The following is a 144,179-nucleotide window of genomic DNA, read 5'->3' as shown; positions in this document are numbered from 1 at the left end:
TTCATTCTTAGTCCTAGACATCTTAGAGATTCTGCTGACTTCGAATATATTTGGTGTAAAGAATAGGGGAAAAAATAGTTGTGTACCTTTATTTGGCTCAGATGCCCTCAGTGTGGTGGCATCTGTGACCCATTTCTGAATGTCGTGTTTTCCTTGTTTCTAATGACAGTCTTTCCAGGGCATGAAGAATATTAAAACTGAAATCCCCATGGGTTATTAACGAAAAGACTTTAATTTAGAAATTCTCAAAACTGCCTGTCTCCTTCACTTATAAGTCAAAATGGTAGTTAACTTTTCAGAGTGAGTAGCATCTGCTGTTTCCATATATTGGGAGAGAGTCAGCCTAGCCTAAGTGGGAGATTTCTTCCAGTTCTAGGTCAGTGGTTTCCAAAGGGTGGCCCCAGACCAGCAGAATCAGTACAACCTGGAGCCTGTTGCAAATGCAGATGCTCAGGTTTTACCCAAAAACTACTGAATGAGGAACTTTGAGAGTGAGGCCCAGTAATCGCCAGAACACAGGTGATTCTGATGCCACTGAAGTTTGAGACCACTGCTCTGAGTCTAGAGTGAGAACAAGTGCTTGTGATCGAATCCTGCTATGAGAGCAGTGAACTCACTTTCCCTTCTTGTACTGGAGTATGTCCAGGTTTCGCCAATGCAAAGTAGTAGTTAATGAATGGAACATAAAGGATTACCTTTCTTTTAAAGTGGTTTGTGGTTTGGGTGGGGGGCACAACTCCTTGGCCTAAGTTAATGGTGTCAGTAATCACTTAACTGTTTACAGTTAGACAATGATGTCAACAAATTGACTGGTTAGTAGCCAGTATTCTGGAGAGATGCCTAAATGTGGGCACATCCCACAGCTAATTCCCCAACCATGACCAAGGGCACCTCAGCGATAAAGAACAAAATCTTTTTTTTTAAATTGAAGTATGGTTGCTTTACAATATTTTGTAAGTTACAGGTGTACTATGTAGTGATTTGCAATTTTTTTTTTTTTTTTTTGCGGTACGCGGGCCTCTCACCGCTGCGGCCTCTCCCGTTGCGGAGCACAGGCTCCGGACGCGCAGGCTCAGCGGCCATGGCCCACGGGCCCAGCCGCTGCGCGGCATGTGGGATCCTCCCAGACCGGGGCACGAACCCGCGTCCCCAGCATCGGCAGGCGGACTCTCAACCACTGCGCCACCAGGGAAGCCCGTGATTTGCAATTTTTAAAGGTTATACTCCATTTATAGTTATTATAAAATATTGGCTATATTCCCTGTGTTGTACAATATATCCTTGTAGCTTATTTTATACATAATAGTTTGTGCCTCCTAATCCCCTACCCCTATATTGCCCCCCCCTCTCCCCTCTCCCCACTGGTAACCACTAGTTTGTTCTTTATATCTGTGAGTCTGCTTCTTTTTTGTTATATTCACTACTTTGTTGTATTTTTTAGATTCCACGTATAAGTGATACCATACAGTATTTGTCTTTCTCTGTCCGACTTACTCCACTTAGCATAATGCTCTCCAAGTCCATCCATGTTGCTGCAAATGGCAACATTTCATTTTTTTATGACTGAGTAGTATTCTATTGTGTGTATCTATCTATCTATCTATCTATCTCACATCTATTTTTATCCATTCATGTGTTCTGTTGGTGTACACTTAGGTTGCTTCCATACCTTGGCTACTGTAAATAATGCTGCTACAACACTGGGGTGCATGTATCTTTTTGAAATAGTGTTTTTGTTTTTTTCAGAAGTGTAATTGCTGAGTCATATCGTAGTTCTAGTCTTAGGTTTTTGAGAAACCTCCATACTGTTTTCCACAGTAGTTGCACCAATTTACATTCCCACTAACAGTGTGCGAGGGTTCCCTTTTCTCCACCTCCTCACCAACACTTGTTATTTCTGTTCTTTTTGATGATAGCCATTCTGACAGGTGACAAACAACCAGATCTTGTCGGGCAAATTATTTCTTTCTTTTTTTTTTTTTTTTTTTTTTAGTGGTACACGGGCCTCTCACTGCTGTGGCCTCTTCCGTTGCGGAGCACAGGCTCCGGACAGGCAGGCTCAGCGGCCATGGCTCACGGGTCCAGCTGCTCCACAGTATGTGGGATCTTCCCGGACGGGGGCACGAACCCATGTCCCCTGCATCGGCAGGCGGACTCTCAACCACTGTGCCACCAGGGAAGCCCTATTTCTTTCTTTTTTAAAAAAAAAATTATTTATTTATTTATTTATTTGGTTGCTTCAGGTCTTAGTTGTGGCTTGCCAGCTCCTTAGTTGCGGCACATGGGCTCCTTAGTTGCAGCTTGCCAGCTCCTTAGTTATGGCATGCGAACTCTTAGTTGCAGCATGCATGTGGGGTCTAGTTCCCGGACCAGGGATTGAACCCAGGCCCCCTGCATTGGGAACGCAGAGTCTTAACCACTGCGCCACCAGGGAAGTCCCTCTTTCTTTTTTTTTAAAGTTTAATAATATATATTTTTTCTTGCTATTTATTTATTTATTTATTTATTTATTTATTTATTTATGGCTGCGTTCAGTCTTCGTTGCTGTGCACAGGCTTTCTCTAGTTGCAGCGAGCAGGGGCTACTGTTCGTTGCTGAGCTCAGGCTTCTCATCGCTGTGTGTTCTCCTGTTGCAGAGCATGGGCTCTAGGCGTGTGGGCTTCAGTAGTTGTGGCACACAAGCTCAGAAGTTGTGGCTCACGGGCTCTAGAATGCAGCCTCAGTAGTTGTGGCGCACAGGCTTAGTTGCTCCGCAGCATGTGGGATCTCCCTGGACCAGGGCTCGAACCCGTGTCCCTTGCATTGGTAGGCGGATTCTTAACTGCTCTGCCACCAGGGAAGTCCCGCAAATTATTTCTTGAACTGCAGTAAACTCGATACTTCAGATAGAAGTAGTTTAGCTCTTGAATCACCCAATCTCTGTCCCTTCTATATATTTCTGACACAGCCTCCCTGGCTCTGGCTTTAAACATATGTCCATGCCGGCATCTTACAGTGGTTCCTATAACATTATGACAAGAACTTTGCATCAAAAAGATAAGTGCTGGCATCAGCTACTTAACAGATCTTCCTGGGCCTTCACTTTAGGAAGAGTCAGAAGAGTGTTTATACCCAGCCTGGCCAGAAAATAGTCTTTCCCCCTCCATGAGCTTTCTTCTATTAGTGAGATGGGCAATTGCCAAGGAAAAGGTTGGCTCCAGGATATTCAGCCCCTGCCCACCTGCCCTTGGTTTCTCCCTGTGCTGGGGGCACAGCTGCCACCACCCGGCCCCAATGGCAGCCTCTTCATGTGGGAATTGCTGTTCTTTCTCAGGAAATGTCACCTTTCCTCTTAATTTCCCTATTGTCACTAAGAGACCAGGGACCTCAAATCAAATCAATTTGAAAAAGGTAGCAATTAGCATGCATCAAATAAGACCAAGGAGTAAATTACTCCCTGCATGAACGGGCTAAAAAACAGTCACACTGGTCACATATTTATGTCCTGCCATTTGTCAGGGACTTTCAAGCCTCTACTAATGTTACTTTAAAAATGTCTAAATGGAGATACTATTCCCAGCCTTCCCCGAACTTGAGCCTGTAGCTGAGAAGAGGTCTCCCCAGTCTCCCAGAACAAGCAGACAGTTATTAATGGAGATGCTCTCCCAGCTCATGTACGTACTAACATCTGTTAAAATTGCATTTGTACAGGGTTGCGTGAATGATTGATATAAGAACATACCACTTTGGCTAAACACAGCTCTTATGATTTCATGACGCTGCTTCCCAGAGTTCTAGGTTATAACAACCTGACCCTAGGTAACAACAACCTGAAGTTACAAGTGAAGGCAATCTGCTCTCATCCTGAGCTGAATGTACAGAAGAGGTTTTCCATTGGAACAATCTGCCATTTAAAGAGGGTGGGGTCTCTGACAGTGGAGGGGGTCAGACTCTCTGGCTGGGACTCCTTCGGGGCCTCCTGAGGCAGCTGTAGCCTGGAAAAGTGTGGCTTTTCAGAGACAGGGTGTTATCCTCAGAGAAATGTTCTCTCCTAATCTGGGGTTCATAGCTTTACTGCCTGGGTAGGGCAACTGCAGAAAAGCAGACACTGATCGTCCTGCTTGTGAGTCTCCCCAAAGCGCATTCTTAATGCTCTTGAACTTCCATTCATTGGTCTTGAACTTACAGACACTTGAACTTACATTCAAATATAAACCAGCAGCTCAAAGTAGCAGAGCTGGGTCAAGCCTCAGCTGTTGCTGAAGCCACATCTCTCCTGCCTTTGTTTTTTCCGTTCCCATCTCTGCATCCCTGTTTACTCCGTAGTCTGTTTTACTCTGTTTTTGTGTTAGGGAATCTTACTAGGACCTCTAGACAAATTGAACATTGTTGTAGAATGAGGTGTCTCTTGGCTTAACAACTTTCTTTCTCTTCTGTCTCCCTTCTTAGAAGAATAATTTGGAGCGTGAGGGAGCAGAGAAGGTTTCTAGGGTTTTGTTGTATTATTAGAATAGAATCATTATTTTGTAACCTTCTTGCTCCTAACGAAAGGCATCCTCCCCTGTGGATAAAGAGGTTGCTGTGTCTGTGGGATTTGGTAAAAGGAAGGGCCCGCTAGGGGGCGCTGAGAGCCTCAGAATAGTTCACCTCTGTGCAAAGAGAAGGCGGGCTGCCAGCCCTAGTGCTGGGAGGCTTCTAACTCCAGAGGCTCTGGAACTGTTCTGGGAAGGCCTTCATCTGTCTATTACTGGATTTGACAGAGAAGAGGGCTGCCAGCTCCCAGGTGGGAGGGTGTGGAGGGGGGTCAGGGAGAAGGGAAGGGAGGAGGGGTGGGAAGGACGCTGTTTGTAGGACTGGGGAACTCCAGAGACATCGGGATATGGTGTTTTTGTGGACCATATGGTGTGGTGGGGGAACAGGGAAAGAACCAGCTTTGGGCTGAATTAGTGGACCAGGATGTCTCCCAGGTACAGGAGGTCTCAGACATCCTGGGGGCCTGGCTGTCTGGGTCTCCCCAGGGTCCTTCCAAGCCCCTGTGTCAACCTGCAACCTCCATCATTTTTCTGTTACTTTAGAGTCACAACTTGCCTTGCTTATGTCCTCCTTCTGGAAAATAACAACGACCCATTTTGGCTTCCGTACCTGCCCGACGGAGGTGAAGATGGAGAAGGTCACTCTTTTTATAGCTTCCAGCCCTTGAGAATCACATGTAGTTATGATGGACAATTTTGAGCCACAAGATGAAGAAAAAAGAAGGAAATATTTTCTATTTGAAAATGTTTGAGACTCATAATAATTGCTCTTACTCTGTGGTAAGAACAGTTGTTAGCATTTAAGAAGGATAATGCCATTTAATCTTCGCAGCAACCAGATGAAGGAGTATTATAGTCATTCCTATTTACAAAGGTAAAATGACTCACTCACAGTCACACTACCAGCAGGCAGTGGAGCCAAAATTATGACCCCAGACAGTCTGACTTTGGAGCCTACCCTTAAATAACTTATTGAAAATCAAAGTCAGTTCAGTGATGGAACTGGAATTTGAATTTAGAACCTTCATCTTCAAATCTTGTTGTACTGTATCCATCACCATTCCTCAAATGTTTTGGCTTCAGAACCCCTTTACACTCTAATTACTGAAGATTTTAAAGAGTAATTGTTTCTGTAGGTTATATTAATCACCATTTACTGTACTAGAAATTACAAATGAGAAATTCAATTATTTATTGGTTCATTAAAAATAACAGTAATAAACCCATTCATGTATATAATAACACATTTTTACCAAAAATAACTAGTTTCCAAAGTAACTTAAAAATTAGAAATAATTTTAAATAATAATAAAAAATTTGTAACTATGTGAGGTGATGGATGTTAACTAAACTTATTGTGGTGAGCATTTTGATATATATAGATATAGATATATAGATATCTTAAGTCATTGTGTTGTACATCTAAAACTAATATAAAGTTCCATGCCAGTTATATTTATATTAAAAAATTCATGAGAAGAAAATTTCAATTTTCTACTCAGTGTAAATGTAATATTATTTGATACAGAAAACTTAATGCAGAAAAGCACAGAGAAAAGAAAAAAACAAAAATCCCTTGAAATCCCACCACCTAAAAGAGAACCACTGTGAATATTTTTTGTATGTTGTTCTAACCTCCTGGAAAGACTATGAATTCCAGACATTGTGTCTTCCAGACACTAAAAATAGTAAACTTAAATCGCAACAGTTAAAGAATTTATACAAAATCAGAGTAGGATATCTCAAGGCTGAGCTAAGACCTAGAGGGGAAAGTGAGTGACTTTTTTTTTTTTTTTTGCGGTACGCGGGCCTCTCACTGTTGCGGCCTCTCCCGTTGCGGAGCACAGGCTCCGGACGCTCAGGCTCAGCGGCCATGGCTCACGGGCCCAGCCGCTCCGCGGCATGTGGGATCTTCCCGGACCGAGGCACGAACCTGTGTCCCCTGCATCGGCAGGCGGACTCTCAACCACTGCGCCACCAGGGAAGCCCAGTGAGTGACTTTTGACCTCATATTTCTGTATATACAGGTTGGAATCATAGCCCCACCATTGACTATCCAAGTGACCCTGGAATTGGGCAGGTTACCTAAATTTCCAGCCTCAGGTTTCATTTCTACAGGGGAGATAATAATAGTACCTTCAAAGAATTATAGTGATGATTAAATGAGGAATGTATACAAATGCCTAGAATAGTATCTGGAATGTAAGTATTCAAAATGTTAGTATTATCACCATGTTAAATGATTCCTGGCACCCTATATATTCCCTATTAAATCATATGCTCATTTTGGCTTTAATATTTGTTGTATGTTTAATCTTAAATAATAAGGCAATTCTGGAGACAGAGATAACACCCATCCTGGTATAATATGTAATTCCAGAAGATCATGATGTCTATTCTAAGTATTATCATTTGCAGTTTTCTTTCTGTACCAGAGTCTCTGATAAAGACATAGATGTTGTGGATCCTCAGGTTAGGCAGAAAAAGATCTGTATTTCTCCTGTAAGTAATCTATTATATAGAGGTGAGGTTAGAATACATGATCTCTGTGTGAGGAAGGAGTGGGCACTTATTACTGCATGTCCGTTAAATGGACAAGTTAATGGTGCACAGTCTAGCTTTATGAGCAGCCTCCTTCACAGTCTGGAGGCTGGAAATCCTCTAAGGGTGGGCAACAAGAGGCAGAGGCCAGGAGGACACCACTGTGGAGAAGCGGTCTTCTCTTTGTAATGGACAATGCTGGGGGAGTGGACCACTTTTCATAAACAATTGTACGCCTTGGCAGGCTGGTGAAGATTCCCACTTGTAGCCTGCCAGCAAGATGGGAAGAAGCAAAAATGTTTCCCAAGGATAAATTAATCTACCTAGTAGGTCAAGTAACCATGTATTTTTGGTACCAGTGTACAGATGAATGTAATGGATCTAATATTTTTGAAAGAATTCACAAATTATATTCCATTGTTAGCAAGCCAGTTTCTCCCCCTTACTGAACCGTGGTAGCGTCTATCATTGACCCCAGACCTTTTCTCCTCTCTCTATTCACTCCTTTTGCCCTGTGGCTTTGCAGTTTCTCCCACCACAAGGGCAGAGTGTATTTCCCAAACCTATGACCTTGTGTTTAGCCACATGACTTGCCTTGGGCAAAAGAATAAGGTGCAAGTAAAAGGGTGCAAGTTCTGTACCTAGGTCTTAAGAAGACTTGTGTGTTTTCACTTGCTCTCTTGTGATTCGACCATTTCCATGAGAACATGGCTCAGGCAGGCCCCCTGCTTTGAGAAGGAGAGTGAGAGACACATAGATCAGCCGACATCCAGCATGCCCACAAACATGTGAGCTAAATAAGTGCTCACAAGTTAGATGCCCCTAAGATACACAGTTGTTTGTTACACAGCAATAGCTAACTGATACACTCACCCGTCATGAGGCTGGAGTAAGGAAGCAGGCAGGTATGACAATAAGAGAAAAGCCTGTTCCCTCCATTGGTTGAATGTGGGGAGCCAGAGAAGTAAGATGGGGAGGTCAATGTCAAGCTTCTTATTTTCTCCTTGTTCTTGAGTATCAGGGTTTGGAAAGGCAAGGAACATCCTGTGGATTTTGGAAAACCTGAGAGCATCAGGACTCAGTGGCCAATTTTCCTGGGTATAGCATGAAGGAGTTTGTCATACAGGACACCAGGGAGCCATCATCCAGCTTTGGCAGAGGGAGGTGTCTGGGCCAGTGGCCACGGCATGTGGTGCTCCTAGCTCTCCCAGTCTTCATAAGTGTTTGACAGGAATCTGGAACTTAACTGCATGCCCCAGCAAGGGGCTGAAGAGGTCAGTGGGCTGATGGAAGACAGGTTAGAACAGAGAAACCAGAGAACATGTGGAATTTGTGACCAGAGTCAAATAGCTAGGACCATGGTGCTAATATTCTCTCCCTCCTTAACATAAAGCTAGATGCCAGCAGCTCCCCAACAGTGGTCCCCTCAGAGGGTCCAGTGGCTCTGCAGACCTGTGACCACCCAGATGCCATCTTGGGGAGAAATGGGGTGGGAGGCAATGCAGGGGAGAAATTTGCCACCTTGAGCCTGAAAGATGCCAAAAGATGATCCTAAAGATGTTGGATCACCCTCAAAGAAATATCAAACCACAGTGGCAAATCTTAAGTTTTCTTCTTGCTACTCTGGGTATTGTGGAGAGTGCTCTTAAGACCTTTAAGTCAGGGAATTCCCTGGCAGTCCAGTGGTTAGGGTCCATGCTTTCACTGCTGAGGGCTTAGGTTTCGATCCCTGGTCAGGGAACTGAGATTCCACAAGGCGCGAGGGCGGCCAAAAAAAAAAGTTTAAGCTATACGTCAACTATATTTCAATTTAAAAACTAAAAGAAAAAAAAAGTTTAAACCAATTCCTGAGCATAGTTTATTCTTCCTTAGAACTCCCTCTCTCCAAATGGTAACACATGGAGGGTTTTAGTTTGCAAAGCAAGCCTAAAATGCCATAACCCATCCAAGACTTCAGCATGCAAACATTTGCTCACCGCTACCAGTTAAAACGTCTTGCTTCAGCTGTTGGCTGTCAGCAACTCTTTGCAGGCTGGTTTAAGTTGGACAGGACCGATTGTAATGGAGGGCTGAGTGGTATCACCCATATGCTGTGTAACCAAAATTGCATTTTCACGGCAGAGCGAACAGGAAAGGGATTCCAAGTGGATTTCAGATCAGTTCCTGATTCTCAAGCCAATGTCCTATATCCAGTTTCCCCTCCCTCGTTTTACATTTCAACAAAAGGCAGCAGCGCCTTATGATCCCAGAGTTTATTTGGCCAGTGTCATCTGAGAATGCGGCCGGGTGATTTGTGGTGGGAGAGATGTGTTAACTGGGCCCAAACTGCTATCCAATATCCCAGACGTAAACCGCTTCCTGCGGGGTTGAAAAAGGGGCTGAGGCTTTTGGAAAGTTTACCTTTCATTTTCTGAGGCTTTCCAATTTCTTGGTCGCAGCTGGACGAGCTCTCAGGGCAGAGGAGATAGCCTGGGAAAGAAAAGGGGTGGCCAGTCCAGCTGGGGACAGTGGGAGTGGGAGCCTTCCCGGGATAGTGTGCCCCTGCCTGGCTCCCAGCTCTGGGGTAGGTCATGGGGCCCAGGTCTCAGCCCAAGATGGGGGAGGAATCCCTGGGCTGATCGGATTCTCCAGGAAGAGCCTTGCACAACAAAAGGACCTTTCAGCTCCTATATATTTTATCTCCCCAGCCAAGCATCCTTTCACGAGTATTTATTAAGGACACCCCTGTGTGGCAGACACCAAGCCATACAAGACACTCAGGAGCTGTTTGCATTATTTCCTTGGAATTCGTTTTCCAGGCAAAACCAGACGTTGGGAGACAAGAGCAGTTATTCCTTCCCCAGTGCTTCTTGACTTATGATCAGCTCTTGTTCGAAAATGCTTAGTTTTGGGTTTATGTGTGATGGATAGAGTTCTTCGGACTTGCTCCAAATCAGGTTGAAAGGGGAAGGGCTTTGTGAGAAATGCAGCTTCTGCTTTGGAGGCTCCCCCTGGGCAGCTGGGAAGGTGCTCTCATTGGCAGGCAGGACTCTCCCCGACTGGGAGGGGTGGGGCTGCAAGGGATTCGCTGAAGGCAGCACTGGGTGAATTGCAGGGAGGAGGTCCTGCACAGCCATTGCACGCCTGCAGATTTTTCTCCCTGAACTGCGGCCTCCCCATCTGTTCTAGCCTCTAATTACAGACGCAAGGAATAGCTAATTTGCAGTGGCATCCTAAAAAGGGGAAATATAAGTGATTTAAGAGCTGCTGTATGCTATGTTGTTCATGTTTTACACACTCCAGGCAGAGAGAAATTGTGTTCTCCCTGGCTTAAGAGAGTTCCCTCACACCAGCCAGTTTCTGATTTGGCTGGACTGTGGGAGAATTTCTATGAAGGTACCAAGGAAGAGGAGCTGGGCCCCAGGACACGCCCCATGATATTCTGCTCAGTAGAAGAGGCCAGCCACTGTGGTTACTGCTAAAGGCCAGTCGTCTGCCATGATTTCTGGATTATTTGAACTCCTTGGGGAAATATATTATGTAGACATAGTGCTGTGAGTCTAACTAGGATCACTATAAATTATTTTCTTTCAACTGTGCCAGTGATGAAATAAGGAGGGTTTCTCATAAATCATCTTAGTAAGGAGATGTGGAAAGTTACGTGCGCACACAAAGCCGTAGATTCGATCCCCTTTTCTTTCCTCCTCTTCCCCCTACCCCTCGTCCTCCTCTATCTTCTGTCTCTAGCACTAGAAGACCTTGGAAATCACCTGGAGTGGTATCCACATGGGAGAAAGGAAAGAACAAATGGTTTGGAGTCAAGGGCTGTTGTGCTCCTGGTACCCAGTGGTTATGGAAAACAGGGCGGGTGACAAACTCGCTGAGCCTCGCTTCTCTTAGGTGTGGATGGGGATGAGCGGCATCTGCCCTGCCCCCCAGGTCTCTGTAAGCATCCCGTGAATCCCAAGGTGACATGGCTTGGTAAACCAGAAAGCCCCTGCAGGCGTGTGTGCCACCCCTTTTATCACATCGGTAAGGCAGTCAGTCCCCTGCAGTGCTCAGATGAGAGCCTCACTCTTGCACTTGGTCCCAGGTCTCACCACCTCACTCAGGATGTAGCAGACACCCTCACGGCACCCAGAATGGTGCTGACTCCTGGGGGAGGGGGCTTGGTGTGTAGGGGAACAGTCTCTGGTGGAGTCCACCAAAAAGAAGACGCTGTTTCTGATTACAGCGTTACTGAGACCTGGATTCAAAATCAACATTGCCCGGAACTTATTAAAAACTTAGGGCAAATCACTTTGCTTCCCTGGTCCTCAGTTATTCTCTGCTGTCAAATGAGAAGTTTGAACAAGGTGGTCTCTAGGAATTCTTCAAACTTTAAAACTCTATTGTTATAATCTTACTGAACTTAATTAGGGCAACAGTCTTTGATTTATTAGCTGTAGATCTGAAACACACATTTGCTCTGGGACCCTTTGATTATTCTAAGCATATTATGGATGTCATTTCCATCTTTAATGGTGGTTTATGTGCAGTGAGGAAGATAATACGTAAAAGTTCTTTCTGAAAATTTAAAAACACTGAAATAGCAATGGATAATTCATAAAGGTGTGCTCTAAGAGTATTTGGGAGGTGCTAGGAAAAAATAATCTTGACAGTTGTTAAGGGGGTAAGGAAGACTTTATTCAGGACTATTGCAATAGAGGAGAAAGATTGGGCTTAACTCCCAATACAGTAAAGACTGCTGGGGAGTTACAGTTAATAGCAGATTGAGTGGGTCAATGGATCACTTAAGAGGAGATGAACCAAGGGTGGGGGGTTCTTGCTAAACTTACTTAGGACTTTTGCTACAACTAGACTACTAGGCTCAAGTTTTGACAAGGAAAGAATCTTTGTCAGTGGGAAGAAATAATCTAATTTCTAGGACAGCATAATCTTTTTTAGGTGTATTTTTCATATAATTATCCAATAATAAGTTCTCCATAGTTGTTTTACAAATAAATTAAATGAGGGAGATGGGGACGAGGGTTTAGTGGAAGGATAGGTTCCTCTTTGGTTAATGAGACACAATCCTCAGAGCACCAGTTTGATGAGCACTCATATTTGCAGGTGGCTTGGAATCTTGGATTACATGACTTGGGGTGAAACTACATCTGAATCAACCCCCTAGACCAGGCCAAACCCTACACTTCTATGAAAAATAGCTGCCATTACATAATACTTACTACGTAAAGACAACTGCCAGAATATTTGTTGCCTTGCTCACGGTTCCACCGTTTCGTAGGGGAAAAAAGTTTGAATAACCCTGTGAACTGTTGACTGGTGTTCAGAAAGTGCTAAGTGAATATCACAGTATAGACACATATCACACTGTCTACACTGCATGCTTCTAAACCCTGCCCTCTTCGTTACTACTCCATCCCCATGTATACTTAGGATCCTTGGTTTTGGGAGTTCAGTGATAACTGTCTATGACACAGTTCAAAAAGGGGAACATGTTTTCTTGGACTTTAATCCACTATTTTAATTCAAGATTTGAAAATGCAGACAATTTCGTGAGAAAGATTTTGAACTTAGGGGTCAGTAAAGCAGGTATCTGTTATTTCCTGTGCCCTCCATCCAGGCCTCTGGCCCCAGGGGCTTGGGTCGGACTGGTTTGGGATTCAATAAGGATGAGAAGGCAGGCACACTGGCTCTGCCTTCCAGGAATTTCTGTTTAATATGGGAACACTGCTCTGAGAGGCACCGAATCATGGGGCTCACAAGTGGGTGAAAGAGCATTTGGAACAGAAGAAAGGTTGGCACAAATGGAAAGAAGTCAGAACATAAATCACCAATGGTCAAAGCCTAAGAAACAGTATGAAAAAATGTCCATTTGCCTTTGGCATTCTCAGGGTTGCAGAGCCTTCTGGAAGCAAAGCAGAAAAATGGCAGAACAAAAGAAACAGCATCTTTCTGAAAAGGAAAAAATGTTGCCCAACACCTGCAAATACAGAGGATGAAGAAAAGAAGACCAAAGAGCCTTTTACTTCTCATTTATATGCGTGAATAAAAGTAGGTCCCCCATCTTTTCCTTGTTTTCCTCGAAAGAAGGCAGTTTCCAAATTGTATTCACAGAAAGACTTTGCTGCAGAGATGCAGCTTCATTTTATTCCATTGAAAAATAATTCTTTTCAGTTATAACCCTATTTGAAAACAACGTATTTTTAGCCATTGAACAGAGCTTTTGGAGCCGTGATCAAGTGGTTCTGTGGAGCGGTCTGCCAGTTTTGACAATTGTATTTTCTTGTATTCGGGCTCAGAGTGAAAGGGCCTCCTTAAGCTGTAAATGATGGGGAAAAATAAGCTGTTTGCTCTGATCCACAATCAGAGTAACTCCAAGAGAGGGTTCTCTGCTTAATCTGGACATGATTAATTCAGCTAATGTGGATTTTTTAAATGACTAAAAATAAACTGTGTCCCAGTTGCTTCCTAAACCATCCTCAGTTCCTGTTCCTCTCCGTGGACATTGATGGTAAAGTGGGAACTTCTAGAATTCTGACCTAGCATTTCTATAGCACCTCAGTGAATTGGAGGAGCTTTTTGGGTAATTAGCATGCAAATGTGCATTTCCATGCAGGATTAGAGACAAGCTCTCACTCTCCTGCTGAGGGACTGATTTTGTTAGAGGGCCCGAGAAGGTGTGTTTTTCATTAAGACATGCTTGCGTGACTATCAACGCAAGGGGTAAATTCCATCTTGGCTGTAATTGGGAGGGAACCTTATGAGAAATGAGCTCTTGCCCCACAGCAAGTGAAAATATCTGTGCTCTGTATTGGTCTAACATAGACTGGCTGGAAGATGTGGGCTTCTCAAGGAATGTTCATCTGGGGCAATTCCTGCTTTTCATGTGTTTAAAATATTGTTGTAAAGGAATTTAAAAAACCTTCAGTGATTATCTGCAAAATAACTGTACTGGGGACTTTATTAAATCATACAATCTTACTTCATTTATTATTTCTAAATATGGTTCCCGTGGGAGCGAGGGAATCAGGCCTTTGTTCTGTCTTCTTTTCGTACCCGGAAGGAGGTTCACTGGAGACAGGTCTGTCTAGGTTTTCTCTGGCAACATTCTCTTCTGTAAACAGTACTGCTTGGAGCTTCTAAAATGTATATCTTTAAGACCAGATTTCCAAGCTGTTTGGTTTTTGTTTGTGGGAAGATATATTTCCCGTTGGGGGGATATTCTGTGGCTGGGGTGACACATCCTGTCGTACCTGAATAAGACTGAGTAGGGAGGATTTAGCCTCTTAGGCATCAAGGTGGAAGCTAGAAGCTTCTGGGCCCTCTTTTAGCAAGAAAGTGGCTGCCTGAAATTGAGCTCCCTGCCTTTGGAGCAAGGGAAAGCTGCATTGGCTCCAGGTCGGGGGAGAGGCTTTGTCCTTGAGTGGGTATCCTTGACGGGGGTGGGGGGGCAGAAGATGAAAATGTACCACTTCTTAGCATCCAGGATGACAGGTACATCATTTTTTTAAAAGCCTATAAGGGGACAACCTGCTAAGAGTGATTAGTTACCTCTGGTTGTGGGGCTGTGGCTGACAGTTGCTTCTTTATATATTTGTCCACATTTTAAAAGTTCTCTACAATGAGAAGGTATTACTCTCAGAATCCTAAAACAGTAATTATTTTTAAAGCTCCCCATCCTGGAGGAGGTCAGGAGGTATGATGGAGCCGGTAATTGCAGGAAGGCACCAAGGCAGGAGTGCAGCCCCGTTTGGGCTGGACCCTGCCCTTGACTCCCCACACACTGACACTGCAGCATCCAGGGATGGGGCCGTCTGCTCCCCACCAAGCAAATCTCCCATCCTCTGCAAGGTGGTCAGAAGGCCACCTCTGCTCCCCAGCCTCACCTCACAGGGCTAAGGGACCCGCCTTTTCTGAGAGCTGCCCTTGACTGGGGTACCAGCTTCTAGCACATTGATTTATAGAGCTATTTGGTGTCAGGTAACTGCCCATCAATATCCTATTTATCACCCAGCTTGTCACAGGTTGTGGCTGCTATTCCATAAAGCCAAGGCCTTTGAGAAGGGGCCAGTGACTCAAAGCACAGGAAGAGGACTTAGGAAATGTAACACTTTCAAGTTCTTTTCTCCCCACTTTGCTTCTTCCTGCTCAGTGCTCCCTTGAACAGGGGGAGGGACAGTGGCTGCATCCAGGGCAGGGAGCTGCAGATCCTAGCGGGACTTCTGGATGCCACACTACCTGCTGCTGGGAGGATCTCTCTTGTCCCCGCCCTGCTCCCCAATACCCTTCCTAAATAAGTGTGTTCTGTGTTGGGGGAGTAGGAACAAAATCTGCATAGACTGGAAAGAAATATATCAAAGCACAAATACTCTGGTTGATAAAAAATGCTTTCTTCTTTGCAATAGTTTCCATACTGTCTAGAATGAGTGCATATCACTTTAAAAAAATTAATTTATTTATTGATTTTTGGCTGTGTTGGGTCTTCCTTGCTGCGCGTGAGCTTTCTCTAGTTGCGGTGAAAAGCGTCTACTCTTCGTTGTGGTGTCCGGGCTTCTCATTGCGGTGGCTTCTCTTGTTGTGGAGCATGGGCTCTAGGTGAGTGGGCTTCAGTAGTTGTGGTGCACAGGCTCAGCAGTTGTGGCTAGTCAGCTCTAGGGTGCAGGCTCAGTGGTTGTGGTGCACGGGCTTAGTTGCCCCGTGGCATGTGGGATCTTCCTGGACCAGGGTTCAAACCCGTGTCCCCTGCATTGACAGGCAGATTCTTAACTACTGCGCCACCAGGGAAGTCCCGAGCTCATATCTCTTAAGAACAAAATGATACATTTTGTATGTATTCACGGATACTTGAAATTCAACAATTAAAGAGTCATTCATTTAGCTTCAAGTTTTTTATGCTTTTAAAATGCAGATTCTCTAGAAGACGTCTTTTACAGCCTGGCTGAGGAGTTCATTCTTCTAGAAAGAAGGCTTTGGAATTGATGGGCAGGCTCTGATGAGGGGTAAGGGGCGGGGGGCTAGGAGAAAAGAGTGGAAGGAAACCAGCTTTGCCCACCACAGGGTTTGCCAGGGGTGCACCTGGGAATCTTAAGTACAAATGTGAGACACGCCCCCTTTTGCAGGGCTGAATTCCTGGGAAGCCCGGCTGTTGTCTCCAGCCCTAGAGATCAGGAAACACTGGACTTTCTGGCCAACCTCCCTTGCCCTCGAGCTTCAAGGGTTCTGTCGAGGTTCTCACCCTCTCCTGTCCTTACTCTGCAGGGGGGAAAGAAGGAAGCCAGAGTCTCCAGGTGTTTGACAACAGAGAGTCCCAGATCCTGACCCTGAGTGATTAAAAGTGATTTTTCTTTTAAGAAAAAAGACACCTTTTGTCATACTCCTGAGGCTGTCAGAAACCATCTGAGCAGGTTTTGCTAGTCTCGTTTTTAGATGCAAAAGCAAGAGGGCATACCTGTCCTCACCCCAACTCACCCTTACGAGCCTCCTTGAGGAGAGGAAGGAGGATTTCCGGTTGGTCTGGGAGGTGGTTTCATGGACTGTTCTCGTTATATCCAGGGCAGCCCTCACTGAATGAAAGGAGACTGTGAATTGTTTCTATCCACACATTCCCCTTTATGTTGTTTATGTCTGAAAATCTGGGTCCCAGGGCATGGCACGAATGAGCCGAGGAGGGTTAACATTTATCGGGTGCTTCCTCTATGCCAGGCACTCTTTTTTTTTTTTTTTTTTTTTTTCTTTTTGCGGTATGTGGGCCTCTCACTGTTGTGGCCTCTCCCGTTGCGGAGCACAGGCTCCGGATGCGCAGGCCCAGCGGCCATGGCTCACGGGCCCAGCCGCTCCGCGGCATATGGGATCCTCCCAGACCGGGGCACGAACCCGTATCCCCTGCATCGGCAGGCGGACTCTCAACCACTGCGCCACCAGGGAGGCCCTGCCAGGCACTCTTTTAACTGCTTTACATTTATTCATCCATTTAATTCTCTCTGCAACCCAGTGAGAAGGGAGCCATTGTCATTGCCATTTTCTAGGCAAATAAACTGGGGGCCAGGAAGTCACTTGCCTGAGACCACTCAGTCAGTGGGTAGCAGGGCCAGGATACAAACCTGGGTGTTCGCTGATGGCCTTCAGTTATGACCACGACATACAATGTCTCCCACCATGGTGTCTGCAGGTGGTCATTTCAAATTTTGCTTACATCTGTGTGTAGAAGTCTTAAAAAATAATTATAATGGAATACCTTTCCAGGCATTATGCTAATTATAATGTGCTAACAATTTACATCTGTAATTAGGAGACTGGGGAGTGAGGGATTCTGTAGCTTGAGAAGGTAAGGTACAAATATGACTCCCTGTGGAAACTATATTCCCAAATCGCATGAATAAAAATAGCATACCAATGAATACTGGTGCCCAATGGAAGCCCGTCATCTAAATATTTTCTACGTCTAAGGATTTTAGTGATTAAATATCCCAATGGCATGAATCTATAAAGACAAGAAGGTGGGCAAACCCACTTAAGTCAGCCCAATTCAGTGCAAGGGAGGAAAAAGTGTTTTTCACTACCTTCCTAGGTTTTCTGGCTGGGACCCTATAAATTGGACTGACAAAATTCAGATTAACAAAGGAAAGACATGCACATTTATTTATTTACTTATTTATTTTATTTTTTATTTATTTTTGTGTGTGTGTGTGTGTTTCTTGGAATACTTTATTCTGACACCTCCAGTTACTGTGACAACTATGTAAATCTTAATTGATAATTACATTGAAATACTTGCTATATTTTAATTCTAATACAATGAAATTATATTTTAGTACAAAAATAAGTATGGACAAATTTTTAAAATTTAAAACAAAAGCAGACTACTGATGCAGAATTGAGTGGAGATGGCAAAACTCATACTATGATCAGAATAGAAAAGAAGAGACTGGAAGAAAAATATTTCACACTTTACTGTGAATGACAATTGCAATTTACCACAGAATAAAGCAGAGACGATTTCTGTTTTGTTAAAAAAAAACCAGAAACATTAGAGACATTTATAGCAAATATGATGAATTTGATAAGAAGTTCCTTCTCAACAGTCAAAAAATAATCGACTAGGAGATTGGTTCCAGATGGCAGAGTAGAAGGACGTGCTCTCACTCCGTCTTGTGACAGCACCAGAATCACAACTAACTGCTGAACAGTCATCCACAGGAAGACACTGGAACTCACCAAAAATGATACCCCACATCCAGAGACAAAGGAGAAGCCACAATGAGATGGTAGGAGGGGTGCAATCACAATAAATCAAATACCGTAACTGCTGGGTGGGTGACTCACAAACTGGAGAACACTTATACCACAGAAGTCCACCCACTGGAGTGAAGGAATGTCTGAGCCCCACATCAGGCTTCCCAACCTGGGGGTCTGGCAACAGGAGGAGAAATTCCTAGAGAATCAGACTTTGAAGTCTAGCAGTATTTGATTGTAGGACTTCAACAGGACTGGGGGAAACAGAGACTCCACTCTTGGAGGGCACACACAAAGTAGTGTGTGCATCGGGACCCAGGGGAAGGAGCAGTGACCCATAGGAGACTGAAACAGACATACCTGCTAGTGTTGGAAGGTCTCCTGCAGAGGCGGTGGGTGGCTGTGTCTCACCATGAGGCCAAGGACACTGGCAGCAGAAGTTCTGGGAAGTACTCCTTGGCATGAGTCTTCCCAGAGTCCACCATTAGCCCCACCAAAGAGCGTGGGTAGGCTCCAGTGTTGGGTCTTAGGCCAAACAACCAACAGGGAGGGAACCCAGCCCCACCCATCAGCAGACAAGCAGATTAAAGTTTTACTGAGCTCTGCCCACCAGAGCAACATCCAGCTCTACCCACCACCAGTCCCTCCCATCAGGAAACTTACACAAGCCTCTTAGATAGCCTCATCCACCAGAGGGCAGACAGCAGAAGCAAGAAGAACTACAATCCTGCAGCCTGTGGAACAAAAAACCACATTCACAGAAAGATAGACAAGACGAAAAGGCAGAGGGCTATGTACCAGAAGAAGGAACAAGATAAAACCCTAGAAAAACAACTAAATGAAGTGGAGATAGGCAACCTTCCAGAAAAAGAATTCAGAATAATGATAGTGAAGATGATCCAGGACCTCAGAAAAAGAATGGAGGCAAAGATCGAGAAGATGCAAGAAATGTTTAACAAAGACCTAGAAGAATTAAAGAACAAACAGAGATGAACAATACAGTAACTGAAATGAAGAATACACTAGAAGGAATCAATAGCAGAATAACTGAGGCAGAAGAGCGGATAAGTGACCCAGAAGACAGAATGGTGGAATTCACTGCTGCGGAAGAGAATAAAGAAAAAAGAATGAAAAGAAATGAAGACAGTCTAAGAGACCTCTGGGACAACATTAAACACAACAACATTCACATTATAGGGAACCCAGAAGGAGAAGAGAGAGAGAAAGGAGCCAAGAAAATATTTGAAGAGATTATAGTCGAAAATTTCCCTAACATGGGAAAGGAAATAGCCACCCAAGTCCAGGGAGGGCAGAGGGTCCCACACAGGATGAACCCAAGGAGAAACATGCCGAGACACATAGTAATCAAAATGGCAAAAATTAAAGACAAAGAAAAATTACTGAAAGCAGCAAGGGAAAAATGACAAATAACATACAAGGGAACTCCCATAAGGTTAACAGCTGATTTCTCAGCAGAACCTCTAAAAGCCAGAAGGGATTGGCATGGTATATTTAAAGTGATGAAAGGGAAGAACCTGCACCAAGATTACTCTACCCATCAAGGATCGCATTCAGATTCGACAGAGAAATCAAAAGCTTTACAGACAAGCAAAAGCTGAGAGAATTCAGCACCACCAAACCAGCTCTACAACAGTACTAAAGGAACTTCTCAAAGTGGTAAACACAAGAGAAGAAGAGGACTTACAAAAGCAAACCCATAACAATTAAGAAAATGGTCATAGGAACATACATATCTATAATTACCTTAAACGTGAATGGATTAAATGAGCCAACCAAAAGACACAGGCTTGCTGAATGGATATACAAACAAGACCCGTATATATGCTGTCTACAAGAGACCCACTTCAGACCTAGGGACACATACAGACTGAAAGTGAGGGGATGGAAGAACATATTCCATGCAAATGGAAATCAAAAGAAAGCTGGAGTAGCAATACTCATATCAGATAAAATAGACTTTAAAGTAAAGAATGTTACAAGAGAAAAGGAAGGACTACATAATGATCAAGGGATCAATTTAAGAAGAAGATATAAGAATTATAAATATATATGCACCCAACGTAGGAGCACCTCAGTACATAAGGCAACTGCTAACAGCTCTAAAAGAGGAAGTCAACAGTAGCACAATAATAGTGGGGGACTTTAACACCTTACTTACACCAATGGACAGATCATCCAAAATGAAAATAAATAAGAAAACAGAAGCTTTAAATGACACAATAGACCAGATACATTTAATTGATATTTCTAGGACATTCCATCCAAAAACAGCAGATTACACTTTATTCTCAAGTGCGAACGGGACATTCTCCAGGATAGATCACATCTTGGGTCACAGATCAAGCCTTGGTAAACTTAAGAAAATTGAAATCACATCAAGCATCTTTTCTGACCACAACGCTATGAGATTAGAAATCAGTTACAGGGAAAATAACGTAAAAAACACAAACACATGGAGGCTAAACAATACGTTACTATATAACTAAGAGATCACTGAAGAAATCAAAGAGGAAATCAAAAAATACCTAGAGATAAATGACAATGAAAACACGACGATCCAGAACCTATGGGATGCAGCAAAAGCAGTTCTAAGAGGGAAGCTTATAGCTATACAAGCCTACCTCAAGAAACAGAAAAATCTCAAATAAACAATCTAACATTACACCTAAAGGAACTTGAAAGGAAGAACAAACAAAACCCAAAGTTAGTAGAAGGAAAGAAATCATAAATATCAGAGCAGAAATAAATAAAATAGAAACAAAGAAAACAATAGCAAAGATCAATAAAACTAAAAGCTGGTTCTTTGAGAAGATAAATGAAATTGATAAACCGTTAGCCAGACTCATCAAGAAAAAGAGGGAGAGGACTCAAGTCAATAAAATTAGAAATGAAAAAGGAGAAGTTACAACAGACACTGCAGATATACAAAGCATCCTAAGAGACTACTACAAGCAACTCTATGCCAATAAAATGGACAACCTGGAAGAAATGGACAAATTCTTAGAAAGGTATAACCTTCCAGACTGAACCAGGAAGAAATAGAAAATATGAACAGACCAATCACAAGCACTGAAATTGAAACTGTGATAAAAAATCTTCCTACAAACAAAAGTGCAGGACCAGCTGGCTTCACAGGTGAATTCTATCAAACATTTAGAGAAGAGCTACACCCATCCTTCTCAAACTCTTCCAAAAAATTGCAGAGGAAGGAACACTGGCAAACTCATTGTATGAGGCCACCATCACCCTGATACCAAAACCAGACAAAGATACTACAAAAAAAGGAAATTACAGACCACTTTCACTGATGAATATAGATGCAAAAATTCTCAACTAAACCTAGCAAACAGAATCCAACAACACACTAAAAGCATCGTGCACCATGATCAAGTGGGATTTATCCCAGGGATGCAAGGATTCTTCAGTATATGCAAATCAATCAATGTGATACACCATATTAACACATTGAAGAATAAAAACCATATCATCATCTCAATAGATGCAGAAAAAGCTTTTGAAAAAATTCAGCACCCATTTATGATAAAAACTCTCAAGAAAGTGGGCATAGAGGGAACCTACCTCCACATAATAAAGGCCATATTTGACAGACCCACAGCAAACATCATTCTCAATGGTGGAAACTGAAAGCATTTCCTCTAAGATCAGGAGCAAGATATGGATGTCGACTCTCACCACTGTTATTCAACATAGTTTTGGAAGTCCTAGCCACGGCAATCAGAGAAGAAAAAGAAATAAAAGGAATACAAATTAGAAAAGAAGAAGTAAAACTGTTACTGTTGCAGATGACATGATACTATACATAGAGAATCCTAAAGATGCCACCAGAAAACTACTAGAGCTAATCAATGAATTTGGTAAAGTTGCAGGATACAAAATTAATGCACAGAAATCTCTTGCATTCCTATACACTAATGATGAAAAATCTGAAAGAGAAATCAAGAAAACACTCCCATTTACCATTGCAACAAAAAGAATAAAATACCTAGGAATAAACCTACCTAGGGAGACAAAAGACCTGTATGCAGAAAACTATAAGACACTGATGAAAGAAGTTAAAGATGATACCAACAGATGGAGAGATATACCATGTTCTTGGATTGGAAGAATCAATATTGTGAAAATGACTATACTACCCAAAGCAATCTACAGATTCAATGCAATCCCTATGAAATTACCAATGACATTTTTTACAGAACTAGAACAAATAATCTTAAAATTTGTATGGAGACACAAAAGACTCTGAATAGCGAAAGCGGTCTTGAGGGAAAAAAAAGGAGCTGGAGGAATCAGACTCCCTGACTTCAGACTATACTACAAAGCTACAATAATCAAGACAATATGGTACTGGCACAAAAAGAGAAATATAGATCAATGGAACAGGATAGAAAGCCCAGAGGTAAACCCACGCCCCTGTGGTTGACTAATCTATGACAAAGGAGGCAAGGATATACTATGGAGAAAAGACAGTCTCTTCAATAAGTGGTGCTGGGAAAACTGGACAGCTACATATAAAAGAATGAAATTAGAACACTCCCTAACACCATACACAAAAATAAATTCAAAAAGGATTAGTGACCTAAATGTAAGACCGGACATTATAAAACTCTTAGAGGAAAACGTAGGCAGAACACTCTTTGACATAAATCAGAGCAAGATCTTTTCTGATCCACCTCCTAGAGTAATGGAAATAAAAACAAACAAACAAAAAGAGACCTAATGAAACTCAAAATCTTTTGCACAGCAAAGGAAACTACAAACAAGACGAAAAGACAACCCTCAGAATGGGAGAAAATATTTGCAATTGAATCAACGGACAAAGGATTAATCTCCAAAATATATAAACAGCTCATGCAGTTCAATATTAAAAAAACAAACAACCCAATTCAAAAATGGGCAGAAGAGCTAAATAGACATTTCTCCAAAGAAGACATACAGATGGCCAAGAGGCACATGAAAACCTGCTCAACATCGCTAATTATTAGAGAAATGCAAATCAAAACTACAATGAGGTATCACCTCACACCAGTTAGAATGGGCATCATCAGAAAATCTACAAACAACAAATGCTGGAGAGGGTGTGTAGAAAAGGGAACCCTCTTGCACTGTTGGTGGGAATGTAAACTGATACAGCCACTATGGAGAACAGTATGGAGGTTCCTTTAAAAGCTAAAAATAGAATTATCATATGACCGAGCAATCCCACTACTGGGCATATACCCATAGAAAACCATAATTCAAGAAGACACATGCACCCCAATGTTCATTGCAGCACTATTTACCGTAGCCAGGTCATGGAAGCAACCTAAATGCCCACTGACAGACAAATGGATAAAGAAGAAGTGGTACATATATACAATGGAATATTACTCAGCCATAAAGAGGAATGAAACTGGGTCATTTGTAGAGACGTGGATGGATCTAGAGACTGTCATACAGAATGAAGTAAGTCAGAAAGAGAAAAACAAATATCGTATATTAACGCATGTATGTGGAACCTAGAAAAATGGTACAGATGAACCAGTTTAAAGGGCAGAAATAGAGACACAGATACAGAGAACAAACGTATGGACACCAAGGGGGGAAAGTGGTGGGGGAGGTGGCGGTAGGATGAATTGGGAGATTGGGATTGACGTATATACACTAATATGTATAAAATGGGTAACTAATAAGAACCTGCTGTATAAAAATATAAATAAAATAAAATTCGAAAATTCAAAAAAAATTATCGACTGAATTAGTCACCTGATATCGGAATTAAACATCGATCAATAAAAATTTTAAAGATTTTTAACAGAATCTGTGCTTGTAATTTTGGCCAGCTATGAAATGACTTAGATTCTTACACACACATATACAGAACCATTTTTTGATAGATAATAAAATGAATTATTATTTTACTTATGAATGTTTTAAAGAAACTTATGAGGAAACTACTGTAAGTGATATTTTACAAAAAGTGGGAGATTTTCAATTAAGCCAGCAAACAATCGTCCATAGTCTACAAGACCTTTCTAACAACATGAAAGATCAGTTAATACAAATTTGAAAAATTGCAAGGAATTTTTTTCAGCTTTTAATGCCTTGGGAAGTCTAAGAGACGCTCCCCAATTAATATTTGGGTACCTGTTTTCTCAAATTTGCGATAAATGTTGTCAACCCCTGGCCTAAAGTATGGAACTTGTGGCATAGTTAGTTTTTAATCTTTCCTACACATTTATTGTAATGAGATTTACGTGACACAGGAGCCTTCGTAAGGAAATGAATATCCCAAGGCAGGTAAAACCTGAGGGTTTTTATACTAGGTTTGATGAAGAGTGGAAAGTTGTGGAAAAAAATGTGATGGGGCAAAAGGATATGTGTTAATTGTAGTAAATTGAGGAAAAGTTAGCAAGGCCTGTTTGTTCAGATGCCCCTCAGAGCCCCTTGGTCTTCGGAGATAAGGACGTTCCTTTCCTCCTGGTATAAGGAGGTTGCCTCTCACATGGGGGTCTCTCGACTCAGTTCAGGGAGACCCGCCTGCACCTGCCATTTCTCAAATTCCTTCAGCAAAAAATATTCAGTTTTCCAAGTTGCCATATTTTGGAGTTGTGTGTTCTCAGCCCTGCCATCAGCAAACAATGAAGGTGAAATAAGAAAACTTTCTAAAGCTGAAGGCATTCGCAACCAAGACGTTCAATACAACATGGGTCTCAAATCCTAGACAGTTTATTTCATGTAGTTTTTAATTGGCTTTTTATAGACATGAACACACATTAAAACAAGAGTTTGGTTCCAATTTTTTTTTAATTTTGAAGAACAGTTATTTGCAAATCTCTGCTTGGATTAAGGTCTTAATAACCACACTTAACCATGAATGTGAAAATGTGAGCTGAAGGAACACTTTGGAGTACTCACCAAAGATTGACTCTGACCTTATCTGTGGAAGTTTCTGGTTCATAGTTGAACTCTGTGTGCTTTTGCATCCTTCCTACATGGTGTCTTTGACAGCGATGCCAACTGTACATGAAAAATGATAACAGGACATGTCCTTGGACGAGCCACTTTTCAAGACCTCTGACTCCAAGGGCTCTGAAGTTCAGCCAGTGACAGGCTGAAGCGAGATTTGGCTTCTCTCCTGGAGTGACTTACATTAAGGCTCTGGACTAGGTTCCCAGACAGACGCCATCCCCCTGCCCAGCCCAGGCCTTCGGGACTGTGCCAGTATCTCAATGGTGAGCCTGAAACTAAGCCTAAAAGGAAGCAGATGGTCTGTATTAAGAGATTTTCCATGACCTTCCTCATTTCTTCATTTCCTTTCTGTGAGATTTCATATTTGGGAACATATCCTCTGAATGTGACAGTGTAGCAGTGTTAGACTCAGCAATCCTGAGTCTCAGGGCACTCATTTCATAAAGAACATGCATCAGAAGGGAGCATTTGAGTTATCCTGTAAATGTTTTTAACTCACCAATAATGTTTATGCAGCAATCATGGATCCTGGGCCTGGAGATGGTTTTCCTGTTGTGAAATTTTGTGCCATTCCTTAAAGTAATAATATTATTACTTCTGAGTGGGGGACTAAAGTCCATTTCTAGCAATTCTTATCTTCCTTTTTATTTATTTTTTTATTCTCCTATTAGCTAGGGAAAATAAAAACTGCACAAGGAAAATCTCCCCATCCCATGCAGCAGTTCATTTTTTCCTTTTCATCCTAATTCTCAAAGAAGTAAATAATTGCATACAAAGGATACAAGCCAAGCTTTCTATTCTCTGAGTCTAAGGGACCAGCGTATTTATCTGTCTTTCTCTCTGTACCTCTTTGATTTGTATTAATAAAAAGATATTAAAATTTTTTTTCTAGAAAGCCAAATAAATGAAATCACACAGCTAGACAATTCTGTATGCAGGATAATGACTATCAATGATTTGGCAGATACATGACTTGATAATAGGGATACAAATACATTCATCTGTGTTTTCAAAGTTTTTCTAAAAGTAAAGACTATGGCAAGAAAAGAAAGGCACTAACTCAGACTTTTCAAAGAAAGGAACCTATAAATAAACTAATTGGGCTATCACTCGATTTGTATGTCAGATATGTAAGTACTGAGAGAACAATGTTTGTTTCAGCTGTTCTCATCAGTATGATTAATGACTACTTTAAAGTGCTTGATTCCATTTGTGTGCCAGCTGTTCTTGTGTAAAACAAACTGGGACTTTCTCAAGATAATCAGAGTGGGACTGTCTGGAGGGTTTGAGAGCTGATACCTGCGAGTTAGAAAAGGGAATGGATGGCTCTTAGCTGATTCTGATGAGATCAGACCCAGACTCCTGTGACTGAAATATATTCCTAAAGCAGATGCTTGTTACTGGGGGCTTGTAAATCAAGGGCCTGCCCCACGTGCGGGTTCTGCTTGGTGGAAAGGTCTGAGCCAATGGAGAGCCTTATGCGTGGTTAGCAAGTTAAAAAGAACCTAAGTAGTCTTAACCATACGAACTGATAGTACCTTCAAAGGTAAATATACAAGATGAGTCTTTCAAAATCACAGACAAGCTTGACCAAGCAGCAATAAGAAATCATCAAACCATGGAAGTAATACTGTGTCCTTTCCCAATGAAGCGGCCACACACAGGTCACACCCTGGGCGTAGGCAAGGTGTTGGTGATGGGGGCATGACTTCACAATTAGAAAATTGTGTATGCAGGATCATGATTTAGCAGATAAATGACTTGATAGTACAGATATAAATGGATTCATCTGGGTTTTTCAAAGTTCTTCTCAAAGTAAAGACTATGGAATCAAAAGAAAAGAGAAGCAAAATGGGGAATGATTTCGACTATGAGCTTCAAAGACATTGAGCATTTCTGTGTTTTCACTTCCTGTAGAGCAAGTTCAAAGGTAGCTGTGCCATCATTGTACCCTCTACACTGAAAGGCAAAAGGAAGTCAGACATGGGAATGATTTTCTTTACCACACAACTACTTTCAAAAGGATCCACATGAAATTGAGAATCCCATTGTAGTCTTTAAGGTCAGTTCGTTTATGGCACAAAGACAGTCAACAGATATTGTTCAGGCTTTCCCTGTGCTGGTCACTCTGCCTGTAAGGTGGATGCCAGACCTGAAATAGCTTTCCGTCTCACTGGGAGAGATCAAAGCATAATTGCTAAAGTTGTCAGATGCTTACTATTTTAGCACTGTACTGAGCGTGTACAACCACTATCTTATTTGTTCCTCAGAGCAGCTTTATGAGGTCATTATTATAGCTACATGCCCATTTTAGAGACAAGGACACCAAGCTATTTTCTCAACATCTCACCAGTAAGAATAGCAGAAGCAGGATTCTCACACCCAAGTCTCTCTGACCCCAAGGACCATGCATGGTCTGCATTACTACATGAGGAAAGGGGCAGTGCCAGGCAGTAAGCATGTGGGAAAATGTTGAGATGAGTGCCAACGTCAGTGTCATGGAAGGTCACCAGAAGAGCAAAAAGCATATTGAGGAAGCTCAGGGAAAAAGGTGAGGCTTAATCTGAATTTGGATTTGAACTTGTAGACCAAATATTAGTAGGATGCTATTGAGGATAACTACCGTACTTTCTCACTAATGCTCCTTCGGAGCTGCCAGCGAACGAAAATTGGCCTCATGAATCACTGAGTTGATCTTCTGTCACCTTTCTTATATAATTATAATTAATTACATATATATTTTTAACATTTTATAAATTTTGTGTCAAAATATATCAATCATCTCTATTTTATAGATGAGAAATTCCATGAAGCCTCATATACTGTAAGAATTGATGAAGCTATTGGGAGATAATTCTCCATGGATCTCCTTCTTTTGTGCATGTCTTACAAACAAAGGCTTCCTGACTGCCCTTTGCTCTAGACTGTCTCTTCAAGAATGTTAGTGAATAGCCCAGGAAGATATAGTGAAAAGGGCAGATGCTTCCTGCCTATGTATTGTAAAAGCTAGGTTCTCTGAGCTCCGTGTTCCTCTCCTGGAGCACAGCCCGCCATGCTTGCAGGCATCCATCTGGGTCTGTCCACATGGCCCCCATGAGACTTGGGAGCAAGGGTACCTGACACAATATGCTGTCTCATGCTGCTTGCTGTGCAGTGAGGAGTAAAGTCCTTTGTCTCTGACCCAGGTATCTTGTGTCTTATGCCAGCAACCATGAAACAGTGGCAGTTAGCTTGCGACTGGGGTGAAATCTCAGACCCTTCACGCTTCAGAAGATAGGAAAATTTTCTTTTTTAGAGAGGTCAAATTTTCCCTCATCCTTACTGAAAAATAATGCATCTGCTTTGGCATCCATCGGATTAATATCAAGTAGATCGATCTTAGAACCCAGAGAAACCAAGGAAGACAAAATGCCCTTGTGAGAGTCTCCCTTCGACGCTTAGTCAAGGTGCCCAGGGACTAGGCTAAGTACAGCCCTCTCCATGTCCACACCCTCAAAGTGCTCATCATCTAAAGCAAGGGTTGGCAAGCTGGCCCGTGAGCCAAATCTGGCCCACACCTGTTTTATTAAAGTTTATTGTCTAGAAGCATCTACTGCTGCTTCTGTACTGCAATAGCAGAGTTGAGTGGTCGCAGTAGAGACTGTATGGCTTGCAAAGCCTAAAATATTTACTATCTGACTCTTTTTTTTAGAATATTTTAAAAAATATATTTATTTATTTGGCTGCGCCAGGTCTTAGTTGTGGCATGTGGGCTCTTAGTTGTGGCATGCAGGATCTAGTTCCCTGACCAGGGATTGAATCCAGGCCCCCTGCATTAGGAGCATGGAGTCTGGACCACCAAGGAAGTCCCTACTATCTGACTCTTTAAGGAAAATATTTGCTAACCTCTGATCTAAAAGAAGAGACAGAGACATGAAGAATAAATAATTCCCTCAAAACATGCTAGAGGCCAAGGTATGAACAGAACATCATGTGAGAAAAGAAAAGAAAGCTATAAACGCGCACACGTACTCACATATAGGCATGTACAACCCCACCCCTCCATGTACACCCACACCTGTCATTTACATGCATGGTCTTACTTCATCCTTGCAGCAACTTTATTAGGCATATAGATTAGGAGCATCACCTCTACAGAAAAACTAGGTTTAAATTTAAGGATTTGCCAATTACTAGCTTAGTGACTTAGGGGTAAGTTACTTAACTTCTCTGTGCCTCACTTGCTAAACATGGGTAATATCACCTATACATCATAGGGTTACTGGAAGGATTAAACGAAGGTGTAGAATATAGCCTCTGACACATAGTAAACAACATGTAACTATTTGTTATCATTTATCTCCATTTTCCACATGAGTAAATTGAGGGCCAGAGAGGTTGAGTAATTTTCTCAACATCACATAACTAGAAAAAGGTAGATGCAGAACTTAATCTCAGCTCTGACTCACAAATCTGGGCTTTTTGCCACTATTATTCTATTGCTTGTCAATAATAAAAGCTTATTAAATTTATAAGTAAAATCACCACAATAAAATTTCTTTACCTTTTCCAACAATGCTTTCTATTTTTCAAATTGTGATTTGTGGCTTATTGGCATATCCTACAGGTCTTTTGCACTGTGTGAGTTCCACGAGGGTCTTACTTGAATTCACTGTATTAATATATTCATGCCTAACACTCGATAGTTGTCCTTTAAAGTCAAGTCTACTTTTATTATTAAAATAATGATGTTTCTGGTTTTAAAAGCATACGCCTAAGCAAAGGTTTTGCTAGTGATCTATATAATAATAAGGTAATTTTAAATTAAGAATAGTACTTTTAAATTCTAAACTCTAGATAAGTGATTTGATACTATTGTATTGCTCTAAAAATATACCCAAACTGGTGATATGTTCCATATAGTTTTCATATTGTCAGTTTATCTTACCCTTATTATTCAACTGAGCTAAAAAAAAAAAAAACCACCAGTAATTGGTTTATAGCCTTTCTAGGAATGGTTCTAAGGGAAAATGTACTGTCTCCTGAAACCCCCTATCTCGTATCTCCAGATTACTGCCTTTGGCAGAGGGATAGTATGGAGAAATCTTGCTGAGAAACGTGACTATTTAAAGAACTTCATGTCAATAAAAAGGAAAAGTCAGTATCCATTTGATTTGACATATTATTTTGAGCTTCTAGAAAATATCTTCCATGACTGACAATGCTGCTTCTTTGACAAGGAAATAATACATGTGCAATCTGATGTGTATTTACTAAAAGTGGAGGGCAATTATTACCTAGAACCTAAGCGAGAGAGACACTATACAAAAAATCATCTCTAAGATGAAAAAAAAATGTCTCTTTGGTCTGCACCAGACTGAAAAATGTGGTGTCTACCTGAACAACATCTTAGTGGCTCTGCATGGAACTTTTCCCTCATTCCATTTTGATGTTTTGGCCATTGGCCTATGAAAACTATTTCCAGAACTTGCCAGGAGGTTGTTTTTCAAAGATGTTATTTTCTATATTGCATTTGTCATCTGTATGAAGCTCCCAAAGAAGAATTCCCCTGGTCTTTGTTCCTCTTGGGAAGCTGTTTTGTGCTTTTATCTAGTGGACCCTATTACCAATCATGTAACTGATAGCATTCCCCTCTGCACTGGCTGCTAGAAAGTTTTGAGTCAAATTTTCACTTACCTCTAACAAATACGCAGGATTTTCATGGACTGCGTTTTGAATTCTAAGCTTATTCCTGGCCTTGTCAAACTTTCTTTCCTACACTTATGCCTGTTTTTCATTTATTTTTATCTTGTTACATCTTATGTATCTTTTTAATCCACTTTGAATGCTTTCTGGATCAAGAGAGACTTGGAAATGCTTAGACAGATATGTATCCTATAATCTGTGCTCTCTTCATGAAACTGGGTGATAAATATAATTACCACACCATTTGATGTAAGGAACCTTATTTTGAAATAAAGAATTACACATTCTTTGAAATTACACATTGGTTCATACAGAATAATCTTCACTTTAATTTCTAAAATCAAACTCACTTTTGAAAACCTTCTAGCAAAATGATTAGACGGGTCAACTTTAGACTTAAACCCTGGCTAAGAAAATGTATACTTCATGAGATTCATTTTCTCTTGCCATTTGAAATGGGTGCTTGCTCCCCATTTTGTGCTCAATATTGAAAACACAATTCCTCAGCAAAGATTTACTTTATACTTACATTTCAAAATTTTCCAGAAAAGAACTTTTAAGTCATGTAAATTTGAAGTCACAGTTTTGTGACCCAGCATTCAAATGTGCAAAAAGCATATCAGAATTGTTTTTAACTGAAGGTATGTTTCCAAGTCAATATAGACAAGTGCAGTGTATGGAAATAGTTTTTAGAAATATTTTTAGTTCAGTGAAGTATACTAAACAGTGTTCTTAATGATAAATTTGGGAAAATATGAACAAAAAATTTTAGAAAGGAATTTGTGATACTAAAATAGATCTACAAATATTCAAAATATCAATAATCTTACTTTATGGGAGTGAGACAAGGCGACTGAAGGCACAAAAAAACATGGACTTGATTTAACCAAGTCTTCCTGGAGCATCTGGAACATGAAGAATGACAGTCATAGGGCACCGTCCTGGGAACAGTAGCTGGGTGCTTCTACACATGATCCCCAAAGGGCAGAGATGCTCCTTAGGAAACAGCGGGCTGGATTAATTTCGAGAATAATAAGCTTTACACAAGTGTAATCTGATCTCATCAGACTGAATACTTGCCAAAAGCCTGAACTCAGAAGCACGACCAAGTCCAATCCTAGTGACCTCATTTCTACACAGGGAGAGCATTTCTAATATTTTTATTTAAAGAAATATTGATAAAATCTACCGGTGAACTTCACAGAAAGCGTATATAATGAATTTCTTGTTTGAACACCTTTTGTGTTCATTTGGAAGTTTAGAGAAATCTGTAAAGATCTGCCTCTCGGCTTCTTAACTTTATCAGTGCCCCTGGATGGAACATGAGGTCAACTATGTATGTTTCCAGGGGAGGGAGAGCCCCAGTCACCCCCTTTTGGGATTCATTCATCAGCTTGACTTCATTCCAGGCTCTGCCATACTCCCCGCGAACCAGAGAGCAGCCGATGCCAATTCTGTCAGCCAGAGCCTGTGGGGAGAAAACACGAGATCAACCAAGAGTGAGGAGGGGAAGGGGCGGAGAAAAAGCCTTGGTTGAAAGACCCACCTTGGTCCAAGGTGAAATATACACTCTTGCAGAACAACAACAACGAAGTGCTTAGAAAGGAGGCTGGAAAAAAGGTGGAGTGTTGTGATAGGAGTTGGTAAAATGTGATAAGTTCCCCTGTTGCTCAAGATTCTGTGGACTCAAAATCTCTGTGTAGGTCCTGCTGGGAAGGGACATTTTTCAGGCAGTTGCGCTGCATCGTATCAGCACAAGATTGATAACGTAATTGGAGAAAAGCTGTTCCACGGGCTTTCAGCTCTAGTGCATCTATCAATCTTTCCACGCTCCTGGGCTGCTCCTTGGGTGTGATACGCAGTGGGATGGAATGGCAGGACTGGAGTGGCGGGGACCTGTTTCTAGCCCATTGGTTCTGTGTGGTGTAGACAGGTGTTTTGGAGCCGGAGGGGCAGAACTGTGAGCGGTTGGGCCTTCTTGGGCCGCCTGATGCCCTGTCCTCAGGGGTTGCATATGTTCCTCGGAAGCTGTCTCTTCAATTTGTCCTGATTTTAAAAGCACTTTTTAAATAATCTGGAAACTTCCTAGCCACGTCATTAGTGGATAAGAGAGCTGGCTTATGGGACCTCAGTTCCCAGACCAGGGATTGAACCCAGGGCTCCAGCAGTGAACATGCCAAGTCCTAGCCACTGGACCGCCAGGGAGTGCCCAGAGTCTGAGTTCTTAACCTCAGCTGAGTTGAATCTGGAAGTATCTATTTTCTTTGTGAAGTAGGAAACAAGGCTTAGGGAAGAAGGCAGATGTGGGGCACAGCTGCTGAGGAAAACAGAAAAAGCCCGTGGCCAGGAGCTGGAAAAGACGGCCAGGCAGCACGTGCATCCACCACCTTGGACCCTGAATTGGCTGTGGCACATCCCACCGTCGCGTTCTGCAGCCCGAGAGTCACTGTGGGACGGGCATGCAGTCGGATTGGCCCAGTGTGGGCAGGCAGGGCGGAGGGGCGGAGGGACTGGGGCCCGCAGACGAGGGAAGTCAGTGAGCAGGTTACACGGTCTGTGGACAGTTTATCTAGGCTTCCACGGAGAAAAGGAGCTGGAAGAAAACGGGAAGATGAAGAGTATATGTAGGGGGAGTGAACGCTTTGGGAGGAATGGAAGGATAACACGTTCTACCGGTGAGTGTTGGTGTTCAAGATTCAGTGGTAGGCAAGACCTGGATGATTAACTGCATGACTCAGGTGAGGTGTGAGGGTAATGAATTCAGTCTGCTGTAACGTTATGAACTGAAATGTTTCCCCTTGAGATTCCTGTTTTCTTTCTGAAGGTGGGTCCCTTAAGAGGCAGTCATGAGGGTGAAGCCCCCATGATGGGAATTGTGCCCTTATTAGAGGAGGAAGGGCCCTCCCCCTACTCTGAAATACAAGGATACGGTACGAAAGCGGCAACTGCCGACCAAGAAGTGGGCCCTCACCAGACACTGAATCTCCTGGCACCTTGATCTTGGACTTCTCAGCCTCCAGAACTGTGAGCAATAACTGTTATTGTTTAAGCCACCCCATGTGTGGTACTTGGTTATAGTGGCCTGAGAAGACTAACACAGTGCCTACAAGACACACAAGGGCAGCTAGCTACAGGGTAAACAGACAGATAGACCTGGAATCAGGAGCGGCTTGTGGGACAGAGGAAATGATCTAGAAACCTGAGGCATGTAAGTCGTATTTAAGGTGATGTAGGAGGATGCCGTCACCAAACAAAGTACGTAAAGGGAGAAAAGAGAAGAGCCTGGGACAGAACCTTGAGTTCTGGGTCAGGACCCCAACATTTAAGACAAGGGTGGAGGAAAAGAGGTCTCCAAAGGAGACAGAGATGAAGTGGCAAGAGAGGACAGAAGTTACTAAAGGAAGTGGTGTTAAAAAAAGAGAAGGATCAGTGACAAATTCTTTCACGTATCAAGCAAGACAGAAAACAGATCACTGTGATCCTTCTTGGGAGGGAACAAGGGCCAGACTGCAGGGAGTTGGGGATGAAACTGAGGTCAAGGAGTGACTAGGAGTTGAGATGACTCAGAATTTAGACCGGGAATGAGAATTATCTTCAGATAGAAGCAGTATGGTAGGTTTTGGCTCAGATAGGCATGGGTTCAAATTCCAGCTGTATCTCTGGTTGTCCTTGGGTAAATTCCTTCTCTAAGTATCAATTTTCTTATCTTTAAAACAAAGGTAGTAATTTCAACGTTTGGCATATTTGAGACTCTTCACAATTACGTTTATTAAGTGCCTGGCACATAAGCTCAAAATGATGGTGGTCATGGTGATAGGCGCTTATAGGAGTAGTTGTAGATATAATGAGAAAAGATTTATGTTTTCTCTTTAAATGTTTTGGACTTAAGTTTAGATTTTAAAGGTAAAACATCTAGTAGAGAGAAAGAGATTTAAGATGGGAGAGAAGAATTGATAGAGCAAGAAATCCAAGGAAATAGGAAAGACTGGCATTTGGATTATAAACAGAATTGGCTTGGAACTGGAGGTAAGATGCAATGAGGTTTATAGGTGTTCAGGAGAGGTTAGGAAGTTTATACATTTAAGTCTATGGCTCTGAAACAATTTCCTCAGCTCCTGTTATACTCCAGACACTGGATACAATGGAGGAAAAAAAAAAGATCACCCCCTCCCTTAAACCTGATCCTGACCCAGTGTCCACATCTCTGTGAATGATGCCATCATTTCCAGTTACCCTGCCCAAATCCTGGAAATCATTTTCTTCTTCTCATGCCGTTTCTCACACCACCGCTAGGCAGTCAACAACTCCTTTCAGTTTTATCTCTTACATCTCCTGCCAAACTCACCTCTCGTTCACAGCCTCCACCATGGCTTTAGTATCGGGCTCCAGTGACCTTCCAGTCGGTCTTCCCGTCTCCAGTCTTTCCCCTGTTCTAGTTCATTCCCCATTCTGTTGCCTGAGTGGTCTTTCAAAATCACTTTCCCCTTAACTTTTAGTGGTTACTCACAGATTTTAAGATCAAGTACAAACTCACATGGTGCTTTACTGTCTGGTGCTTTAGCCTTATCCAACCCCTCCCCACTTTTCTGGATCCAGACCAACTACTCTACATCCCTCAAATGGACCACTGACTCTCATACCTGTTATTTTAAATAAAATATTTGTATTGTTTAGAACACCCTTGTCTTCCTTCTTTACCTGCTGAAATCCTATGTAGCCTCTAATTCTGAGGCCACATATCACTTCCTCCCTTGAAACTTTCCCTGACGTCACCTGAGAACCTGCAAGTCTGGCTTAAGTCCCCCTTGAATGCAGAGACTGTCACTTTATTTATTTATTTTTTAAAAAATGTTTTTATATTAATTAATTTATTTTTGGCTGCCTTGGGTCTTCATAGTGGTGCGCAGGCTTCTCACTGCGGTGGCTTCTCTTGTTGCGGAGCACAGGCTCTGGGTGCATGGGCTTCAGTAGTTGTGGTGCGTGGGCTTCAATAGTTGTGGCACTTGGGCTCAGTAGTTGTGGCTCGCGGGCTCTAGAGCGCAGGCTCGGTAGTTGTGGCACACAGGCTTATTTGCTCTGGGGCATGTGGGATCTTCCCAGACCAGGGCTCGAACCCGTGTCCTCTGCATTGGCAGGCAGATTCTTAACCACTGCGCCACCAGGGAAGTCCCGAGACTGTCACTTTAGTATCCATATATTCCCAGACCTTGGAAGAGGCCCTGGCCTAGAGTAGGTGTGTGATAAATGTTGAATGAATATGTTTCCAATAGTCTGGTGAATATACGTGTGTGTATGTATATACACATACATATATATGCCAAATATAAGTACATCTAAATGACAGGATTAATATCATCCAGTTAATTGTTAACAACTGGCTCACTCCACAATGATAAAGACAAAACATTTTTACCTAGTGGGAAATGAGCAAAACATCTTAAATACCTTGAAAAGCAAAGCTCGATGGTAGAAGATTCCTTTTTTGATCAGTCCAATTGGTACAACATTGGATTTAAGTTGAAACTTTAGTTCACTTATATGAAGTTCCCAGCTGAAATCATGTAGTTTTTCTTTTGGAATTTTACCGCCCATTTTTTCTGCCACGTACCTGTGTCAATTACAGTGAGATTGAATCAATCAAGTTTAATATCTCACTTTGGATGCTTTGAGTATAAATATCTCTGTAATTATACTTGTAAAAGATACTTTCCCTCTGATTTTTGTTTGCTTTACTTTAAAAAATGTATTTACTATAAGTTAACATTATGTTTACTATATTTAAACTATCTTACATAAACTGAAATTCTAACATTTCATTCAGCAGGAAGAAAGAAATGAATGCTAATTTTCCCAATATTTATAGCAAGATACAAATCAATATCACACTACATTTGTATCAACACAGTTTTTAAATGTTATCTTACTCTTGGAAAGTATTTTCAAATGTTTGAATCTGAAATCCAAGGCATTGTCCTGACATGTGGTCCGTCTTTTAAGGAATTTAAACTCAGAGACAAAGACAAACATACAGGACCATTGTGAACCCTGAGGTTCACAAATCTTTTCAAGTTTTATCATCTTTTTCTTTTAAATTTTATCATTTTTTTTTTAATTTAGAGAAAGACATGGCATTTACGTAACACTGAGGTTAGAGGAGAGAGGAAGAGGCAAAAAGGGAAAAATTACTAACAGTTAGGCGAGGAGGTGAGGTGCGGGGGTGTACTTTGCCTGTGAGTTTCTCCTAAGCTTAGGCTCTCACTAAAGATGTCAGTAAGCACACCTGCAAAAATCCTCTGTCAACTGAGGCTGCTACATCATGGAGTAAAGGCAGGATTGCCCATTGTAAAGAAAGAATTTCCTCTTGCTGTACGTGGAACCAAGTGAAGAAGAACAATGGTGAAAACCAAGAGAAAGGATTAGGCAGAAAACTGACCCTCAGTGCCAGCCAGGTGTCCTGTAACAGCCTCTATGAGCCAAAGGCATGGGGACACATCTCTGTATCGCTCTCTTGGTGTGGGTTCAGGTTAAAAAAACAATTATTTGGGAATGATGAAAACTATTTCTGATAGGAACAAAGCATGAGGAAATTTGACAAGTGTTGAAGTGAGCTAAGTCAGAGTTCTGCTTGAGTCATCATTTCTGAAGGACACCAAGGAAAACTTCGGTAGCCAAAAACGCTCCCTTCCAGAGTCGCCTGACAAGAAGTCAGTGATCTGGCGGCTGTGTTTCTTGCAGTTGTCACATCCAGGTTTGGTGCCTGCAATTCACTTCTATTTGGAGAAGGTACAAGCCCCCACGGAGATTGCAGCTGTTGCAGAAGCCAGGAGCTCACGACTGTCTGGTGTCAGTCACGAAGGCGAGCCTCCATTTCTAGAGATTTCCTGTCAGTCATAAAGTCAGGTTCTCAGCCTTCTCTTAGCGGAATCAGATTAAATGCTCTCATTTAGGAGGCGACCTCACTGGCTTATACAGCATGCCGAACCATCTCTTAGAATACCCACAATCCCAGTTTGGAGCAACGTGAAACACAAAATATCAGACATATAACATAAAAATAAGGGATGGCTATTTGTATTAGAAAACAACTTGTGAGTTTACAAATAATTCAAAATAGGATTCCTTCATTCATAACTTCTTTAGGATCACCCTGAAAGATGCTTTTCCTGGTTTAGCTGGAGAATATGACCTAGGCATTTTTCTTGAAGTAATTTCCAGCTCCTAGCTCTGATTCTTGGCAGAAATATGATCTAAAATAGAAATGGAGGATTTATTTCCAATTCATTGTGTTTCTGCTTCAGAGTCAGAGGCAGGGTGCTATACAAGTTCGGTTTTATTATGGTGTAGTTGTTTGAAAATTGGCTAAAAAGTGCAAATCAGTAACATCAAAAACATTTTTCAGACATTGAAAATGTGTATGTATATATAGACACTTACTTTGCCAGAACCTCCACCTGTTCCTTGATCCTGGGGATGGGAAGTATGGATCTGGTCACTTCATACACATACACACGGAAGTCAGGATCGGAGGGAGGGAGCCATTCTTTATCAGGGCTTCCTTCTCCAGCCGGTTCTGGCGCTACTGCAAGCTCTTCCTCCTCCTCCACGTCTTCCTCTTCTGTTTTTCCTCTGCCTTTCCTTAGAGAGTAAACAATAGCAATCAAAATCACAGAGCGAATAAGCACTAACTGTGCTCTGTGTTGATCTGAAGAGCATCGCAGGAATACAGTATTTTATATATACCTCAACAACAATACCATACAGAGTTTTCAAATTTTCCATGACAATGATAGAGTTTTATAGTCTCTATATTTTGCCGGAGAAATTATTTTTCAAGAGATTACTACATGACTGATATATATTATGAAAATCATTGCTTTTCTGTACCATTGCTTATCAAGATATTTGGTACATTGTCGGTATGTAATAAATATTTATGGAATTGGGAAAAAATAGGTTGCCTCCTCAGAGAGTCTATGCCAGTCTTATATCATCTCTTGCTTCAGTTGAGACCTTCTGCAAGAACAACTTGGATCCCACTTTTAAGAACAATTATCCAAAACATGGAAAAAGACAAAAACAAAATAAGGATGGCATGGAATTTCCATGTCATGCAGGGGCAAAGACTCATGCAAAGTTTATCTAGGGAAATGTATTTAGTTCTGTACTTAGGGAAAATAGAATGTACTTAGTAAACAGTAAAGATACTGTTTAATTAAAAGATACTCTTTTTTTTTTTTTTTTTTTTTTTTTTTTTTTGCAGTATGTGGGCCTCTCACTGTTGTGGCCTCTCCCGTTGCGGAGCACAGGCTCCGGACGCGCAGACTCAACGGCCATGGCTCACGGGGCCAGCCGCTCCGCGGCATGTGGGATCCTCCCAGACCGGGGCACAAACCCGTGTCCCCTGCATCGGCAGGCGGACTCTCAACCACTGCGCCACCAGGGAAGCCCCTAAAAGATACCTTAATGAAAAGTTCCAGACTTAGAGAAGTTACTACTTAACATACAGATTTTTGTTTAGTAGAGGTGCAAATTATTTCTGTTCCATGGAAAAGATACTCCCAAAGGTTAAAATCTTTTTCTAACATTCCTTAATTAAATTGGATATAAATGCATATATTCTCAAATGATCTTTGAACCAGTATTAATATCTTACTAATTCTCTCATGAGTGGAACAAAACAGTAACAGGGGTTCTCATTCCAGGTAACAGGGAGTAAGCACACTTCACCCTGTGTCTCCTACTGAATACAGTCATAAAACCTGGACAGGGTGCATGCAATAGCTATTTGAAAACTCTGAAAAATAATTCACAACAGGAAGATCAGAGAAGACTGACATTTGAATGACTTCAGAACTGACAGTGAGCTTATATTTTAATTTTCCTCCAATATTCTCCAAGCTGAACTAAACATAGCCCCAAGTCTGGAAGTGGGCATCAGCACAAAGGGAGCCCAAGGAGAAGCCTGACTGAGAAACAGGAAAGAGAGACAATGGAGGAAAACCCTTTTTAAAATTTTTTTTCTTATTTTTATCCATTATCTTGTACCCCATCTTCTAAGGAAGCTTGTGACGGTGGTGGCAGCGGTGACATTAAGGTCCCTAAGAGTCTAAAACTGCCTTATACTTGCTCAGTCCTCCTGCTGTTTGGCTGTGGACATGGATGCAGTCATGGCAAGAGTGTAGCAGCACAGGGTAGATAAAGGTTTTTTTGGCTTGAGGACCAAAAGGGAAGCTCCAAGGAACCAAAAAAGACAAGGGAGATCATGGAGAGGGAGGAGCTCAGGAAAGCAACCCTATAAAATGGTTTATATATTCCTAGGCTTACTTCCAAGCTGTGTGTGCATAGTTCTGATCCTAAACGGCACATACATAGATTTTGAAGATGGAACTATGGTATAAATTACCGCCCAAGTCCCATACTGGACACTATTGCACACATGCAGGGCTGATCCAAATAGCACCGCAAAGCCTTTGAAAATGGGACTAATGGTGGAATGACAACCCACAAAACACTGGTTGAAATTTGAAGACTGAAAGCATCTGGGCCAGTTGACTGCTAAAACACACACACAAAAGAAACATTCTTCTTAGAATAAGTGTAAGACCCATAAATAAGAACTGAAGGACTCATAACATAATATCACAATCTATATAATTACTCAACATATGAAGAACCAGAAAAATCTCACCTCGTATGGGAAAAGACAATCAAAACATATCAGTGCTGAGATAACTCAGCTGTAAACTGTTCAAACAAGTAGGTCAAACACTCTTGAAATGACTAGGGAGTTAGAAAGTCTTAGGAAGAAATAGAAGATAAAAAACTAGAATTTGCAGCTGAAAAATACAATAACCAAAACTTAAAAAACACAATTTCCTGAATAGGTTTAACAGCAGAATGGAGATAACAGAAGAAACAATCTATGAACTTGAAGATAAATCAATAAAAATGATCCAATCTGGACAACAAAAGATTGAAAAAGCAACTGGCAGAGTCTCAGGGACTTGTGGTGCAATAAAAAAGAGCTAATATTGGTGTCATCATAGACTCAGAAGAAGAGGAGAAAGAATGAAGCACAGAAAAAAAAATTGAATAAATTAGGGCTGAAATGGTTTCCTCAATTTGGTTAAAGACATAAATCTACATAGTCTAGAATTTCACAGACTTCCCTGGTGGCACAGTGGTTAAGAATCTGCCTGATGCAGGGGACACAGATTCGAGCCCTAGTCCGGGAAGATCCCACATGCCACGGAGCAACTAAGCCCGTGCACCACAACTACTGAGCCTGCACTCTAGAGCCCTTGAGCCACAACTACTGAGCCCGTGTGCCACAACTACTGAAGCCCGCATGCCTAGAGCCCATGCTCTGCAACAACAGAAGCCACCGCAAGGAGAAGCCCACGCACTGCAACAAAGACTAGCCCCTGCTCACTGCAACTAGAGAAAGCCAACGTGCAGTAACCAAGACCCCTCACAGCCAAAAATAAATAAATAAATAAATAAATAATTTTTTAAAAAGAAAAAGAATTTCAGTGAATGTCAATAAGGTACACCCAAAGAAATCCACTCCAGACACGTTGAAATCAAACTATTGAAAACTAAAGACAAAGCAGATGACGTGATTGCCTATGTAGAAAATCCCAAGGAATCTACTGAAAAAACTCCCAGAACTAAGAATTGAGTTCATCAAGATCTGAAGATATAAGAACAACATACAAAATCAATTATGTTTCTATATAGTTACAATGAACAGGTGGAAACCAAAGTTAAAAACCAAAAAAAAATTTGGAGCACTTAACAATTATGCCAAGAAAATTAAATCCTTAGGTATAAACTTCTAAAAAACATGTGCAGGATTTGTGTGCTGAATATTAAAAAGTGCTGTCAAAAGCAATCAAAGAAGGCCTAAATACATGATGAGACATCCTGTGTCCATAGATTTAGAGATGCAACATATTAAAGATGTAATTCTCCCCAAATGATCTCTAGGTTTAATGTAATTCCTATCAAAATCCAAGCAAAGTTTTTTTGTAGAATAGAATATCTTATTCTAAGATTTATATGGAAAGGCACAGGTGCTAGAATAGCTAAATCAAACTTGACAAAGAAGAATAAAGTGGGAAGAATCACTTTGCTTGATATCAAATCTTACCGTGTAGCTACAGTAATCCAGATGGAATGATACTGGTGGAGGGACAGACACACAGATTAATGTAACAGAACAGAAGACCCAGACCCACACAAATATGCTCAACTATTTTTAACAAAGGTGCAAAAGCAATTCAGTGGAAGAAGTATAGACTTTTCAACAAATAGTGCTGAGCAGTTAGACATGAATGATCCTTGTGGTGATAGAACTATTGATTATCTTAACATGAACCTACCCATGTGAGAAAATTGTATAGAAGTTAATACACACAAAAACACACACATGTAGGAGTAAAACTGGGGGAACCTGAATAAAATCATTGGATTGTATTCATCATTATCCTGGTTGTGATATTGTACTATAGTTTTGAAAATGTTATCACTGGGGGAAACTAGGTTAGGGGTATATGGGCTCACTCTATGTTATTTCTTACAATAGCGTGTGAATTTACAATTATATCATAATCTTTTCAATTAAAAAATCCATTGACCATGCTTCTGTCATCTATTATTGGACTCTATTCTGTTCATTCATGTCCCGGTCTATCCCTTCATCAATACCAAACTATTTTGGTTACTGTTGCTTTACAGTAAGTCATAAAATCAGGTAGAATGATTCAATTTTATTCTTTTTCAAAATGATTTTTCACTATTATAATTTATTTACCTTTCCATAAAAGTTTTAGAATGAGCATATCTCTATCTACCAAAAATGCTGCTGGAATTTTGATAGAATTGTATCAAATCTAGGTCAACTCAGGGAAAACTGACATTTTCACTATGTTGAGTTTTCCAACACATGAACACGGTATATCTCTTCACATATTTAGTGATTCTTTGATTTCCTTTGTGTTTTACAGTTCTCAATATATAAGTTCTATACATGTTTTGTTGCATTTTCTCTTTCACTTTAATTTCATATTTCATTTTTCAGCCCTATTAAAATGGTATTAAAAGTTTTTGGTTTTCAGTTTTTCATTGCTGGTATATAAAAATATAATTGATTTTTCTGTATTGAACTTATATCCTGACATGTTGCTAAACTCACCTATTAGTTCTAGGAGTTTTTTTGTTTTTAAGTGGATTCCTTAAGGATTTTCTATTTAGACAATCATGTTGTCTGCAAATAGGAACAGTTTTTCTCTCCTCACTTGTCCTGTTCATGATCTTTGCAGGAAAGCAACCAGTCTGTCACCATTAAGTATGGTGTAATTTTTTTTTTTTTTTTTTTTTTTGCGGTACATGGGCCTCTCACTGTTGTGGCCTCTCCCATTGCAGAGCACAGGCTCCGGATGTGCAGGCTCAGTGGCCATGGCTCACGGGCCCAGCCGCTCCACGGCATGTGGGATCTTCCCAGACCGGGGCACGAACCTGTGTCCCCTGCACCGGCAGGCGGACTCTCAACCACTGCGCCACTAGGGAAGCCCAAGTATGGTGTAATTTTTGTGGATGACTTTTATCAGGTTGAGGAAGTTCCCTTATATTCCTATTTTGCTGACAATTTTATTTTTTATCATGAATAGATGCTGAGTTTTGTCAACTGATTTTCTGCATCAATTAATATGATTATGTGCTTTTTCTTCTTTATACTGTTAATATGGATTACATTGATTTATTTTCAAATATTGAACCAGCCTTGCATTCCTGGGATAAACTCCTCTGAGATGAATTATTTATTCTCTTTATATATTGCTTTGATGTGCTAATATTTCAGAAAGGTTTTATTTTCATCTATGTTCATGATGGATTTTGAGCTGTAATTTTCTTTTCTTATAATGTCCTTGTCTGGTATTGACATTAGGATAATACTGGTATCATAACATGAGTTGGGAAACATTCTCTTTTCTATTTTCTGGAAAAGATTGTTTAGAGTTGGTGTTAATTCTTGAAATATTTGGCAGAACTCACTAATGAAATCATCTGGGTCAGGAGATTTCTCTTTTGGAAGGGTTTTATGAAATCAACTTCTTTAATAGTTAAATGATGATTTTGGCATCTGTTCCATCTTTGGTGAGTTTGGATAGTTTGCAGTTTTTGATGAATTGGTCCATTTCATCTAAGGTGCTGAATTAAAGTTCTCATAGTACTGTTGACATAGTTATTGACATTTTTAAAGAACCAGCTTTTGATTTCATTGACTTTCTCTGCTGTTTTTGTTTTAAATTTCATTGATTTCTGTTTTTATTATTTTCTTCCTTTTAATTGTATTAGGTTTATTTTTCTAGATTCTTGAGGTTAGATTATTGATTTATGACCTCTCTATCTAATACATTTTAGTAAAATAAATCTCCCTCTCAACATTGCTTTGGCTGCATCCCACAAATTTTGAAAGTTGTATTTTCATTTTCATTCAGTTCTTTGTATATTTTAAGTCCTTTGAGGCTTCCTTTTGTCCCAGAGATTATTTAGAAGTGTATCATTCAATTTCCATTTGCTTAAAGATTTTCTTCTTGTCTTTCTGTCATTAATTTCTAGTTTGATTCTATTATGGTCAGAGAACATAATCTGTATGATTTCAATTATTTTAAATTTGCTGAAGCTTGTTTTATGACCCAGGGTATTGTAAATGTTCCAAATGCAGCTGAAAAAATGTGTATTCTGTTGCTGGTGATGGAATGTTCCATAATATGTCAATTAAATCCTATTTATTTCTGGTGTTGTCAACTCGTTTATATCCTTGCTGATTTTAGGTCAAGTAGTTCTATCAGTTGCTCAGAGGGGCATGTTGAAGTCCTCAACTATAATTTTGGATTTTTCTATTTCTCCTTTCTGCTCTATCAGTTTTTGCCTCATGTATTTTGAGGCTCTGTTGTTTGGTGCATATACATTGGATCATTATGTCTTCTTCATAGATAGATTCATTTTATCATATGTAATGTCCCTCTTTGTCTCTAGAATTTTTCTTTGCTCTGAAGTCTACCTTAATACATATTTAAAAAGCCATTCCTGTTTTTTTAAAAATTAATGTTTCCATGGTATCTTCTTCCATCCTTTCATTTTCAACCCACCTATATTGATACATTTGAGTTTCTTTAAACAGCATGTAGTTGAATCATAACTTTTTAATCCACTCTGCCAATCTCTGCCTTTTGATTGGCTCTTTTCCTTTTTCTTTTCTTGCCTTCCTGTGGGTTACTTGAACATTTTTTATTTATCCATCTGGATTTATTTACATTGCTTTTGAGTGTAGCTCTTTGTATTAGTTTGTAGTGGTTACTCTAGGTATTATAATATACATATATTGCTTATCACAGTCTGCTGGTATCCACGTTTCACGACTTTGAGGGAAATATGGAAACCTCACACCCATGGAGGTCTCTTTACTGCCTCCACTTTTAAATACCATCGTCTTGAGTATCAGATGTTTTTATAATTTTTGTTTCAATCATCAAATATGATGTATAAAGCTCATGAGGAAATAGTCTATTGTATATACCCATATTTCATCTCTTCCTTCTTTCTTCCTGATCCTTCTAGATTCTTTCATTATTTTCTTTTCATTGGAAGAACTTCCTTAAGCTAGCCAATCTGTAAGGGTAGGCCAGCTAGCAATAAATTGTTTTCCCTCATCTGGGAATGTCTTTATTTCTCCCTCTTTATTGCTGAAGGATAGATTCATCAGATAGAGAACACATGGTTGATTCTTTTAGCACTTGAAAAATGGTGTGCCATTTCCTTCTGGTCTGAGAGAAATCTACTGTCATTCAAATTGGTGTTTCCCTATAGGTAATTGGAATTTACACCTTTATGAAGTCTGGATCCCATGACTCAGGTGGGCTTTCTTGGGTGGAGCAATCTCTTATGAGAAGCATCCTATGCTGTGCTAGCAGAGAGACAGGGAGGACTAGGAAGTCTGTGTGTGACTTCTTTCAGCCTTTGCTTATGTGTATCTTTTGCCTGCTGATCTTGCATTGTATCTTTTGCTATAATAAATCTTGCTATATATTTGAAAGCCCCAAAATGGGACTAGGCTAGTGTAGGCAGGTAAATCTCCTAAATTATGTATTTACAAGTATGGAGCATTCTGTTCCACTAGCAGTAAATTAGGGGTGGGAATTATCTTTAAGTATTATTTGAAGCATGTTGTGGGAGGAGGATCAACTAAAGTCCATTTGAGTTTTCCCTTTAATTTAAAGAAAAAAATACAAAAATAATCCAATCAGCTGCTATTGGAGAATTACACAAAACTCTATAATCATAACAAATACTAAAAAAAAGTTTTATATTTTCTAATCCAATATTCTATTTTCTACAGCCAAGGAAAGAATCTAATCATGCATTAAATGCACTAACCATATATTGTGATAAAATCTCCAAGCAAAAATTACTACTTTCCAGCTATATCATCTTAACCCTTTTCCTTTTTTGTAAGATAAATAAACTGAACATCTTAACATGCATAGTCAGATGTTAGTAAATTAGGAACTAATGCTGGGAAGGTCAATTAGAATGGCAAGAAAGCATAAATAGGTTTACCTGTTTTCTAAAATTACAGGGTAGCTTTGTAAGATTGGAGATCTTGACCCTGTGATTACTCAGAGCCACCTATTGAAACAAAGCAGGTGTAGTTCTCCCTGAGCATGCTGCCTGAAGTGAGAAGAATCATTTGGTGTGAGAAGATGACGTCCAGTACCCTGGGCTAAGCGCATCAGAGAGGGAGATCTGACTGAGTGATTAAAAAGAGATAATTTATGGGAACCCCTGAATTGTAATTTCCTGCTGCTATAAATAGAAGTATTTCACTTGGACTTCTTTCCCATGAAGGCTGCCAAGTGGTGTAAATAAGGGCTTCAGTACTTAAATGAATTTCATTTCTACATAAACATGGAAACAAGGGCTTGGAAATTACAAAATTAACTCCTGTAAAATTAATCTCCAGAAAGAACATCAATTTATGATTAAAGATATAAGAAATTCTAGCTTTCTTGCAGAAACTTTAGCAAAACTACCTCAGAGAACAGAGATTTACTGTGAGAACCCAAAACAATAAGGATATTTTCTATGTTCACAGGTGGATGAGTAGGCAGATAGGCAAGTAGAGAGATAATTGGCTCAGAATTGTGTATTGACATTATCAAAGTTTAATCACTTGCTCCTTCTTGATCCCATCAACTATTTTAAAAAATAAATTTATTTATTTATTTATCTATCTATCTATCTATTTATTTATTTATTTATGGCTGCATTGGTTCTTTGTTCCTGTGCATGGGCTTTCTCTAGTTATGGTGAGCGGGGGCTACTCTTCGTTGTGGTGCACGGGCTTCTCATTGCGGTGGCTTCTCTTTGTTGTGGAGCATGGGCTCTAGGCCCGTGGGCTTCAGTAGTTGTGGCTCACAGGCTCTGGAGTGCAGTCTCAGTAGTTGTGGCGCACGGGCTTAGTTGCTTCACGGCATATGGGATCTTCCCGGACCAGGGCTCAAACCCATGTCCCCTGCATTGGCAGGCAGATTCTTAACCACTGTGCCACCGGGGAAGTGCCAACTATTTGAATATATAAATTATAGAGCAGAGCTGGTGGGAGAGATGTAAGTCATGAATCCAGCCCACTTGTGGTTTCAATTTAGGTGAGAAGAGTTTGGTATGTGAAAAATAATCACAATACCATGTAGCATTCAGTAAATTCCACAAGGAATAAAAATTAGAAACTCAAGCAGTTCAACACTGAACAAAATCTATTCCAGTTAGGTGTCCTGTTCTACCCAATCTATTCCAAAACGATGAGAAGGGAGTATTGCACAAAGTGGAGATATGATTTATTCTGGTCTTAGGCACATCGTGTGTGTGTGTGTGTGTGTGTGTGTGTGTGTGGTGTGTGTGTGTGTGTGTCTGTAGTTTATTTTGTTTGTTCCACTAGGATGTAAGTTCTATTAGGGCAGAGGTATTTGTTCACTGCTATACTTCCAATACTAGAATAATTCCTGGCATCTAAGTGCTCAGTAAATATTTGTTGAATGAATGAATAAATTCAAGAAAAGAAGGTCGGAAGGTATTTAAATGTTACCAAGAGACAATATGTGTTTTTGGAAGACTTTTGAAGTCAAGTTTTAAGGGAAGGGGAAAAAAAAAAAGGTAAGGTATGGGTAAAAATAGGGTTTGAGAGAAATTCTTTTATTTTTTAAATTTTAATTAAATTTTAAAATTGTGTATAATATGTAACATTATATTGGTTTCAGGTGTACACCACAATGATTCGATATTTCTATACATTGTGAAAGGATCACCAGAGTAAGTCTAGTTACCATCCATCACCATACAAAGTGAACTTTTAGGATTCACTCTCTTGGCAACATTTAAATATGCTCTATATTATTGACTGTATAGTCACCATGCTGTACATCACATTCCCATGACTTTATTTTATAACTGGAAGTTTGACCTCTTGACCCCCTTTACCCATTTCGCCCACTCAACCCCCCTTCCCTCTGGCAACCACCATTCTGTTCTCTTTATCTATGATTTTTGTTTTGTTTGTTCATTTGTTTTGTTTTTTAGATTCCACGTATAAGTGAAATTGTACAATATTTGTCTTTCTCTGTCTGATACTTTGCTTAGCATAATTCCTTCAAGGTCCATCCATGTTGTCTCAGATGGCAAGATTTCATTCTTTTTTATGGCTGGTGGTATTCTATCGTATACATATACCACTTCTTCTTTATCCAGTCATCCATTGATGGACACTTAGGTTGTTTCCATATCTTAGCTGTGTTAAATAATGCTGCAGTGAACGTGGGGGTGTAGAAAATTTTCAAATTAGTGCCTTCATTTTCATCAGATAAATACCCAGAGGGGGAATTGCTGGATCATTTTAATTTTTTGAGGAACCTCCATACTGTTTTCCATAAAGCCTGCACCAATTTACATTCCCATCAACAGTGCACGAGGGTTCTCTTTTCTCCACATGCTGGCCAACACTTGCTATCTCTTGTCTTCCTGATAGCCAGTCTACCAGGTGTGAGGTGATATCTCATTGTGGTAGTGATTTACATTTCCCTGATGATTAGTGATGTTGAGCATCTTTTTATGTGCCTGTTAGCCATCTGCATGTCTTTTTTTGAAAAAATGTCTATTCAGATCCTCTGCCCTTTTAAAAATCAGATTGCTTTGCTTTGCTACTAAGTTTTATGAATTCTTATATTTTGGATATTAACCTTTTATTGGATATATGATTTGCAAATATTTTCTCCCATTCAGTAGATTGTCTTTTCATTTTGTTGGTGGTTTCCTTTGCTGTGCAGAAGCTTTTTAGTTTGATGTAGTCCCAGTTATTTATTTTTTGCTTTTGTTGTCTTTGCTTTTGGAGTCAGATCCAAAAATTGATTGCCAAGACTGAAGTAAACAGCTTATCATCTAAGTTTTCTTCTAGGAGTTTTATGGCTTCAGGTCTCACATTTTGAGTTAATTTTTGTTTAAGGTATAAGATAGTGGCCTAGTTTCATTCTTATGCATGTGGCTGTCCAGTTTTCTGAGGAAAATCATTTTAAAAACAAAAATGTTTTAGGAAGTCATTGTGATGGGATCAAGATGACCTAAGTAGCAGAAATGTTAAAGTATATGTTGTAAAGATCTAAAAGTCTCCAAAGATGAACAGACTGGAAGGATATGTATTTCATATCCTCCTATTTGGGGACAGAAAAACACACTTCTAAGTGTGTGTAATAAACTCATGTGCAATCAACTTAAATATTTATGAAAACTAGACTGAATAAAAAATATGGTATAGATAGAACTTGTAATTCCTTTCACGAATGGGTATAGTAAATGTTTATTGTAAGGAGAATGGTCTTTACAAGGAAAAGCTTTAGAGAGCATTACACATGTTGGTTTCTGTGAAGCCTAGGGAAGTATCAAGAAGGTGTCTGGATAAACAAAATATAAATTAATCACCTCTCCTTTGACTGCTGTGCCATAAAAGAAAGTGCAATTAAAACCTTCAAAAACAGAAATAAGATGGTGGCTCGTCACCTAATGAGAGCCTCTTGCTCAATAATTTTAATTTACATGGTGTACGGTAATAATATTCATCAGGAAAAAGACAGAAGTCCGCACTTTCACTTTCCTTGTCTGGTACCTCACACACAGTTGACTGACTTGTCTCCCATCTCTCCTCTCCCTTTCAAAAATTCAGCCACTTTGTGGTTCTAGATGTCTCATTATTCTTTGTCAGTATTGCTCAGTATCTTTTTTGTCAACATTAAACATTCTCCGTGACATTTTCAGATGAGTAGAGTTAAAAATATTTTACTCTATGTCCAGGGGTCTTTAACAGTCACAAGACAAGAAACGTTGACCAAAAGATAAACGACAACGAGATTATGACCAATCTATCCCCCAGTGGACCAAGGGCTAAGAAGGGGAAAGAGCCTGGACACACTGATCACTTAAATAAGCCAGGTGGATTCTTCCCCAGGAAGCTGAGGAGTTCAGGAGACCACAGGGAGACACCTGCCTCAGAGCCAGCCTTGTCCTGTCAAGCATGTGAAGATAAGATGGTCTCCCCCACAAATATGCTCAAGAGACGCAGATTGTACTTGATTATTGTTGGGCTTTAGAACTGAAAGACTGCCTTGGAATTGGGCCCAGATTTGGTCCCATGGCAAGTCAAAGTCACATATAAGCTACAGTTATGGGTGAAGCGGCAACCAAAAGAAAGTCAAGGAAGGTAACAAAGCAATTGTAAACAGACACTGTGCAGGTGGAGAGAGAAAAAGAGGGAGAGAGACAAGCAGACTAACGGTTTATCTACTTTACTCCCAGCTCATGTCCTGCGCTGGATTCTGGGGATTCTTCTGCATCCCTGCAAGGCTGGAGTGGGTGTGGGCTCCCTGCAACTGTTTCATCCAATAGTACTAACATTTGTTGAATGTTGTTTACTCTGGGCCAGGCCCTGCTCTAAGCCCTTTTCATTCATTAACTTATTTAATCTTCTCAAGACACTGTGAGGAACAGACCACAGTTTTTTTGTTTGGTGTTTTTTTTTTTTTTTTTTTTTTTTTTTTTGTGGTACGCGGGCCTCTCACTGTTGTGGCCTCTCCCGTTGCGGAGCACAGGCTCCGGACGCGCAGGCTCAGCGGCCAGGGCTCACGGGATCAGCCGCTCCGCGGCATGTGGGATCCTCCCGGACCGAGGCACGAACCCGCGTCCCCTGCATCGGCAGGCAGACTCTCAACCACTGCGCCACCAGGGAAGCCCCAGACTACAGTTTTGTTTTGTTTTGTTTTGCATTTTACTGATAAGTGAACTCAGCCAAAGAGAAGCTAACCTATTTGCTCAAGAGACACAGTTTATAAGTGTGGATCTTGTTGAAAATAACCTTTTTCTGCATAAAGTTGAGATTTCTATTCTCTTGAATAAACACAAATGCCTTATGTATCCCAGCCAAGCACTGTGCTAAATGCTGGGGATGAAAAGAGAAATTATTCGAGTCAGAACATGTTCTTGTCCTCAGGGTACTCTCAGTCCAGGGGAGGAGAAACGAGAGAAGCCAAGTGAGGAGAGAAAGGGAAGGGAAGTGGTGAGGAGGGGCGGGAGGGCAGAAAGGATGAGGGATGATCAGAAGCAGAGATCAGAACAGTGAGCAACAGAGACTGACAGGAGAAAATAAAGTCAGAAATCGAAAGTACACAGCTCTGAGGTCTGCGGAGGAGGGCAGACCACTCCTTAGGAGACCTCAGGAGACAGTCTCGGTTTAGATGCTCAATTGTATACATGTGTGCCAAATAGCCTCCAGCACCCCAGTGTTTTTCAAGGGCTTAAGTCAACAATAATTGACGGGTCATGGAGCGGGGCAGGAGGTCTGAGTGGTTTTTTGAAGAATCCAGGAAAGTGCTGACAAGAGAAAGACTATGTTTAAAAATATGTAAACATGTAGACAGTGTTTTAAAATATGCCAGGCCTAAAAAGCGTGGAACCACATTATAATGGTTCCATCCAAATTCAGAATGTGGTCCTGTTTCCCTTTCCTCTTCTCGTTGCTTCCTGAAGGGTCAGGGGTTTCCGTGGGCAAGATGGGGAGGGGACGTGGAAGCAAGAGGCAGGGAAGAGGGAAGGCTTACATTGCAGCCAGCGCTGCTCATCAGCTGCGAAGGAGCCACCAGGGGAGGGCAGAAAAGTTCACTTTAAGTTGATTCCTACACATGGTTTGACTTTTAAAGGGCTGACTGGAGACTGCTGTTTCCGTTGTCGTCTCTGACTTATAGTGACTGTAGGACTTTACAGTGAGCATCTCACCCAGAGGCAGGAGAAGAAATTCCCTCTGGGTAAGTTTTAAAGAGACAACAAGAGACACAAATAAAGGTAATTTTAATTATACTTCATGAGTCCTGTTTAGTCCTACATCTGATTCCATAAGAAGAGCTTCCTAGTTAAAAGCCACCCCTCCCTTTCACCAACTCTGTGGGTAATTAAAACTTGACAGGATTACAGTTAGGAGAAGAAGACAGTAAGGAGGTTTCTACCTGGATCCTTTCTCTTCAGTGGCGCTTTTGCTAAGAGCAGTATTGCTTCCCGAAGTAGGTTCTGATTCCTCTTCGGTGGGAGATCCAAATCCAGCACTAAAATGATAACTGTTTTCTCTTGTCATTTGAAAAAAACCACAACCAATTTCAATCATACAGAAAATAACAATGCACTACATTTGCAAGGCATGTTATAATTTATAAGGCATTTTCACTTCCATTGTATGTTTTGATTCCAGTCACCGAGAAGAAGCAGGGCACCAGGCATTATTCCGTCTACAGATACGGACACAGAGCCTGGTCATGGACACTGCGTCAGGGGCTCAGGGGCTCACTCTGGGTTCACAGAAGACAGAATGTCAAACCAGGTTTCCTGGCTTTCATCCTGAAATTGTGCGACTGTGAGAAGAATAAAATTTAAGTTGCCAAAACCTAAAATCTGAATTTCGTTTTTACTCCCAAATTAAGGGAGAGAATTATTTGAGTGTAGACAAAACATCATTTTCTTACTTGGTCTTTTCTTTACTTGCTCTCCTTAAAGAAGATGAAGAAGAAACACTTCGTCCATAACCAACGTCTGATGAGTTATCTTCTGTAGATGGAGTTGGAGAACTAAAATTTTACATATTTGAAATTATGTACAAATTAAAATAATTTGTCAATATTGACTTTGTCCTACAAAATAGACTTTTTTCTGAAAAATCATATTTAGAGCTGACTTTTAACAGTGACACATTATTTTAAAAGCAAAAAGGAGAGGTTAAAATAAGATAAAATGAATATTATAAAGCTTTTCATGAGCTAGAACTGGAAATAGTTTTATAAAATGTGTCACATAAAATGTATTATATAGATATATAGGAATACAAGACCATTTTAATGGCTGTTGAAGCTTTCATTTTTAGCTCTACTATTTTCTCCTTATTTTATTAAAAATGCTGGGCAGCAGTGGTATTCCTGGATTTAGTTCTGGAGATTTATAAACATAATTCATCTTGGTTTGCTCCTATCTGTTTATACTTTCTTCAGTTACTTCATGTTACCAGAAGGGTAAGAAACCCTGATTGCAGAAATACCCATGGAATTGACTGGTAACATGGAGTCGAAGGAAAAACCACAGTGGTGACTATTCTGTGTTCTTTATTATGTCAGGCTATGAGGTTATGGACCAGTGTTTACTTTCATGGTGGTGCTAGATACAGGAAGTAAGAAAAGACACCATACTGGGAACATTTATGTATTCATGTGATGATGGACAAACAAAAAAAATTATGTGCTTCCCCTCATTCCTCCTCCCCGCAAAGACTCACACATCAGATTTACTGTTAACTAAGAGTATAGCACGTTGGTCACTTGGTTCTTGTAAGCAGAGATCCTTCAAAGGCAAAAGTTTGGTGCCAGGATTTATCTGTAGATAATTTAAGAATTGAAAAGTAATATCTGCATGCATTATATATTTTTTAATGAATACTGATAGAATAGGTTCTTAACTGTTTGAGGTATCTAATTTCACACACACACACTTAAAAATAGGAAACTGAAGCTTGTGGATATCTTGCCTTTGGGCAGGATACACCCTCCAATTCCCCCTCCCCCCCCCCCCAGTCTCTGTAACTTGATACTCAACTGTTTCATACCATAATTATCAGCTTGGCCCTGGAAGTATTTGAGTTTGAAAATCTATCCATATACATAAGGAAGAGCTTATCGTCTGTAAGAGTAACTAATTACCAAACTGATCACTAAAAATGTTGCGAGGATAACTAACAACAAGCTAGACAAAGCCCTATACTAGCAATTTTATCAGCCTGGTGAAGAGGGTGAGACCAGATCACCCTGTGAGCTCTTTTTCCAATCAAGTAATAGATCCTTCTCTCATCCAAGATACTTTTCATGGTTCTTTTAAAGTAAGACAGAGCGTGTCATTCTTCTGCCCAGAACCCTGATGTGTTTTCCCACTTCATTCAGAGTAAAGGCCCAAATCCTTCCAGTGGTCTGCAAGACTTCCATGAGCTGCTTGCTCTTACCTGCTCTGATTTGGTCTGTTATTCCGCCCCTGGTTGACTCAGTTCTAGCTACACTGACTTTGCTGTTCCTTGAGTGTGCCAACCACATTTACTCACGGTTTCTGCACTAGCTCTTTCCTCCATCTAGAAAGCTCCTTCCCCACTATCCCCAAGGCTAAGAAGTCCTTCACCTCCTTCAGATTTTTTGCTCAGATATTACCCTTTCAGTGGGGCTACCTGACCACATCCACTCCAGTGTCCTCGGCCCCTTTATCCTCCTCCCCACCCACTGCAGCGCTTATCATTTCTATCACGTGATAGAATGTATTGGTGAGATTTATTGTTTACTGTCTGTTTCCTCTCACTGGTACCATGGGAGTAGAGATCTTTGTCTCTTTTGTTCACTGACACATTTAAAGCCTGAAATATTAGAAACTTAATATTTAGAGTGAATCAGAGAGTTCTTCATAAGGACGTTGTCTCATTACGTTTTTTTTAAAAAAAACTCATGAACAAGTATATTTTGTCACAGTTTTATCTGTTCCATGGCAACAGATTAAGCGCTCTGGTAAGTGCTCTTTGGTGTTTTTTCTGCTCCTTTCCTCATTTTTCTTAAAGCGTCTTTGTGCTAATAATGTGGCACCTGTTCTTTTAAAATTACTCATCATTGAACGAGAGCAGTAATTTCTCGGTGGTTTGTGTGTATCTGTTATGGAGGGTATGGTGGTGGCAGTGGCTGGCAGAAGCAGAAGGAAGAGAAGACGTTTTAGGCTAGCAGTTTTGGTTATTCAGCGTGTCTCTAATTCTGTTACCACGATACAGTGTTTCCTGCAAATACGGCTTAGCTGTGATTCTTTTATGGCCCTGTCTCTGCTTCTTTGAACCAAATTCGTCCAAGAGGGTTTCTGCTGCCAGCCCTGCTCACCCCGGTTCCTGAGGTTCTGCTCACCCACCCCCTTGCGAACCAAGCATATAGCTTTTTTGTATGTCTGAGTTCTCCATCCCCTCGGGAAGTATAGATTTCTGATGGTGCTTTCTGAGATCTGCTCCCACTCTTGTCCCTCTCTGTGCCTTTTTTCCCTTTTCATTCTTCCTCCTGTGTAACTTCTGCCTGATCCCAGGGACTTTTAAATATTTTTGAAGTCTGCAGATCATACCAATTTCCTACTTCTGCCTAAATTGGGATTTGTAGGTTTTTAAAAAAAATTTCCCCATTCTCCTTATTGCTTTTGGTTTCCAGAAGAAGCAGAACATGCTGACTTAGACAGTAATGTCAAAAAGCCCTCAAGACTCTAATGTTTAGCTTCCCATTTCTCTTAACATTAACACTGAATTACACTGTAAGTTGTTTTAAAATCGTAATCACAAACGCAGCTAAGTAAAATAATATTCTTCTACATTACATTTTAAAATTCAGTATTACAATTTGGTTAATTTCAATTAGATTACAATTAATAGAATAAAAACTTATACTTCTATTATTGACATTATCATTAACACTGAGCCCTAGAAGTAATATAAAAGCCAATTGCTTTATATCTCTCTGAAACCTGAGACTAGCAGCAGCAAACTAATTTAAGTTCAGGTCATCAGATTCTAGTTAAAACTGTACACAAATGCAAAATCTTACAGCCAGACAAAGTTTAAGGATGAAGTTCTGATTCCCAAGTTCCTGCCTATAAAAAATAAATTACGTTAGGCGGTTATAAAATTGCAACGTAATGGCATCGCGATGCAAGAAGAACTGATCACACATACTAAAGTACAAATTAGTGCTGCCGCTTACCCGGCCGTAATCATAGACTCCGTCAGTAATTATGTTACTTGATGACAAATAGCCAGTCTGGCTGTATTTCAGAGACAGGTTGTGGTTGAGCAATTTGTTACGAGCTGCCTCACTGAATTTATTTTTTCGACTTACTGATAGATTAATTTCTTCAAGGATATCTAAAGCCCTGTTAATAAAAGCAAAAAAGACATTATTTGCCTTATATAAGCAATCCAACAGTAAGTTCCCATTCATACACCTCACTAAGATCCTGAATGAAGGATTGAGATGGAAAAGTTAAAACCATTCCACCCTTTTAGGTAAACTAATCCTGACAGAGTTATGAAGACAAATCAGCCCTTTTTGAGAACATACATGCCATGTAGAAACTCATAATCAAACAGTTGAAAAGGACACTTTAGGAAGAAAAAGTTCTTCATTTAAAGCAAAATTAGTATCGGACTCCACTTTTTTCAGCTAACCAGGTGACATATACGAAGAACAAAAATGTGTAGAAACAGGGTAAATCTGTCTGTGGAACCTTGAAACCCTCTTGGCTGAGTTGCTAAAGGCAACTGACTCACAGGCTGTTGGTAAGGGAACCAACGTGGTGAGGTTGGTTAAAGGCGTCATTGTGGTGGAGCGGTTTGTGGGGGAGAAGACAGGTGGCGCTCATGGCTTACCCGTTTTAATTTAGCCTTGAAAGCTGAGCCACAAATAGGATTGTGTTTAGCAAAGCAGAGGAAGGTGAAAGAGAAGAGTTTATCAGGATGAAAAAGTAGGAAAGGAAACATTGAAGATGATTTTGTGGAGGTGGCGGGGGAGATCTCTCGGGGGAGGAACGGGGAGGATCCCGCTTCTGCAGGCGGTCCCTTCAGAGGGACTGTGACCCGCAGAGCTTCTGAACGCCCTGCGGCCTGAGAGTGGGTGTGGAGACTCTGCTCGACCTTCCTCGGGCCTGAAGACTGTGTGTCCTTCATCTGAGCCAGACCCTCCAGACCGCTCCACTCACCCAAGCCTGCACAGCTCAGCGGCCGTGGGCTCATCACTGGCACAGACCATTACGGCCCAGCTGGCGTGCCGTCGGACCTCGTCGTTCTTGGAACGCAGGAGCTCTACCAGCGGCTCCAGCCCACCTGAATTTCTCAACTAGAAATGGAAGCCAAAATTTTACACATTAAGAGTACAGAACATAAACATTCATGCTTAAAACAAATCTCATTTTTTGATTGTTGAAAGGGTTTTGACTATGTAAAAACATTTTAGGATGTGTCCATGTTTAGGTTTATTAAATTCAGGGGGAAAGAATCCATTGCAAAAACCTTACAGACAGGAGCGCCGTGTTCTGTTCAAAGTCAAGAAGAGGCCGCACTAAAGTAACTGAGGGAGGTCATTGTGAGTTTACATGGGGCGGGTGCAGGGCACAGAGCCTGTCCTCTCCCCTGTACAAGCGGGACGTCCCACGGTCGTTCACTCTGCTGCTCACCACTGCGTGTCCGTCTGGCCTGTGGAGGACAGAATCATGGGCCCCCAGAGATGCCCTTGTCCCTGGGAGGGATTTGGTAGATGTGGTTAAGGATCTGGGGATAGGGAGATGGTCCTGGATTATCAGGTTGGCCCACCTTAATTACAGGGTCCTTACAAGAGGGAGATAAGAGTGTGAGAAGCAGAGAAAGGAGACTTGTAGAAACAGAGATTGCAGTAATCTGCTTTGAAGACAGAGGAAGGGGCCACAGCCAAGGACTGCAGGTGGATGGTGAAAGCTAGAAAGGGCCCGGAAACAGATTTCTCCCTCAAGTCTCCAGAAGGATCACAGCTCTGTTGATATCCTGACTTTAACCCGTAAGACCCATTTTCAGACTTGTGACCTCCCAAACCGTGAGATAATAGATTTGTATTGCTTTAAGCCACTAAGTTGTGGTCATTTGTTTCAGCAGCAATAGGAAAGGAACACAGTCTCCACAGCTAGGCAGGAGTGACCAATGCAGGCTAGTGGCACCTGTGTCACTGGACAGTGCCATGACGTCAGCAGTGTGGACGAAGCAATGCCGAAGCAGCTCACCAGAGGAGATCCATTTTGTTATCACTCATATTGCTTCAAGGAGTGACAAAGAGAAGAAAAAGAACAAGAAGAGAATCGGGGAGAACTACATTAATTACACCATTAAAAGAAATCACACATGTATAAAATTGTTCCAATCAGGGAAAAAAAAAAAAGAAGATTTGACAGAGCTCTTGTCTCACTGTTTGAAATGTAATACTGTATTATCTGAGCCCGGAGGACAAAAAAGAATATTCTACAGGTCTCTCTGTGTAGTATCTGAAGACAGGAGCCCTTGTGAGATACGATCCACTTCCAATCATGTTCTTCTCAAACACAGGGACTCTAACGGGGATTACACATTAGCACACGTAACCTGGGCAAGCTTTGAAAAGTTTACTTGAAGCATCTGATGCTTAGCAAGCCAAATTCCTGAATATCTTTATATCTGAGTATAAGATAGCAATCTGACTCCACGTGTTCTTTCGGCAAATATCTAATTCATTTATTTCACCACTCATTCCTCCATTCATGCATTCACTCATTCATTCAACAACTGTTTATTAAGCATATACTGTGTGCCAGGTATAGATCAATGACATGGACGCAGGGAAGGAAAACCTCAGTTCCCTTCTCTAAAGCCTCAGGAAGCTTATGGTCTTTCATGCAAAAACTAATGCAAGGGCTTCCCTGCTGGCGCAGTGGTTGAGAATCTGCCTGCCAATGCAGAGGACACGGGTTCGAGCCCTGGTCTGGGAAGATCCCACATGCTGCGGAGCAACTAGGCCCGTGAGCCACAACTACTGAGCCTGCGCATCTGGAGCTTGTGCTCCGCAATAAGAGAGGCCGCGACAGTGAGAGGCCCGCGCACCGCGATGAGGAGTGGCCCCCGCTCGCCGCAACTAGAGAAAGCCCTCACACAGAAACGAAGACCCAACACAGCCAAATAAATAAATAAATAAATAAAATTTAAAAAAGAAAGCAAGGATGTTTAAAAAAATAATAATAATAATGCAAAACAGAGTTCAAGGGAAGCATGCATAGGGGGTGGTGTGAGCACAGAGCAGGACGTTTGAAGACTAAAGAAAGCCGTCATGGAGGACAGGATGGCTGAGCTGGGTGTTGAAGGAGAAACAGGCATTTATCAGGTGAACAAAGGTGAGACTAGCTTTCCAAGCAGAGAAATCAAGGAGGTGTAAATAAGAGAATTTTAGAATTCAAATCGTATGGTATTTCTGGGGTGTAGAGTTACACCTGGGAAGCGAGTTCAGGCTTAGGCAGGTAGGGGTGGATCATTGCGAGCCCTTGCCTAGCACACTAAGCAGCTTAGCTGTCCCCATGGGGCAGCGGCACACCCCTGGGGACTTGCAATGATGGGATGAGGGTCATAAATTTGAAAGATCAGTCTGGAGGCAGTTTGGGGAATAGGAGGTGGCAGGGGTAGGGAGGGCCGTAGAGTCAGTTGCAATATTCCAGGAAACAGCTGGACTGCTCAGTGAGCTGCATGGAGGAATGACCAACTAACACAGTGTTGTTTATTACCACTGTGTTGCCACTGCCTATTGCAGCGCCTGGCACATGGTAGCTGGTAAAAAAAAATATTTGGTGACTATCTTACTACCTTAATGGATGAATACAAATGAACTGAGTCAACGGGAACAAAGAAGGGGGTAGAAAAAATATCTGAGAGACAGAAGAGATTTGTTAGTTGTCTGAGCAGACAACACAGTGTGAGGACAGGGGCTCTGGACTCAGAAAGATGTGTTCGCAGTCCCTGATTTCCCGACCCATCAACTCTGCTTTCAGCACATTATTTCTTTAAGCCTCATTTTCCTCCTCTATAAAATGGGGATTGCAAATGTACCTATTTCTTTTCTTTTTAAAAAATTGAAGTGTAGTTGGTTTACATGCTGCATAGATTACATATAGTTGTTTTATTAGTTTCAGGTGTACAACATAGTGATTCAATATTTTTATAGATTATACTCCCTTTAAAGTTATTACAAAATAATGGCTGTATTTCCCTGTGCTGTGCAGTATGTCCTTGTTGCTTATTTATTTTATGCCTAGGAGTTTGTACCTCTTACTCCCCTGCCCCTGTCTTGCCCCTCCCTTCTTCCCTCTCCCTGGTGACCACTGGTTTGTTCTCTATATCTGAGTCTGTTTGCTTTGCTATATTCATTCGTTTGTTTTATTTTTAAAATTCCACATGTAAATGATAACAGAATATTTGTCTTTCTGTATCTGCCTTATTTCACTAAGCATAATAATCTCTAGGTTCAACCACATTGTTGCAGATGGCAGAATTTCATTCTGTTTCTGGCTGAGTAATATTCCATTGTGTATAAATACCACATCTTCTTTATCCATTCATCCATCAATGGGCATTTAGGTTGCTTCCAAATCTTGGCTACTGTGACTAATGCTGCTGTGTACATTGAGGTGCACGTATCTTTTCGAAGTAGTGACAAACATACCTATTTCAAGTGAGGCTTAAATGCATGTTAAGTGCTTAGCACACTGGCTGTGCATAATAAGTGCTCCATATTGTTATTTTTACTGGGGAGAGAGGAACAGAGTCCTAGGCTGTTTGAATGAGTGCCACGCGACAAGCAAACAGGAAAAAAGCAAGAGAAAAAGGTACGTTTGTAGGTTTATATCAAGTCTTTATGAAATGGGCCAAACACACTTTTATATGATGGACTTGTAAAAAATACAATTCCATGTTTTAAATTTTTGAAATACAAGAGAAACAGAAGTGTGTGAGTAACCCATATTTATAATTTCAAGCATCATAGTAAAAGGCACACCTGAGTGTCCCCCACTCAGCTTAAGAAATGGTGCATTTCAATGACCTTGAACCCCCATGTGCTCCTCCTCAAACACATCCACCCCCTTGATCCCCCAAGAGGCAACCAATTTCTTAAATTTGGGGTCAATCATTCTCTCACTTTTCTTTATAGTTTTCTATGTATGTGCTTAAACAACATATTGCTTTGCTTTGCATATTTTTGAACATTATATAAATAGAATTCACACATCTGTTTTCTTCTGAACTTGACTTTGCTCAGCATTATGCTGGTTAAGATTCTTCTCTGTTGATGTCGGTAGCTACAGTTCATCCATTTTCACTGATGCAAGATTCTATTTTATGAATATACCACAAATTTATGTATCCATTCTCTTAACAACTGGACAGTTGGTTTGTTTCCAGCTGTTGAGATGTTATAAACAATGCTTCCTGGTGCACAGAGACAAGAGAGTGTCTTAGGTATATATCCAGGTATATACCTAGAATTGCCACATTATAGGGTACACTCACCTTTGCTGGGTGATGCTAATTTGTTTTCCAACGTGTTGCACCAATTCTGAGGGACTTAAATGATGGGTAGGTTCAAATACTTGAAAATATTTCAAATTAATGCACCAGTAGGTATGGACCAGAAGAAAGAGAAAAGGAAAGTGATGCAAATGCTCACCTCTGTCCGGGCCTCGACATCACACGTGGTTGCAGCAACGGTGAGAGCGGCTTTGCTCTGCACAACAGTGTTGGCAGACTGCAGCGGGCTGAGCAGGGCGTGCATGACGTCGTGGCTCTGGATGCTCACACGCAGGGGCTCCTGCATGGCCATGTTCGTCAGCACCGTGGCGGCGTTGGCTATGGCTCCATCTCGTTTGCTGGAGAGGGCATTGATTAACGCATCGATACCATCACCTTCGGCAGCAGCGCTGGGTCAATGAAGGAGAAATGAATGCTGTTCACCCCTGTTCAGGAAATGATCTTTGGAGCATACAACTAAGCTTATAAAACAAACGAGTGCCTAAAGACAATTTCAGAAAGAAATTAATTTACCTGGGTGATGAACCTGGAATTGAGGCTCTGGGGATTTACATGGAGTCTGGGGGGTTATGAATGAATTTAAATAATCCTTTTCCTACGTCTGCAGCTTTGGGTTATAGGAAAATGCATGACTGCTTCTTAGAAACCCTACTACAGCTATTCATTTTTTAACTCAGCGATACTTACAAGACCAGGAAATTCTATTCAAAGAAAGTCTATTAAAATATTCCTAACCAGTAAGAAAACAAAGGTTTAAATGGGAGGAATGAGTGAACATGGGAATTTAAAATTCTTCAGCTCATCTTCCCTCTTTTTAAGTGAGGCTGTTAACTGTAGGCAGATGTTAGCACGTTTGAAGGCAGCAAATCATTTTGGGGGTGGATGTTGCTTTTACAAATTAAATATCAAGATCACAGTCACGATATTGACAAGAATAATTTTAGTAACGTAGGCATATTCAGTTGTTAAATTTCCTATTTCTGGTATAAAAATGTTTTCCCACAATTAGAAATCCTAAACCTCCTTTTAAAAACACTATACTTTCTATAGTCCTTGCTTTGTTATCACTCAAAAAGCTCATAAGATAGTAAAAATTTTAAAAAGAGATCATTTTAAAGAGTGGAAGTTGATTTAATTATGTTCTTTAATGTTTGGAATTGCTTCAAGTAAGAGATGTTTCAAGCAGTAAGATATATAGAGCATCCTGGTTTTAAAGGAAAACCCCAAATTATGTTAAAAATCCATCTAAATCATCATAGAGAGAGTTAATCAAGACAATAAAAATACACTTGAGACTTCAATAATACGAACATCTTTTTCCAGTTTATATTTGCCACTTTCAAAAAATTTAGGATCACAGTAATAACCAACACTGAAAAAAAGAAGTGAGGCTATGTAGTTTAGCCCATCACTGTATTCTGATGAGTTCACTTTGGTTCTGTCACTTGAATTTGCTGGTTGTGAAGGAGAACTGACGGTGTCAAGAACAGAAGGTATCACGATTATTCATCAGAGAGAATACAAACACAACCTCAATAAGGAGACTGCTAGCTTTAGGTGAAAGGAAGCTGTGAATGAGGCACAAACCAGCTCTGAAGGAGACTGAACAGCAGCCACTGGGCAGGAACGGAATGACTAGAGGCAACATCTCTGGAGAACAAAGGGCTTCTTGGTGTTGACCTTGAACGCACCTCCTACCCCCGGTGTATATAAATCCATCCAGAAAACACACCCTACTGATTGATACCAAGTTAAAGTCAGCACTCAGTTCCGTGTTTCCCCTCCTCCAGTTCCTGGCGTCTATTTAACCCTCTGTGGCATCTCCTAGTCTTTCTCTGGGATGGTGTCCCTTGAAACTAAAATTTGGTTAGATGACATGTGACCAAAATTGGGAGGAAGTCCAAGAAAAATATTGAGAGGAAGCCCTGCATCTCACTATGGCAGCCTGAGGAACAGCATTTAATTTCCTTTCCTAGAGGATAAAATAAACACTCTTAAGATAATCTCACATTTACGTCTCTCTCCTATTATTAACTGACACGGTGGTTATTTGATTTTATGAATAAGGGAAAATTTGAAGGCTCTAATATATTAGTTCACCAGGAACTTCTCATACTCAACACTGAATTAAAAAAAATACCAGGAAGAATTTTTAATTATGCATATATTCTAATTAATTAACATAAGCTTAAACCTTCTCAAAAAAATTGTCCTTTGAATTATTTTTCATGCGCTTGATGCAATCAGTTCCTTAAACCAAATACTCTGTGTTTTTTTAATCATTATAAACACACCTTGGCTAAAATGCACGATTCCTTTGTCACTTAGTGGTTTTTATCTTTGACAATGTTCATTTTTTAACACATCTTGGAGAGTAAAGAAAGAGCACACAATGGGGGTATTTCAGTGGCATCCATGATAGAAGCCAGAAATGCTTTAGGTAAATGCATACTAGTAAATTCTGAAAGGCTTTATCTTTTGTGTGTATCAGGGAGTTTAGGGAAAATTTAATAAGTAAGTGTGTAGGATCGTACTCCATGGTTTTAGTTTCTCTAGTTTATGTAAAAACAAACAAACCTGGGTCATGGAGACACAGGGATTTTCATCAGGTGTGTCTCTGCTCTCAGCCTTTCTGCTTGGATTTTGCTTCTCCCTTTCTCCTGTACGAAGGCATGTCTGGCCCTGGTTCATTTATACTCTACCTTCTGCTTTTTCTTTGCTCTTTATGGAGGCAGTAAAGGGAAGTACATAAAAACCTAGCTGTTTAAAAAAACCCAAAATTCTAGTACACAGTGGAATTAGTAGCTTTTACTAAATTGAACATAACTGCCAGCACCGAAAGACAAATCATACAGGCACAGCTGGGAGAGCAACGTATATTATATGTGCATATCTGCCCATAATTTGCTATGTGCAGCTCTAAGTGCAAAAAGCATAATTGAGATTAACTTATGATACGAAAAATCAAGCTATTAGTCTTACTTAAAAGAAAAACTAATTTCAGTCATAGAAATAGAGTGCAGAATTTGTACTTTTTTTAAAAAAAAGAATTGCATTAATTTTGTGCTTTCAAACCCAAGACATTCTGTCTTATTTTTCCCCAAGTCTAACATATACACAAGCTGAAGCCTGTCCTATTTTTAAGACACATTTTAGTCTCCTAGATGGTAGAGCATTATCCAAATGAATAGGACAGAAGTCAGACTGCTTTGTTACAATATCCAGAATTACAGGGCCATATATCATCACAACAGTCTGAAACTATTTTCTGATATTTACTATCATTAGTCTCCATCCGGCTGGAGTTTAATCAATTAAGAGTTTAAAATGTAAATTGAAACAGAAATTAACCAAACTACAAACCAAATATGGGAATGTATAAAAACATCTGTTTATGTCATTTGACATATGTAAATAGAAGTGAAGTTCGACATGTCATGTGTATCCAATCTATTACCAAGTCCTGACTATTTCTCTCCTCCTATTTCTCAGATCGCTTCCTTTTCTCCATCTCCATCTCTCCCACTGAATCCAATTCAACATCCTGTATCTTGCGGATTGACATAAGTACTCTCCTAACAGGTTTCCCCTCATCCCCTCCAATCCTTTCTCCATCTTACAGCTTAAGTGATTTTTAAAAAATAATCTTATTTCTCCCCTACTTAAAACTTCCACGGTTTGCCATTGCTCAGGATAAAGCCCCAAATTTCTCACGTGGCCTCTGAGGCTAAGCATGAGCTGACCCCTCCTCCCTCACCAGCCCGTGCACCCCGCCACCTCTTCCTGTTGTCGTGTCCTAGGCCTTTCTGGCAACCTGCCATACGCCAGGCTCCGTCTCACCTCGGTGTGTGCCCACACTCTGGTCTCACTCCCGGGCGTCCCTTCCCCTGGATAATTCCCATTCATCTTGCCAAGTTTGGCACAAATGTCTGTTTCTCAAGGAAGCATTTCTTGACCCCCAAAACTAGGTTAGGTCTCTTCTTCACATGTCCTCAGAGCATTCGTTTGCTAAACGTATACATTTCCTTTTGTTTTAAAAACAGAGGTTTTGGCACAAGTGTTCACAGAGAAGAGTCACAATCTCGAAATATTATTTTACGGCACCTGTTACGGAAAGGAATTCTGCACATAGTTTTTCATATTAAGTCCCCAAGCCCCACAGTTGCAGCATGGGCACTAAGAGCACTAAGGAAAAACTCAGTTGCACAAATAGCGTCTATTTATGCTTCCCGGAAAGTACAGTGCCATTTCATGTCTGTGTGCCTTTGCACTCGTGCTCCCTTTGCCCCCACATCCCTCCCGAACCTCTGCCTGAGGACCCCGCAAGGCCAGCTCACTCACCACTTCCTGGGTGAGTACCCACGTCCATCACTGCCCCTCGTTATTAATCACCCCCTCTTCTGCCGTGTCTACGCCTGGTGCCTACTTCTTAGGCAGCATGTGAGTCTTTTTATATCCCCAGTGCCGAGAAGATCGATATATTTTAATTGACTTGAATCAACTCAAGGGGAGTGATGAAAACCTCTGCTGGCGTCCAGAAGCGGAGAGGGAAAAGTACTTAGCTCAGTGTGAAGTTTGCAAGAAGGGGTGGGATCCAACAATATGGGGATCTCCGCTTGTATCACTTATAGCTGTTCTTAAAAGTAGTTTATTTCCTCCTCATGCCTAGGCTTCTTGGATTATATAGTGAAGTAATTTTCTTTTTAACTGTTTATTTATGTATTTATTTGGCTGTGTTGGGTCTTCGTTGCTGCGCGCGGGCTTTCTCTAGTTGCAGCGAACAGGGGTTACTCTTCATTGCGGTGCGTGGGCTTCCCATTGTGGTGGCTTCTCTTGTTGTGGAGCACGGACTCCAGGCGCGCGGGCTTCAGTAGTTGTGGCGCACGGGCTTAGTTGCTCCGTGGCATGTGGGATCTTCCCGGACCATGGAACCCGTGTCTCCTGCATTGGCAGGTGGATTCTTAACCACTGCGCCACCAAGGAAGTCCCCCCATGAAGTCATTTTTATATGAAGTTTAATAGATGAAATCTCGCACTTTAGACAATGTCTTTGGGATCTGTCCCTCTCATGTATCAAGGGATGTGGATATTCTTTCTCTGCAAATACAGTTTGGGTTGTGTCATCAGAGGACACGATTTGGTACCTCTCAGATTTTGATCCTTGCTGCTGTTTGGAGACTCACATTTAACTCCTCTGCAAAGGCTGGTTACATGAATCAAGGGTGACCTTGGGCCGCACAGAAAATCTGTTTAACAGAGCCCATATACAGGGGGATATGTGGAACCCGCTGAACAGATGGTAATATTGGCAATCAGAACCTTGTTTGTTAACAGTGATTACAACCATTCCCACCAGCACGGCTTTTCATATGTCTCCGTGAGGTTTGTCACACCAAGGAAGACATATTGGTGGCAGACACGCTGCAAGTGGTGAAGAGAGGTGCATATGCAGCAGTGACTCAGTGTTGGCGAGTTTAATTGCAGGCTCCCAGTGAGTCTATACAGGTGCAAGGGGGGTGGGGTGCTGGCCGTTATGATAAGCAGATCTCCTGGTTATCACAGCCAGATCTGGAATGCTGTGAACAGGATTCCTGACTCTCATCCCAGCCAGTTTTTCAAAGGTAATGACCCGAGAAGAGAAGTCGAGGGTGTTTGTTAAATTGATCAGTTTCTGAGTCCCAAAGAACCATCACCCCGCAGCAGCCCCACAGTTGCAGAAGACTAATATATGTGCCCCCCAACTCTGGCTGAACCCCAGGATTGACAAAAGTATCCAAGAGTATTGTCTCCTTTGAAAAAAAGTATTATTTAAAGATGCTTATCCATAGTAAGGGAGAGAATCACAATTAGCTGCAGGCAAAAAGCTTAAAATGAAGAGTGTAAAGTAACACTATTATTAAAGTGAAACCCAGACATAGAAACAGATGTGGGAAATTTTGCATCCTATAGCAAAATAAGAAAAAAAATGCAAAAAAAATATTTTAAAGTATGTGAAACCAAATTGTTTCCATCATATTGATGTGTCCTAGCAGGTATGATTTGGGAACTTCCAGAACATGCTTTTATGCTACAGTTGCTGTGACATCATGATTTTTCAAGAGAAAACTGCTAATTGCAAAGAGATGAGCACACGCCAACCCAGCACCTCCACAGAGAGCATGCGGGGTTTTGTTACCAATTACGAGGCAGTCAGTCAAGGTGCAGGGAAATCAAATGTAATTTTCTTACAAGTGACATGGAATCCTTACTGACCTATCTGTTCAGTCACGATACTTCACTTCCATACATGCCACCTTCTGTTTCAAAAAGCTGGAATGCCTGCCAATAATTAACTAGCTGCCATCAGGAAAGAACAACTGTCTTCATTTTACATGGCTGACTTGTCTCCTGATAAAATAGGAATAATGGTCAAGGTGTTAGAACATTCATAATAAATGGCTTCTGCAGTTACCAAATGTTTCTGTTTAGCCTGGAAAGCCATCTATTTACATAACTGGATATGACAAGGGCCACAATCCCAAAGTAATTAGAGATACCACGTTGTTGATTTTCTTAACTAAAAAAAATAAGGACGCTGAAATCTCTCGTGTGATGGCACATAAAACCCCCGGCCCTTGCCAGGACTACGCTCATCTCATCAGCTCTGATGTCAGAGAGGGCGTCAGAGAGACGGTCATTGATGAGCTGTGTCACTCCTGTGACCCCTTTCACAACACTGGTGTCATGCATGCCCCTCTCTATGACTTCGTGCTGTTTTATTTCATCTATACCGTTATCACTTCTGAAATTACCTTAAAATTACTCGTGTGTTGTCTGTCTCCCTGTCCAAACTGTAGACTTCATGAAAGCAGTTTCGTGGAACCATTGTCACGATCCCTACAGCCTAGAGCAGTACCTGGCACATAAAGAACACCCAAGTAACTGTGAAATAGTTACAAAAGAAACCGAAATTCACAGATAATAACTTCCTTAGCCTCTGGGATAAAATGACAAAAATGGTAAAGAGAGACCCCATCTAGTTCCTAGTGAAAGGTATGTTCCAGGCTCCCTGTGATCCTGGGTCAAGGGTAATCGCTTAGACACACAAAATATAATAGGTAATCCAGATTCACTTTTTTTAGAGTTAAGAAAGATAATATATAGTCAGAATAAGACTTGCTCAGGAAGCAAGTCAGTCAACAGACACAGAATTAAAACCATGATGATCTGACTATTAGTTCACTATCTTTTTTATAATTACCAGTCTCTTAAGCTTTAAAAAGTACTGTATTTTCTAGAAAAAAAAGAACCAGAATCTATTTGGTTCACTTCATCATTCCTCAGGGAATGAGAAATAAGGGAGACCATTTTGTTGTATAGCATAGTGAGAAATTCTTACTAACCACTGAATACATTTTTTCCTCTTTCTCATTCTCTTATAAAGAGAATATAAGGAAGAGGAGGAAGAGAAGGGAAAACATGGAAAGGAACCTGGAAGAAAGGAGGAAGGAGGAAGGAAGGAAAGGAGGGGATGGAAATTCAGTTCTCCAAAGGTGCTTGCAGTCTGGAAGAATCCAAAAAGACCAGGAAGGCAAAGGGAAACATTTCGTTGGAAGATTTGGAGAAGTTCGAAGTCGCAGAGATAGTGAGCAAGAGGCAGAGAGAGAGAAAAGTCACGAGCTCCCTCTGGATGTACACAGCCGACTGCCTCGGTGTGAAGTGTCCATCCCACCTCTGTGAACTTGAGCAAAGACGGCGCCTATATTTCCTCATCTGCAGAATGGATGTGATGATAATATTCCCTACCTCACAGGACTGCTTCAAGGATTTAGTGATACATTCCATTTGGAGTACTCAGCCCAACGCCTGGCCACACAGGCCAGGTATCATCATCATCATCATCACTATCATCATCATCATCTTCACCATCACTATCAACATCATCATCACCATCATCCACGCATACTCAGTGAGCCACAGGGGCAGAGATTTTCCTATATCCTGTCTCCATTTCTTGGATCATGGGAAAACAGGATCCTATATCCAAATTTGCGTGTGTGTATGAAATTTTCATTTTCAGACAACTTTTCAGCTAGACAGTCAAATCTCCAACCCCTGCAGGGCTAGAGCAGAAGCAGTTTCCTCAAGCATCCCACCCAAGTCTCTTTGTTTAGGCAACAAATGAGTAATAAAGGCCATTTTCAGAGGGAAGAAAAACCAAGGAAAAGGATTAATATTGAAAAGTCAAAGACGAGTAAAAATGGAATTTATGTAGGCTTTAAACACTGCTTCAAATTTTAAGAGAAAAATCACACAATATAAAGGTATCCAAACTGTTTGATAATTTCCTCTTAAAATCAGTAACCGTGGAAATTAAACCTGAAGGATGTAGCAGCAAATTTAAAATAAGGTTATGCAAATGTTAGTCTCTGCTCTCTAGGTAATAAAAGCAGCATAGATAAGTTTCTAAATGAACATCTCATGGGGTTCACCTAGCCTCACAAAACTTGTAGCCAACAAAATTCCAACTGTTTGTGAAGGTCGACTGGGCATCAGATGACACAAGATGGGGGTATGGAGTCAACTTGTTTTTATTGCAGAATCCAGCATTTCATTCTATATATTCCTTCAAATCAGAGGCATCTATCAACACACAGCAGAGAAGGAATCTAGGCAGTAAGGGGGGTAGAAACGGAAAGTATCCACTCAGTAAACCTGGATGGAAGTAAGGCAAGAATAATCCTTAAATTTACCACGAAGATGCTTCCCATCTATTTTATCTATTAACTCAGAAGGCTTTTAAAATAGTGAAGAACACTTTAAATAAAGTTCTTTGAGGTATCATCCTGAATACAAAAGTTTGAAACATCCTTACTACAAAACTGAACTTTCTAAAAGGAAACTAACTCAAGTTTTCTTTCAGGATTCTCATTTTGTGAGCATTCTAATTCAAAGGAGGTAGCATCTGACAAAGTGATATGTCAGAATTTTAAAACAAAATAATCTTTTCTATTATGTAAAGTCAAGAGCAAAAATTCAACTCTAGAGTAAATACCTAACAACAAGATTAATTTATGTCGGTTAAGTGTATTATATTTATCCTATATGGCTATATAGCACAGCCGATATTCAGTCACCAGGACAATTAATGTGTCAAAATATTCTGAAATGACTTCACCTTAAAAAGAGACGAAGACAAGCATCTGTTAACACACAGTTAGCAGTAGAATACTATCTCTTTAAAAGCACCACAATGGAATGCTTTCCAGATCACAATCTTTCAGTAATGTTTTAAAATATTATTTTAGACACATTGAAGAGTATTTCAAATTAAATTAGTGTGCGTTTTCACTAAAATACAGAGCAAACCTTCTATTACCTTTTTTGCCCCTCCCCCAACTGCTTCCTAAACTGCCACTAGGGGTCAGTATGAAGACACAGTTCCTCCACTGTTAGAAGGAATATGGAACTCTGAAAACATTTTCCCTGTGAAAAACCCTAACAAAGACAATAACCACAGAACTTTAGCGTTATCAAGTCCAACCCATACATCACGTCTGTAACATGAGTTTGCATTTTTCCCGAGACTGCATTTTAATGTTGTAAATCACAGTGGATTATTTCTATGGTCAATGTTTCTTTGATAAAAATAAAGTACTGTAAGCGACAAGATCACTTATTCTAAGTGAATCTGTGCATATTGGCCAAGTATGATCTAGAACGGATGTTAAAGTTTATTCTCAAATGGTGATGGTACACATCTGTAGCCATCTGGGAGGTATGTATCCCATCTCTTCCTGTAGAGGAACGGAGATGCGGAAGTGAATCTTGTGATGTTTTGCCAGCTTTGAGAGGTGGTTTTTTCCCTCCTTCAAAATGACCATCATCATTCACTGCACTACAGCCTCAAGTACACAAGAAAATATAGGCAATTTTAAGGAATGGCACTAGTCTATACTTAAGTCTACAGAATAAAAGAAATTAAAATATTTGTAAAAATAAATATACATGTATACTAACTTCCACTAACTCTGTTTAATGGGGTGGGAATTTAAAGAAGCTTTGAAAAGTGCTTTGTATGCACACTAGAGAGTTTTAACATTCCAAGAAATCACTCAAGGTCAGGCCCTTCCCTAACAATACTGAATGGATAGGGAGTTGGGTCACTGAATAAATGAAGTGCTGTCTTTTCTTAAAGTTCTGTATGTGGAATATCTTTCAAAAATTTTCTCTACACATTACATGGCTTTCTTAGGCATAGTACCCCATGAATAATTCTACTAGGTATTAAAATTATTTGGTCAATGCTTTATTTCTATGTTAGTGAAGAGAAATATTAATACTGATAATACAAAATGACACGTCATCCATGTAGAATGAGGACGCTGAAAAGTTCCCAAAGCACTCAAAATGCACATCCATATAATTTGGGGGCATTCTGTCTCTTTCTGGAGTCCCCTTGGAGCGTAATCCTTACTCATCTCCCTCATTTCCTTTATTGTGGTCCTGACTGTAGGTTACATGATGGCAGGATGATCCCTAGGGAAGAGTTCTTTGTCTCTGGTATTGTGGAAGCAAGTGGTGGCCCAGCAATCAATCAAAAAAAAATTTTTTTTTAAGTAACCACTATATGTGCTGCCATTTAAAACTTCCTTGAGTCACTGCTGTTGTGGGAAGTCAAGAAGGGGTATTAAAAACAACAAATAAAAAAATAAGAAAGAGAAGATAACAAGGTCTCTCAGATTTAAGGAAATCGCCCAGTTCTTTATGGAGAGAACATGAAGTAAGTATGAAGAATGAGAGTTAGTTAGTATGATCTATGTGTAGACAGCAGAGACCTGATTACTTTCTATATCAAAATCACAGTTTTGACTTACTTCTCTATAGGTATTAAAATAATTGTATTGTAAATAATTATTTATTGAATGAAAGATTTAAAAATTCTTATATAGTGCTTTACAATTTCCAAAAGTTTCACACACGTGACTTCATATAAACCCATGATAACCCTTTTTTCCCCACCCCTATATTGCCCACGCCCACAGGTGGTAACCACTAGTTTGTTCTTTTTATCTGTGAATCTGCTTTTTTTTCTTAATATTTTTTGTATTAAAAATTTTATTTATTTATTTTTTTATACAGCAGGTTCTTATTAGTCATCAATTTTATACACATCAGTGTATACATGTCAGTCCCAGTTGCCCAATTCAGCACACCACCATCCCCACCCCCCTGCGGCTTTCCCCCCTTGGTGTCCATACGTTTGTTCTCTACATCTGTGTCTCAACTTCTGCCCTGCAAACTGGTTCATCTGTACCATTTTTTTTTTTTTTTTTTTGCTGTACTGTTGTGGCCTCTCCCGTCGTGGAGCACAGGCTCCGGACGTGCAGGCTCAGTGGCCATGGCTCACGGGCCCAGCCGCTCTGCGGCATATGGGATCCTCCCGGACCAGGGCACGAACCTGCGTCCCCTGCATCGGCAGGCGGACTCTCAACCACTGTGCCACCAGGGAAGCCCCATCTGTACCATTTTTCTAGGTTCCACGTACATGTGTTAATATACGATATTTGTTTTTCTCTTTCTGATTTACTTCACTCTGTATGACAGTCTCTAGATCTATCCACGTCTCAATTTCGTTCCTTTTTATGGCTGAGTAATATTCCATTGTATGTATATATGTACCACATCTTCTTTATCCATTCACCTGTCGATGGGCATTTAGGTTGCTTCCATGACCTGGCTATTGTAAATAGTGCTGCAATGAACATAGGGGTGCATGTGTCGTTTTGAATTATGGTTTTCTCTGGGTATATGTGCAGTAGTGGGATTGCTGGATCATATGGTAATTCTATTTTTAGTTTTTTAAGGAACCTCCGTACTGTTCTCCGTAGTGGCTGTATCCATTTACATTCCCACCAACAGTGCAAGAGGGTTCCCTTTTCTCCACACCCTCTCCAGCATTTGTTGTTTGTAGATTTTCTGATGGTGCCCATTCTAACTGGTGTGAGGTGATACCTCATTGTAGTTTTGATTTGCATTTCTCTAATAGTGATGTTGAGCAGCTTTTCATGTGCCTCTTGGCCATCTGTATGTCTTCTTTGGAGAAATGTCTATTTAGGTCTTCTGCCCATTTTTGGATTGGGTTTTTTGTTTCTTTAATATTGAGCTGCATGAGCTGTTTATATATTTTTGAGATTAATCCTTTCTCCATTGATTCGTTTGCAAATATATTCTCCCATTTCATCTTGTTTGTAGTTTCCTTTGCTGTGCAAAAGCTTTTAAGTTTCATTAGGTCCCTTTTTGTTTGTTTGTTTTTATTTCCATTACTCTAGGAGGTGGATCAAAAAAGATCTTGCTGTGATTTATGTCACAGGGTGTTCTTGCTGTGTTTTCCTCTAAGGGTTTTATAGTGTCCAGTCTTACATTTAGGTTTTGAATCCATTTTGAGTTTATTTTTGTGTATGGTGTTAGGGAGTGTTCTAATTTCATTCTTTTACATGTAGCTGTCCAGTTTTGCCAGCACCACTTATTGAAGAGACTGTCTTTTCTCCATTGTATATCCTCGCCTCCTTTGTCATAGATTAGTTGACCATAGCTGCGTGGGTTTATCTCTGGGCTTTCTATCTTATTCCATTGATCTGTGTTTCTGTTTTTATGCCAGTAACATATTGTCTTGATCACTGTAGCTCTGTAGTGTAGTCTGAAGTCAGGGAGTCTGATTCCTCCAGCTCCGTTTTTTTCCCTCAAGACCGCTTTGGCTATTCGGGGTCTTTTGTTTCTCCATACAAATTTTAAGATTATTTGTTCTAGTTCCCTAAAAAATGCCATTAGTAATTTGATAGGGACTGCATTGAATCTGTAGATTGCTTTGGGTAGTATAGTCATTTTCACAATATTGATTCTTCCAATCCAAGAACATGGTATATCTCTCCATCTGTTGGTATCATCTTTAATTTCTTTCATCAGTGTCTTATCGTCTTCTGCATACAGGTCTTTTGTCTCCCTAGGTAGGTTTATTCCTAGATATTTTATTCTTTTTGTTGCAATGGTAAATGGGAGTGTTTCCTTAATTTCTCTTTCAGATTTTTCATCATTAGTGTATAGGAATGCAAGAGATTTCTGTGCATTAATTTTGTATCCTGCAACTTCACCAAATTCATTGATTAGCTCTAGTAGTTTTCTGGTGGCATCTTTAGGATTCTCTATGTATAGTATCATGTCACCTGCAAACAGTGACAGTTTTACTTCTTCTTTTCCAATTTGTATTCCTTTTATTTCTTTTTCTTCTCTGATTGCCGTGGCTAGGACTTCCAAAACTATGTTGAATAACAGTGGTGAGAGTCGACATCCATGTCTTGCTCCTGATCTTAGAGGAAATGCTTTCGTTTTTTCACCATTGAGAATGATGTTTGCGATGGGTTTGTCATATATGGCCTTTATTATGTTACGGTAGGTTCCCCCTATGCCCACTTTCTGGAGAGTTTTTATCATAAATGGGTGTTGAATTTTGTCAAAAGCTTTTTCTGCATCTATTGAGATGATCATATGGTTTTTATTCTTCAGTTTGTTAATATGGTGTATCACACTGATTGATTTGCGTATATTGAAGAATCCTTGCATCCCTGGGATAAATCCCACTTGATCATGGTGTATGATCCTTTGAATGTGTTGTTGGATTCTGTTTGCTAGTATTTTGTTGAGGATTTTTGCATCTATATTCATCAGTGATATTGGTCTGTAAATTTCTTTTTTTGTAGTATCTTTGTCTGGTTTTGGTATCAGGGTGATGGTGGCCTCATAGAATGAGTTTGGAGTGTTCCTTCCTCTGGAATTTTTTGAAGAGTTTGAGAAGGATGGGTGTTCGTTCTTCTCTGAAAGTTTGATAGAATTCACCTGTGAAGCCATCTGGTCCTGGACTTTTGTTTGTTGGAAGATTTTTTTTTTTTTCTGGTATGCAGGCCTCTCACTGTTGTGGCCTCTCCCGTTGCGGAGCACAGGTTCCCGATGCGCAGGCTCAGCAGCCATGGCTAACGGGCCCTCAGCTGCTCCACAGCATGTGGGATCTTCCCGGACCAGGGCCCGAACCCATGTCCCCTGCATTGTCAGGTGGACTCTCAACCACTGTGCCACCAGGGAAGCCCTTTTGGAAGATTTTTTTTTTCTTGCGGTACACGGACCTCTCACTGTTGTGGCCTCTCCTGTTGCGGAGCACAAGCTCTGGATGCACAGGCTCAGTGGCCATGGCTCACGGGCCCAGCCACTCCGCAGCATGTGGGATCTTCCCGGACCGGGGCACGAACCCGTGTCTCCTGCATCGGCAGGCGGACTCTCAACCACTGCGCCACCAGGGAAGCCCTGTTGGAAGATTTTTAATCACAGTTTCAATTTCATTACTTGTGATTGGTCTGTTCATATTTTCTGTTTCTTCCTGGTTCAGTCTTGGAAGGTTATACCTTTCTAAGAATTTGTCCATTTCTTCCAGGTTGTCCATTGTATTGGCATAGAGTTCCTTGTAGTAGTCTCTTAGGATGCTTTGTATATCTGCGGTGTCTGTTGTAACTTCTCCTTTTTCATTTCTAATTTTATTGACTTGAGTCCTCTCCCTCTTTTTCTTGATGAGTCTGGCTAATGGTTTATCAATTTTGTTTATCTTCTCAAAGAACCAGCTTTTCGTTTTATTGATCTTTGCTATTTTTTTCTTTGTTTCTATTTCATTTATTTCTGCTCTGATCTTTATGATTTCTTTCCTTCTGCTAACTTTGGGTTTTGTTTGTTCTTCTTTCTCTAGTTCCTTCAGGTGTAAGGTTAGATTGTTTACTTGAGATTTTTCTTGTTTCTTGAGGTAGGCTTGTATAGCTATAAACTTCCCTCTTAGAACTGCTTTTGCTGCATCCCATAGGTTTTGGATTGTCGTGTTTTCATTGTCATTTGTCTCTAGGTATTTTTTGATTTCCTCTTTGATTTCTTCAGTGATATCTTGGTTATTTAGTAATGTATTCTTTAGCCTCCATGTGTTTGTGTTTTTTATGTTTTTTTCCTTGTAATTCATTTCTAATCTCATAGAGTTGTGGTCAGAAAAGATGCTTGATATGATTTCAATTTTCTTAAATTTACTGAGGCTTAATATGTGACCCAAGATGTGATCTATCCTGGAGAATGTTCTGTGCACACTTGAGAAGAAAGTGTAATCTGCTGTTTTTGGATGGAATGTCCTATAAATATCAATTAAATTTATCTGGTCTGTTGTGTCGTTTAAAGCTTGTGTTTCCTTATTAATTTTCTGTCTGGATGACCTGTCCATTGGTGTAAGTGAGGTGTTGAAGTCCCCCACTGTTATAGTGTTACTGTTGATTTCCTTTTTTATAGCTGTTAGCAGTTGCCTTATGTATTGAGGTGCTCCTATGTTGGGTGCATATATATTTATAATTGTTATATCTTCTTCATGGATTGATCCCTTAATCATTATGTAGTGTCCTTCCTTGTCTCTTGTAACATTCTTTAGTTTAAAGTCTATTTTATCTGATATGAGTATTGCTACTCCAGCTTTCTTTTGATTTCCATTTGCATGGAATATCTTTTTCCATCCCCTCACTTTCAGTCTGTGTGTGTCTCTAGGTCTTAAGTGGGTCACTTGTAGACAGCATATATATGGGACTTGTTTTTGTATCCATTTAGCAAGCCTGTGTCTTTTGGTTGGAGCATTTAATCCATTCACGTTTAAGGTAATTATAGATATGTATGTTTCTGTGACCATTTTCTTAATCGTTTTGGGTTTGTTTTTGTAGGTCCTTTTCTTCTCTTGTGTTTCCCACTTAGAGAAGTTACTTTAGCATTTGTTGTAGAGCTGGTTTGGTGGTGCTGAATTCTCTTAGCTTTTGCTTGTCTGTAAAGCTTTTGATTTCTCCATCGAATCTGAATGAGATACTTGCTGGGTAGAGTAATCTTGGTGTAGGTTCTTCCCTTTCATCACTTTAAGTATATCATGCTACTCCCTTCTGGCTTGTAGAGTTTCTGCTGAGAAATCAGCTGTTAACCTTATGGGAGTTCCCTTGTATGTTATTGGTCATTTTTCCCTTGCTACTTTCAATAATTTTTCTTTGTCTTTAATTTTTGCCAGTTTGTTTACTATGTGTCTCGGTGTGTTTCTCCTTGGTTTTATCCTGTATGGGACTCACTGTGCTTCCTGGACTTGGGTGGCTATTTCCTTTCCCATGTTAGAGAAATTTTCGACTGTAATCTCTTCAAATATTTTCTCAGGTCCTTTCTCTCTCTCTTCTCCTTCTGGGACCCCTACAATGAAAATGTTGTTGCATTTAATGTTGTCCCAGAGGTCTCTTAGGCTGTCTTCATTTCTTTTCATTCTATTCTGCAGCATTGAATTCCACCATTCTGTCTTCCAGGTCACTTATCTGTTCTTCTGCCTCAGTTATTCTGCTATTGGTTCCTTCTAGTGTAGTTTTCATTTCAGTTATTGTATTGTTCATCTCTGTTTGTTTATTCTTTAATTCTTCTAGGTCTTTGTTAAACATTTCTTGCATCTTCTCGATCTTTGCCTCCATTCTTTTTCCGAGGTCCTGGATCATCTTCACTATCATTATTCTGAATTCTTTTTCTGGAAGGTTGCCTATGTGCACTTCATTTAGTTGTTTATCTGGGGTTTTATCTTGTTCCTTCATCTGATACATAGCTCTGTGCCTTTTCATCTTGTCTATCTTTCTGTGAATGTGGTTTTTGTTCCACAGGCTGCAGGATTGTAGTTCTTCTTGCTTCTGCTGTCTGCCCTCTGGTGAATGAGGCTACCTAAGAGGCTTGTGTAAATTTACTGATGGGAGGGACTGGTGGTGGGTAGAGCTGACTGTTACTCTGGTGGGAAGAGCTCAGTAAAACTATAATCTGCTTGTCTCCTGATGGTTGGGTCTGGGTTCCCTCCCTGTTGGTTGCTTGGCCTGAGGCAACCCAACACTGGAGCCTACCTGGGCACTTGCGTGGGGCTAATGACAGACTGTGGGAGGGCTCATGGCAAGGAGTGCTTCCCAGAACTTCTGCTGCCAGTGTCCTTGTCCCCACAGTGAGCCACAGCCACCCCCTGCCTCTGCAGGAGACCCTCCAACACTAGTAGGTAGGTCTGGTTCAGTCTTCCCTGGGGTCAGTGCTCCTTCCCTTGGGTCCCAATACACACACTACTTTGTGTGTGCCCTCCAAGAGTGGAGTCTCTGTTTCCCCAAGTCCCGTTGAAGTCCTGCAGTGAAATCCTACTAGGCCTCAAAGTCTGATTCTCTAGGAATTCCTCCTCCCGTTGCCGGACCCCCAGGTTGGGAAGCCTGACGTTGGGCTCAGAACCTTCACTCCAGTGGGTGGACTTTTGTGGTATAAGTGTTCTCCAGTTTGTGAGTTACACATCAAGCAATTATGGGAGTTGATTTTACTGTGATTGCGCCCCTCCTACCATCTCATTGTGGCTTTTCCTTTGTCTTTGGTTGTGGGGTATCTTTTGTGGTGAGTTCCAGTGTCTTCCTGTTGATGATTGTCCAGCAGCTAGTTGTGATTCTGGTGTTCTCGCAAGAGGGAGTGAGAGCACGTCCTTCTACTCCACCATCTTGGTTCCTCCGTCAATCTGCTTAACTCTGCTTCTTTTTTGTTTTATTCACTAGCCTGTTGTATTTTTTAGATTCCACATAGGAGTGATATCATACAGTATTTGTCTTTCTCTGTCTGACTTATTTCACTTAGCATAATGCTCTCCATGTCCATCCATGTTGCTGCAAACGGCAAAATTTCATTCTTTTTTATGGCTGAGTAGTATTCCATTATATATATATATATATATATATATACACACACACACACCACTTCTTTTTTTTCTTTATTAATTTTTATGGGCGTATAGTTGCTTTACAATGTTGTGTTAGTTTCTGCTGTTCAGCAAAGTGAATCAGTTATACATATACATATATCCACTCTTTTTTGGATTTCCTTCCCATTTAGGTCACCACAAAGCGTTGAGTAGAGTTCCCTGTGCTATACAGGAGGTTCTCATTAGTTATCTATTTTATATATAGTAGTGTATATACATGTCAATTGTAGTTATTACTTTATATAATTTAATTTTATTCACTGTGCTTTATTTCTTAAAATAATTGTATGTTTTGAAAAATATCTAGTCAACAGTCATACTATTTTCTAATCTTTTCATTGTTTACCAATAGCCAAAATTTAGTTAGTGTTGGCATTGGGGAATGAAAAGCATTGAATTCTTTTCATCCTTGGAATAACTTAAAAACTCTAATTCTGATCAGATCCAACAGATGGCAGTGATGTTATAAATTAATAGTTTAAAATATGCTTATAATATGTAGACTCTGCCCCTCAGAAAATGTGAACCAAGAATAAATTCTCTCAGTAATTGCATAAATAGTATAAAACTTTGATATGACTACTTGGATAAAAGAGTACAAGGTAAATATAACATGAAATTTAGCTGAAATAGTACTTCTTTCAAAAGCGAACAACTTTCTCCTTTCCAAAAAGTATTATAAATTGAGAATTGTCAGAAAGATTAACAGTGAACCGAAAAAGATAATGGTGTCCAAATTAACTAATTGGATTACATTTTTATTTAAAATTCATTATTGCTCCTTGGTTTCCTTTTTTATCTATTTCTTTCTATGGGGGTTGTTTTAACCTCACTTTTTACTTATTCACTTAAAAATGATATTACTTGTTTTTCCCCTGTCACTTTAAATAAGTGAATCTGGCTATTCTTGTCTTCTTTTCCTGTACCCTCAAATAGTTATTCTTCTTCTTATTCTTTGCCTTTTGTCCACTTTGAGTGACCTTTTTCTGCAGATAATAAAGAACGAAAAGTATGGCTAGAAGACTCTTAGAGCTAAGTTGCTCTCCAGTTTGTGATCCAAATTATGTGAAAACAAACAAACAACACAATACAGATGATCACTTTCTGTTCCAAGTTATGGGCATTGTCAGATAGACCTTCTGTTTTTCACTGTCCTTTTCCTTTTGGTTGTATTTCCCCCCGAAAGCCTGCTATGGGATGGGCACTATTCTAGATGCTTGGTGTGTGTCCGTGAATTAAACAGACAAAGGTGTTGGGTGCTGGTCAGAGGACATAATGAGTGAGCTGTATGGTATGTAAGAAAATGATAAGGGTTATGAGAAAAGGGCAGTAGGAAAGGAGGATGGAGTATGTGTGTGGGAGGTACAGTTGTAACCACTGTGGTCACCATAGGCCTCCTTGAGAGGACATTTGGGCAGACCTGAGGGGGTGAGGGACTGAGCGGTGGGCATCCTGGAGTAGAACATTCCACGCAGAGAGGATGGTCATACAAAAGGCCTAAAGGAGAACACTTCTGGGAGGTGAATGTACTTTCAGAATATACTTGATTATCTATTTTACGCTTCATCATTTTACTCTCTGACATTGGCTTGTTTGTAAGTAAAGGATTTGTGTTTGTTAAATTATTTTTTTTAACTACAGTTTCACTTATCCATAACTCAATACCTGGAGACTTCACATATCCAGAAGACACATGAGAACTATCAGAAAAAAAAGAAAGGTAGAAAGAAATGGCCTGTAAAGACCAAAACACCCCTTAGAGCAGTGGCCTCAGGTCCTCCCTTACTGCTTTTATGTAAACTTTGATAAAGCTTGGTTACCTGGTATCCAAGCTTTTCGCTGACAGAAGGGAAGGGATCTGAAGAGAACCTTGGCAGGGTTGTGCCTGCCAATCAGATCTACAGACAGCAGTGAATATTAACACTGCCAGCCTGTCAGTAGGAGTCAATAAAATGCACCAACCCCAAAGGCACCCCACCTGGAGGCTATACTCAGAGAGGAGGCAAGCACCCACCTTCCCTAAGGGGCCCTGATGACACCACCCTGGAGCGTACAATAGCCACTTACTCAAAATGATAACCATACCCCACTCCTGCAAAGTTTTGATTCAAACTCATTACAAATTTTTAAAAGCTTTGTTGATTATAGAAGTAAATTTTCAAGTATCTAAAAGACTTTATCTAGGAAGCTTCATTCACAGAAAATAACAATTAGGCAAGATCTTTTGGTACCTATTAAAGAGGTACTTATAATTCAAGTTGAAAATCTTCCACAAAGGGGTATGGATGGCCTGGTTATTTATTTATTTATCATTGCTACCACATTTCTCATCATTGTACTATTTTATTTCATTTGGGTGTGTTTTCTCTTGCAAGAGCGCAAATCTGAATCCAGGTATTTTAGATTATAAATTATTTTATGTATATTATAAAATTATGTTTTTAGATTATAAAAATACTTTGACTTAAAAAAGCATTTGCCAGTTTTGCAAAGAGAGTCACAGCAAAGTATGTTCCTCTTTCCTCTGGTTGATTATTTTCTTTACTTCAGAAAATTCTGATTTACCCACAACTTTCCAAGCAAAACTCAGTTACATAAAAGAAATTATACCAGCATTATATGTTGTCATAACATGCCAGTTATTACTCAGTTCATGAAATGAGTCTCCAGCTCCAGAAGGTACCCTGAGTGTAAGAATTAGAAATCCATTTTAGGCACTTGAGATAGAAGTATAGGGGAAGGGGTTACATTTTAACAAACAAAATTAGAATTCTCAGGGCTTAACTGCATCTTAAAAAAAAAAAAGAAAAAGGCTAGCAATTATCAGGTATCCAAACAGCTACCAAATGCACCTGGAAGACAATAGCTCTGGGTTTTTGCCTTCTTCTCTTACTACTTAGGTGTGGTGGAAAAGCAACTTCTAACTATTTCTAACCCCGAGCTCCAGCCCCCCAGCAGCAGAGGCAGGGACTCAGCCTTGCTCCTATAGCTAGCACTTTGCTAGGAAAGCTGATGAAATGGACTGCTTCTAAAAATCGATACTGGAAACACTCACCAATGCCGAGTTTAAGATAATTTTTTTAAAAATGATCTGAGTAGGAAACATTTTTTTACTACAAATAACCAATCATCTTTGTTGTCTCTTCTGCTGTGGTTAGCTTCAGTAAGTACCACCCTAGAAGGATCGACAATGGGGCTTGTTTGTGTTCATTCCTTTTGATTGACTATAAAATCTTTTTCAACCCCAGTTTTCAGCATTTGGCACAAACAGGTCAAATCTGACTCTATTTCCTCCTCAAAACCATTAATTTTCAGTATCTTTTAGCTCAAAAAGTCCAAAGTAAAAACTATATAGACCTCAAAAAAAATCCATAAAACACTTTCATTCATGTCCCATTTCCTTCACCAAACATAAGTTGGAAAAAAGAAATCACAATGTACGGTACATAATAGGTTATAGAAATAACAGCAATTCAAATTTATAAAAAGTAAAATTAAATTACAAAAATAAGGTTGATTGTCATAGAGGAAAAGTCAGGCAGCATTTAGTCCTAAGTGGCCTCCCTGTGTTGACAAAATGGAACCATACTGGCAGAAGACAAAAATCTCATAACTAGGTAATTGAGAGAGAAGATCTGAAGGCAGCTTCTTTTAGAACTACTTACCATCCTAATTTTCTATGATTTTATATAAAACGATGTAAGCCAGGCAAACTCACATCAAATCAAGAGGGCTATATACACTGGAGGCCTTTTAGAGTATGTTAGGTAATATATAAATCTAAATGCACTGGAGATACAAGTGTTTTTGTGTCATAAGATTTTTTTTTTTCTTTTTTTTTTTTTGCGGTATGTGGGCCTCTCACTGTTGTGGCCTCTCCCATTGCGGAGCCCAGGCTCCAGATGTGCAGGCTCAGCGGCCATGGCTCACGGGCCCAGTCGCTCCGCGGCATGTGGGATCTTCCCAGACTGGGGCATGAACCCATGTCCCCTGCATCGGCAGGCGGACTCTCAACCACTGCGCCACCAGGGAAGCCCGTGTCATAAGATTTTTGCACTGGCATGACTACACTGTAAAAATCACTGAATATGTTGTTTTCAAATTGCTACTTACTATGACCCAATATTCTAGAAATGTGTGTGCTTTCACACAGATGATGATGGCCCTGAATTTAGGAAATTGTCATGTCAAAGATTGTAGCTATTAAAGGAACATAATTTTGTTTTGATGCTTATGCATTTCAGCTACATTTTTATTGGACATTGTTAGATTTTTAGTCATTCCATTAAGGTCTTATAAAATATTTGTGTGGGAATATAGAAAAAGAAAGAAAGGGTAAGAGACAGATGAACTATATAATGGGGATGGAGGAGGATTTATTTCAAGTAAGAAAGGGGTAATTTTAGCCACAATGCCACAAAACAGTAATAAATGAGTGTTAAAAACTAACGTACTGAGATGGTTAATTTTATGTGTCACCTTGACTGGGCTAAGGGATGCCCAGTCAATAATGGTGAAACATTATTTCCGAGTGTGTCTGTGAGGGTGTTTCTGGAAGAGGTCAGCATTTGAATCTGCAGACTGAATAAAGATCCCTCTTATCAACGTGGGTGGGCATCATCCAATCCATTGAGGAACTATACAGAACAGAGGAGGAAGGGTGAATTTGCTCTCTGCTTGAGACGGGACAGCCATCTTCTCCTTTCCTTGGACATCAGTGCTCCTGGTTCTCACACTGGGACTGACCTTTACAACCTCGTTCTCCACGTCACAGACAGCAGATCGTGGGACTTCTCAGCCTTCATAAGCTCATGAGCCAATCCCTATAATAAATCTCATATATATATCTCCTATTGGTTTTGTTTCTCTAGAGAACCCTGACTAATACTCATACCATATTTAGGGAAGGTAAATAAAAATTTTTTTACTCTTCTTTATTTATTTAGATTTACTTTTTATTGAGGTTACATTGGCCTATAACATTATGTAAGTTCATATGTACATTATATTTCTACTTCTGTATACACTATGGTGTGCTCACCACCAAAAATTTAGTTTCCATCCGTTACCATACAGTTGATCCCCTTTACCCATTTCCCACTCCCACGCCCACCACCCCGCCCCTTCCCCTCTGGTAATCACTACTCTGTTCTTTGTATCTATGCATTTGTTTTTGTTTGCTTGGGCTTGTTCATTTATTTTGTTGGTTTGTTTTTTATATTCCACATAAGAGTGAAATCATAGAATATTTGTCTTTCTCCATCTGACTTACTTTACTCATATCTTCAGGGCCCATCCATGTTATCGCAAATGGCAATAATCATTTTATTTATGAAAGTTGCCTTCTAAAAATTCTTACTGTTTTATAAGGCAACTGTATCTTCTGTAGAGGAAATAGCAAGGCTTTGGAGTCTAACAGATCTGGCTTTAATTTCCAGCTCATCTAGTTGAATGAATATGTGTACCCAGGAAAATTAGGGAAACTTGCAGAGCTTCAGTTTCCTCATTAGTAGATGGAATATCTAGACAATTAAAATTTTAAATGAATATAAATCACATTTCACAGTGTTTGGAATACGGAGGACATTCCTTTTCAACCCTTCTCCATAAGTATTTACCCATATATGTTGTTTTCATTGGACTTTTTAAATGTTTCTCAATTTATCTAATGTTTATGTCCTTTTAAAATTGGTTCTTTAAATTTTTTTTCTTGATTTACCAATATTTGTAGATGTCTTTGGAAAACAGGCTTATCTGCTGACTCTTATTTTCATAAGGGTTCCTGAGGAATAAATAACTCAACATAGAAGCATCTGAAAGAATATGTAAACTGCCTTGAAAGCCAGGAGATTACGATGAGCACATCTTGGACTGTTAAATATCCCATAAACAAGTCCCTGTTGAATGAGTCTTTTTGTACTTACTTTGCATTAGCGGGATTACAAGTGGTCAGATTCGCCAGGGCAAGGGCCGAAGCTTCCCTTACCTCTTCATTGTCACTTTTTAGTAACTGAATTAACTGTGGGATCCCTACAGAAAAAGAAAGGTAAAATGTGACTTTACAGACATCCGTGTGAACTAGAATATGGCAACCTAAAAATGTTCAAAGTGGCCTTTTCCAGTTTGCTTACCCTGATTATTGAAAAATTCTTTGCTGCCCGAATTCTCACACATTGCCGAAATAGCTTGGGAAGCGGCGATTTTAGTTCCATCGTTTTCAGAACCCAAAAGGGTTACAAGGCATTTTTCAACTTCTTGTTCGTGAAAAAGTTTTCTATTTTCAGCTTTCATAAACCAAAAGGGAGAAAAAAAAATCAGAATTTTGCTGCAAAAACTGTGCAAGTGTAAAGACTTCCCCATCCAAAATATGATAGGAATTCAAACTATTTGTTAGCTTTAGTCACAGTCTAAAATATATACCTATTTATCCTTTAGAACACAGTGATTATGCAAAATGAATTATGGGCATTGCATTTTTTTCATATTCCCTCATATGATATCAATACTATGGCAGAGAAAATTCTATAATAAGAAAGAGGCAAGCTTCAGACTTAGCAAGAACTTATTTAACGTCAGTCATGTGCCTGTCATGTTGCTGTGTTCACACGTGCTGTCTTCTCACTGAATACAAAAACCTGTTTATTTTAAATACAAAGCCCTATATTTGAAGAATGCCTAAGACGCACAGACCTGTGAGCTGGATGCTCAAGAGCAGAGCAGAGAGGAGGAGAAAGTCAAAATGAGAATAAAGTATTGATACAACCCCAAGTCTTAAGGAATTTATGATCATCTTTTATCTTGTTACAATACATGCTGACAAAGCAAAAATTATAATAATTACTTAATTGCTAAGATGCCATAAACATAAAATAACATAAACATAGCACAGTTTCATTTGAAAACAAAGTTATGACTCTAAGTACATACCATGATATTAACCCCACTATAAAACACTAAATTAAAACCAAAACCAAAGTATTTTTAATGTTCTTTTTGTTCCCAATGTCCCTCTATTTAGTTTGATTTTTTAATAAATAATGATCTCGTCACTATACAAAAGCAAATACTGCATTGAATTAAATTAGTATATTAAACAATTTTTGTTTTGTGTTCTACAGTTAATTCTAAATAAATTACTATTTATTAAAAGCATGTACTAGAAAAAATATATATTAAACCGAACTCAGTTTTAATGCTATAATAGAGCCAGAGACAAGTGGGAAAAGAAACAGCTTACAGATAATTCCTTGCTAATTTATTTACAGTTCCTAAGAAAATTTTGTCATAGGCTTGGTTCTCATTAATTAACCTTTATAAAGTCAATGTAAATGATTAAAATGGAAGAATGTGTGATATGTGCTCTTAGGATGTTGATATACAAGAGAAGAATATTTTGTTAGAATAAAGATTTCTGCAAAAAATGCTGATACTACCTTAGATTACATCAACATGTGGAAATAATTCACTACTTGTACTTTTTTTTTTTTTTTTTTTGGTGGTACGTGGGCTTCTCACTGTTGTGGCCTCTCCCATTGCGGAGCACAGGCTCCAGACGCACAGGCCCAGCGGCCATGGCTCATGGGCCCAGCTGCTCCGTGGCATGTGGGATCTTCCCGGACCGGGGCACGAATCCATGTCCCCTGCATCGGCAGGCGGACTCTCAACCACTGCGCCACCAGGGAAGCCCTACTTGTACATATTTTAATTAACTTTTTTCCCAGAGATATCTTCAGAAATTATAGCAACTAGGTTTCCACTTTTATTGATTTTTGTCTTCTTTCAACAATGATTTTTAAAAATTACCTTTTTCACAAAAGCGGTATCATGGTCAGATGTCACCACCTTTGCATATACTGTTTTGGCCTTTGTTCCTCTGATACACAGATGTATGCCTGAGCAATCTGGCCATCACTGGCACAAGCTAAGTCACTAACACTTCTGTTCATTCGTCTTAAAGCAATCATGAACCATGTCCTGTAATCCTATCATTTTAATCCCTGCTCCTTTCATTTAAAACTGGAATTCAGTCAGGCCATAACTGTTTCATTAAAAAGCTGCGATTAATACTTAAATCTCAAGTATATGGCCCCTAAAATGTTTAAAAATATATGTAGTCCTTATTAGTTTTCCCTGAATAAACAAGATCTCAAACTTTTCCAGAATCTCTGACTTAAAATGCTCAGATTTATAATTAAGACTTCCGAGATGGGCTTCCTTGGTGGCGCAGTGGTTGAGAGTCGGCCTGCCGGTGCAGGGGACACGGGTTCGTGCCCCGGTCCGGGAAGATCCCACATGTCGCAGAGCGGCTAGGCCCGTGAGCCATGGCTGCTGAGCCTGCACATCCGGAGCCTGTGCTCCGCAACGGGAGAGGCCACAACAGTGAGAGGCCCGCGTACCGCAAAAAAAAGATTTCCGAGATGATGCTAAATCAACTTTACTAAACAGAACACTCTGAGTGGATTCTATCAAGAAAATCGACCAAAAGAATTAATTTGAAAAGACTATAACTTTGGAGTATGTGATGGTTACAATAAAAAAAGTGTATACACAATTATTGGAACAATTTTAAAAAATAATTTAAATACTGCGGGCAATTAGTTTCTCAACCCTGCTGGGAGTGTTCTCAAAATCCAGCTGTGTTCACCAAACCTCAAAAGTGCTGACTGCAGTGTGGCTATAATGGATTTAAAAGATAAATTAACATATTAACCAAGTACCTTCATTGAATTGCTACACTGAGAAGTATTTACGTGTTAATTACACAGAAAACAAAGATGGCAAGGTAATTATGCTACTAATAGAATAATGTCCTTTAAAAATAACATTTGTTCAGTAAATTTAAAAGCAGGAGGTTTTGCATCTGAAAATAAATCTGTATGTAATGATGCTTTTCTTTACCCATTCTCAGAAGTTGCTAGTGGGCCACCTATGCTCCTGCTGAGATGTTGATGCAGTTCATAAACCTCATGGGAACATGGCAGTTAACACCTTCCTCCTCCTGGTGCCAGGTCAAAGGCATACTAACTTAGGGGTGCATGTTAAAACTTTACTCAGCAAGCAAAACTTAAAGAGTGTATATTATGTGGTTTTGTTTCAACTGTGTTTTTGACATGCAGTGACAATGCTAACCCTAACCCTAGCCTACAAAAAACTTTTTTATGATGATGGAAAGTAAAAAGAGAATGTTATAAATGAATATGGAACAGTATAAGGAGTGACATTTGTAAAAACCTACTTATGAATGGAGTTAAGAAAATATAAACTGGACTACATCAAAGTTTAAAATGTCTGTGCATCAAAAGACACAATCAATAGAGTTAAAAGGCAACCCACAGAATGGGAGAAAATATTTGCAAGTCATATATCGGATAAGGAGTTCATATCTAGAAAATATAAAAACTCCTACAATTCAATAACAAAAAAATTTTAAACCCAGTTTAAAAATGGGCAAAGGATTTGAATAGGCATTTCTCCAAAGAAGATTTTTTAAATGGCCATTTAGCACATGAAAAAGATGCTCAACATCACTAACCATGAAGGAAATGCAAATCAAAACACAAAGAGATACCACTTCACACCCATTAGGATGGCTACTATTAAAAAAAAGAAAAAAAGACAGAATATACCAAGTGTTGGCGAGAATGTGGAGAAATCGGAACCCTTGTGCCCTGTTGATGGGAATGTAAAATGGTGTAGCTACTATGGAAAACAGTATGGCAGTTCCTCAAAATAGTAAACGTAGAATTACCGTATGACTCAGCAATTCCAGTTCTGGGTATATACCCTAAGGAATTGGAAGCGGGGGCTCAAAGAGATACTTGTACATCTGTGTTCATAGCAGCATTATTCACTGTACCCAAAAGGTGGAAGCAATCCAAGTGTCTATTAGCGGATGAAAGGATCAACAAATGCGATATAATCATACAATGGCATATTTTTCAGAGTTCAAAAGGAAGGACATCCTGACACATGCTACAACATGAATGAACCTTGAGGACATTATGCTGAGTGAAATAAGCCAATCACAAAGGACAAATATTGTATGATTCCACTTATATAAGTACTTGTAGTCAAACTCACAGAGACAGAAAGAATGGTGGTTTCCAAGGACTGCAGGGAGGGAGAAGGGGGGAGTTATTTATTCATGGGTACAGAGGGTTAGGCTTGTGAGACGAAGAGGCCTGCAGCTGGATGGTGGTGATGGTAGCACAACAAGATGAATGTATTTAATACCACTGAACTGTACGCTTAGAAATGGTGAAGTTGGTGAATTTTACTATGTGTATTTTACAATTTTTCAAAAAAGAGCAGAACTCATCTCCTTTCCTTCAATCAAAACCTGCTCTTCTTGAGTTCCCCATTTCTGTGAGTGGCACCATTCTACGTCCAGCTGTCCAAGCCAGAAGGCCTTGTCCTTGGCATCAACTTCTTCTTCCCCCAACCCACAGAGTCATTCAACAAACCCATATGGACCCTCAAGCACTGTGCTGCTGGGTCTCCTTGCAGACGCCTCCGAGTCCATCGCGACCACCTCGGCTCGGTTTCAGGACCCCTCCTCCTGTCACCTCGATCACCGCAGCAGTCCCCTTCCCGGTCTTCCTGCATCTGGTCCTGCGCATGTCTAATCTCTCCTCCACTTTGCAGCAAGAGTGCTCTTTCTCTAAACAGTGAAAATCTGTAGGGTTCCCTCCCGTCTCTAAGTCACTTGAGGGGTGCTTTGTTGCCATGAAACTAAAGTCCGAAGCCCTTAAACTTGGCGTGTGATGCCCGTCAGCACGTGGCGCCTCATTACTTCTCCGGCCTGGACTCTCAGTTTTCTGCTGCACCCTATTCACTGGCCATTCTGACAACTTGCAGCTCTGGAACTCACCACGTTCTGTCCCTCTCTGGCCACTACACACTGTCCCTTCTCCTCAGAGCACTGCTGAGCCTCCCTGACCCACCCGGACCTTCTTTGCCCAGCCAGTTTCCCTTATCTCCTCTAGGTCCGAGCCTGTAAATCACCTGTTCCAGGAAGGCTTGTCTGACCTGAGTCTGCGTTAGGTGGACCCTCCTGGGGGATCCTGTTCCCCCATCATCAGGCACGTTTAACACGGCATCGCAACTGCCTGCTTACTTGCCTGCCCTGGGTTTGTTGATACAAACTGGGGGCTTAATAAACGTTAATAAATGAATTCATAAACAGATCCAGATAGGCTGTAGCTCACTCACAGACACATCCCTAGGTCACTGCAGTGCCAGTAGCGTAATTAGTAGTAGAATCAGAGTGCAAGAGCTCTCCACCCCGTGCTCTTTTCACTACTGTATCGCGTGATGGGTAATAAACTCACAAAACTTGTATCACGAGAGGGGCCGAAACCCAAAGAGAAGTTGAGATATGTAAAAATTTTAGGTTAGACATTGCTCATGTCTTTCCATTGCCCTCTCATCTGGTCTCAAATAACTAAGAAGGCCTGGGATATATGCAGAACAGAACTGACCAGGTAATGACAAGGCCTAAGTTCCTTTTGGGAGAATTCTGAATTAAGCAGTTTTGCCAAAATTAATTTTACAGGCTGTCTTTAGATTTGGCCTGTATGATGTAACTCATGAGGCCCCTCTCTATTGACTTTGTACTGGGAGGTGAAATTTGGCATACTGCATTAAAACTTTGAAGAACTCCAGTATGGGTTGAAAAGGAAATGTTTCCCATAATATACACATAGACATATGTACAGATGTGAGTATATATGTTTAGAATATAAATCACTTAAACTAGTCAAAGCTGTCATCATTTATAAGAGGGGTGATGTGGAAGGGGGAAAATAAAATCACATCTTTTATTAAATAAAATACTCCAAATACACATAAATTGAAACTATAATTTTATCTTCAGTGCTCATGATGTAATTAATCTCTCATATTTTACAGATTTATGTCAACATAGCTTGCCAGTGAAATGAAAATTGTATTTTGTGTATAGTATGAGCATATTATTTTTCACAGCTATATAACATGGAACAGCTAGACTCCAGCTGCAACTCGAAATTACTGTATAGATATCATTCCAAATGTGGATTTATTGAAATGACGTTTTCGGGATCACGGAGAGTGCATACATTCTGTAAAATTTCAAAATCAGGAGAAATAAAAGCTTAAAACTTAATTTAGGAATGAACTGTTTAAAAATAAGGTTATAATTAAATCATATTGAGCTTATTAAATCCTTGACAAAGCAATCTCTACTTTTACTTATTAGCATTGAGATGAATTTTGATCTTAAATATTAAGTATAGCACTATCCTCAAATGACCATCTAAAAGCAGACAAATGCTGTAGCGTTTGTTAGTACTAATTGAAATCAAGACTACAGGAGGAAATAGGTATGCTTAGTTTATACAAAATGAGACATACGATCATAAGCGGCTTTAGTAATTGCTCTTGCTGCATTCTTTTGAATATCAGGAATTGTAGAGTTTTCTGCAAATGATAGGAGCTTCTTAAGACCCCCTGTCTGCTGAATCATCACCATGGTATCCATATCTTCAAGGCAATTGGCCAACACGGAAAGCGCTTCTATATGAAGGTCACTCAATTCCTAATAATAAAAGCAAACACAACTTTAGAAAATTGTAATAAAAGCAATCCATACTTTCCAAATTTTATTACAAGAGGGACTCAGATCAGTCAGAACATAATGTAATTAATTTTGTGTGACAGAGGCCCAAGGAAACAGTTCTGTTTATTAACGTGACATCTCTCTCCCTGACCATTAGTCCCATCTCTTCTCATTTCCCCTATTCCAAAATGTTTTACATATAAACAATAGTTGCTGGAAACTTCCAGTAATGGTATCCAAGTGATGTTGCTCAAACAGCCTTCCACCGACAAGTTTAAAATCTAAAGAAAATATTTTTTGAAAAAGCAGACAGAAGCTGAAGGAAAGTATATTCCTTAAAATCTCCAGTTGGTAGAGGGAGGTATTGTGAGTGTGTGGCTTTCTTGCCTGAGGAATCTCCAGAATCCCCATAGCAGTGGAAAACTGAAGCCTTTTCTGAACAGTTAGAAATTTAAGGTAGAAATCACAGTAAGGATGCTCCACTGCCATGGTATTCTACACAGCAGTGGTTCTGATCAAGAAACTCACTTCACAGCAAAAGAAATGCAGCAGTGGGCAGATGGTCACAGAAATCACTGGCCTTCCCATGTTCCCTACCATCCTGAAGCAGCTGGCTTGATAGAATGGCCTATGCAAGACACAGTGACAGCGCTAGCTAAGTGGCAATAACTTGCAGGGCTATATATTCTCTGGAACAGCATCCAATATACATTGCTATTACTCCCAGGAACCAAGGAGTGGATATGGGAGTGGCACCACTCACTATTACCCATGGCAATTCAGTAGCAAAAGTTTTGTTTCCTGTACCTGTAACCTTATGCTCTGCTGATCTAGAAATCTTAGATCCAAAGGGAGGGATACTTCCACCAGGAGACACAACAATGAATCCACAGAACTAAAAGCTAAGACTGCCACCTGGCCTCTTTGGGAGCCCCATGGCTCTGAATCAACAGGCAAAGAAGAGGGTTAACTGTGCTGATTGGGGTGATTGAGCCTACCTATGCAAGGGAAATTGGACTGCTACTCCACAACAGAGGTGAGGAAGACTATGCCTGGAATACAGGGGGGTACCTTATGGCATCTCTTAGTAATACCATACCCTGTGATTAAGGTTGATGGAAAACTATAATGACCCTATCTGGGTACCACTACTAATGGTCCAGGCTCTTCAGGAATGAAGGTTTGGGTCACCACATCAAGTAAAGAATCAAGATGAGCTGAGGTGCTTGCTGAGGGCAAGGGGAATATGGAATGGGTATCGGAAGAAGGTACTTATAAATACCAACTACAACCATGTGATCAGTTACAGAAAAGAGGACTATAATTGTCATGAGTATTGCTCCCTTATTTTGTTATGAATGTGTGTGTGTGTGTGTGTGTGTGTGTGTGTGTGTGTGTGAAATATCCTTTTCTTCTCTCTCTTATCCCCTCAGACAACATGAGATGTACCGCCTTTACAATATGGTATTTAAGTATGGTTAATTTTACATCTTATTGTGGGATGTCAAGGAGAAGAATAAACATCATCCAAGGACTTTGCATCCTCCTATGGGGAAGGGGACAGTGTGTTTTTGGTTGTACACAGGACCGCTGGACCATGTTAAGTGGAAGTATGATCTTGTTTTTGTCTTTATTTGGAGATTAATGATTTAGGAGCTGTGTACGGATGCCAGATTGACTAGCGATGGACTTGTGATGGCTAATATTTATGTTTTAACTTGGCTAGGCCATAGTATCCAGATATTTAGTCAAACATCATTCTAGATGTTCCTGTGAAGGCATTTTTTAGGTGAAATTAATATTTAAATCAGTAGACTGAGTAAAGCAGGTTACCCTCCATCATGTGTGGTAAATGACTCTTCTTGCTTTACCCTAGAGAAAACTGAGGCAGACAAAGGTTAAAAGACTAATTCTAGGTGTTTCAAGAAAACATAAGATCACAAACAAAAATTTTAAAATCTTAAATCTTCTAAATCAGAAGATTTTAAAAAAATTAAATTATTTTAGAATGCCCTCTACCATTAGTCTGATTTAATTGTGCTGGTAAACTATGTAGCAATAAGCAAATTACTCCATTCTACTTAGCATCATGCTTAAATATAATAAAATTTCATTTAAAAAATATTCTATAATTCGTATTTTATAACAACACTTAGGAAAGATACATCTTCTCATAGAGAGTTGAATGAATGTTACAGGTACCTTAGTTTCTAGGATCTTAATAAGGTGGTCCACTCCTTGACTGTCTCTTAGCATTGCCCGGCACTCCTTATCATTTGTAATAACACCTAAGGTTTTGAGAGCCAACAACTGAATAATTGGATATTCTGACTTCAAGAGATCTAATATAGGAGGGATTGCATTTAGTTCTTGAAGTGTTGCTCGGCACTGAAAATCCTGCCAGGAAATATAAATGTTCAAAGAAGTGATTTTTAAAGCAAAATACAGTCTCAAGAATGGAGAGATTATATTTTCTAACAAAGAACATTATAAGTTATAATGTTCCCATCTTTTATTCTGGATTTGCTTCCAAAATAACTCACAAACAAATATAAGCAAACTCTGGATTGACAACACCAAAATATTCATTTTAACTATACAGACCTTGTCAATAATAGGAAATAGGCATGATCTCTGACTTCTCAGCAGCTACTGTTTTTTTATTATACAGCAAATTCCTCTTACTACAAACAGCATCACAATAAAATCTATGCATAATGAAATTCTTTTCACATGCTATACCCTCTTTCAAATAGTAGTCGATAAAATGAAATGATGGTATCAATTCCTTATTATCATCATTCAAATGGCTGGTTTATAAAATGCTAATCTGCATGCAGTGCTGTTGGCAGGACCTGTGCATGCAAATTTACATCAGGTTTAGTTCTGACACATGACCTTAATTTAAGACATTTACAAGATCAAGGGGTCATTAGAGTCCAGACAAGTCTCTCTGCATGGTGTGCCTGTAATCCTGGGTGAGTGGTGGAGGGAGGGTTGTTGGGGTGAGTGACAGAGAAAACAAAGCAAAAAAGTCATAAAAAGCCCCCAAACTCTGACTACTAAATCATGACATTTTAAATCAAAACAGGGTAAACTTAAAATAGAATTAAAGACAGAAAAGGCCCCACTTCCAGCTTATCTTCCCTCCTTCTATCCTTCAACTGGCCTCTCATAGTCAGCTTCCTTCAGACATAAAAACTGTAGGTTGCTGCTTGCTATGGGTTGAATTGTAACACCCCCCCCCCGCAAATATATGTTGAAGTCCCTAGTCCTCAGTACCTCAAAATGTGACCTTATTTGGAAATGGGATCATTGCAGATGTAATTAGTTAAGCTAAGGTCATGGGGGAGTAGGGTGGGTAATTAGTGGTGTCTGCATAAGATTGGTGTCTTTACAACAGGAGGCGAGAGAGCCGACAGAGGGAGAGATTGCAGTGATGAGGCTGCAAACCAAGGACCGCCAAGGATTCACAGCCACCACCAGAAGCTGGGAAGAGGTAAGGGAGGATTCTACCCAGAGTCCCAGACGGAGTGTGGCCCTGATGACACCTTGGTGTCACAAGTCCAGCCTCCAGAACATTGAGTGAATAGGTTCCTGTTGTTTTAGCCAGTCTGTGGTACTTTGTTACAGCAGCCTTAGGAAATGAATACACTCTTATTAACTAGTCCTTCTGTTATAAAGAATAGTGGAGGTAAGTCTTTTCATTTCTACTTGATAAAAAATATAGAGAAGTAGACTTAACGAGGAGTCTTGGCATGAAACACACAAACACGTTTGCAGGATTATTTAGGCCTATAGGATGAAGTCAAGTCACCAGAGAAGGGATATGGCTGCGCCTGCTCTTCAGGAAGAGTAAAGGTAGCACCAGTGGGTGCCCAGCTACGTGGCAAGGACATGCCAGGGCCAGGGTTGCATGCTTTGGGTGCCTTTTGGCATGAGTGCCTTTGTCCTCTTTTTCTATATATTTTGTCTAGATACTTTGCTTATCAGTGAACCCTCCTTCACCTTTGCTCCCATATCTCTTCTTTCACATTCTCTTGACGGCTATTTAAAATGGTGTCTTGTACTTCCAGTTGCTCTAAAGCTTATCAAACGTGTGTGGGGATTGTTCAGGAACCTGAGCAGGAAAAGAAACAAAGAAGGCTGTCCAAAGTGGCAGCAAGCTGACCTGCTGGGGGTGTGAGGGTGTGTGTGCTGGGTTGGGGATTGGAGGGGAGGGGCCAGAGGACAGGACAGGTTGTGGGCGGAGGGTGGGTAGGGTGTTTCTTCCATTATGAAGGAAAGCAGCACAGTGAAGTAGCATCTTGCAACTGTGAATGATGAGTTCTGTTCAGCAAAACTCAACTTTTCACCAACAAATAAGCCGAATCCAAAATCTTGGTACATTGCGTAAGGCAGATGATACAGCCAATTGGATCACCAAGATTAGATCAACAGGTAACTGCCTAGGTCAAAATTAGTTCAACACTAATATTAGATTTCCTGTTTTGGAAGAAATAGTACTTACCTAGTATAATCCTGCCTTAATTTGCAAGCCATTCTATTCTTTTAAAATGCCCTTTTATGGGGGACAATTACGTACAAAACGTGAAAACTGAAAGGTATCGACTCTAAACTTCCATTTGTTTTTCCTCTGAATGATAACTACTAAATAGTACTGAGAAGGAGTGATTTTAATTAAAACTGGACCTTTTTTTTAAAGCTTTGTCCTTTTTTTAATGGGAAAATAAATTCTATAACCAGTTTTTGTCAAAACTCATTGTTAGAAATTAATCTCACCTGGACCAAGTTGTAAATGCACTCGATAGAATTCTTCTTCACGTCCGGGTCTGGGCTGCTTAGCAGTCTGATGAGAGGCTCTAATCCACCTTGTTCAAATATTTGCACTTTGCTGGTATACTCTGCAGACATGTTTGCTAGGCAAAGACTAGCAAACTCGTGGATAACTACTTCCTCTGTGTATCAAAAACAAATAACACAAGTATGTAAAGGCTTATTCAACCATTAGGTTAAAGCACGCTGTGAAAACCAAAGCTCCACAGATCTTAACTTGGTTGGAGCCCGTCTTAGTTTGAGAGAGTTTAATGACAACACAGAATTGGTGTTTCATAAACTATTTTCAATCGGTACTTTAATCAGATGCGAAAAATAAACCATTCCCCATTTTTGAAATATTGATAGATGGAGGATGCAGAGTTACCTTCTGCGGCCAGCTGAGCAATCACAGAATTCACGACATCTAACTCCCTTAACAATTTTTTGACATCATCTACAAAAGAAGAAACAGAATATTAATGTTTATTAATTGTAATAATAATGGCAATGTCTAAGGAATAGTTCCTTATGAGATAGGTTCTATTATTACCTAATTTTACAGATAAGTAAATTGAGGTTCACAATCAACACAGCAAGTAAGAGGTGGGGACGGGTTTCACACCCAGGTCTGTCTGACCCCAGACAGACTCTAGCCCATGTTCCTTGATTGCTCAGCTGTACGACCTTCCAAAACACTAGAAAAGATAACCATAAATGTATGAAAGTGCCTAGAACACCATCAGTAAAGTTGAGTTACTGTGCCCTACACTTGCTTATAACAGTAATTCTTTTTGTTTTGTTTTGTTGGGAGGATATTTTTAAATTTAGATTTTAATAAAACTAGTATAAAATGCAAATAAGAATTATCCTCAGCCTTTTCCCATAAATATATCTTGTATATGTTCCATTTGCTTATCAGAAATGCCAAAAATGCTTAAAGTATATTAATTTTTTAAAGTTCACTTTTGTATTATTTACAGGAGCCTAATTAAAGCTAGACAATTAATTATGCCCCTACTTCTTTCTTGCCATCCTTAACCCCCTTTTTCTGAGAAATAAGGCATAGCTACTACTTCAGTTTTGCAATTTTTCTTCTTGGTCGATTATCTCTTCTGTAAGCCAAAATAAGTGTTACCAGAAGTTTGGAAAAATTCACTTTGCAGCAGCTGAAGCAGATGGTCTCAGGAATTAACTGCTGGATACGTTTGCCTTTTCTTGGACACCTTTTCCTGTGGGATATAGGGATGTGGCTATTCCTCCACCTGTCAAAACTTCTTTCTCTCTGTTCTGTTCAGAATGGCTCAAAGAGGGCTAGCAGACTTACAGCTACCTATATATGCACATGGATAGGCTTTCAGCACAAAAGAATAATTGAGTTTTGGGGAAGTGTAGGACTTCATATTTTACAGTCGAAGCTCCTCTGAAAAACACATTACCTCCACAGGTCAAGACATAATAGCCATGGCATAATAGTCAGATCCTTCCAAGTGTCCTGGTAAACTAGGCAGAGGTGCCCCCTCTGGAAAAGCATGCTGTCATTCTCTTCTCACTCTTATGAGTCCAGTCTGTGTTGTTTGCAATGATTTTTTGGAAGGTTGTACCAAAGTTCCCTATTTTTTTTTTTTTTAAAGCAGAGTTCTTCTTAGAAGCCCATATGATTTAAATTTATTTATTTATTTATTTGTTTATGGCTGTGTTGGGTCTTCGTTTCTGTGCGAGGGCTTCCTCTAGTTGTGGCAAGCGGGGGCCACTTCTCATCGTGGTGCGCGGGCCTCTCACCGTCGTGGCCTCTCTTGTTGCGGAGCTCAGGCTCCAGACACGCAGGCTCAGTAATTGTGGCTCATGGGCCTAGTTGCTCCGCGGCATGTAGGATCTTCCCAGACCAGGGCTCAAACCCGTGTCCCCTGCATTGGCAGGCAGATTCTCAACCACTGCGCCACCAGGGAAGCCCCAAAGTTCCCTATTTTTACATGCTAGAAGAAAAGCATTTCTGGGCTTTTAGATCTCCAAGTACATTCTCCACTTAGTATACAAAATAATCTTCCATCTACTTCAAAGTTTCTGCTACAACACTGACCATGAGGTCAGGAAGATTCAGGCCCTGTGTACTCTCTGCTCCTTGTGTTTCCCTGCAGGAAGCATCTGCTCCCACAGGGAGAGGCCGCCTTGCTGCATATGTATGTGCCACCACCCCTTGGTGTGCCTAAACAAGTTAAAAGTTTTCATCAGAGGATTCTCTGGGCCACGAAATTCCTTTCTACATATGAATTTAGCCCAGGTCTGTTCAACAACAGATATAGTAGGTTTATCTACTACACCACTTTCTTAAGGTTCAATGGATCATTCAGATTCAATGGCAGCTCTTGTAAATTGGTGGCATAGCTGATTAACTTGTTATTCAACTTTCTGACACCAGATTGTTCAAATAGTCCTTCTGTTCTTGAGGCTAAATCAGCAGAAATAATGGATAAGCTGCTACTTCTGTCACTTTAAATATAATACTGATCTCTGTCCCCTTCTTTCTCAGCAGAGAACACTCTCAGATATGGCAACTTGGACTTGTGGTTGGGCCACATGAACACGTTCTAGGCAAGCAGTGGGACACCTACAATTTTAGCTTGTTTCAGAACTACCATTACCTTCCTTCCTGGAGTATCTTCATGCCATCTGATGTTTTTTGGGGTTTTTTTTAGTCATCAATTTTATACACATCAGTGTATACATGTCAATCCAATCCAAATCGCCCAATTCATCACACCACCATCCCCACTGACCTGCCGCTTTCCCCCCTTGGTGACCATACGTTTGTTCTCTACATCTGTGTCTCAACTTCTGCCCTGCAAACTGGTTCATCTGTACCATTTTCCTAGGTTCCACGTATATGCATTAATATATGATATTTGTTTTTCTCTTTCTGACTTAACTTCAATCTGTATGAGTGTCTAGATCCATCCACGTCTCAACAAATGACCCAATTTCATTCCTTTTTATGGCTGAGTAATAGTCCATTGTATATATGTACCACTTCTTTATCCATTCGTCTGTCAATGGGCATTTAGGTTGCTTCCATGACCTGGCTATTGTAAATAGTGCTGCAATGAACATAGGGGTGCATGTGTCTTTTTGGATTATGGTTTTCTCTGGGTATATGCCCAGTAGTGGGATTGCTGGGTCATATGGTAATTCTATTTTTAGCTTTTTAAGGAACCTCCGTACTGTTCTCCATAGTGGCTGTATCAATTTACATTCCTGCCAACAGTGCAAGAGGGTTCCCTTTTCTCCACACCCTCTCCAGCATTTGTTGTTTGTAGATTTTCTGATGATGCCCATTCTAACTGGTGTGAGGTGATACCTCATTGTAGTTTTGATTTGCATTTCTCTAATAATTAGTGTTGTTGAGCAGCTTTTCATGTGCCTCTTGGCCATCTGTATGTCTTCTTTGGAGAAATGTCTATTTAGGTCTTCTGCCCATTTTTGGATTGGGTTGTTTGTTTTTTTAATATTGAGCTGCATGAGCTGTTAATATATTTTGGAGATTAATCCTTTGTCTGTTGATTCAATTGCAAATATTTTCTCCCATTCTGAGGGTTGTCTTTTCGTCTTGTTTATGGTTCCCTTTGCTGTGCAAAAGCTTTGAAGTTTCATTAGGTCCCATTTGTTTATTTTTGTTTTTATTTCCATTACTGTAGGAGATGGATCAACAAAGATCTTGCTGTGATTTATGTCAAAGAGTGTTCTTCCTATGTTTTCCTCTAAGAGTTTTATAGTGTCCAGTCTTACTTTTAGGTCTCTAATCCATTTTGAGTTTATTTGTGTGTATGGTGTTAGGGAGTGTTCTAATTTCATTCTTTTACATGTAGCTGTCCAGTTTTGCCAGCACCACTTATGGAAGAGACTGTCTTTTCTCCATTGTATATCCTTGCCTCCTTTGTCATAGATTAGTTGACCGTAGGTGTGTGGGTTTATCTCTGGGCTTTCTATCTTGTTCCATTGATATATATACATATATATATATATATGTATATATATATATACATATATATATATATATGTATATATATTTTGCCAGTACCATATTGACTTGATCACTGTAGCTTTGTAGTATAGTCTGAAGTTAGGGAGTCTGATTCCTCCAGCTCTGTTTTTTTCCCTCAAGACTTCTTTGGCTATTTGGGATCTTTTGTGTCTCCATACAAATTTTAAGATTTTTTGTCTGTAATTTTCTTTTTTTGTAGTATCTTTGGTTTTGGTATCAGGGTGATGATGGCCTCATAGAATGAGTTTGGGAGTGTTCCTCCCTCTGCAATTTTTTGGAAGAGTTTGAGAAGGATGGGTGCTAGCTCTTCTCTAAATGTTGATAGAATTCACCTGTGAAGCCAGCTGGTCCTGCACTTTTGTTTGTAGGAAGATTTTTTATCACAGTTTCAATTTCATTACTTGTGATTGGTCTGTTCATATTTTCTATTTCTTCCTGGTTCAGTCTTGGAAGGTTATACCTTTCTAAGAATTTGTCCATTTCTTCCAGGTTGTCCATTTTATTGGCATAGAGTTGCTTGTAGTAGTCTCTTAGGATGCTTTGTATATCTGCGGTGTCTGTTGTAACTTCTTTTTCATTTCTAATTTTATTGATTTGAGTCCCTCTCCCTCTTTTTCTTGATGAGTCTGGCTAATGGTTTATCAATTTTATTTATCTTCTGAAAGAACCAGCTTTTCCTTTTATTGATCTTTGTTATTGTTTTCTTTGTTTCTATTTCATTTATTTCTGCTCTGATCTTTATGATTCCTTTCTTTCTGCTAACTTTGTTCTTCTTTCTCTAGTTCCTTTACGTGTAAGATTAGATTGTTTATTTGAGATTTTTCTTGTTTCTTGAGGTTGGCTTTTATTGCTATAAACTTCCCTCTTAGAACTGATTTTGTTGCATCCCATAGGTTTTGGATCGTCGTGTTTCCATTGTCATTTGTCTCTAGGTATTTTTTGATTTCCTCTTTGATTTCTTCAGTGATCTCTTGGTTATTTAGTAATGTACTGTTTAGCCTCCATGTGTTTGTGTTTTTAATGTTTTTTCCCCTGTAATTCATTTCTAATCTCATAGCGTTGTGGTCAGAAAAGATGCTTGATATGATTTCAATTTTCTTAAATTTACTGAGGCTTGATATGTGACCCGAGATGTGATCTGTCCTGGAGAATGTTCCATGCGCACTTGAGAAGAAAGTGTAATCTGCTGTTTTTGGATGGAATGACCTATAAATACCAATTAAATCTATCTGGTCTATTGTTTCATTTAAAGCTTGTGTTTCCTTATTAATTTTCTGTCTGGATGACCTGTCCATTGGTGTAAGTGAGGTGTTAAAGTCCCCCACTGTTATTGTGTTATGTTGATTTCCTTTTTTATAGCTGTTAGCAGTTGCCTTATGTATTGAGGTGCTCCTATGTTGGGTGCATATATATTTATAATTGTTATATCTTCTTCATGGATTGATCTCTTAATCATTATGTAGTGTCTTTCCTTGTCTCTTGTAACATTCTTTATTTTAAAGTCTATTTTATCTGATATGAGTATTGCTACTCCAGCTTTCTTTTGATTTCCATTTGCATGGAATATCTTTTTCCATCCCCTCACTTTCAGTCTGTATGTGTCTCTAGGTCTGAAGTGGGTCTCTTGTAGACAGCATGTATATGGGACTTGTCTTTGTATCCTTTCAACAAGCCTGTGTCTTTTGGTTGGAGCGTTTAATCCATTCACATTTAAGGTAATTATCTATATGTATGTTCCTATGACCATTTTCTTAATCGTTTTGGGTTTGTTTTTGTAGGTCCTCTTCTTCTCTTGTGTTTCCCACTTAGAGAAGTTCCTTTAGCATTTGTTGTAGAGCTGGTTTGGTGGTGCTGAATTCTCTTAGCTTTTGCTTGTCTGTAAAGCTTTTGATTTCTCCATCGAATCTGAATGAGATCCTTGCCGGGTAGAGTAATCTTGGTTGTAGGTTCTTCCCTTTCATCACTTTAAGTATATCATGCCACTCCCTTCTGGCTTGTAGAGTTTCTGCTGAGAAATCAGCTGTTAACCTTATGGGAGTTCCCTTGTATGTTATTGGTCATTTTTCCCTTGCTACTTTCAATAATTTTTCCTTGTCTTTAATTTTTGCCAATTTGATTCATGTCGCGGCACGTTTCTCCTTAGGTTTATCCTGTATGGGACTCTCTGTGCTTCCTGGACTTGGGTGGCTCTTTCCTTTCCCATGTTAGGGAAGTTTTCGACTATAATCTCTTCAAATATTTTCTCTGGTCCTTTCTCTCTCTCTTCTCCTTCTGGGACCCCTATAATGTGAATGTTGTTTCCTTTAATGTTGTCCCGGAGGTGTCTTAGGCTGTCTTCATTTCTTTTCATTCTTTTTTCTTTATTCTGTTCCACAGCATTGAATTCCACCATTCTGTCTTCCAGGTCACTTATCCGTTCTTCTGCCTCAGTTATTTTGCTATTGATTCCTTCTAGTGTAGTTTTCATTTCAGTTATTGTGTTGTTCATCTCTGTTTGTTTGTTCTTTAATTCTTATAGGTCTGTATTAAACATTTCTTGCATCTTCTCGATCTTTGCCTCCATTCTTTTTCCGAGGTCCTGGATCATCTTCACTATCATTATTCTGAATTCTTTTTCTGGAAGGTTGCTTATCTCCACTTCATTTAATTGTTTTTCTGGGGTTTTATCTTGTTCCTTCATCTGGTACATAGCCCTCTGCCTTTTCATCTTGTCTGTCTTTCTGTGAATGTGGTTTTTGTTCCACAGCTTCAGGATTGTAGTTCCCATGCCATCTGTTTTAACTGCATTCCTTTTTTAAAAAAATTATTTTATTGAAGTATAGTTGACTTACAATGTTATGTTAGTTTCTGTTGCGCAGCAAAGTGATTCAGTTACACAAATATATACGTATGTTTTTCCATTATGGTTTATTACAAGATATTGAATACAGTTCCCTGTGCTGTACAGTAGGACCTTGTTGTTTAGCCATTCTTTACATAATAGTCTGCATCTGCTAATCCCAAACTCTCAATCCATCCCTCTCCCACCCCTACCCCCTTGGCAACCACAAGACTGTTCTCTGTGTCTGGGAGTCTGTTTCTGTTTCGTAGATAAGTTCATTTGTGTCACGTTTTAGATTCTGCATGTAAGTGGAGTCATGTGATATTTGTCTTTCTCTTCCTGAATTACTTCCCTTAGTATGATAATCTCTAAGACTCCACACAAAAAACTACTAGAAGTTAGCGATAAGTGAACTCAGCAAGGTAGCAGGATACAAGATTAACATACAGAAATTGGTTGCATTTCTTTACACGAGCAATGAAATATCAGAAAGGGAATGTAAAAAAAAAAAAACAATCCATTTTAAAATCGCATCCAAAAAATAAAGTACTTAGGAATAAACTTGACCAAGGACTTGAAAGACTTATATGCTGAGAAGTATAAAACATTAATAAAAGAAACAGAAGATGATTCAAAGAAATGGAGAGACCTCCCTGGTGGCTCAGTGGTTAAGAATCCTCCTGCCAGTGCAGGGGACACGGGTTCGATCCCTGCTCCGGGAAGATCCCACATGCCGTGGAGCAACTAAGCCCATGTGCCACAACTATTGAGCCTGCATGCCACCACTAGTGAAGCCCATGCTCCTAGAGCCCATGCTCCACAACAAGAGAAGCCACTGCAATGAGAAAAGCCTGCGCGCAACGAAGAGTAGCCCCTGCTTGCCGCAACTAGAGAGAAAGCCTGCGTGCAGCAGCGATGACCCCCAAAAATAAATTAAATAAAATAAATAAATTTATAAAAAGAAATGGAAAGATATCCCATGCTCTTGGATTAATTCTTATTCACAATTTTTTTGTTGCATAATATTGACCACCTAATTTACTCTTGATCTTGTATACTCTTTTACATCAACCTTTTCCTAAGATGGCAAGCTCTTCAGATTGCCTTAAGCCAGGCGTCTCCAACCCCCGGGCCACAGAACAGTACCAATCTGTGGCCTGTTAGGAACCGGGCTGCACAACAGGAGGTGAGTGGGGGGTGAGCGCAGCTTCTTCTGTATTTAGAGCCGCTCCCCATCGCTTGCATTACTGCCTGAGCTCTGCCTCCTGTCAGCATTATGGTGAGCTATATAATTATTTCATTATATATTACAGTGTAATAATAACAGAAATAAAGTGCACAATAAATGTAATGCGCTTGAATCATCCCAAAACCATCCCCTGCCCTCCCCGCCAGCACCCCCAACCTGGTCTGTGGAAGAATTGTCTTCCATGAAACCGGTCCCTGGTGCCAAAAAGGTTGGGGACCGCTTCCTTAAGTAATGTAATGCCTGGGCTTCCAAGGCTACTTCTCCTCACGAGGATCCTAATGAACTCTCTCTTTAGCTGAACTCTCTCTCTTCATTAAATGAGTCTCTGTTGTATGGCCTCATTGAACTAAATACAAACTGGAAGGTGAAAGAAGATAGCAGCTCCCGTTTGATAAAAAGGTTTAACAAAGTAATTTAAATTCCTATCTTGAATGACCCAGGCATGGCACAAGCACATAGCTCAATCACTCTAGCAAAAAAAAAAAAAAAAAAAGAATTAATTTGCAACTGCAAAATGGAAAAGATGGTTCTCATAGCAGTCCTTTTGCACCTGGAATGTTGGAACTTTCTGTTGGTTCATCCACTATGAGCATAGTGGTGGAAAACCATACGAAAATACAAATTTCTGAAAAAGCATCAGTTATTTTAAGACTGTCCAAAGATGATGATTTAACCATGCAGCTTCAGAGGTGCATTTATTTACATATTAGTCTGAAAACATGACTTTGCATTTAGGTCAAATGACTTGTTGCTTATTTTTTATTCCAAGTTTCCTTGGACATGTATGAAAAGTGAAGCACTAGCTATTGTATTGGCTCTCTTACCAAAAAAGGAGCTCCACAAGCAGTTGAGGATGCCATGTGTTTTATCCATGTCATCAGATAGTTCAAATAGAAAATCAGGTAAGTTAATCCCAATAATGGTTTGATTTTTTTTCACCCACTTCACAGAATCAAAAGAAGGTCCTTATAAGTTCATGCAGTATACTTGAGACCCAGGCACTCAGTGGAGACCTTGAAGACAGCAAAGCTCTTTCCATGGTTAAGCTTTGCAGTTGCAGACTGCAATGATTCTAGCGCTGGTTACAGCCCAGCCAGCCAGCTTACAGATTGTGGTTTGACAGGTCTAAGGGAGCCATCTCATTTAGCACCCAAATGTAACAGTATTGTTAACATTTGGGGGCCACAGACTCCTTTAGAAACTCATGAAATTCAACTTAAAAACCTACTCAGAAAAATTTGCAAACAAATTGTAGGGTTTCAAAAATGATAAACTTGTATATATTAGAAGATGAAACTACAAAATAAAATGAATAACAGAAATTAATAACATAAAAAGGAAAAAAATCACAGAGACCTAGATATTAAATTGAAAATATAAATGTAAACAGGAAATTATAACTCTCCTTTCTAAATCACTTAGATGGAGAATCTGACTTAGCATGGACACTAATGTTAAGGATTGTAAAAGATTTAGTGAACAGAAGGTCTACTGAACTATGAGTCAGAGAGTAAAGTTGTAATTTAGCTCTCATCTCAGTTCTGCTACTAGCCACCTGCATGACTTTGGGCAAGGAACCCAATCCTTCGAGGGATCTTTCATATGTTTAAAATAAGGAGTTGGACTTCACTGGTGGTGAAGTGGTTAAGAATCCGCCTGCCCATGCTGGGGACACGGGTTCGAGCCCTGGTCTGGGAAGATCCCACATGCCGCGGAGCAACCAAGTCTGTGCACCACGACTACTGAGCCTGTGCTCTAGAGCCTGCAAGCCACAACTACTGAAGCCTGCGTGCCTAGAGCCCGTGCTCTGCAACAAGAGAAGCCACCGCAATGAGAAGCACGCGCACCACAACAAAGAGTATCCCCCGCTCGCTACAACTAGAGAAAGCCTGCGTGCAGCAACCAAGACCCAACACAGCCATAAATAAATAAATAAATAAATAAATAAATAAAAATAAAATAAGGAGTTGCACATGGCGTGTTACAAAGCACCTTTGGTTTTCAAACTCTGTGGTACGCATGCAGAGTAAAACAGAAACAATTTAAATATTTTCCCTGTTTTGGTTATAAATAATTCTATATGGCACATTCAATATGGCAGAATTAGTCTACAGACAACCACAGAGACAGATTTATGAAGGCCCCACAATACGAATGATTACTACTTTATTTTAACTTCTCTGTGCCTCAGTCACCTCATATGTAAAGGAAATAATAGCACCAACCTCATTAAGCGACTTAATATATAAATACTATGTACGACAGCGCCTGGCACATTGTAAGTACTTTGTAAGTGTTGACTAGTGTTATTGTAATCTACATTGGTGGAATATCCACTGCCCGCTGACTCTCCTCATCCTGCTGTCATTCCCGGAAATACTCACAGAGCCCCCGCCTTGCAGCACAGCCACCACTGGAGCTCCTGGAGTTCCCACCAGAAACCCATCCACTAACTGCAAAGTGCCCCTGCCAACCCCATGACACTGCAGGTACTGTTCCCGTGGTCTCCACAGCTGAGGCCGTGATGGTACAGATGCCAGAGAAGGCTCTCCTTCCCCTCCCTTCCCCCTCCCTCCACTCATAACTGTCTCTGAAGACACCAAGGCCACAGTCCCTGCTGGACACCATGGAATGAAGGCCCCCACTGCATCACAGAGGGTCCAGGGTGTGTGAGCTGGGACAGTGCAGGAAGCTGGAGGAGGAATCTGTGCTTGTGTGCTTGCTGAAACCATGGTAAAAAGGAGAAGGTAGGGTGATTTTAGCCACGTGCCATGATAGAGACGTGTTTATTCCTATGAGCCCGAGTTTCATGACAGAATTCAGTCTCCACCAAGAAAGTCATTTTTTATTATAAATAACAAGGCTTTTGTTGTCCAACTCGAAAATCTACCACCATAACATGAAAATGACTTACAAACGGAAAACACGTCCTGTTCACTAATCAGGGACTGCCTGTGTTGCATGGTTTTAGTCAAACTGATATCCTAATAGAAGTGACAGCATATTTTAAGTAATACTATTATTCCACCATATTAAATATGTGAAAATATTAAAGCGAGTAATAGGTCTGATTTAAGGAGTAAATACATATCTAAATTTATTTTTGGCAAAATATAGCTTGCAGCTCCAAAAAATAAGTGTATCAAAACTTTTTACTCTGGGCTTCAGTTACAGTGAAATACACATGAAGTGTAACTTACACAGGCAGACATTCAAATTACATTATCCTAACTCAAGAAAAAAACTATTTTAATTTTAAGAGACAATGATTGTTCTCCTAACTTGTAAGACTGGAACATACTACATCACCAACTCTGAGAGTTTTTCCATGGATATATGTGCACATATTTTTATATTTAAAAATATCACTTAAAATATGAAATCGTACATTTGTTGCACATTACACTTATTTAACTTTCTTGTTAACATTAAAGTCAGCTTAAATAAAATTAAAATGAGTCCCTCAAGGTTAAATTTAAAAGTATAATGCATTATGTGAGATTATTTGATTAGTTTTAAAAGCGGATACTTACTATTAGAAGCCAGAATTCCAAATATCATAGTAGCGTTTCTTCTCACAATTTTGTCTTTGTGGTTGAGCAGCTTAGTTAACGGTTCCACAGCTCCAAGTTCAAGGAGGGTTGCTTTATTTTCTTCACCTGACATCACAGGTAAAATAAAATCAGACATGGATAGCAATCTCATCAAAGTTCTTCTTTGTGTCATTCCAATTTCTTATTTGCCATTTGTCTTTCACATTCCTCTGCTTCCACACGTATTTCTCTCAGAATAAACCTTAGAGCTCAGGTATCCTGGACTTGCTACTCTCCCTTTCCTGGATGTTTACAAAGCTGGCTTCCTCATTTGGTTCTTAGCTCACACTGAACCTCCTGAGGGATCTCTTCTGATCACCCTACCTAATGTCATCACTACATCCCAGTCTTTCTGATCTCTCTTTATCCTGCTTTATTTCCTTCATACCACTCAGCGATCTCCGTGCATTGTTCGCTTATACCCGTTACTTAACTTTCCATGAAGACAGATACCCTTTCTGTTCTATTCTCTTATAACCTCATGCCTAACACAGTGCCAGGCATGTAATGGGCACTCAATAATACTTACTTGCATAATTAATTATAAAAATTAACACACAGAGTCCCCACTTCAAATTCAAGTGTGGTGGAGTTTAGGGTGCTCATTTTTCACCCAGTGGGTTTGCCTGCAGCCAGCATGGAGGCACACACACAAAGTGGAGCCACCGGGGTTACTGGGATTCCTTAGCTGTGGCAAGAAGCCCCAGAACCAGAAGGTCAGTGAAGGCCAGCATCTGGCCTAACTGTAAAAGCAGTTTATCCCTACCCCAATAAGTGGGATATCATTCTGCAAAGTCTGGAATAATATTTAGGTCCTGATTAATTTCAGCTTTTCAGTTTCACCAGCTATGAAAATGCATATTTCATTTTCAATATTAATTGAGTAAAATAAAGTCTTTTACACTTTTTTGCCTCAGTTTTCATATAAAATTAAAATATTTTATACTTGAAGTTATAGGTTCATTCTGATAACTCAGTTCTCTGAACACAGACTGTACCTTCCTATAGCTTGTGGAACTGCCCTGTATCTAAATGGTTAAATCTGTCACTTGATAAGAATATGCTGAAATATGCATTATTGACTATTACAAACATCCTTCTCAAACCTTCCATGATGTTTGTATTTTATTGGGGTTCTAAAAGTGAATTTCTTAGATGAAAATATTTTGTCAAATAAATTTTTTTTTTTTTTTTTTTTTTTTTTTTTGCTGTGCCACGCATCATGTGGGATCTTAGTTCCCTGATCAGGGATGGAACCCTCACCCCCTACATTGGAAGAACAGAGTCTTAACCACTGGACCACCAGGGAAGTCCCAAATAAATTTTAATTTAAAGGATAAATTTTAGGATACTTAAATAAATGGTGGCTTCATAGAATCAATAGAGAAATATTCCATCTTTTTCAATTTTCTAAAAGAGTTTGTGTATAATTGGTGTTATTTCTTCCATAAGTGTATGGCAGAGTTCAGCAGTGAAAACATCTGGACCTAAAGTTTTCTTTGTGAGATTTTTAAATTACAGATTTCCATTTCTGTAATAGATAAGGGGTTATTCAGACTATCTATTTTTCTTTAATGAGCTTCGAGAGTTTGTGTCTTAAAATGAATTTGCCCAATTCATCTAAGTTGTAGAATTTATTGGCATTAAATTGTTCATAACATTTAGATTATCCTTTTAATATCTATAGGAGCTATAGTGATGCTCTCATTCCTCATATCAATAATTTGTCTTCTCTCTTTTTATTTATCAATCTGGCTAGACATTTTCATTTCACTGCTTTTGTCCACTGTTCTTCTGTTTTCTGTTTCATTGATTTTTGCTCAGGTATATATTATATCCTTATTACTAATGCCTGGGTTTAATTAGCTCTTATTTTTCTATTTTCTTAAAGTGGAAGCTCAGGTCATTGATTTGAGAGACGTTCTTGTTTTCTAACAGGCACTTGGTGCAATAAATTTCTCTCTAAATACTCTTTTAGTAGCATCCTACAAATTTTTGTATGTTGTGTTTTCATTTTTAATTCGAATTTTCCTTTTGATCTCTACTTTCACTCACAGGTTATTTATTAATTATTATTTTTAAACTATTTATTTATTTATTTTTGGCTGTGTTGTGTCTTCGTTGCTGCACGCGGGCTTCCTCTAGTTGCGGTGAGCGGGGTTTACTCTTCATTGCAGTGCACGGGCTTCTCATTGCGGTGGCTTCTCTTGTTGTGGAGCACGGGCTCTAGGCGTGCGGGCTTCAGTAGTTGCAGCATGTGGGCTCAGTAGTTGTGGCTCACGGGCTCTAGAGCACAGGCTCAGTAGTTGTGGCACACAGGCTTAGTTGCTCCACAGCATGTGGGATCTTCCCGGACCAGGGATCGAACCTGTGTCCCCTGCATTGGCAGGCGGATTCTCAACCACTGCGCCACCATGGAAGCGTCTACTCACAGGTTATTTAGAAGTTTGTTATTTGCTTTCCGACTATTTAGTGATTGTCCAGAGTTCTTTGTGTTATTGATTTTTAATTTAATTCCAATGTGGAATAGCATATATTTTGTATGACTGGAATTCTTTTAAATTTATTAGGCTTGTTTTATGGCCCAGAATATAATCCATTTTGATAAATGTCCTGTATGCACTTGAAAAGAATGTATACTCTGCTGTTCTTGGAGTGTTCTATAAATATAAATCAGGTTAAATTAATTTATATTGCTGTTCAAATCTTCTATATCCTTACAGATTTACTGTCTACTGGTTCTTTCATTTATTGAGAGAAGAGTATCAAAATCCTCAGCTATAATTGTAGATGTCTATTTCTCCTTGCATTTCTAGCTTCATGTAATCTGAAAGTCTGATATTAAGTACATTAATTGTTTAGGATTTTTCATAGCATCTTGATTAATTGACCCCTTTATTATTATTATTATTATAAAATGGCCATGTTTTCCTCTGGTACCACTCTTTTTTTGTATATTTTTGTGATATTAATATAGCTACTTCAGCTTTCTTTTGATTAGTGCTAGCATAGGATATCGTTTTTCATCCTTTTACTTTCAAGTTATTTGTGTCATTGTATTCTAAGTGCATTTCTTGAAGGCATCATGCAGTTTGGTCTTGCTTTTTTTCTAATAAAACACTCTCTCCCTGTAAATTGATGAATCCAGACCATTTACATTTAATTTGATTATTGATATGGTTAGGTTTAAATATACCATCTTGTTACTTACTTCTTATGTGTTTCATTATTGTTTTTCTTTTCTTCATTTCTGCCCTCTTGGTATGAATTGAATTTTTTATGATTCCATTTTGTTCCTTTGTTGGCTTATTTGATATCATTGCTTTGTTATTTTTGTGGTTGCATTAGGGTCTGTAGTGTATGTCCTAGCACAGTCTCCTTTCAAGTGGTAGTATGCTACTTCACATATAGTACACTTACAATAGTATACTTCCATTTTTCACCTTTCTACCTTGGTTCTGTTGTCATATATCTTACTTTTACATGTTTCAGACGGCACAATATATGATTATTAGTTTTGTTTAAAATAACCAATTTGCTTTTTAAGTGATTTAAATAATAAGCAAAAAAAACCTTATATGTTACCATTTCTAGTGTTCTATATTTATTCTTTTGTGTAGATCCATATTTCCATCTGGTGCCATTTTCTTTCTGCCTGAAGGACCTACTTAATATAATTAGTAGTGTGGGTCTGCTTGCAATGAACTATTTCAGTTTTTGAATGTTTGAAAAAGACTTTATTTCACTTATGTTTTCGAAAGATATTTTTGAAGGGTGTAGAAATCCAGGTTGAAGGTTTTGGGGTTTTTTCCGGTACTTTTTTTTTTTTTTAACTTTTACTGTAATATAGTTGATTTACAATGTTGTGTTAGTTTCAGGTGCACAGAAAAGTGATTCAGTTTAAAGATAGTGCTCCACTGACTTCTTGCTTGCATCATTTGTGATAATAAATCTGTTGTCATCCTTATTTTTGTCCCCCTGAATGTAACATTTTTCCCTCTGGATGCTTTTAAGATTTCCTCTTTATCAGTCTTTTCAAGAAATTTGATTATAATGTGCCTTGGTGTAGTTTTCTTCATGTTCATTGTGCTTCAGTTTCGTTAAGCTTCTTGGATCTGGGGGCTTAGAGTTTTCATCAAATTGGGGGAAATTTTAACCATTATTTTTTCAAATACTTATTCTGTTCCTCACTCCTTTATTCAGAGACTCAAGTTACACATACATTGGGTCAGTTTTGATTTAAAAATTGAATTATATCCTCATTATGCATTGTATTTTCCTGCTTTTTGTCACACCTGGTAATTTTTTTACTGGGTGCCAGACATAGTGAATTTTACCTAGTTGGGCAATGGATATTGTTGTTACCTTGAAATTTGTTCTGGGACACAGTTATCTGGAGAAAGCTTGATCCTTTCAGGTTTGCTTTTAAAATATTTATTTGATAGTACTAGAACAGGGCTCAATCTAGGCCTAATTATTTCTAACTATTGAGGCAAGACCCTTCTGTGTACTTGCAGAATTCTCCATGAATCTTGAGGTTTTGCAGTCTGGCTGTTGCGAACAGGCACTACTTCTGACCCTGTGTGAGCACTAGGCACTGTTACCTCTAATCCTTTTGGGGGCTTTGTCTGACTTCAAGTAGTCCCCACACATATACATGTGGATCAAGCTGAACACTTGAGTGGGACCCTTTACAAACCTCCTGAGTTCTCTCTCTGTGCAACTCTTTCCTGTCTGTTACTCTGTCCTGAAAATTTGTTGCCTTCATCTTCCTGGATTTTCAGGTCTATCGTCTCAACTCAGAGGGTCCACCAGGCTCTGCACAGGTTACCCCTTCCTGGGCTATGGCCTGGAAACTCTCTGAAATCAATAGGCTGGGGCAATCAGAGGGCTAATTTCCTTTGTTTCCTGTTTCTCAATGGTCGCTGTCCTTCATGGTCTGATATTCAATGTGTTGCCAACTCCTATTTCATATATTTTTCTGTTTTCTTACTTGTTCTGGTAAGGAGGGTAAATCTGGCCCCTTACTTCATCTTGGCAAGAAGGCAAAGTCCCATCATTTAACTTAAGAAAACATTTCAGAAAATACTGCTAGTACTGAACATCAGACTTACAATATAAAAAGAGATGACATGTGATGACGCTGTGCTATAGATACATGATCCAATGTCTCCCTGAAAATTGACCCAGTATTCTACACAATCTACTCATGAACCATACCTTCCAGAACCATTCTGGTTTTTATCAGAATTCCCAATGATGACTAGAGTGAGGTGATGGTGATGACTAGCCAGGTGAGTATTTTACCATTTGCTAATTGAATGATTTGTTGTTCTCTCATATAAGTCCCCCAAACAATGTTTTAATGTACCATTCCTTTAAAATCAAATTGCTCCCATTTTAGTTTAAAAAGGTTTTGTTAAAAATACCAAGCTAGGGCTTCCCTGGTGGCACAGTGGTTGAGAGTCCGCCTGCTGATGCAGGGGACGCAGGTTCGTGCCCCGGTCCGGGAAGATCCCACATGCTGCGGAGTGGCTGGGCCCGTGAGCCATGGCCGCTGAGCCTGCGCGTCCGGAGCCTGTGCTCCACAACGGGAGAGGCCACAACAGTGAGAGGCCCACGTACCGCAAAAAAAAAAAAAAAAAACCAAGCTACACTAAACTCTTCAAATATTTCCAATTTCAGTGTTACACAGTATAATAAAAGTCTGATTTTATCACCACTTGGAATGAACTAAAATGTGACTGTCTCTTATGTTTGTAAATCCTCTATGAACAAGTCTTTCAATAGAATCTAATTTGTAACATTTACAACATTTTAGTAAACTTTATATTTTACAACAGTTTTAGTTTTACAGAAAAATTTCAAAGATAATACAGATATTTCCCATGTGTCCCACACCCAGTTTCCCCTGTTATTTTACATTTTACATTAGTAGGGACATTTGATGCAATTAATGAACCAATAATGATATGTTATTACTAATGAAATTCCACAGTTTATTCAGATTTCCTTACTGTTAGTTTTTCTTTTTCTGTTCCAGCATCCTATCCAGGATCCCCCATGACATTTAGTCATTGTGTGTCCTTAGCTCCTGTTGGCTGTGAGAGTTTCTCAGACTTTCCTTGTTTTTGATAGCTATGACAGTTTTGAGAGTACTGGTTAGGTAACTGGAGGATGTCCCTGAATTGGAATTTGTTTTATTTTTTAAAAAAATCATATTTAGACTGGGGCTGTAGGTTTGGGGGAAAATAACATAGAAGTGCCATTTTCATTATGTCATGTCAAGGGCATTTATTATCAAATGACTTATCTCTGTTGATGTTGATTTTGATCACCTGGCAGAGGTAGTGTTTATCAGGTTTCTCTGCTGCAAACTTACTCTTTTCCCCCTGTGTCCATCTTGCACTCTTTGGAAAGATGTCACTATGCACAGCCCCTAAAGAATAGAAGTTGCATCCCACCTCCTCAAGGGCAGGGTATCTGCATAAATTGGGATACTTCTGCATTGGAGATTTGTCTTTTCTCTCCCATTTATTTACTTATTCAATCATTTATTTGTCTGTATAGACATGGATATTTATTTTCTTCTTTAATATAAATTATAGAGCTATAAATCTAATACTCTGTTTATTTTGTTGCTCAAATTATTCCAGCTTTGATCCTTAGGAGCTCTTTCAGCTCCTGTGACATTTACAATTTTTTAAACTGCAATAAAGCCTTCAAAATGGCTCTTCTACCCGTTGACTAAATTGCTCCTTAAGACTGGGTTAGGCACATAGGGAGATATATTACTTTCAGGTGATGCATTAAATGATATTCTGATTGTCTGAAAGAATTCATCAGACAGGAAGTAAGTTAAAGACTGGGGAGAAAAGTGCCCATTATGTAGCAAATATTTTTAAGAAATTAATGAAATAGAAAGATAAACTGAAAAAAATCCAAACCTTTTAAAGCAAATCTATAAATGGCTTCACATGCTTTAGCCAAAATTTCTTCTTCTGGAGAATTAAGCATTAACACCACGGTTGCTGCTTTTTTGCTTTCAATTGTTAATGGATCAAACTGAAATTCAAAGAGAAAAATATCAGAGCCACATACAAGCTTTAAAAGCACATAAAACATGAGTGGTGTCTTGAAACTTAAAGAGAACATAATCTTACAAAAAGGATGTGGTCACTGCCCACAAAGTGCACTGTAAAATTTTTATTTAAAAACCATCACAGTTGTCAACATTGGCGGCTTTGGAATTCCTAGAGTATGGAGGGAAGAGCAAAGTATTTTGGAATCCGGCAGGTGTAGTCTCTCATTTTAGCCATGGGGAACCAAACTAGTTACTTAAGCTGTTAGAATTTCAGTTTCCTTCTCTGAATAATGGGTATAATAATACCTATTGCAAAGGATTAAGGAGTGGATTAGAGATCATGTATGTAAAGCACTTAGCACATTGTCTGGCACATAATAGATGCTCATTAAATAACATATATGAGTATAATTCTTAGCCAATACACAAGAATCCTTGAGAACCTGTATGTATTAGATGCCCTGACAGTCCCAGTGATCAGTACTTGCTTTCTAACCACTACACCCTCTCTTGAAAAGCAGGAATTACATATGTGAAACAACTAAAAAGCAAAAGATGACAGCATATCACAAAATGTAAAACTGGATAAAATCTGGAACAGGGGAAAAGGTAATATAGTAAAAAGAAAAAGTATAGGACTCTAAGAAGTCCTGTATCTTGCTGTGAGATCTTTAGAATTCATGTGGAGCTGAAATGAACAATAACAAATGCATGACCCCCATGGGTTTTGTTTGGTCAAGGAGAAAACAAATTATTACACTATTTTTCTTCCATTTCCAGAGACCATGGAGGAGGAGGTTCTGCTTATGTTAAAGGAAAGAAAATTGAATTTCAAAGCTTTACCTGGTTCTTTGTGTTGGCCCTTTCTAAATGGACATCTTAATGTGTTTTGAGATATAGCAAAAATTGATGTTCAGTTTTGGGTAGAGGATGGAGAGATAGATTATTCTGAATAAGGAGATATAACTGTGTGAGGTTAAAAGAGTGAAGATAGAGAAGATGGCAGAAAGCAATGACCCGAAAGGACGTGGCTGGGATAAAAATACCTCTTGGAGGGAAAATGGCTGTTGGATTTTAGGACAGCATTATCTAACATCCAAATTGAAGCTGTTGTTTGTGCATATCTAGCTGTACTAGAAGCTGAAAGAGTTATCAAAGCCTCAAGCCTCTTAGACTCTTTGGGAGACAAATCTTCAGTAAAAGTCTGCCATATGCACCAGGCTTGTGTCACTTACGGGTTCCAGTGACATGAACCAGTGAGAAAAAATGGCCTCTAGAAGAGCCTAGAGCAATGGCTAGGATGCTGTCTGCAACGCTGACCAGAAGAGCATAAGGGCCTGGAAATACAGAGAAATTTTAAGGAAGAACTTTTAAAAGTACCCGGTGATTGAGGCTTGAGAAACATCTTAGATAGGCATTAAAGGGTAGCCCCAGAATGCCAGAGCACTTGGAGTCATCACTAGCTCACTAACCACATCTTTTTTAATCTGAAAAATTAGGGAGTTGAATTATATCTCCAGATCTCTTCTAGATGTAAAATTCTAGGATACTATGAAGTGCAAAAACATATGGCAGAGACAATAAATGTTGTGATGCAGAAGGGGGAATTAATTTGAACTGGGATAAATGGAGAAAGGTCCGCGGTGGTGGTAGAATTTTAGATGTGATTTGAAGAATGGATACAAATGGGGTAGGCTGAGATAAGGAGGAAGGATATTCAAATGCGGAAAATGACACCAGGAAGGTTTAAAATGGGAATGAATGCTGCATTTATGGTGGATAAAATAGGAGTTTGACTGAATAGAAGATATGTAATAGGAAGCAGAAATATTACCAAAAAATAAGGAAAGATGAGGCCTCAGCAAGTGACCTAGACCTTCCCTTCACCAGCCCTCTGTTGAGGATAATCAACAAAGTTCAGAGGAAAGGATTGTGACTCTAGAAATTTATACCTTGCTAAGTTATCATTCATACATGAAAAAGACATGTTCAGGCATTCACAAACTCAACAAGTATATCAACTGTACACGTAAACAAATTACTTGGCAAATACTTAAGGCAAGATTGGGGAGGACAAAATATAAACACAGTAGTGGTGGATCAATAAATTGATAAAATGATATTTAAACTGGATGATAATGATGGTCTGAATCACAGTGTAATTCTTAAGAAGGGATTTCTGAAGTAATGACGACATAATAAGGAAAAAAAGTTAATGATTTGGAATTAAAATTCTAGATTTTTTCAACAAAACTCAGGTAGAATTTCATTGATCTTATCATTACCTGAATTACATTATTTGTTAATTGACTGTTTCTGCCGCTAGAATGTAAGTTGCCTTGAGGCCTGATCTGTATGCCCAGGATGTAAAGGAATACTTGCATATGGTATGTACTCAATATTTGTCCAGTAAATGAATGACTTTCTTCAGACAAAAGATTATGTTATTTCTGTATCTCCACTACCTAGAACAATACCCAATATATGGAAATCCTCAAGAAATGTCTATAAAGGAATATATTAAAGTGCCTCTGGAAACTTCTTTTTTTATACTTGTGGCCTTGAAGTGCCTTAACTGTTGTACTGTCTGTTGATGCCAGAAAAGAAGATTCCAAATCTGAGGTTCACGGAGCCATCAGTGGGCTCCAGGGACAGCTTGTCTCTCTGAAATTGTGTGCAGAACTTTTGGTGTGCATTCTACAGGGAGAGAGTCCACAGTCACCATCCTACCCTTGTAAGGCCCCCAACCCACCACCAAACCCTTGAGAATCAAAGCCTTAGATCACCTTTTCCACTTAAGCCAGTTTCCCTAGCATCCTGGCTGGTTACCTTTCCTTCCATTTTAGAACTTCCACTTCAGAGACTTCTGATATTTCAGTATTTTTAAAGCTGATTTTACTAGCACGTGAATGAAAAAACTATGTTGAAGCATAGATTTGTCGTGATCTCCACAGAATGGCTACAATTCTCAAAGGAGCAGCGTAGGTGGAAATACATTTAAATATCTTTTAATGCTCCTTCAGTGGTTCAGAAAACGCTTCAGTATTTTGCCATATCTTCTGGTCATCCTTAAGAAAAAAGGTGATGGGGGTACAAGAAGCTTAAGAGGAAGTTTGAGACCGTGAGAGTTACCACTGTAAGGGCTGTCAAAGGAGGAGAAATACCAGTGTTTGGCAGACAGTGGAGAAACTTGGCATGACATGTGTTTCTCCTACAGAGCCTGCGGCATTATAGTAATTTTTTATTAAAAAGGGCGCCAAGAATAAAATGATAGCTATAACAGAATGCCACATGACTAAATATATGATCCTGTGCTGTAATTACAGATTCCATCTGCTTTCCCATGAAGAACTCATAGTCAGTCACCAACAAGCTGGTTGTGAAATTATAATTTCGTGCTCTGTACTGAATAAATGATTAACTAAAATTATTTACAAAGAGAATGAAAGAAAGGGGAAGCGTTTTGGCTAAGCTTTGAGTTTTAAACCCAGTCAATTAGAGAAGCCATAGACTTGTAGAGATGCTTTTCTACCTCTATTAAGGAAATAAAGAGTATTTAGGATAAGGCTGCCCAACAGAACTGCAGCGATGAAATGTTCTGATCCTGCATTGTCCAATGTGGCAGGCACAAGCCCCATGTGGCTCCTGAGCACTTGAAGTGTAACTGATGAGACTGAGGAACTGAATTTTTCATTTTATTTTTTATTGTTGATTTTAATTAATACAATTTTAGTTATTTTAAATGTAAATAACCACATGTGGCCAGTGGCTACTGTATTAGACAGCACAAGTCTAAGGGAACATACAATTGTAAAGCTGAACTCAGTGAAAAGAGATGAATCATGAGAGTTGAGTGATTTTTATGCTGCCGGTAAGTGCAAATAAAAGGCTTTTTTGATTTCTGTTGGAATGTGTTTACCAAGTCAGTGGTCTCCGATCACGAGAAGCCAATTGCACAGGAAAAGGGAGACAGATAAACAGAAGGAAGTAGACTGCACCACTCGAGCATGGACTTTTAGTACAGACTCTCTAGACATCACTTAAAAGGGTAAAGGTTAAAATGAAAACCGCTAAAATGGCCTTTCATTTGCTTTACAACCTGAATCAAAATAGCAAATCTTGGGCCTCCCTGGTGGCGCAGTGGTTGAGAGTCCGCCTGCCGATGCAGGGGATACGGGTTCGTGCCCCGGTCTGGGAGGATCCCATATGCCGCGGAGCGGCTGGGCCCGTGAGCCATGGCCGCTGAGCCTGTGCATCCGGAGCCTGTGCTCCGCAACGGGAGAGGCCACAACAGTGAGAGGCCCGCGTACCACAAAAAAAAAAAAAAAAAAAAGCAAATCTTTAGAGCAAGGTGAGCAAGCCGATATTTATTCATACAGTTTTGTATATGTATGTTATTTATACATACATCTGTGATGAGGGAGAAAGATAGGAAAATAAAGTCCCTAAGAGGCTTCATTCCTAGAAAAAAGTCTATGGCAGTTTTGTCAGTCTATGACAGAGTTAAAGGTTGAGTTCTGAGGCTGATGAAAAGGGTCCAGAAAAACAAGACCCTGGGGACATCCCACTCTTCAGGGAACTGGGTTTGGTTGCCCAGGTGAGGGAGCAGTTTCCACTCTTGCCTGTTCCTCTGATTCAACACCCACCATGCTGGTTCCCTGTATGCACCTCAGAGGAAGGCGTTGACCCATTAACATAAATATTCAGTTGACTTGATACTTAACCACTAAGATTCCAAGGCCAAATCATAGTCTCTTGTGAGTTTAAATACTGTGGATTTACCCACTAAAGTTCAACTGTCTCTGAAACATAAGAGAATAAAATTGCCGTGCTCTTAAACTCGAAGACCTGACCGTGAATCGTGATGGCTGTGCTCTAGGCCTCTGGGAACTTCAGTGGCCGGATGGGCTTTCACAGCTGATACCCCTGCGTTCTTGGACAGTTCACACAAACTTCAACAGTTTTGTACAATGATGGACAGCACCCTCAACTACATCATTAATAATTACATTTACTAAGTTCTTATCTAATGCCTGGCACTGTTCTAAGCATCTTTTACTTCTCTAACCTTGCCCCACTGCTGTGAGTGGGTATGCGGGGGACATGATTACATCCTCACTGGGGCATACCGAGGTTAGGAGATTTGCCCCAGATCACAGATGGTGGATGATGAGGTGAGGATTCAGACTCTGACAGCATAACCCTGGAGCCCATACTCAGTTACCGAATATCACGCCTTGTACCAAACATTGCCTACTAACGCTGTTTCTGTTAATAATTCTTTCGTGCAATCAGTCCACAGAAGAAGTCTGCCTTTTGTTAAAGCATCACAAACAACCTTTCAGCCAGACTTGGAAATGAATTGGGAAAGCATAATATAGTTGTGTTGGTTATTCAAGCCATATCTTCCCCCCATTTAGGCATCTTCTTAGCTAGTGTTCTCCTTTATGAGAAGAAACGGAGAGCAATAAACCATAAATGCACACATCGGTATGTGCTTTGACAATGAGAATACTAACACAAGCAAAGGGAGCATTTTGTTCTAACCTTATCACCAACACTCTTTTTTTCTGTCCCCGTTACCCATTTTAACCAGTAGATGAAAAACTAATAAAAATAAAAATCTTTGGAAACAATGTTTTAGGAGATATATAAGAAGCAAATTGCCATGACTTGACACAGAAAAGTTTGTTTTCTCAAGCACTTATATATCCCTCTTTTACATCTGGTTTTTATTTCTGATTTGTACAACAAACCTTTCACAGACTTTGAAGAGGTATACCTCGGAACAAATTCCAAGTTCAGATAGTTTAAACTGTGCTATAGTATTTTGAAGTATTAGAATTTATAAGACAGAACAGCAGTTAGATACTTTAATACTACTCTGTCAGCTTTATGAACATAAAATCAGAGTAGGGGAAGGATGGAAGAGAGCAACGGTCACTGTTACACCTGCCTTTGGCTGCCCTCAAGACTGCTGTGACCCAAGGAAGCAAAAGCTAGATTTTTGTTAACTTGAGGATCGGAATTGTTTCTCAGTCCTTGATTGTGCTCCTCAAGGACTGGAGTACAGAGGACAACACCAGCAAGACATTATAAAAATATGGAGAGTGTATTAGACAAATATATCTATTGTTTAATAGTTCCTTAATTCTGATTTTAATCAGAAAGTGTTTGTCGTCAAGTACTGTGTTCATGACTCCACTTTCTGGTAGTCATAGGATGTCAATAATGCTATTTTGCAGCAAAAAGAAGGGTAATGCAAATAAGATGCAGTGAAAAATTAAGAGAATTTAGAACATTTTAGGGGTATGTCCAAAGGAGAGCAGCCAGACTGATGAACTATATCAGGAGACCACAGTGACCTTCTCTGCAAAGCTTTCCTAGACCTGGGCAGACAGGTCTTCTGTAGCCTCTGTTTCCAGCTGCATTGAAGGATCATACAGAAGTTATATAGGGGTGTGTGTGTGTGTGTGTGTGTGTGCATGTGTGTGTGTGTGTGTGTGTGTGTCTGTGTAGCAGAATCTAAAGAATTCGCAAGGCAACACATCTTATTTACTGAGTGTTTTCTATGTGCCAGGCACTGTGAACTTCATATACTCTCATTGTAATCGATAGAACAACCAAAATGACTTGGACATGACAATTCTCATTTAAGAGATTAAAAAAAAAAAAGCTGAAATAACTTGGCCAAATTTGGCAACTTCACCAGAATAACAGTTTATGAGAGGCAGAGCCGGGACAGAGGTCACGTTTGTAACCACAATGTTCCAGTGTTGTCAGGAAGGTTCCTGCACTCACCTCAGATTCTTTCAAACAGTAAAATCCTGCGAGTCTTTTGACCTTACACAGTTTTTTCCCATTCACATTTTATTTGAAGACAACCACACCAAATGTCTGTTTCAAAATAAGTTTTTAAATTGAAAATTGAGGACATTTTCTATTTTTAACCTAATCAGAAGTTCATAAACTTTAGAGACAAAAAAACCCTGCTTTAATTTTTTATCATAGCTTTTTTTTTGTAATTAGAATAGGTTCTGTATCTCCACTTTCTGTAGAACAACTACAGTTCAAGAATAGTAGTTTCTTATAAACTGATTAACTCAGTATCCCAGTAAGCATAGCAGAAACCAAAAATTGGTGAGTTTCCATTTTTTTCATATGGGTTCTTTTTCTTTTTTTTACATCTTTATTGGAGTATAATTGCTTTACAATGTTGTGTTAGTTTCTGCTGTACAAAAAGGTGAATCAGCATATGTATACATATATCCCCATATCCCCTCCCTCTTGCACCTCCCTCCCACCCTCCCTATCCCACCCCTCCTATCCCACCCCTCTAAGTGGTCACAAAGCACCGAGCTGATCTCCCTGTGCTATGCAGCTGCTTCCCACTAGCTATCTACCTTACGTTTGGTAGTGTTTATATGTCCATGCCGCTCTTTCGCTTTGTCCCAGCTTCCCCTTCCCCCACCCCGTGTCCTCAAGTCCATTCTCTACTTCTGCGTCTTTATTCCTGCCCTGCCACCAGGTTCATCAGTGCTATTTTTTTAGAGTCCATATATCTGTGTTAGCATACGGTATTTGTTATTCTCTTTCTGACTTACCTCACTCTGTATGACAGACTCTAGGTCCATCCACCTCACTACAAATAACTCAATTTCTTTCCTCTTTATATCATAGCTTTTTAATTCAAATATTGTGATCCTATTCCTATGCTATCAAATATTCAGTGACATCATTTTATCAAAATGGAATAATTTATCTAAGTTTTTATTATAAAACATTTTTGTTACTTCTATAATCACGACCGCTATGGAAATAAGTTTTTGTATGATCCATGCTTATTTACCATGATCACTTTAAATTATTTTACAACTTCTAAGATCACCTTGTCCCAAATGACAAACCTATTGGACATTGTTGAGCCCTGCTTTCAAAAGGGAGAGACAAGGTTTTGTGTTATGGGGAATGCATTATTCAAGCACTGGAAAGAGAAAAAGGTGATGAACACAGATTTTTCTCTCCATAGAATTGGAAAATACAGGACTTCTAATGTCCAAATAGTCATCTTAAGACAACCTCACATATATACCTAATAGCTATAGCATAACTTCCAGTCATTTTTTAAAATTCATTTGGATAATTAACATTAATGAGAGACTGGCAAATGTAAATTTAAAGTATTTGAAAGAATAAACCAAAACGATTTGTTCATTAACTAGGCTTATAAACATGCCATCCACATACTGGAAAAGCTAATAATTACTCTCTAATTGTGCTAATCAAGTAATGACAATGTTGTAAATGTTTGTTTACATAATGTTAGATTTCTCTGACTAATCTTATCATTAGTCAGACTTTGGACTTCTTCCACCGTGCACTGATGTATATACTGGTACATGCCAAACTGTTTCAACAGTTTATTTTTAAAACTGGTTGTTAACATGCTGCTAGTATTCAAATCAGAAACTTACCACATCCTTGGGAGGGGGCTCTGATTCCTTCTTTATCTTTTTATCCATTCTGGAAAAAGATGCCACAAATGTTTAAAATGTCATTTGTACATTGTATATGTACAAATCTCTCAGTTACCTGCATTCCTAGGAGGAGATGTACTTCGTCCTCTAAATTTTACCTAAAAAGAAACTAGGCAATACATGTAGCAATTATTGCACATATACAAATATGTTACCTGCATCCCAAACTTCACAATTTTAAAGGAACTTATTGATAAGATTGTTGGGCATTTGTCCTGGCTTCCAGTTTGGAAAGAAGGAGAATACATTAATACCATAAATTTTACTTACATAACAGGTAATGGTTTACCATGCTTATAGCTCACTTGTGTAGGGCTTGGGAGACTAAATCTAAATTACTTTTGAGATCTGCAGGAATGTTCTGCCGCAAAGGGAGGGATTTTTGTCTGCTTTCTTGCACTGATCTATCCCAAGCACTTAGAACAGGGTCTGGTACATACTGGGCATTTGACATTTATAAAAATCATTAACTCTGTTGTTCCTGGGGGTAATTATTTTCTGAATGATATCCAAGATCTACCAAGACCAAGTGAACATTTGTGTCATTTTCCCAGATAAAAAAATGTTTTCTCTAATGTATTCCATAGCTCAATAAAAAAGTAATTGAGAATCTCAAAAGATGTATTCTAGGGAAATTGGGGTTACTAACTCCACCTGGGTACAGAGAACTTTCCAAGATGCTGGTGACTGTTAAAATAACCCTAGATGGGCTTCCCTGGTGGCACAGTGGTTGAGAGTCTGCCTGCCGATGCAGGGGACACGGGTTCGTGCCCCGGTCCGGGAAGATCCCACATGCTACGGAGCGGCTGGGCCCGTGAGCCATGGCCGCTGAGCCTGCGCATCCGGAGCCTGTGCTCTGCAACAGGAGAGGCCACAACAGTGAGAGGCCTGCGTACCGCAAAAAAAAAAAAAAAAATCCTAGAAATCTTTCATGTTTTCTCCAATGAGAGTTTGTGGGGTTATGTTTGGTATTAGGGCAATCTCAGATGGTATATTCTAGTCTCAAGGAAATTACGATAGTCTCAAGAAAATTTTGGGAAGTAGGAAATCTTTGGAGAGAATCTACAATGTCAGGGTTAGTTCAGATGGCTTGCCAAGGGACAACAGCAACTCCAAGAATTGATCACATAAGTTAAAAAGCCACATGTTCATAGAAACTCATAGTGACTTCTGAAAGACATCTATTCCAGGTCCCTAACTTGAAGTCACATAAATTTCAATATCCTTGAGGGCCTGGGCAAGCTTATGCTGTGCACTACCTCATGCTATACCTAATATGTTAAAACATTAAAATACACCCACATCCCCTGTTAAATATAATTTTCATCATAAAAAAGATTTGAAATTTTGCATTTGAAATGACTCATCAGTTTGTACACCTGGAAATTCTTGCAAAATAAGAAAATTGTTTTCAAATGTAATTTTAATATTAATAAAACACTTAATATTAATTTTTGAATTTTCTTTTCATATTTTAGACCAAATGCTTTTTTTCAGATCCCAAATATCTTTCTTTCACAGATATTTGAAAAGCACACAGATCCCAGACTTTGTGCCTATAATGTTTCAGGCAGACACACAGACTATTCTGGACAGATGAAAATCTGACCTATGATTTCTCTAGGAAAAAGAGATTTCACAGCTCTTTATAACCAATTCCAAGATATAGCAGCCTTTGCTTTACAAAAGAATTCCTTATGAATAACATTCAAGAAACAAGTAAATTACACCCATAGAAAGTTACTTGAAGACATCTGATTTTCACTCAGGAACTTATTTTTCCCATTTCAGGATAGTGGTTTTGAGTAATTGCACACTGAAAAATACAGAGGCTGGAATAGCCTAAACATACAGGATTACAGAGAACTGATCCTCGGCAATATGGTGAAGTAGGAAGCATTTCGGTGTTTTTTTTTTTTTTTTTTTTTTTTTTTTTTTGCGGTACACGGGCCTTTCACTGTTGTGGCCTCTCCCGTTGCGGAGCACAGGCTCCAAACGCTCAGGCTCAGCGGCCATGGCTCATGGGCCTAGCTGCTCCGTGGCATGTGGGATCCTCCTGGACAGGGGCACGAACCCGTGTCCCCTGCATCAGCAGATGGACTCTCAACCACTGCGCCACCAGGGAAGCCCCTGTTTTTTTATTATTATTATTATTACCATATTGGATATAGGGGAGAAAATACACAGCTGACATAGTCCAGGGGCAGTGAACCCCAGAGTGACCCTAAGGTTTTTTTTTAATTTGTAAGTTAAACATTTCACTTAAAATCAACGTGATACAACTAAATTACCTTATTTTATTCTTTAAAGACTCATTTCCCTTTAAAGGTACAGAGACGTCAAATTAAGAAAATCTCTTTGACTTTTTGAAGCAAACTAAACCTTTTTTCCTTGACTATTTTACCACCTGCCCATTGATTTTTTGTGTGTGCTGAAATATACATCACATAAAATTTACCATTTTAACCATTTTTAAGTGTATAATTCTGTGTCTAGTGTTCACTTATAAAGGTATAACATTTCATTACAGAGAATTTGGAAAGCAAGGAAGGGAATATGGAATTTTAAAAAAATCACTCATAAATAAGTTCAGGGAGATAGCACTATTTGGATATAGCTCATTTTTTGTGTATTTTCTATAGTGATTTTACCATCTTACCTGGATTTCTATCTGCTATTCTCAACTTCCCTTCCTGGGACCTTTTTCTTACTAAATTCTTAAACTAATGGACAAGTTCATGAAATCTCATTCTCCATTTATTGCTTCAATCATCATTAGTGGATCAGCATGTCATTTAAAATAATATTTTAAAATCCACCATCTAGCCAGTCCCCTGTTGTTGAGCATTTGTTTCCAATTTTCTGGAATTATGGACAAGGCTGCAAATGAACATTCTTAGACAATAAAATTTTCATCCACATCTGCAACTGTTTCTTTAGGAGAAATTCCTAGTGGTAAAATAACTACTAGGTGAAAAGGTATGAACTTCATGGCATTGGACATGAAAACAAATCTGCTTTGAATATGCATCTTCTTGGTTATTGGAAAGGAGTCACATTTTTCACGAATTTATTGATCTTCTTTGTGAACTTTCAGCCTATGCGATCTTATTCTAACGAGATTTATTTTGAGGAGAAGGGCTAGAGCAATTGGGGACCCACTTTTTGAGTTGCTCAGAGTCAAGTAACGGAATCTTAGACCCTCAGATCCTCACTCTGGGCCTCAGTTTTGTCACCTCTTTGTTAAATAGGAGGCGGCCGGCACGCTTACGAAATCCACAATCCACAGGGACCACAGTCTAACACTGCGGGCGTAAGGCAGGGACCCAGAGGTCCTTACAAGGTGTTCCCTCAGTTGCCCCAGATGCCCCCCACACGCGGGGCACTGTCTCCTTCCCCAACGGTTGCTGGGGCTTCTACCCTGGGCCTCTCTTCAAACCGCAGGGGTAGTGGTGCAGCCGTCCTCCCGCCTTTACCTGCAGGGAGATCCCGCCGGGCAGCGGCTTCTCAGACCTGGCCAACTGCAACGGCTGCAACCAGCTCGCGTCTCTCTAGTCCACTGTTGTGCTTGGTTGCTAGGCGACAGCGGGCCGCGCCTGCGCAATCCGCGCCCGCGTGCGCCGCGGCAGTGGAAGCGCGCGCTCGGCTTCCCGAGGCACTCCTTTCCCCTTCGCGAGTAGAGGTAGGTACCCGAGGAACCGTGTGCGCCCTCTGTACCTGAGTCCCGGGCTTCGGGGCAGGATAAACACCGGGAATCCTCTCCTTCCAGTTGTTGAGGGCCAGCCCTAGAGACAAGTGTAAATCGGAAGGCAGGGCAGGGCCGCCTCAGCAGCTGGCCAGAGATTCACATACTCTGAGGTGCGGATGCGTTCTCCCAGCGACAGGCCTCGGCCGGAGTCTCTGTGAGGTGACTTCCAAATCTCCACTTTCTGCCCGGACTCCGCCGAGCTGCCGACCTGCATTGCTAACTTTCCATGCCCGAGGGTGTCCACCCTGTCCCCACAGAACGTATCACGTCCCTTCAGAACCTCCTCCTCTTACACCTGTTTCCTGTTTCTGCCATTTCTCCCAATAGTCTAGAACTTCAGTTTCCCTTCTTCCCCCTCCACCCCCAACTCCAGTCAGCACTTAAATCAATCCGCCCTCCACTTTTTGTCCCCTGTCTATTCCACTTTTTGTCCCCTGTCTATTCCCTCTCTTAAATCTTTACTGTCACCACAATCCAGGTCATCATTTTTTGCCTTCTAAGTGATGGTTTCGGTTTCTCTTTCCAGTGCTTTCTTGGTACCACAGATCAACCTTCCGGAAATTATTGCTCTAGTCATGTCACTCCCCTACTCAGACTTGAGCGGCTTCGTAAAATAAAATCTAAGCTCGTTAGCCTGTTCTTCAAAGCCATCTGCCCCCGCCCCGTTCTATCTGTGCAGCCCGCCCCTGTCCCAAACACAAGCCCTAGCCAAACTTACTGTTCCCCCAAACTTTTCCATGCTTTTCTCCTTTAGATTTTTGCCCACTCTGTTCCTTCATCATTTCATCTATTCAACAAATATTTATTAAGCATCTACCATTTGCCAGGTCATGGGCAACTTGCACAACTCCTGGAATATTCTTTCATTTCTGCATAATGAAGCCCAGCTCCAATGCCATCTTCATAAAATACTCTTTGATTGATCTTAGCAAAAAATCTCTCCCTCTCCTGAATTCCCCTCAGGCTTTTTGAACTCCATCTGCTACCTGTCTCCGTTGGCCTCCCAGTCCTAAGAGTGTTAGATGCTTCTTACAATTGCTTATTTCCTATCCCTTTATGTCCCCTTCTTACCTTTTCAATTACCTGATAAACAGCTTTATACATATTTAACAGTTCTTTATATTAGATTTTGTGTGGTCAAATAACATGTGATTTCCGTCTCCTGATTGGACCTTGAATAAGACACTCCTGTTATTTTCAGCCTCTCTCTCTCTTCCCTTCAGTATATGAATACTGTGAAGTCTCTCATTTGCCTCATACAAAAACCAAAAAACAAAAAGCCTCCTTTGAACCTGTAGCTCCTTCTAGCTATCATTCTGTTTTTCTCTTTCTCTTCTTGACCATGAATTTCCCCCAAAGTAGCTTGCATTTGATACTTCCACATTTTTAACCTACATTCACTCTTCAAACATAGTGATCTGGTTTGATCCTGCCACTAAAACTACCCAAATCCATTGTCTGTTACTTAGACTTCATCTTTTTTGACATCGCTGCTGCAAATAACACTCTTGATGATACCTCATACTTGAAACACCTTCCTGGGTTTCCTTGATCCTCCTAGTTTCATAAGCATTATTTAAGGTCCTTTCTGTACAGCCTTAAATGTTGATATTTCCCAAGGATCTGTCCCTGGTTCTCTTGTTGTATTACAGCTTTTTCAGGGTGATTTTACTTATTTTTGTGACTTCAAATGCCATATATATATATAGCTCCCCACCAGGCTCCAGTACTGCGCTGTAAGCTCATATAGCCTTCTTTTTTGTTTAAATTGAAGTATAGTTGATTTACAATGTTGTGTTAGTTTCAGGTGTACAGCAAAGAGATTCATATATATATATATATATACACATACATATATGTATATATGTATTCTTTTTCAGATTCTTTTCCCTTATAGGTTATTACAAAATATTGAGTATAATTCCCTGTGCTATACAGTAGGTCCTTGTTGGTTACCTATATTTTATATCATGTATCCTTCTTTTTATGGAAAGCTCCACCTGGATGTCCACAGGTGTTTACCACCTAAACTCATTATTTTCCCAATATAAACATTTTTCTATTTATCAAGGGGTACCACCACACACCTAGATACCCAAGCATGAAGTCTGACAGTCATTCTAGACTTATTCTCCCTCGTATGCAGTTATTTGGATTCCCTTAAAAGTCTCTTGACTTTATTCTCACTTTTCCATTCCCATAGCCTGGGTACTGAGTGTCACCATCCTTTGCTTGATTTCATCAAACAAGCCTGCTGACACATCTCCCATCCTCTCACTTTCTCCTGGCTTCAGTCCATCTTCTCCAGGATGACCCAGGTAATCTTTGTAATTTGTCTCTCTCCTCGCTGGTCCCCAGTCACTCCACCACATACATGATGGGATGCAATAAGATTCCTAAATTTGCATTCAAGACCTTGTTCTGGCTGACTCCTCCCTACTGCAATAGCTTCTCTAATCACTCAAAAAAAAAAAAAAAGCAAACTGCTCATAATTCTTCAAGGACACCATGACATTTTATGCCCTTAACTCTCCTAATCAACCTGAAACCTATCTGTCTTTCAAAATTTATTTTAGTCATGATTTCCTCCAGAAAGTCTTAATTCTCCAAACATGATAAACATTTCTCATTTTGTACCTTACACCTGCTCTATTTCTGCTATTTTCACATGATATTGTAATTCGTTTGTTAATGCGTGTGTCTCCCCACCTTGGCTGTTTCTGAATATTCTTCAAATAACTCATTTATTGAGTACTTATTATGAGCCAGACAATTATGAAGTGGTTAAAATGCAGCATTAAACCCCCACCATAACCCTGTAAGGTACAAATGAAGTAATTGACATAGGTCACTCTATAAATAAATGGCAGAGCCAGGAGTTGAGCTGAGGTCTGCTTGACCGTCAGTCATGTTCTGAACCAACACGTCATACCAGCCCATCCTGAAAATTCAATGTTATAACAACTTGTAAAGGGTTTTCATGAAATAATTAAAACTGCTGTTTTGATTCTGTTTTTCCCCACAGACTTAATCTTTATTGCACATGTCTATTTTTTTGAGGTCCTATTTATACAGTTGGATGAGTTTTGGCAAATGTTTACAGTTGTGTGACCACTACCACAATTAAGATATAGAACATTTCCATCATCTCAATTTCCTTCATGCCCGTTTGAAGTCAAATCTCTCTCTCCATCCCACTTCCGTGGGAACAACTGATCGGTTTTCTCTCCCTTTAATTTTGCATTTTTATGAACATCTTATATATGGAACCACACAATACATTACCTTTTCAGTCTAACTTCTTTAACTTTGCAAATACTTTTTTTTTTTTTTTTTTTTTGCGGTATGCGGGCCTCTCACTGTTGTGGCCTCTCCCGTTGCGGAGCACAGGCTCCGGACGCGCAGGCCCAGCGGCCATGGCTCACGGGCCCAGCCGCTCCGCGGCATATGGGATCCTCCCAGACCGGGGCACGAACCCGTATCCCCTGCATCGGCAGGCGGACTCTCAACCACTGCGCCACCAGGGAGGCCCTTTGCAAATACTTTTGAGATTTGTCCGTGGTGTTGCATGTATCAATAGTTTGTTTCTTTATTGCTGAGTAGTGTTGCACTCCATGGATGTACAACATCCATTCGCTGGTTGATGGACATTTGGGTTCTTTGCAGTTTTGGACTGTTATAAATAAATCTGCTCTAAACAGTTATACACAGGTTTTTGTGTGAACATATGTTTCTCCTTCCTTGGGAAAATACCCAAGAGTGTAATTTCTGGATCTTATGCCATGTGTATGTTTGATGTTATGAGAACTTGCCAAACTGTTTTCCAAAGGAACTATACTATATTTGCATTCCCATCAGCAATGAGTCAGACATCCATTTGCTTTATATGCCCTACAACACTTGATATTGTCAGGCCTTTTAATTTTAGTCTTCCTATTGGGTATGTAGTGTTATCTCCTTCTGGTTTTAATTTGCATTTCCTTCATGACTAATCATGATGAGCTGATTCTCTGTTAACCATTTCTGCATCTTCTTTTGTGAAGCATCTGTTCAAATATTTTCCCTACATTTAATTGGGCTGTTTGTCTTATTACTTGCAAGAATTTGCTATACATTCTGGATACAGGTCATTTATCATATATATAATTTGGAAATATTTTTGGATCTGGTTCATTACAGTGGAAAATGAAATTTAGAGACCATAATCTAAACACTCGCGTTGCTCATTGCTACTAGGTTGGTCATTCCTTCTAGGCCTTCTCAGAAGCCTGGTGAAGCTCTGAATTCAGCACACATTATAAATCAGATATCTACAGATCCAGACTATGGTTATAACAGATAAGATATCATTGTGGGGCAGTCATCGGCACTCTCTGGTTCTCTAGCCATGGCTTCTACTGGGATCTTAAAACTGTCATTTTCTGTCTCAGAACTACTAAATAAGAAGTAGTTCACCCTCCCCACATCCCTTGTAACCCTTCTGTCCACCACACTGTGCTATGGCAGTAGTCACTTATTCTGTCAGAACTCTTCAATAGGTACTTCTTTTTAGGAGACCACAAGTGACTCCCAATAAGCCATCCTCTCAAAGTAAGCAAATCTTCAGTTTTCAAATTCAATCAGGTCAAATAGCCAGTCCCAGATTTACATCTTTGAACTTCTAAGATCAATAATCACTTCTCGTTTCAATTACTGTGTCATTTGAAGTCCCATTGCAGACAACAAAATCTATTCTAGTTAGCAGGGAATTAGAGATTTATAGCATTGTTGCAAAGGCTGGAGAAGCAGGTTCTAGGCTGATATTTCAGAGATGACTTTCAAAACAATACTGCAGAGCATAATTCACGATAACTATGAAGTGAAAACAACTTGTGTCCACTGACAGTTGAATGAATAAAGAAAATGTGTATCTATGTACAATGGAAGATTATTAAGCCATAAAAAAGAAGGGACTCCTGCCATTTATGCCAACATGGATGGACTTTGAGGGCATTATGCTCAATGCAATATGTCAGACAGAGAAAGACAAATACAATATAATCTCACTTTATATGTGGACCCTAAAAGCATCAAACTCATAGAAACAGAATAGAATGATGTTGCCAGGGGCTGAGGGGTCTGGGAAAATGGGAAGATGTTGATCAAAAGGTATAAGATTTCAATTATAAGATGAGTAAATTCCAGGGGTAAAGTATAGCATGGTGATTATAGTTAACAATACTGTATTGTATACTTGAAAGATGCTATAAGAATGGAGCTTTAATAGTCTCATCATAACAACAACAACAACAAAATGTTAACTATATGAGGTGAAGGATATATCAACTAACCTTATTGTGGTAATCATTTTATAATACCTACATGTATCAAATCATCATAGTGTACACTTTAAACTTATACAATGTCATATGTCAATTATATCTCAATAAAGCTTGGGAAAAATACTGCAGAAGTGGCCAAACAAGAAAGCCAAGGAATCAGGAAGTTTAAGTCACTTGCATGCAGAATAAGGAGGATTTTCTCCAATTAGCATTTACCTTCTTCATTAATTCTTTTCCTTCTCAGCCAGTTTTTTGGTTGTTGCTGTCAACAAGCAAAAGTTATCAAGTGAAGCAATAGTGCCTAACGAATCAGGCCAGCTCCATTCCACACAACTTAGACCTTGAAGAGAGAAAGATTTAAACTTCTTAAAGCGTCTGCAAGCTCAAAATAAAAAATGAAATTGTTTTATGAAAATAGTTATACCTTTATGAAATTAAGCTCAGTTTCATAGCTAAAGCCAAGTCACACGTGCACAATTGCAGAATCGTTCAGTTTAACAGCCTCTGTGAAAATTGTCTGTGTTTGGGACCAGCAAGGCAAAGGCAAGGAAAAGATGTCATTTTTGAATAGCACCATAAGTAGATGCATTTATGGCATGTGAGGTGCCATAAAGATAACACTAATCTAGAAGATAATTAAATCAAATGATTGATGAATCCACAGACATTATGAAGTGTGACGAGTTAATAGATCTAGTTACATAACCTGAAGAGTAATGCTTCAAAAAAGACGTTATTTATTCTGCAAAGAGGCATCAAAACAAAGACCTTAAGGTAAAATATTTAAAGTGCTAATGAATATTTTGAAACAAATAAGATGTATTAGGAATACTGCTTAAATGTATTGGTGGTTTAATTGTAGGTTAAAGGGTTTACATCTATAGTTTGTTCCCAAAATCCTATCAGTGAAAGAACTCAATGTTTTAATTACAGAGAAATGTTGGTGTAAAGATTTTCCATGGATCCATATTCTACATTAAATGATAGTCTCAAAATGTTGAATCCAAGCCACTGTAGTCATACGTGTTTACAGCTTTATGCAAAAATTAAGATTAAAAAAACACTCTGCCAGTTCATACCAAAGAGGATGACCAATGAAAAATTTTCTCAAGAGTTTCTGATCTAAAAGAAGAATTGAAATTTTGGCTTTAAGTGTGGGTATAGATAATTCTTACTTTGAAAATTGGAAGGTTGGTTTGTTGGCTTAAAAGATGTATGAACTAGGACTTCCCTGGGGGCGCAGTGGTTAAGAATCCGCCTGCCAATGCAGGGAACACAGGTTCGAGCCCTGGTCCGGGAAGATCCCACGTGCCACGGAGCAACTAAGCCCTTGTGCCACAACTACTGAGGCTGCGCTCTAGAGCCCACGAGCCACAACTACTGAGCCTGAGTGCCACAACTACTGAGCCCAAGTGCCACAACTACTGAAGCTCGCGCACTTAGAGCCTGTGCTCTGCAACAAGAGAAGCCCCCACTCACTGCAACCAGAGAAAGCCCGCGTGCAACAATGAAGACCCAGCACAGCCAAAAATAAAAAAATTAATTTTAAAAAATGTATGAACTAATATTTTGAGTGTGTTAATGAACATGATCCAACATTGGAAAGATCACAGGAAATATAATGTATACTGCCTTGAGGATTAGGACTTGGGCTTTCACTTCCAGGGTAGGTTTGATCCCTGGTTAGGGAACTAAGCTGCATGGCCAAAACAAAAAAACAAAAACAACAAAAACAACAAAAATCAGTGTCTTTAGGTATTATCACTGTCATGCTGCACCCACAAGTACCGTGGTTTTGGAAACTAATTAAACCTCACAACACCATCAACTCTCCCATGTTAACGACTTGAGAGTCTTAGCATAACAAACTTTATTTGATTCAAGAGATATGTTCCAGAAAATATGTTTTTGAAAAGAATTTTTGCAATCTAATTATACTTTAAGAACACTGAGAGTTCACTATTTAGAGAAATCTGAGGATGAATCATTTTATGTAAAAAAAGAAAAGAGCCCTTCAGTAAAAGAAAGCAATTATATATTATTTATCTACTTTATAAATCTAAATTCGCTTAAAGTGAAGGGGGTACCTCTGTATAATATTAGGTAATTTATCATAATATGTTCCTTTTAATGTATTCTTTGAATTCATTTCCATTCAAATTGACTTAGTCAGATGGTTGATTGTTGTAAATCAATTGAACTTGGTTAAAGATAAACAATAAAAATGTAAGACTTCTGTTTGTAACATTCAATTCAGTGTTAGCGGTGTAAGGAAACGCATAAACAGTATGGTAACCCTTCACCTTTTCTAGAGCTTAAACAGATAGTTTGCCAACATGTACTGTAAATAGTTGCTATTTTCCTCCACTGTAGACTGCCACAAGGCAGTTTCTTCCACCACATTGTGTTATTTAAAAGTTATCTGCTTTTTTGGCTGCTGTTCAAGGGAGTTCTTTGCCTGTAAATCCTCTTTATCTCATGCTAGGGTCGAAGCGAAATCTTGGCACAATTTCAGTGCATTTGTCTTGTTGTACCAGGGGAGAAAAAAATGAAGGGCCCCAGAGACTGACACTGTTCTGCAAATGGTCATGAAACAGTGGGGAGCCCTGCTGGCCATTCAAAAGGGTAATACGACTAAGCTCCCACTGCTAAAAATAAGATCCCCTCACACTAAAGGCAGCCACACCATAAAAAAGATCATTGAAAAGCCTGAAAGGTAGAATTACAAAGTAAACATTACTCATCATGTACTTGACTCCAGGCCTTTAAAATCAGCTTAACTTAGTGGACTGGTTCCATATGTAGTAGTCATTTAGTTCTTAGTCTAGGTTTTACATTCTTGGACTCTGAACTCAAGTTTCTATAATTTGCACTATGGAGATAATCTTCCTGTTTGTTACAGGTTAGAGGTTTAAGAGAAAAAATAGGATGCATCCCACTTACAGAAAGTCTGAGACAACTTATCCATTTAAGATAACATCTCATTTTGTGAAGGATGCCCCAGAATGACTTCCCCACCACTGACCAGCCCTGTACACAGGATGTGTAACCTATGCTGGTGGATACACAGTAGGAACTGCTGTCAGAGTAACCCTTGCACATGAAGACATTCCCCGAGTTGGCTTCTGGTGTTTAGCTTGTTCTTAAAAAGAAGTTGAACAATTGTGTCTGTTTAAGGAAGGATCCCTTGAACTGAGAATAAGTGGGTTGATCTAAAATACAACCCAGATCAGACTTACCAGAATAAACTATATTGAATATAATGTGGTTTGGGGACTTCCCAAGAAAACAAGTGCATTAGTAGGAGAGGGTTGTCTGAGCTCTCTTCTTGGCCTGTTATGGTGAGATGTAAGGTAATACAATAGCACATGGTACTATTGAGGCCAGGCTGCTGGGTCTGATCCCTCCTTGGCTTTCTTAACCAAATTGGGCCAGAGATTTTAGCTGGATCATGACTGATACATGATTACTGCTAGAAAAGGAGGTCTGAGCTCATGCTTTTCCAATGACAGTTGGTGACTATAACCTTGACCCAAGGATGGTTCTTGAGCCTGAATTTGGAAGGCCCTCCTTATTTGAAGGAGTGGGCCACCCTGCATGTCTCTGGTTCCAAAGCAGCATCATTTCAGGTATAGTAAGTTTAACTTCCACAGACTGTTGGAGTTTTGTGTCTAATTTTGGGCAGAATCATCAGACTTTCATTTCAAAGTTGTTATATTTTCCATCACTTATTTTAAGAAATGCCAAGTAAAACAAGTTTAAAAAATAAATAGAGCAAAAAATCTACAAACGATAAATGCTGGAGAGGTTGTGGAGAAAAGGGAATCCTCTTGCACTGTTGGTGGGAATGTAAATTGATACCACCACTATGGAGAACAGTATGGAGGTTCCTTAAAAAACTAAAATAGAACTACCATACGACCCAGCAATCCCACTACTGGGCATATACCCTGAGAAAACCATAATTCAAAAAGAATCATGGGGGGGCTTCCCTGGTGGCGCAGTGCTTGAGAGTCCGCCTGCTGATGCTGGGGACACAGGTTCATGCCCCAGTCCGGGAAGATCCCACATGCCGCAGAGCGGCTGGGTCCATGAACCATGGCTGCTGAGCCTGTGCGTCTGGAGCGTGTGCTCTGCAACGGGAGAGGCCACAACAGTGGGAGGCCTGCGTACCGCAAAAAAAAAAGTCATGTACTACAGTGTTCATTGCAGCTGTATTTACAATAGCCGGAACATGGAAACAACCTAAGTGTCCATCGACAGATGAATGGATAAAGAAGACGTGGCACATATATACAATGGAACATTACTCAGCCATGAAAAGAAATGAAATTGAGTTATTTGTATTTAGGTGGATGGACCTAGAGTCAGTTATACAGAGTGAAGTAAGTCAAAGAGAAAAACAAATACTGTATGCTAACACATATATATGGAATCTTAAAAAAAAAAAGAGGTTCTGGAGAACCTAGGGGCAGGACAGGAATAAAGACGCAGACAGAGAATGGACTTGAGGACACGGGGAGGGGGAAGGGTATGCTGGGACGAAGTGAGATACTGGCATGGGCGTATATACACTACCAAATGTAAAATAGCTAGCTAGTGGGAAGCAGCCGCATAGCATAGGGAGATCAGCTCTGTGCTTTATGACCACCTAGAGGGGTGGGATAGAGAGGGTGGGAGGGAGATGCAAGAGGGAGAGGATATGGGGATATATGTATTTATATAGCTGATTCACTTTGTGATACAGCAGAAACTAACACAGCATTATAAAACAATTATATTCCAATAACGATGTTAAAAAAAATAATAATAATTCTCTGAACAGTTATTTCAGGGTGTAGGGCTTATTTTAAATATGACCCCTTTGTAAGAATCAAAAAATTAAAGCGAGATAAAATATTCTGAAATCTTTATTTAATGGAGGACAGACCAAGTTCACACAAAAACTAAATAACAAAGCAAACTCTTAAATACAAAAAACTTTATCACATTAATCTAATTTAATTTTCATATTAAACTAGATTTAATATATTCAAATAAAGTCCAAAAAGAAAATGCCAAAATAGAGAGATTTTGTTTTCCTCTATTCAAAATAAGATGAGTTCTTCACTTCAAATTTAGTCTCTATCTCTTATAAACACATTCCTACCTCTGCAGAAAATGTAGTTCTATGTATATTCCACTTACTAAGCAGTTTGTTTTCATTGCAGTCACAGGATACTATTGGAGAAAGTAAGCATAAACCAATGTTACTCTACTGGTCTTACTATTTAGCATTAAATTCTAACAGTAATTAAACACTAGTGACTTTTTTCTTTGAACCTATTAATGTTCACCATACACATTATATTTCACACGAACCTTGCAGTTTTGGATTATGTTCATCACATTTTTGAGCATCTTAATGAACATAATCCAAGTCAAAAACTATCATTCTAAGCTTGGCAATACTAATTACAGCACCTGAAAACTAATTCAAATAGAAAGTTAGTATGCTATATTTATTCAAAGGAATTTTTTAAAAGAATATTACAGTTTTGGTGATTAGAAATATTTGCAATTTCTATTGTCTAACTACAGAAAAAAATTTTCAGTTGATTCACCAGAGTGGACAGTAGCAGCTCAGATGGGAAGTTCTATTATCCACTAGTTCTGAGTACTGCAGTTTATGATTTGAAAGTTCTAAGATGGTTCTCCAGTTGGCTTCAATCAAGATAAAACTCATATTAAGGGCCAAAGTCAAGGAAATGATGCATACCTGCTAAAATAATCAGCTGCCATATATTTCTTCGGCCTTAAAAACACTAGATGACAATCTTACCCTATGACTCAAGTAAAGTTTCTAGTGTTTGGGGAAGGTATGTAACTGATGCAAATATTTAGGTATATATTTAATTATGAATGTGGATTTGCTAGTATTATGACTATTGAGAAAACTATTTGATGGCCAAAGCTACTTTATAGAGCATTGTTGTACATTAGTAGACAGAACAATTAGGAATTTTTAAAAAAAGAAAGAAAAGAAAAAGAAGAAAAAAGAAATAAAAGGTATCCAAATCAGAAAGGAAAAAGTAAAACTGTCTCTATTTGCAGATGATGTGATATTATATGTAGAAAACTCTAAAGATTCCATTAAAAATCTGTTAGAGGGCTTCCCTGGTGGCACAGTGGTTGAGAGTCCTCCTGCCAATGTAGGGGACACGGGTTCATGCCCCGGTCAGGGAAGATCCCACATGCCGCGGAGCGGCTGGGCCCGTGAGCCATGGCCACTGAGCCTGGGCGTCCGGAGCCTGTGCTCTGCAACGGGAGAGGTCACAGCAGTGAGAGGCCCGCGTACTGCAAAAAAAAAAAAAAAAAAAATCTGTTAGAACAAATAAATTCAGTAAAGTTGCAGGATACAAAATCAATATACAAAAATCAGTTGTGTTTCTATACACTGACAATAAACAATTAGAAAGAGAAATTAAGAAAAATTCCATTTACTATAGCATCAAAAAGAAGTAAATACTTAGGAATAAATTTAACCAAGGAGGTGAAAGCTGTGTACACTGAAAACTATAAACCACAAATGAAAGAAATTGAAGAAGACACAAATAAATGGAAAGACATTTCATGAATTGGAAAAATTAGTATTGTTAAAGTGTCCACACTGCTGAAAGCAATCTACAGATTCAGTGCAAACCCAATCAAAATTCCGATGGTGTTTTCTACATAAATAGAAAAAACTAATTCTAAAATCCTTATGGAACCACAAAAGGCCCCAAATAGCCAAAGCAACCTTGAGAAAAAAAAACAAAGCTAAAGGCATCACATTTCCTGACTTCAAGCTATATTACAAAGTTAGAGTAATCAAACCAGTATGGTATTGGCATAAAAACAGAGAAATAGATCAATGAAACAGAATGGAGAGTCCAAAAATAAACATATGTATATATGGTCAATTAATTTTGACAAAGGTGGCAAAATATACAATGAGGAAAGAATAATCTCTTCAATAAATGGTGTTAGGAAAACTGGATATACCATGCACCATACACAAAAATTGAGTCAAAATGGACTAAAGACTTGAATGTATGACCTGAAACTCCCAGAAGAAAACCTAGGTGATTAGCCACTTGACGTTGGTCTTGGCAATAATCTTTGGATTTGACAACAAAAGCAAAGGCAACGAAAGCAAAAATAAACGAGTGAGACTATATCAAACCAGAAAGCTTCTGTACAACAAAGGAAACCATCAACAAATGAAAAGACAACGCATGGAATGGGAGAAAATATTTTTAAACCACATATCCATTAAGGGGTTAATATTCAAAATATTTAAGGAGTTCATACAACCCAATAGCAAAAAGAAACCTCAGTTTAAAAATGAGCAAAATACCTGAATAGACATTTTTCCAAAGAAGACATACAAATGGTTAGTACATACATGAAAAGGTGCTCAAAATCATTAAAAATCAGAGAAATGCAAATCTAAACCACAATGAGATATCACCTCACACCTGTTTGGATGTCTATTATCAATAAAGTAAGAGCTAACAAATGCCGGTGAGGATGTGGAGAAATGGGAGCCTTTGGACACTTGATGGGAATGTAAACCGGTACAGCTACTGTGGAAAACAGTATGGAGGTTCCTCAAGAAATTTAAAATAGAACTAACATATAATCTAGCAATACCACTCCTGGGTATATATGCAAAGGAAATGAAATCATTATCTCAAAGAGCTATCTGCACTCCCATGTTCATTGCAGCATTATTCACAATAGCCAATATATAGAAACAACCTAAGCATCCATCGATGGATAAGTGGGTAAAGAAGATATGGTATCTATACAATGGAAAATTATTCAACCTTAAAAAAAGAAGGAGGGGGCCTCCCTGGTGGCACAGTGGTTGAGAGTCCGCCTGCCGATGCAGGGGATACGGGTTCGTGCCCCGATCTGGGAGGATCCCATATGCCGCGGAGCGGCTGGGCCCGTGAGCCATGGCCGCTGGGCCTGCGCGTCCGGAGCCTGTGCTCCGCAACGGGAGAGGCCACGACAGTGAGAGGCCCGCATACCGCAAAAAGAAAAAAAAAAAAAAAAGGAGGGAATTCCCTGGCGGTCCAGTGGTTAGGAGTCAGCACTTTCACTGCTGGGGCCCAGGTTCAATCCCTGGTCAGGGAACTAAGATTCCCACAAGCCCTGTGGCATGGCCCAAAAAAAAAAAAAAAAGGAAATCCTTCCATTTTGCCACATCATGAATGAATCTGGAGGGCACTATGCTAAGTGAAATAAGCTACACAGAGAAAGACGAACACTGTATGGTCACTTATATGTGGAATAATTTTTGAAAAGTCAAACTCATAGACAGTAGAAAAGTGGTTGCCAGGGGCTGGGAGGTGGGGGAAATAGGGATAGGTTGATAAAAAGGTACAGACTTGCAGCTATAAGATGAATAAGTCTGAGGATCTAATGTATAACATGGCAACTATAGTTGATAACACTGTATTGTACAATTGAAATCTGCTAAGAGAGTAGAACTTGAGCATTCTCACCAAAAGAAAAAAAAAGTTAAATATGAGAAGTGATGGATATGTTAGTTAACTCAGTGGGAATCCTTTTGTAATATATACATATATTAAATCATCACATTGTACACTTTTAATGTTATATTACAATTTTATTTGTCAATTATACCTCATAAAAGCTGAAAGAGAAAATATTCATTCTAGCATTTGCAGTTGCTAGGGAATGAAATACATTTACTGATGGAATAATATGCAGTTGTTAAAAAAAGAATGAAATATATGTATTGATTTGAAATAATCTCAAAAAGATATTAAGTAAAAAAGCAGGGTGCATTCCAGTGTGAAATTATGCTATCATTTATGGAGAAAAAACTCTAGAAGACACACAAGCAGGGGATAACAGTTTTCGAATCTGGGGGGAGAACTGGCTGGCTAGAAAACAAGGGTGGGAAGGAGACTTATTCTTCATGGTATAACATTTGATACCTTTTGTGTAACGTGATTATATTACCCATTTAATGATAATTTTTAAGTGGAAAATTAAAGCAAAAAGAAAGAAAGAAAAGAATAACAGGTAATGTGTCTGGGCAGCCCACATCCAGGATGACCTGTTGGGCTTGACAGAACCATGGGTGTATCCAGAGTTCATGGTCCCTACCTATAGGGACAATCTGAGGTGACAGGATGCACAGCCAGCCCATTACACTACTGTTGAGACTGCCAATGCCAGTGTTCTCCTGCTCTAACCAGTGGAGAAGAATGTAGCTGCTTAGAAACTTAGGCATTTCAGAAACAAATCTATCCCCCCTCTCAAGTGACAGTGGACACTTACCCTCTTACCATCAGAAATGGTAAGAAACTCTAATGCTGAATGAACACCCTACATTATCAAAGACCATTCTTGTTTTTCCCTGCTGTGTCTCAGGAGATGGGAAACTTATTGGTGTTTTACCCATACTCCATCTGTGGAACTAGAACTAGAATGTTAGGTTTTTTTGTTCTTTTTTTTGTTTTTTTGGCCACACCTTGAGGCTTGTGGGATCTTAGTTCCCCGACCAGAGATTGAACCTGGGCCATGGCAGTGAAAGTGCCAAGTCCTAACCACTGGACTGCCAGGGAATTCCCTAGAATGTTAGTTCTTAATTAGACTAATAGTTTCAGAAGCAAAATTTTGAGATTGCTAAGAAGAATCTATTTAAAAACTATTTGATTACTTAAATTTCTACCTCACTCCTCTGTTGAGATTTTGGCCCATCATATATTTCATGAACTAACTATAAGGCCCTCTTTTTCAGGAATATGTACTAAAGAATACAGCAATCGGGATATCTATACTAGTGATTTATTTTAGTAAGTTATTATATTTTAAAACTATTGTTGTTTCACAGATGTTTTCTACTTCAATTCATCTGAATGATATGAACAGGTTTAGAAATAGGTGTACCGTATTTACAAGAAGAGTTGATTAGTGGCCACAAAATCTTAGTCTTTTATATAAACTCCATCAATAACTCATAGTTCTCAGTCTCAGTGAGTAGATATAAAAAGGATCAGAGAAAAGCAATAAGACAGGACACCGCCAGGTCCAGGAGAGAAGGAAGAAGGTGCAGGCAGGCTCCAAGGAGCTGAATTTCTAGAATTGGTTACATTTTAGCCAGATAGACAATGGGGTGGATATCATTTCAGAGAGAGGAAATAATATGAACAAAATGTCTTTTGCCGACTGCCAGAAAGTTATCATGACATGAGCTGACAGCCCATGAGAAGGGACAGGAGACGATGCTGGGATATAGGAAGGGACCTTATGCCCAAGAGGTTTATGCAAAGCATTTTGAGTTTTATCCTGTACATTTTGGGAAACCACTTTATAAAAAAAGACAACTACGGAGGTTCATAGAATTAAAATAGATCAGTTTGCACCCAGGAAATTCTACACCCAGACCGATCATCATATCACCAGTATGATGGGAATACTTCCTCATTCCACGGGGGTGTCCCTTGCGACCCTCAGGAGGGAGGGATCATTAAGAGAAACCAAGGTTGTCTCAGCCAGTGACCTACCAGGTGATCAGGAACAGAAACCACCCCTTCCTAACATTGCCATGCCTCACTTCCCAGATTAAACCACACTAAACTGGGATGGAGGTAAAAGCAGCCTGTGTAAAAATTTAAAATAAAAATGTCATCACTGAATGTTCCTGTAAGCATCCTTGAGCAGCACAGTAGCACTACACTGCTGGTCAGGATTTTACTGCCTACGATCCCTTTACATCACCTGTTTGGGGGGAAGGTTGGTAATCCTGCTAGATAAGGAGTGTCATCTCCAGCCGCTT

General features: G+C 39.7%; 1 protein-coding gene across 2 annotated transcripts; it reads right to left on the bottom strand.

Annotated features, from left to right (window-relative positions):
• Positions 1-32,202: 32,202 nt before the first annotated feature.
• ARMC3 (armadillo repeat containing 3) lies at positions 32,203-124,255 on the bottom strand. Of its 2 annotated transcripts, none has more exons than XM_060095450.1 (18): positions 124,208-124,255; positions 115,597-115,714; positions 108,590-108,715; positions 97,336-97,404; positions 96,915-97,090; positions 94,335-94,529; positions 91,928-92,111; positions 85,666-85,818; positions 85,459-85,564; positions 61,841-62,090; positions 57,333-57,469; positions 56,339-56,507; positions 53,857-53,954; positions 53,057-53,158; positions 52,547-52,663; positions 38,379-38,579; positions 36,390-36,552; positions 32,203-32,412 (listed from the first exon to the last, which is right to left on the bottom strand). In XM_060095450.1, exons 1-18 carry the CDS (start codon positions 124,253-124,255, stop codon positions 32,203-32,205), a joined length of 2,622 nt encoding a protein of 873 aa, XP_059951433.1. The 2 variants fall into 2 exon arrangements, with proteins under 2 accessions (XP_059951433.1, XP_059951434.1); XM_060095451.1 differs by having other exon boundaries at positions 52,547-52,642.
• Between the last annotated feature and the right edge of the window lie 19,924 nt (positions 124,256-144,179).

Source organism: Mesoplodon densirostris, chromosome 4, assembly GCF_025265405.1.
Source record: "Mesoplodon densirostris isolate mMesDen1 chromosome 4, mMesDen1 primary haplotype, whole genome shotgun sequence".
In the NCBI taxonomy this organism is placed as follows: Eukaryota; Metazoa; Chordata; class Mammalia; order Artiodactyla; family Ziphiidae; genus Mesoplodon; species Mesoplodon densirostris.
Note: the sequence above shows the minus strand (reverse complement) of the source record. Positions and strands in the feature narration are given on the sequence as shown.

Bases quoted from the DNA above. Each gene is read 5' to 3' on its own strand.
- ARMC3 (XM_060095450.1), bottom strand. From the start codon at position 124,255: ATGGATAAAAAGATAAAGAAGGAATCAGAGCCCCCTCCCAAGGATGTG. The intron at 115,715-124,207 runs GTAAGTTTCTGA...TTTGAATTTCAG, and splicing joins AGCCCCCTCCCAAGGATGTG to TTTGATCCATTAACAATTGA. The intron at 97,405-108,589 runs GTAAGTATCCGC...CTTCTTTTGTAG, and splicing joins TGGAATTCTGGCTTCTAATA to ATGATGTCAAAAAATTGTTA.